This window comes from Monodon monoceros, unplaced genomic scaffold (assembly GCF_005190385.1).
Source record: "Monodon monoceros isolate NGI ecotype Baffin Bay Population unplaced genomic scaffold, NGI_Narwhal_1 Super_Scaffold_16, whole genome shotgun sequence".
Taxonomy (NCBI): Eukaryota; Metazoa; Chordata; class Mammalia; order Artiodactyla; family Monodontidae; genus Monodon; species Monodon monoceros.
In genome coordinates, this window is record NW_021703772.1 from 60,371,278 (window position 1) to 60,515,456 (window position 144,179).

The window sequence follows — 144,179 nt, forward strand, 5'->3', positions numbered from 1 at the left end:
AGCTCGAGGCTGCACCGGTCTGATTAAAACAGTGCGCGCGGAGAGCCAGGAACCCGCGCTTCTCCTCCCAGGAAAGGCGACCGCACCGCCCCCTCCCCCCAACACCCACCTCCTCTTTCCCTCCCAACCTTCCTCCTCCTCCCCTCGCCTCCATTCCCTCTGCGCCGAGCGCCCCGGCTCACTCGCCCCTAGGGCGCGGCACGGAGTGGAGCCAAGGAGCTGGCGGGCTCAGTTCTGCTTGAGCCGCGGACGCCAGGTGGTCATTTTCCGGCCTCTTGGAGTCTGGCGAGAGTACCCGGGGTGTAGGAGTCCTGGAGGATACCAAAACCCGCAGCAAAACCAGGCCAGTGGTAGGCTCGCTTGTCTGTGTGTGAACACGTCTCTCATTGTCACCCAGGATCCTCCTCATCTCCAGGGGTCAAAGCGGGCGCCACTGGGCCTGGTGTAGAGCTGGTGGAGGCAAAAGCTGCCGCGGCGCCTTCTATCTGCTGGGACGCTAGGTACAGAAAAGTGCACAAAAGCCCCCGCCGCCACCGCCACACAGCCACCCCCATGAGGCGTGGCGCGTACCACGCAGGCTGCCAAGGGGCTGTTGGTTCCCTATCCCGCCAGCCCCACGGTGAATCCCAAATTACTTTGTTAGGTAATTAGAAAGTGTTGATAATTATTTCTTTCATAATTTAGCGGTGTGACGGGAACAGGGAAATGATCTTGTGAAAGTTCACACGTGCAGATGTATTAGTTACTGATTCATTTGATTAAATGGTAGTCTCAAGTGCTCGGATCCGCAGCTGAAGGCGCCCCATTAGCATAACACTGATGTTTAATTTTCATACGCATAATTAGCCATATATTTAACACTAATAGCAACATGCAGCCTTTCAGCCTTAAACAGCCCAGGGTTTGATCTGGCCTGAGCTGAACCTTCGCCGAGGCACCTTCCCCTTTCTAGAGTGCGTAGTGATCACAGGACAAACCTCTGTAATCAAGCACATTTTGGCAGAGGGAACACCAATAAAAACGAACATTCAAAACAAATGGCATCGGTGCTGTCGTTACAGATGTTAGTGGAAGGGGCTCCTCTCTTTTAACTCCTGTAGCAGCAGCTGCTGCCCGGGGGAATTCCTCTCCTTCGGTTTAAGGGTAAGATATCGGGGGGCAGAGATATTTCAGGCAGTGTGGTTGGAGCAAAAAATAAAAGCCAAGCAAAACGAGACAACCAATCCTCCAAACCAATAACGGGTTTGCCAACGTTTTAAAAGATTTTTCCTTCTTTCTTTCTTTTTCTATTTTCTTTTATCTTTCCCCCCTCCCCACTTAATCGCCGAAGCACACGGTGAGGCTTTGTAGCAACAACCAGCTAATGACTCCGCCACCAGACAACTCCCGGAGCCGTTCCACTCCTCTTGATTTCCGTGTTGCACTTGTGGTTTTAACTGCTCTTTCCTAGCGCCTGTTTTGGGGTGCGGAGTGCGGTGCGCCCTGCACCGCAGCTGATGCCGCCCGGGCCCCTGGTCTCCCGCGCGCCTCATGGGCCCTGCCCACGTAAGTGATCGCCGCGGCTGGCGCGGGGCAGGGATTGGGACGGAGGAAAGCAAGGCTGGCGATTCCGGCTGCTCAGGGCAAGGCGTGAGGAAACCCGACGGCTGGGCTGCCCTGGGCCAGTTTATTCCAGAGAACTGCAGGGTGGGGGAAAGGGAGAGAGGCGGCCACAGGTCGCGACGGTCTACAGGGCTCGTTGCCGTTCACTTCTGGAGGGGGGGGAATCCAAGTCTTCCACAGCGCAGGGGACAGGGCTGGCTCCAGGGAACAAAAGCCCCGCACGGGAAATGGTTTCAGAGCCTGGGTTATTTTAAAAATGAATTGTATCTGGGCGAGGGAGTGCCTACACTCCGGAATTATTTCTTAGCCCCAGAGAAGCAGGTTCGGGGAGGGGTGGCTGAGCCGGGGCCCTCGGGTGCTGAGACGCCCGGCCTTGACTAGCTTCTCCACGTGTGATCTTATCTCTATTCTAAGAGCCCAGGGTGGATCCCTCCCAACCCTCACTGCCACGGCGACACCTGTTCTGAAACACCAGCTTGCTTAGATCTTCGCCTGTCCCAACTCAGAGAGGCAACAAAACTCTCTCAATTATCCTGAGAGCCCCGGATTCCGAGTAGGACCTGTAGGAGACACCACAGGACCGGGCGCCTTGTGGTGTTAGCAGTAGTCACGCGTGGCTGGAATCCCTGCAACGCAGGGTGAGGTTTGGGGCCAACTGAGTTGGCGGGATTGGGGGTGGGGACGTGGACAAGATATTTTAAAATCTGCTTCCAAATTTCAACTTCAAAGCATGTTAAACGGAGTTCATTCTAATTCAAGTTTGTTTCCTACGGAGCTGCTGACGATTGGCTGGTGCTAGTATATATACATATATACGTATCATATTTAAACTTGAGGTTAGTCACTTTAATAAGTGGGATTATAAACCTGTCCCATAAATACCTCCACCTCGGAAAAATTACTGCACAAGCAGCGTGCTATCCCAGTGGCTGGTAAAATTCTGTGGTCCTAATGAAATTATTCTTGGGGAATCTCCGGGTAAACTGATCCGTAGATAAGATACTGGCTAATCGCTGCAATCCGACTAATCTAGGAGAGAAGTGAAGTCATTCTCTGGCAAAACTCTCCCAAGGCTATCTGGGCCTTGTTCCTCTCTAGAAAATTCGGGTTGTTCTGGGGCAGCAGCCTCAGTCTCTAGGACTTTTCTTGGCCAACTCCCCGGCACCCTAAAGTTTTCCTGTGGGTCTTGTAAATCTTCAACCCCTCCCTCATCTTTTCCAACTCTCAGATCCACTAGAATCAGAATCCCCTCTGTCCAAATTCTACATCCCTGGACGCAGAGAAAGGGAGCTGGAAGGGTTGGAGGATGCCCATGAGAACCGAGTTCAGGGAAAAGCTTGAACTAGCCACTTTTCCAAGCACGCTCGTGGGCCTCAGTTTCCTATAACTTTTCCCACACTCTGAATGTCACATAGACGAGCTGGCTCTCCAGTCCTATCACATAGGCCACCTGTCATGGCAATGACAGTTGTCCACATCTCCTTGGTGGTCTGGAGCTGAGCCCAATCTGTGTTTAGTGGATGGCAGCTTTGTAAAACCCGCTTCAGTAGAAACAAGAGTTAGCACAAGCACTGACGGGTGGGACACCCTAAAACCATGACGGGGTGAAACTACTTTCTACATGGCTTGTTAGAAGCCCAGCCCTTTCCACCTCTGAGCCCAGGTGTGAAGAGGTCCTGAGGAGCGAGCGCTAAGAAAGGCAGGGTACTGAGGGTGGTAATGGGCCTTGGGGGACGCAGAATGTGGACTCTTGGATTTCCTGCTTCTGAAGCAGGTGGAGCTGCTGGCAGGCTGAATCAGGGTTAAACTCGCCAGCTCCAATCCCGACTAACTAGGCCCTTGCCGTCAAAAGTTCCCATGACTCCTCTTGCAGGGATGCTCTGGGTCTCCAGCGCATTAGCGCGGGTCTGAAGAGGGCCAGTATTGGAAGAGATCAATTTAGGTAGGAGACCCGCCAGACACTGCCCACATCTGGGCGAGTGGGACCGATGCTCCAATTCCTAGGGCGACAAACGGTCTAGCTTGCCTTCGTGTGTCGGAGGGAGGGTCTCTCAAATTTAACCTTTGGGATGGGCGCGCGGTGCGGGTTGAAGGCCAGGGAAGAGGAGCCGCACGGGACCAGGAAAGTCAAGTTTGGGGAGTGATAACCCCTGCGGAAGGGCCAGGCCCAGGGTCCAGTGGCAAGGAAATATTTGTAGCTAACTCTTCCACTGGCGGGCTAATCTTTTTCATCGCGAAGCAGCTATGAAGGGGAAAGAACCGGAAGGGCTGGGGTCAGCTGGCCCCGCGAGCTCCCTCAGGGCTGGCCAATGGGGGGGGGGGTCCAAAAGGGGGGAAGAAAGAGACTTAAAAAAAAATTCCTAACAGCTAGGCTCGGGCTTTTCTTTCTGCGCGCGCGTGTTAAAAGTTCAGAGACTCAAAAATTAACCACCTACCCTCTTACCCTAGTAACCTTCAGAGACGAAAGAGCACAAGACACAGCGGTTTTAGGAGGTGAAAGCTTTTTATTCAGGCAGTCAAGACAAGGGAAAGAGAAAGCTATGCATTTCTAGGAATCCCTCGTCTTCCAAATGAGGGCGTCCCCGCTCCCTTCCAGATGCGTTTCCCGCGTTGGGAAGCAGAGCCCGGCGCCAGGACCCGTCTTTCCGAAGCCGCACGGCCACATCGGGGCCTCGGATCTGAGCTCTCAACGGCCACCAATCCCCACCGCGTTTTCCCAAGGCGCTACTAGGTGCTAGGTAGGTTACTGTGAGACCTGCCGTTAGCCTGTTTCTTCTCAAAGTTCTCCAGCTGGATTTCAGCAATTTCAGAAAAAAGGCGCCGGGTCTCTGCGACCTTTGGGTGGCTCCTCAGGCCTCGTGGGGCAGTTTGGTCAGGATCTGCGCGCCCCCCGACGTGATGAGAACTGTGTGCTCGAACTGGGCCGACCTGAAACACACAAGGCAGCGATCAGCAAGCGCTCAAGCGCCTGCGGGGCGGGGAGTAGCAGCTCGCCCTCGTCGTCGGACGAACCTTCCCTTTCTATACAATTTAAAAGAAACCGGGCAGAAAGCAAACACCTTTGATTGTCCAAGGAGACCACAGTCCATGCATCCTCCAGCACTTTAAATTCAGGGGATCCCTCGGTTATAATTGGCTCTGTAAGAGGGAAAATATTTACTGCAGTGATCTAATCAGATTCTTGTTAAACATTGTTTCAGCTGATTATCAAAAAAGAGAATAAAAAGGTTCTCCCCCCTCCCTCCAAGTGCTTCCCCCCCACGGGCTCATGTTGTCATCTCGCAAGCGGTGATAATTGATGTTGCTTACATAGTATGCTACAAACCAAACAGTAGGAAGAGGAAACGCTATGGCATTCAAAAATGTTATGAAGTTGCCTAGTTCGTAATTCTTTTTAGAGGAAAAAAGGGCATTTTAATCAAGCCTTAATTAGGACCCTGTGGATAATAACCACCCAAACACCAGTCCCTCTCATGAATACCAGTCAGTTTTTAAAAATATTTGAATTTTTAAAACATGTTCAAAATGTTCATTAATCAGCAAATAACAATTTTCTTATTTCACTCTAATTGCTTCTCCATTAAGCCCCACAGTCAGAAATATGATGCCTTCAGGGTCTTAGGTGATTGGAATTTGGTGGTGACACCAATCACATGATCAGCCAGGAATGGGTTACCAGAGAGTATGTCACTAGCTGACAGGGAGCAAGGGACATAAATGCCTCTAGTTACTGGGTGTTAATGAAAAACAAAAACAAAAACAACCCACAAAACAACACAAAAAACCCAAACACCACATTACACTGGTAACAGAATTAAAAGGTTGGACGGCTGCCGTCTCCTAAATGTGTTGGTAAGTATCTGATTTAGGAAGATGGGGCTCGAGGATATTATTTAATCAGATTTACTATGCATCTGAATTATTTAATTATGCTGATTGGCTTTATTAGCCCTTCAACTGGACTGCCTGGCCTAGGCCAGCGCCGCTGCTTCCGCGAAGGATCCACACTGCTCTCTGAAGAGGAGCTCAGCACTGACCTACGGTGAACGCCATGCCCTCCTCCATGCGTAGATCGCTGTCATTCGCTGTAAAACAAAAACAAAAACAGAAAACGATGGGTGTGGGGAGCAGGAATGGGAAATGGAGAGGACAGAGAGAAACGGAATTAGAGGGGTTAGGCTACTCAAAAAACATGGTTATCTTATTTATTTTTTCTTTTAGGAAGAAAGGGTGGAAGTTTCTAGAATCCTGGGCGGTAGCTACCACCCATGGGTTAATAAGCACAGGGCTCCTAGGCCTCAGCCTTTGCATTTTCTGAGCTTGGGGTCAGGGCCCCTAGGAAGGGTGCACCAAGGCTAAGTAAAATCAGCCTGGGTGCTTGAGACACCTGTTGGGCACCCCCCTCTCCACTGTCCCCTGGCCACTTGCTCTGAGGTCTCCTGGCTTCACTGGGTCCTGGACCTTGCCCTCCACACCTCCAACCCAAAGAGTAAGACATCTTGGGAACTGAGTCAAAGGGAAGGCAAGTTGGTAGAAGGCAAGAACAGGGGTGATTTGAAATATTTCCAGGTGTTGGCGCTGGGTAGGCACATGCCTGAGAGGCCCTTTCTGCACTCCAGCCTGGGCCTCTTATGAGCTGCCTCTGGTGGAGCTCTTTGGCCCAAAGGGAGTTCTGACCTGCTGAGTCTCTAGGGATCTTCCAGGGGATGGATTCCAGCCAGCAGTTCCTCCAGGGGCTGCTCCCACCGCAAGCACACAGGTCAAGGCTCTAGGGCCAACTTTCCTTTGGTCCCTGTCCACGTATGCACCCCCCTTGTGGGCACTCTATAGAACTGCTTCCTACCCTAACCCAAATACTCCACCCTTTCTGGCCCACCCTTGCTTTCTCACTGTAGGGTACACATCCAGGCAGTGAAAGACAGGAGATTCTGGGGAAAGAACACAGGGTGGGTATAATCTAGAAATCACTAAGAGTACACGCTGCTAAATACATCAGCTGTCAACGCTGTGTAGGATGTAATGAAGTTTAACCACAACAGTCAGCGGTTTGAGAAGGGGGCAGAAAAAGAAAAACAGAAAACAGTCATATGTGCATGCTGCTGGGACATTGATGCTGTGGTGTTTTGTTTTCAGTAACTTTTTCTAGACAAATATCCCTTGTGACTTCCAGCCATCACCCTTCAGGAGACAAAAAGCAAAACAAACCTTATTTTGGGACTGAAACGGCTGGGCTCTAATTCAATAACATAGTAATGTGCTGGTTACGATTAGGTAGGACCCCCCCCCCCCATTCCCACCCACACACTCATAGGAAAGGATGACATTGTGGATTCAAAATTGCAGCAAGGGATTCAGGAGCAAAACTGCTTTATCCTGATTACATTCAATAAGCAGCTCCCAAACTAACTTTCTTACCATGATGCCAAATTTCTGGATGTCCATGAAAGTAAGATCCTATCCCATGTCCCACAAAATGTGGACAGACTTGCAAACCATTCTGATGAGTTATCTGGCTTTAAAAGTAACCAAACAAAATACTTAATTAAATTGGATCATTTTAAGTGCATACACAGATAAGACAAAGTCACTTCAAAATATTCTCTGAAAAAGAAAAAAATAAGTTATATTTAGGATAGTAACAACTTGTTTTCATTATTCTGGAAAATTTTTAAATTTTTGTCACAGCTTGTAACAACTCCCTCTGGATAAATGAAGAAAAAAAGGTATGTTTCTAACACAGTAATTTGCTTCATTTACTTTATTATTATTTTTGCGGTACACGGGCCTCTCACTGCTGTGGCCTCTCCCGTTGCGGAGCACAGGCTCCGGACGTGCAGGCTCAGTGGCCATGGCTCACGGGCCCAGCCGCTCCGCGGCATGTGGGATCTTCCCGGACCGGGGCACGAACCCGTGTCCCCTGCATCGGCAGGTGGACTCTCAACCACTGCGCCACCAGGGGAGCCCTGCTTCATTTACTTCAGTACAGCATTCAAACAAGGCCACTTTTAGATGATGAGTGTGCATGCACACATATATAGCTCAATATAACCAAGATACATGTACAGGTAATGCAGGTCACAAAAATCTGCCTGATTTGTATGGAGTTTCACAAAAAGGCTGTGCAAATTACCACTGATTTGGGAACCAGACAAAAAAATTACAATCTGAAATGTGACTTCCTACTTCTATAATTCTATAATTCAGAACATTAAACATTTTACAAACAGACACACTCACACAAAAGGTCACATCTACTTTGTCAGTATTCTCGAAACACTCCAAAACTTTGTGATTATTTGGGATTTCTACTAAAGACTTACACCATTAACAAAATTCATAAAAAATGCTTTTTAATCGCTACGATGCTTAAGTGAAGCTAGTGTTGTGATTCTTAATTCTTAATGCTTCATTAGTTACTTCTACATGTAAATCTTTTGGGTTCCATCTATCCCATATAAGTGAAATCTTACAATCCAACCCTAAAATCTTCACCTACAAGGTGAAGAAGTCGTTTTTGCCATCAGGTGAACATGTTCATTTCTGGGAGCACCAGAAAGACAAGAACATACATATCATGAACAATCTATATTTTCATGTGAATGAAGGGCAAAGTGCCTTAACCCTAACCATAATAATGGATTGGAATTTACAGGCCCACTGTTTAAATTCTTAACAAAACCGAAGTTCTTAGATCCCAAACTAGAGGTTCCAACAGCCCTTTGGTTTAGTTTAACATGAACTCAAAGGCGTTTAGCCAGCATCTATATGAGCATTCCTGTCAATATACTTTTCTGTATACATTTTTAACCTTCATCTCCAGACCTGTAAAATGTCTTCACTTAGGCCAGGATGTCACTATAAATAGCAGGTGGGCAGCCTCTCATTCAGATTTAATTTCCATGTAACAGTGCAGAAATAGGTGAGCTATGCATGTGTAGAGAGGAATGGTAACTGAATGCTTTTACCTCTTAAGTTGTTCTTTATGGTTATACTTATTTCTGTGTGTCTTTGCACTTTGGACAGGAGGTATTACAACTTTTCCAAGATGTTCCTATTTGTACCACACAATTTCTGAATAGAAACTCAGGATGGAGAGTAGATAGAGGGTGGAAGAGAGATTATTTAGTAAGATAAACTGATCTAGTATTTTTTTTTTACAAGAATGGGTTCTATCTAAACCTGTAAATTATGTTATCTATGTCCCAACAAACCTCAATAATTCTAAGAAGATTCATTATAAACTGTTCTATTTTCTTTTCTTAAAAAAACCAAACTAGTTTTTTTGTTGCTGTTGTTGTTGTTTTTTTAAGGCTCTAACTGATTGGCAGGCATCACAGCTACGTCGTAAATGTGTGTTACAATGGCAATCTTCATTTTCATTTCCGATGAGAGGAGAGGAAGAGAGCCCACTCTGAAAAAACACGTGAGGTCCCTCCACCCCCCCATGCCTCTCATTCCTCTTCATAAAAGAAGCTGTGCTATTACTAGGTGGCTAAAGATATCTGAGTGCATTCTACAACAATTTACTGCCTGGATCCTGCTGGAACTTCTGGTATTAGGAGGATCATAGAATGTATGTGCCATGGATGCAAAGGTCAGAGGATTTCACAGCTGTGTGGGAAGAGGAAAAGAACAGGACAAATTTCCCTCAGTTCCTTGGTTGAGCACCCATCTCAGTGCTTGATTCTCACGAACTAAGTAAACACGCCTGTCTGCTTTTTAGGGTATCTTCCTTTTGGATTGGTAGTTCGCTTTTTAACGCATACTTCCTGGGACTGAATGGAATAAAATCTCATTAATATTTCTAATTACTGTTGAAAAGCGTACCCCCTTCTACTATTCTACTATATACTGTTCTTCTATTTTGGAATATAAGGGAAGCACAAGATTATTTACCTGATTCTAGGGTTTAAATCTAACTTTGTGGAGGTAATCCAAGCAATTTGTAGTAGCAAATTCCACTCTAACATGGAATCAAGTGGCTAGGATCCCTAGCTGTGGCATGGGAAAGTGGAGTACACGTGCTTCTCTTGGCTGGTGTGTTGGGGGAAATGGAAGCTGTTGGGTGGGCAGGGGTGCCCAAGAAGTACACAACTGCTCCCCAACACCAGCCATCGAGGGTCATGACCCATTTCTGAGCATGAGGGTCTTCCTGCCTTGGACATTTCACAGATGAAATCTGCCTTCTTTTTGTTAAAATCTACCAAAAGAACGCTCCTGGTATTAGCTCTTCTGTTTTGATTTTCTCTAATTAAAAATTTTCTAAGACAGCCACTCACCTGAGCCTGAGTACATCTATGATTTGAAGCCCTTCAGATGGAATATTTGGGGAGGAGAGGAGGAAGGAGATGTATAAAAGTAGTTTATGAACTTACCTGAAAATTACACTGTATTATTACAGTTCATGTTTCAGGTACGGTTTAGAGTTTGAAAGAAAAATCTCTCTAAAGGAATTTCATCTTGTGATCATTTTCTTAATTTAATTCCCTTGCATGAGATAGTTTTCCTCAACTGAAGTTTTGTCTAGATAAATTAAAATCCTTGATACACTTAAACTACATTTTATGACTAAGAATACATTCCCCAAGAGGGCAGAGGAGTATTATATTTAAGTACATACTCTTCTAAAGAAACAAAAATGCACATGAAAATAGTTTTATTACCATTTTCTCATGAACTCTATAAACAGCGCTGATTCCCAAATGGTTACATCTCTAATTAAAGGATCTCAAATGGCACCTGATTTTCTAAGTTATGGAATTTTACTTTAATCTTTCCAGATTTTTATTTTAAGCAGTAGTTTTGAATGCAGGAATGCACAAATTCAAGGATTCCCTTTAAAGACAAGGAATGTTTAAGTACAATTAGTAATATTTTTGAAAGCCAACAACTGTTTTCTAAAAGAGTGGTACATTTTTTTGTTTCAAACTGGATCACAAATTACTGTATTTTTCTTACAATAGTGCTGAACTTTTATTTGAGGTTTTCTGTTTCTGAAAAGCAGACATGATGGATGGAAATAAAAGATAATTTATTGCAATGCTTACTTTCATGTGCAGAGAGAAGCAGTGTAATTGTAATTTACAGTAGCTGTCAAGAAAAATCCATCACAGATGACATTAAAATGACTTATTTTGCCTGAGCCACTTATTGTTTAAATGTGCATAATCTAATAGAAAGAGATTTTTTAAAATCTGCTTTATATTCTTCTAAATTAATATCAAAACATATACTTATGAATTAAACATTAAAAACCATTCATTGATACTTTCATCATGACATTTACAAGTATAAGTTTAAATTATTTTTGATTGAACTGTCACATATTTGTGATGCATGAATCTACACATTCACAATATCTTCATATGTACAGCTCATATCATCTAGAGGTAATTACAAAAATACAAATTTAGAAATATTTTAAAGCAAATGCAAGTACAGTGAGTATAATAACACTGTAACCTAAAGATCACTAGCTATCCCTCACGAAGCAGAAGGGCACACAGAGAACTCTTTTCATTAAAGTCTTTTAGCCAATACTTCTTCAGAGACACCATCCTATCCTTTAGGTTTCAGAAAATTTCAAAATTTCCTATAAAGATCACCAGGTTTTGGGTGACATAATACTACTGAAAGATGCTTGAATGTTCTTTTCATGGTGTATCAGTAGAGGGAGGCTATGCAAAAGATGGTGAGTATCTTAAAATAAACGAGGCTGAGTTGAAAGATGTTTGTCAACTTTCGGTCTGTAATGATTCTGAGTATTTTTGGCTTAAAGGTGGAGACTGTTTGTTTATTTACTCCCTTGAGATTTTGCCTGAATGAGAAAAGGCGAAATAATAGATGTCCAGAAACACTGCCTTAACACATCAGAACAAACATTTGTTAGACTTGGGGCCAGTTTCCTCCTCAGTGGCAGACGTAGACCATCTAAATAATGAAATGCATTAGGGTAAAGGAAAAAGTTCATTGTCTGTTATTTTTCACATAGTTTCGTAAGTGCAGTCGTCGGGACTGATCTGGTTTTCAAAGGAGCTTGTACATGCAAATTCATCCTCTGCGAAAACTGACCTCTGTATCCAGATAGCTAAAATCCAATGTCACTTTCAATTTTACTCTTCTTCTTCTTCTTTTTTTTTATGTAGCTAGAATTAATGTAGTGAATATGTAATGAAATGCATTATCCTGCATGGAGATTTATCAGATTTTCCGACTGAATGCTATGCTTTGCTAGTACTAGCTGGAGTTCACCTGCATGTTGGTGTGGCGTGTGGCTCTTTTTTGTAAAGAGTTAAGTCGTACACAAAAAAAGGGAACAAAGGTCAGCACCCAGCCGCCACTTGAATGTGAGATTTTTCTTTTTATTCCCCTTGATGTATACTAGGCTCTGTGTTATTAGTCTTAATGATGGAAAATTGTAGTGTTGATACAAATCTTTTTTTCAAAGTAGTAGGCGGGAGCTCCATTTGTTAGTAAGTTTTTTTGTGACTAAAAGCCACGGACAGTACATTTATGTAGCAGTAAAAGGCCTAGATGCTCTTTCCATAGCAGAGCTAATTATTCCTACTGTGACCTTACTGATCTAGCCTGTTCCTAGTACATCTCATCTGCACGCCTGTTCCTCTGTGTAGATGGTGTCAGAGAATATGAAAAACCCTATAATGAAACCATTTTCATGATGGAGAAAGGCTACTGGAGTTGCACTTGCTACAAAGAGGCTCAATTATATGAGTAATTGTGATAATTTTCTACATTCATAGCCTTCAATGGGGAAAAAAGAATGAGAGCCACAAAGGAAAATTACTTTAACAAGAAAGTACAGAGAGTAAAAATGGAAGAAGAGACAAAAAAGGGGAAAAAATAACCAGAAAAAAAGTTTAAAAAATAGATCTGGAGGGAGGAATAGCGAGACAGGGAGAACAACAGAAATGCTCAAAAGCCCATGTGCAGCTGTGTTGCACAATTAAATTGAATTTTTTTTTCTGCAGTTGATGAATGTGACTACTGCAAATGTGCCTCTGTAGTTAGCTATCATTTGTTGTTCCGTGACAGGAAAAGGATAATTACCTCTCAGAGAGAATCAAAGGCTGACATGCCCTTTAGACACAGCCATGAATGCAGAGCTCGACAGAATGCTTGAATAAGAATCTAGTGTTCTCTGCCCCCTTCTACTGAAGAATAAATTTTGTTAAAATGCAAGAGCACCACCAGTAAATTTGTTGAACCCTAGGTGTTCAAAAATATGAGGTACATCTATCGACTCATCCCATTTGCAAAAATAAAACTGCATTTTGAATTCATTTCTATTATATTCATGGACAGTAAGATAGTGAGATATGCATTAAATTTCTTTTCTCAGTAGGGGTCTGATTCAACATTTCCTATGAAAGAACAGAGAGACACTATCCTTTTTTCCCAGGCTAGTTAGCCTATAATTTAAAACTGTCAAAAACACAATTTTGTTCCAAGTCTTCAATAAAAGCTTCTCGCATATAACCCAAAGAGATTTTACTAAAGTTTGATTCAGACACTGAATCACTGTTACAATATTTTTAAAGCCATAAATGCATTTAACTTATATTTTACTGCCTTTTTTCTTAAAGTGTTTGAAGGCTTACAAAGAAAAAAGGCAGCATCTTTTCAAGGTGACTAAGCCTTCCATCCTTCAGACAAATGGGAAGTACTCAATGGTTCATATTAATGAGAACAGTACTTTAAAAGGTACTGATGTGATCATCTTTAACAAAATATGTTACTGTTAAATGAAAACACATATTCTGTATGTCTACTTCAAAACAGTTATGGGGAAGAAAAAGAGATCTAAAGTAGGTAACGGATTACAAAGAAAAGTCTTGAATTCGGAAAATACACATACTCTCAAAAAGCAAGCATAGAAGCCTGTGTGGAAAGTAAACAATGGTTTATAGGAAAAATGAACCAGACCAAAAAAAAAAAAGATCACCTTTTCAGGCTGTTTGTTAATCCGCCAATTTGAAAGGTAAGGCTTGCTTGAGCTAATAATGCTTTTTATCTTTCTATCACAGGAATATGTTTCACTTCATGCCTTTATAAAATCTAGCTTTTCTCCTGTCTCACTGTCCAAGAGTTGGGATACTTACCCCTTCTTAGTTACTCCTTCCACGTCTGGTGTGATTTTGAATATAGGAACACTACAGACCAACATGTCAAGCTAAAAGTAAAGCGGTCACATAAATATTGCTTGCCGGTTCTATAAGTTTCTTTGCTGACCTGATATAATTCACTTAAAAAAAAAATTTTTTTTTTAAACTCAGGGAACAACACAGCAGCCTGGCAGTTCACATACTGATATCAGACTGAAATGATGGTTCTGAATAGTAAAACATGTCATCAACTTTATACCAAGCCACCAATAACCTTTGTACCATTTGCCAACCCTCCCTTTACTTGTCAGTGGAAGGCTTACCTGATTGTGTTTCCAATTACAGAGAAGGGAGCCCCCGCTCTGCAAGCAGCAATTGCTTCATCTCTACACCTCCTGGCAACCTCCACTAACTTTTTACCACATTCATCCACATTGCCCACCAAAAATGTTTCAGAGGTGTCTCCATGGTAGCCATTGTAGTAAACCTAAAGACAGGCAGAAATTTAAAAATATGTCCTTGTTTAAAAATCTACTCTCCTAAAGTCTACATTGCATTCATTTATGTATTTAGTAGATTCATGTGTTTCACCCTTCCAGAATTATTGTCAAGTTTACCTACAAAAAAAGAAATAGCCTTACAGAAATTACGAAGAGGAAGACACGCAATGATATTGCAAGATTTTAAAATAAATTTGTGACTAGTATGGCTATTTCAGCATTAGGATTAGCAATGTTCTTTAACATTTTGAGTCCTCATTTTATTTCTGAGACAAAATTATATATGCAGAAATAGTGACCAAAGACACTGACCCACAATTACTACAATAGGTTTAGAGAATCCAGAAGTATTTAACACAGTGAAAAGTTTCTTCAGTGTCATAAAGATACTTATCTTTTATTTACCAGTCCCACACTTGGAAGTGATAGATAATGGCAAAAAGAAATAAGATAGACATGTTGGTGTTATAACAGACAGAAGGAGAATTCAGTTCCAAGAACTGAAGTGGCTCAATATCGGAATGAAAAATGTTATAGAAGAATCCTGTCTGGAAGTGGAATCTTAATCAAATGTTCCAGATAGCAGAATGTTAGCAGAAAACACTATACATGGATTTTTAAAGAATCAGAATGTAACAAAACAGGCTTAAGAATAAAATTACAGAAAATAGCATTTAACTGTCTTCAATGACTCAGAAGGCCCTGTAGGATCTTGAAAGACACCAGATTCATTATAAAAATCAATAATTACCAAACACTGTAATAACTATAGAAGTCAGAGGAGACTGGTTGAATATTGATCCTTTGATATGGCATGGAATTTGCTATTTTGCATAAACTTGTCCTATGTAATTATTTTTCACATTTCTCTTTCTCATGAAATAGAATGCAAAACTGTAATAAAAAAGAGATTTATCTGAGCTTTCTGCTTTAATACCAAATTAATATGTATACTCTTCTGCTTAAAAAATATACTCTTGTATCCTCTGTGAGGGAGGCAGGAGAAGTCTTTATTTTATCCTCACTTTAAAAGTCAGGAAACTGAGGCACAGACAAGTAACTTGTCTAAGGTTAGTGGCAGAATACAGAGGTAGAACCAGGTTAATATGATGGATTATTGGCTTCTAATCAAGTGTTTTCGCTACTACATCAAATTATCTTAACTACCTTGCAATAAAACAATGTTTTATATATTTATTCCCATTTGTAATCCAAGAGAGTACAAGTTTTGATTTGATACACAAGTATATAACATTTACTAATAAAGAGTAATTATTAAAACAAAATTGTAACTCTGAATGTTTGTATAGTTGCTATTTAAGTAAAAATGTATTTTAAAAAATGTTTACTTGCCTTTTCATATTACTTTTTGCTAGCCTGTAAAATGACTACTTGAAAGATTCAATATATATGAAATAATACTTTTGAAAGTCTGTGGCAGTTATCTGTAATTACTGTTTTTACCCACAAACTATTCTTGTTTTATACTTCATTTATTTAACAAATATTTATTGAGCAACTAATATGGGTATCACATTATCTTTTTTTAAACATTCAACTTTCAAGGCGGAAAGAAGTTATTTTCTTGTGATATATACTAATGTAAACAATTACAAAATGCAACGAGTATTTTCTGATAAAAGTATAGGATCTAATAATGAAGTCTTTCACTTAATAAAATATTTCATAAGAAATATAATTTAAGATACTGACCTGTATGTTTTCTTGGTCCCTTCACATTTCTAGACATTTGAAAATATTTCACTTTGACCATTTTAATGTTAAAAATGGAATTGTTTATTGAAAGTCTTCAGGAAACTTAGAAAAGGCATGGACTATTCTCTTTGGACACATTAGAAACAGGAAGGAAGAGTATGCTGATTTCATTCAAAGAAGCAATATTTTATTAGGGGGTGATTAGATGAGATAATAAATGAAGAGCCCCCAAATCAGGTACAATCCAAAAGAAAAGTGCATCATGAAAAATACTTCATTTCAGGTATACTTCATAAAATACTTCCTTCTACATATTCTGAGTTGGAAAGATAGCAACAATATATGTAGAACAAATGTTCAAGTATTCTAAGTAGGACAAAATGATATAGGAAAGAGCATCAGCAATAAAAGAATATTTGGCTATATCCTAAGACACACTGATATGAAGAAAAAAGGCTGAATTAATTTAAACACCTAAAAATTGGACTGAACTAAACTACTGGATGCCAATCTCCACCGCATTCCCACTCCCATCTAAGGTTCATGGTCTGCATATGAAATCACTATTAGTAAGAATATTTCCTCATTAATAGAAACTGTACTCCTTGAATGCTATCTCAACTAGTTCTCATCAGATGTTTAATTTATTTATTTAAAATGTATTTATTAATCATCAGATGTATAGAATTTATTTACCATCTCCATAATCCAAAGGTACCATTACAAATTTTTTTAGTAAAACGAACTGCCAAAGCACAAATAACCCAAGTCTGAGAATAGTGAAAGGCTAAGGAAATTAGAAAAGGTTAGAGCTTGTACAGTTTGAAGTTCCTGTGTTAAATTACTTGGGGCTGTTATTTAAAAGAAAGGCTGTTAACCATTTGGTGAAAACTGAAGTTCAGAGAGAAAAGCACTCTGCTTGTACGCTTTGAGTTCAAGGCTCTCTATACCAGAAATGGAATACAACGTTACCTTCAGGGATTTTAATAAATCTAAGGAACACTGCTAGCAAAAGAGTTGCTGTCCAAATAGACTGACACACACAGGCCAATGTAGCGCCTAATGACAGAGTAAGATAATGACAGGCCCCACTCAAAATCAGCAGGAAGAGGAAGATCAATCTTGGCAGAGTGAAGGAAAAATGCTGGCTTTCTTCGCGTTAGCTCATCTCATACATATCTAGCTTCAGCAGCTGCCCAGTGCTGTGGGCTCTGCATTAACTACACAGTGGATCAATAACAATTACACCTTCTCAAAAACATGACACATAGCAGGATTGGGTTGACATTTCACTTAGGCCAACATTGATCTCAGTGCATCTGATTCCAGCCCTAAATTCAAGTCAGGCCTGGGTTTACTTGGAATAAACACAGAGTTAAAGACAAAAAAGGAAACCAGCTGCTTGTGTCTGGGTCTAGAAGTAAACAGCACTTCCATCGGTGCAGTTCACATTTTCAATCCACTCTTCTTCTTGTTGCTACCGGCAATTCTGAAGTTGATCAAAGACTATTTTTTATATGATTTACTCACCGTGACATCAATGTTGATAATATCTCCATCCTGAAGAGGTCGACTGAAACATAAACAGGAAAAAAAACGGTGACAGACAGATCCCAATAAAAGGAATATAAAAATAAATATCTAATGACCACTATCACAAGCCTAATGAGTTGCGGTGATAATTCTGAGTGGAGAAGGAATGAATGGAATAACTGTATTTAATCTTTGATTTATGTTAGTCACATCAATTTTTACTAGAAATACCTAAATGAACATGTATTGCCACTGGTAAAAAATCTACTTATTCTCAACAAAATATACTTAATAGTTACCTTAATTTTACAAAGAGCCAAAGCAATAGTAGATGGTTAAAAATCTAAGATGGTAAAAGAAATACTTAATGCACAGCCACTTTTTTTGTATTACATATTGCTTTAACAAACATTAAATGGTGGTATTATGTCCATTTAGAAGCAGAATACTTCAAAATTGTTGCTCTACCATAATCAGCTTCAAAAGTTTGCAGGTAGGTTTCAATTAAACTATAGTGTCTTTCAACATATGCTATAGATCTTAGTTTCATGTTTTAGTTTCCAAAGGAACAGTATGTTATTAAGCAATGAATACCTGTCAGGAATACCATGACAAAGCACGTTGTTTACAGAGGTACAAACAGATTTTGGAAAACCTCCATAGCCTAGAGGTGAGGGATAGGCATCATGACTGATGATTTCCTGATGAACAAGAGCATCTATCTCTTCAGTTGTCATGTCAACCTAAAATATTAAATAAAGAAATTGTGGAGCGACAGTTGAAGACACTTCCTGTATTTATTGACTATGCCTATAGCTACAGCACTTCCAGAGGAAGCTGTATAAATTCACTGTGATAAACTTGTGGTACAACATTTTAATTAATTATGATTAACCTTAAAATCCTATTGCGCCTTTCTGACAACTGTTTGGGTACATGATGGTGTTATGGACTATTAGGAAATGGACATTTTAAAATCTAAGATCCTCTCAATCACTTGTGAGTCATTAAATGACATGACTCCGTTTTAGCCTGAAGGTTTAAAAAATATGTTCTGAGGCAATTCCTTCCTCTTCTTCAATGGTTAGTGCCCTGGGCTAACCAAAGCATATAAATTCTCAAAAGGATCTTCAATTTAGATGACAAAGCTTGAAAAGTAGGTCAAAGCACACCTTTTTATCTCAGTGAAACATTACATGGGTTTCGCCATAATGGCATGGAGGTTATGGATCATGATTTAAAAAACTAAGTCTGATACATTTTGTAGAGATTCAGGTTCACTACTCTTGATTTCTTTCATGCCTAAATAAATCAATGTCTTTTCAAAAAATATTTTTCCCTTACTAGAAGGTATCCAATTGCTCCCAAACTAGAAGAAAACTGAAATCAAGTTTTGTGGGCACATGAGGACTATCTCCACATATTCATAAATCATGAGCAAAATTCTAAAACATATCTTTTATTAAAAAGTATTTCTTCAAGAGTTTTCTTTATGTTATTTTATATTCACATTATGGTTAGTTGTGTTGCTATAACAAGTCTATTACACAAATGATACACTAAGTGTTTCATCTTTGAGTCTCACTTCCTAAATTCTGCCCACCTTTTGGAAACTACAGTATTTTCTTTTATGATCCTTACATAGCAGGATTCAGATTCAGTTTCAGATTATTCCAAAAGACCTAAATCTTGTAGTAAGATAGTTGTACACAATTACATTGCTGAATTACCTATAGCTTAGTGTATGTGGTCTGTCTTTCTTTGCAGAGCCAATGTAAGAAAATAAGAGACAAAGGATGAGGCAAAGCAACTCTTCAGGCACACGGAAATAATGTGGGGAATAAAAGCAGAAACTACAGGCAGGAGTAAGAGGGGAAAAGTCAAAGCCATCTGCCATGGATCAACTTGGATAGGCCGATTGTGCTGCAAGTATCTCCAGAATTCTGCTACTTAACATCAAATTTGTATTTTCAATTATCTCTAGAATAAACACAGAAATAATACGATCCCTTTCCCCTATCCCAAGGCTTTACTTAATTTTAACAAATTAGATGTGTACAAAAGAAGAGTTAAAGGGAAAGGGAAAAAAGGGGAGCAGGGTTTGTTGCCCCTTATGTAAGTCTTCCGAGGCTTGGTGAGACGCCACCTTTAAACTCTTCCCGGCCAGGAGGAGGACATGGCGGGCCAGCTGACAAGCCTGACGAAGCCCTTGAATCTGATCTTCATTCTTAACTTCTATGCTGTCTCCCCAGTCGGGTACAATGCCTGTCGTCACATAGTCTGGCTTCTTTATGTGCTTGAGGAAAAAGGATTGAAAATGAAGATCAGAACCCAGTGCATGACAATGGGATCATTTTTTCGGACACAGCCTCCTGCTTCATGGAGCTCTGCCCTTCCTGCCGGAGCACCGACCTCTGAAGCCAGCACAACAGACCCTCCAGGCTGCCCCCAGTTCCTTCCCCTGCCCTTTTGAACTTAACATGGCCTGTTAGTGCTGCCTCTGGATGGTCTGTTAACCTTTCTGTGCTTTGAGTCACACTGGACTGAAGGAGACTTCTGGTCAAAACAAACAGGAGTTTTCTTCCTTCTCCAACCCCGTTAGAAGCCTATTGCCATTGATAACAAATAGCACCAAGCTTCCCAATTGCCAAATGGTTAATTAAGAGCACTTTCATCTCCTCGACACAAAGATAAATTTATGCAAAGGATAGCTCACAACACCCTCTCCCAATGAATATATGTAAAAGGCTGACTGTCAAGTTCACGGATGCCTATTACATATGCACTTCTCTTACACTTTGCAACTGTACCCAAACTAAGAAGGAACTAGAGGACAAAACGAAACAGCTCTCTTTCCTTTTCCTTTCTTTTTTTTTCAAGTACATAAAAAATACTTTGAACACTTCCATCATTTGTCAAAAACAAACAAACTCCCCCCTCCTCTAAAACTCAAAATGTTCAACTCTGATCACCCTTGGAGAACATTCTCCACCACTAACTTAAATCCATGGGCAGTATTCAGAAAATAAATACTACCTTACACACAGAGCTCCTTTCAGTCCCAAGGTTTTGCACAGCTCTTTACAAACTATTTATGGCAACTGCTACATAAGTTTTGTTGAGCAGTACCCAGTAAGGCTACACAGCAGTTGGGGACAGGAAGCTGAGAGAGATAATGCTATTCAATGGACATCACAGCATCTCTGGGAGGGCTGAGGTTAGGGCTCTGCACTTTGGGAACTGCATCGTGCAGGATTTAAGGACCTTCACTTGTTCTTGTGTTCAGATGGGCCTTTCTGACACAAGTAACGCCATCGCTTGGGCTGCAGCAGCCGAGCTCGGGGTGAGCATCTTCTCTGCTACAGCTTTACCACCAGCACCCACAAAGCACACCCGGTCTCCCACAGCCCCGCCTCCTCTCTCTTTGCAATCTGGCCAGGTTACAACCACAGGCAGAAGGACTGTTGGCTTGTCACTGAAATTCTAAAACAATACATTCACCTCTCTGGAGACTTCTTTTTTCTTTTCTACTAAGGAAATACCAGAAACATACTCTGGGCTCTGGTGGCCTGTCTTGTCAGCCCTTGGCACAAAAATGGGCCACTCACCTTCAGGGAGTATGATATACTTAATGTGGGTTTACTGCAAAAAAAAAACCAACAAAAAAACAGAAAAAGAGGGAAAGCAGGTGACTTTTGCGACAAATCTATATTTCTTTCACCTATTCTCGTTCTTCCTAAACGATCCCCACACCTCCTTTACATTGCATTTTAGAAAAATGGACAGATTGTCTATAATCTTATCTTCATGGTAGAAATTTAATATGGAAATTTTAATGATAGAAACTTAAATTCTAAGTGAATTAAGCAGTTATAAGCTCAGTGCTTTATTTTAAAAAATGAATATTATAGAACTGCAGGATGTTAAAACTTCCCAAACCACAGTTTTAAATCACAGATCAAGTTTAAAAATTATAATTCAAACACCTCAGAAATCAAAGGTGCAAAAACACTTGATTGCTTCTGCAGTTAACCTTTATCTTGGCCGGAAAAAGCAGCAAAAAAATAATAGGCAATACAGTACCTTAGGGACTGGATGAGCTGAAGAAACTGCAGCCGGCAAAACTATACTGTGTGAAATCTCTCTTTGTCTTCGGAAAAAGAAATTTCTTCTTTGTTGACTGCTTGACTGCTTTTGTAAGTAGATATGATTGAGTGATGAAGAGAAAATCCTGTGACAACCTAGAAGCAGAAATAGACATATCTTAAGTAAAAAAAAAAAACTACTTAGTGCTACATTTTAAGATGTTGCGTTGTTGTCTATTAGATCATTATTATAATCCTTTATTGGCACAAAAAAGAAAAAGCCCCGAATAGAAAGGAAAGCAGTGGTATTCTGAGTTCTAGTACAATAGTAGCAAAGCATATTTATTAGCTAATAGTATGTTTACATAAATGTTTGACAATGGAAAACTCTATTCTAGTGGGTAAAAAACATATAGAAACATCTGCTAAACACTAGGTCTATAAAAAGAGCAATTTCTGCTGTGGTACCTTAAAAGCAGCCATGTCCAGGATGACCCTAGATTCAGGGCACTGTTTGGGTGGCTTTATGTTCTTTAAAGCCATTTTCCTTTCACGAATCCTGGACAAATTACCAGCTGCACTTTTTGCCCTCGATAGGATTACTACTCTGTGTTAAGTTCATGTGCAGCGAGGCATTATACTGAAATTCATTGTAATGAATGCTCGAGTCAGATAAAGACTAAATAGCAAAACTGGAGGGTGTAACCCTGACAGGAAACGAATGTAGGGTCCTAAAGTACCCACAACAGGAATTTAGAAATATCTATCAAAATTTTAAATGCACACATCCTTTGACTCAGCAATTCATCTCCTAGGACTCTACTGTATGCAATGATGGATGTTTGAAGATGAACTGTAGCACTGTTTGTGGTAGAAAAAAATGGGAAATAATCCAAATGTCCATCCGTAGGGGACTGGTTAAATATATTATGGTAAAGCTATACAACAGAAAACTATAGCGGTATTAAAGAGAATAAGCTAAATCATCTCTATGTATTGACAATGAAAGAGGTCACAATATATTGTTAGGAAAATAGCAAATGCTGAGCAGTACATATTAAAAGTTCATTAAAAGGAGCTTATGTAAAAAGCTCATGTAAAAAGAACTTATACATTTATACAGGCTTGTATATGCCTATAAACTTTCTGAAAATTGATATTCAGCAATAGTGGTTATTTCTGGGGTATCTGATTGGGGCTGGGGTGGGGAGGAAGACTTCCTGATTCCTTCTGTTTTCTTCTATACTGATCGACTTTTAAAAACATTCACTTGCATTACTTTTATAATTAAAACAATAGTTTTAAAAATCCCCAACATGCCATACTTGCATGTCAGGGGTTGGCAAACTACAGCCCAAAGGGCAAATCTGCCCTGCTGCCTATTTTTATATAGCCCCAACCTAAAAATGATTTTTATATTTATAAATGGTTGAAAAAAATCATATTTTGTAACGTGAAATTATACAATATTCAAATTTCAGTGCCCATAAATAAAGGTTTATTGGAACATAGCTACGCTCATTCACTTACAATTAGCCATGGCTGCTTTTGAGCGACAGTGGCAGAGTTGAATAGTTGTGACAGAGAACATATGGCTCACAAAGCCTAAGATATTTACTACCTGCCCCTTAGAGAAGAATTTTGTCGACTCCCGGTCTAGAGCACTGGTTCTCGAAATGTGGTACCCAGACCAGCATATTAGTATCACACGGGGAAAAGATGCAAATTCTTGGGCCCCTCCTCAATTTACTGACTCAGACTCTGGGATGTGGTCAGCAATCTGTGTTTTAACAATCCCTCACCAGAGTGGTTCTCATGCACACTGAAGTTTGAGAATTACTGGCCTAGAGTAATCTTTCAGCTGTGAAACATAATGGAAACACAAATTGCAGGTGAGTATTAGCCCCAAAACTCAAGATCTCTAAGTGGGAGAAAGGAAAAATGGGAAAAAGGCACAGAAGCAAACAAACCCCGATAGTCATTGATTCAGTGTCCTAAGTTTCACTCAATCATGCTCTTCCAGAAAGCTGAAAGTAACATTGTTGAATCAAACTTACAGAGGTGTTTCAGGTATTATTTTAAATAATTCCAAATACCAGACAAAATGCTGCCAGTAATATCACTTCTTTAAAAAAAAAAAAAGTTGCTTAATAGAGGCAGGTACATGTTCCCTAAAGCTTGTGAAGTACAACATTTCCCTAAAGACGACACCACCAGCCCCAGGATGTTAACTGTCTATGAGGGGCAGGGTAGTTTCCTAGTAAAAGCAGATGGTTGGAAAGCAGAAGCCTGGACTTCTGTCTCAGCTCTACTACTTGGTAGCTGTGTGGCCCTGAGCAAGTGTCTTGTTTTGAGTCTCAAGTGAGAATTAATTGGAATAAAGTCTGTGAAAGTGCCCTGCCTTTAGTAGATGCCCCCCAAAATGGTAGTTCCTTCAAGAATACTTGAAAAGTAAAATGAGAAACAAACCCTGGGCTTCACTATAGCTTCTAATACTGAGAACTTATTGTGCATCAATTACTATGCTAGGCCCTTTACATATGGTAGCTCATTAATCTTCCTGAGAACCCTGTAAACTGTGAACTGTTGTTACTCATTCCACAGTTGAAGATACGGAAGCACACAAAGGTAAGTAACTCTGCCAGAGTGCCAAAGCTGCGGGAAAGCAGGTCCAGTTGCCTTCATGAAGTATATTGCTCTGTCATGCATGAGAAAAAGATGAGCTAACAACACACAAGGACACACTCTGAAAATGTAAAAGGCCTCACAAAACAAGTAAAAGTTACCACTATTATTATTTTTCTTTTGCAAAAGTGGTGATGGGTTGACCTAATCCATCCTCTTTCTCAAGCCAAACTCCCTTTGCTGACCAAATACATGCTGTAGAGGTTTGGCTGGGCAGTCTGTGGACGCAGAATGGAAAAATCTGGGTCCCAGTTAAAGCCAAGGAAAGGCTCAGGTGGAATCAATCCATGATTCTGGGCTCCCTAACTGCATCCCTAGGTAGGACCAAAGACAAGCTCCCAAGTGTTTCCCTTCTGAGAAAAGCATGTATTATGATGACTATTAATAACGATAACACTAATAGAAATAGAAAACAATAATAGTGGTTAACACTTAATGGCCAGTTTCTTTAATTAAGCACAGTGCTAGGTGCTCCACACACATTAAGTCTTACCAGTGCTGTTAGGGAGGCGGGCAGCTGTTGATGTCACTAGTTTATGGATGAGGAACAAAGGCTCACACCTCTGGTGGCCCCAGCTAGAGTCCTCGAAGTCCAAATCCAGGGCTGTGTCTGCCACTCCAATCTGCCTTTCAACAGTGTGCACGGGCTCTAGTAGCTGGTATGCTTTGCTATAGCATGTGTTTTTTCAGGGATTCAATTTCAAAGAAATTTTTTTTTAATCATGAAAAAAAATAAACATCATGGAACCAGCCAACATTCAGAATGAAGGTATTTTTCATGAAAAGTCTTAGAACTGATTTAACTGGGAGGCATTGTGGTAGTGAAAATAACACAAGCTTTGAAGTCAGATCTGAATTACCAAAACTTCTGAGCCCCACTTTCTTCACCATTACATGGGAATAGTAGTGCTTTCCTCACCACCAGGTTGTGAATGTTAGTTGAGATAACACATATCCCTAAACCATCTTTTAAAAGTAGGCACTCCATGGGGGAGTTCCCTGGTGGCCTAGTGGTTAGGATTCCAGGCTTTCACTGCCATGGCCTGGGTTCAATCCCAGGTCGGGGAACTGAGATCCCGCAAGACACGTGGTGTGGCCAAAAAAATAAAAAAGTAGGCACCCCATAAATGTTAATGTCTTTTCTTTTCCCTTCTCAACACTCAACATGTTTACCTGTGGGCCTTGAAATTTACTTATTCTTTTATTTGACAATTACTTACTGAGCTCCTCCTACATGCCATGCTTTGGACACGAGGTGAACCAGGTGACAAAGTCCCTGCCTCAGGGAGCTCATATTCCGTGGTGCGACACAGACAAGAAGCAAACAAATACATTCGATTATAACAGATGGTGATATTCCTGCTGAAAAATGGGCCCGAATGACACCGCATTGGAGCTAGAGGTTCTGCTCCTGGTCCTGCCAGGAGCTAACTGTGTGACCTCGGGCAGTAACAACAGCAGTGAACACTGGCTGAGAGCCTACTGGTGCCAAACTCTGTGCTGAGCACTTCACAGACACTATCAACTGCTACAGAAGGTTTAGTAAAATGAGCGAGTGAACTTCATAATCTTTGAGGTCTATTTTTTTTTAATATAAATTTATTTATTTATTTTTGGCTGCGTTGGGTCTTTGTTGCTGAGCGCGGGCTTTCTCTAGTTGCAGTGAGCTGGGGCTACTCTTGGTTGCGGTGTGCGGGCTTCTCATTGCGGTGGCTTCTCTTGTTGCCGAGCACGGGCTCTAGGCGCACGGGCTTCAGTAGTTGTGCCTCGTGGGCTCTAGAGTGCAGGCTCAGTAGTTGTGGTGCACGGGCTTAGTTGCTCCGCGGCATGTGGGATCTTCCCGGACCAGGGCTCGAACCCATCCCCTGCATTGGCAGGCGGATTCTTAACCACTGCGCCACCAGGGAAGTCCCTGAGGTCTCTTTTAGCTCTGACATGTGTGCCTTCATTCAGCAGCTTCTGACTGTCATGTTATGTCCCAGGCAATGGGACGATGTAGAGTCTGATCAATTTTAGGACTCATGTAGATTTTTTTCAATGCAGTTGATAACATGAAAGAGAGGTCATCTTTATCAGTATTATCAAGTTCAAGTACACAGTCATTACAGGGGGAATCTTTCCAATGTTCTTAAACTCAACGCATGAAGTCATCAGGTCTCTACTAGGAGATCTGAATGAGGCTTCTCAGACATTCACTTCTAGAATGAACAGTGTCGCCAACATACCTGTTCTGCTAAATAATGGGCTCACTACCAGAAAGAGGCAAGCACCTCCACACATGACTTAAACATTGGGAACACAGCCTGAACATGTCCAATCTGTTGACAATTATGGCTTTGTAGTGTTCTCAGCAACTCCACTTCCATAAGATACATTTTTATTGGAAGCAAAATCTTTTCTTTCAATCTGATAAAAGACACCCTATAAATGTTGTCACAAAGTAACAGGATAATAAGGTACCATGCCGTGTTTATTCTACTAACTATTCATTACAAACCAGAAAAAATAAACAACAATTTAGTGTTTTCACAGGTGAAATGAAGAAATGGTCTTACATCAATATGTGCCTTTAGAAGATAATGGCTCTCAATTAACATGACAAAAAATGCGGGGGGGAGATCCTCAATTTTGCTTATCATAGTGTAATTCATCAATAGCAATTAACAAATTTTCTAAATGCAGAGGGAGTAAAATTAAAATCCCCCATCCCAATTATACTCAGGGTCACAAACTACATTATCTGCTATAGATCACTCTAGAAAAGGTTTGTTGAATTTCCTATATATTTCCTTTCTTTGTAAAAGCACTGCTTTGTACATCCAAAATGAACACATATGTTATACATCTGTTATATTTCAATTTAAAAAATAACTAAATAGAAGAACTGCTGATACCTTCTAATAACTACATGAACTTCCAACTTGCTACTGTCAATGTTACACAGCTAATTTGATGGTGTCCATCATCAGAGGCAGGGACACCAGGCAGGTTTCCATCAGCCTCGGGACTGGCCCCTCGGTCTTCTGGGCACCATCATTCACCCAGGACTCACAGCAAACCCTCTTTTGTTAAAGCTATTTTTAGGAAACAAGGGTTAAGTTGACTAATCTGAGGTTTAGGAGATGCCAGTAGGAAATCATCAGAAACCTCAGAAGAGGAGAACCCCAGATCAGCAAGGAGCTGCTTTGGACTAATTTGATCTTAAAAGACATGATCATAGCGAGCGCTGTTACTGTCAATTATGTAACAGAAACTCTCTATAAGGTTTCCTTAGGCAGTAAATCTATACGTTATCAGTTATGAATACTAGAATACTTACTGTTATCACAGGTAATAACAAGAATTTATTTTCAGTGTCATAAAAATTCTATTAGCTCCTAGTTTGAGCTGAATGTCAAAAATTATAAGCAACTGCTTCTTTCCTTTCACGGAGGAGCGCGCTGTGCGGCCTGAATGTCTATTGAAATTGCTACATGACCCTTGGATCCTGCAGCACATTTTTCATATTCTAAATTTGTATTTGAAATGTAAATCTAGGTTACAGTTTTAAATATTTTCATATTCGGTAATAACATCAATTTCTAAAAGCTGCATTTTATTTCCCTTTACAGATTAAGTCTGAAAGGTGGGACTACAGAATTCAAGTATGATGGGGGAAGAAGGCATTTAAAATAACTAATATTGCTGCACATGACATGCCCTATATTCACTGGCCTCTTACTCAGGGTTCATTTTAATTGTTATCTGCACGTGCATTCTATACCACATAATGAAAAGCTTCCATTTCACCCACTGAGCCCTGGGTTTTTATGTGCACCTCTACTAATGACCCTTAATTAAGCCGATTTTACCCTCGGAAATGCAAGTTTTCTTTTGGTCAACAAGTATTTTTAAGAGAGAGTTCTGAATGAACTTCCAAAGAGACATTTAAAATGCCTATTAATGCTTATTATCTTAAGCAGTTGTAAAACTGAACAGAGTACATTTGTACTCAAGTGTGGGCTACCAACACCTCTATGTTTCACTGTACGTTTCCAGGGAAGCACTTTCACCCTCCAGAGTGCCATCAATCCTCAGTTATGGTATGTTTCAGAGGCTTCAAGTATCTGGATAGAAAACAACACAATAAAGTAGCCTGTATCACTTTACATTAGCCAACAATGTCAACCAGAGATAATATGTAATTTAAAAGACACCCTGTAAAATGTCTTGCTGAATGTATTTTTTCGTAATGATCAGCAAATGTCAAAGTCTAGTAACAAAACTATTATTTATAGCATATCAACATCTAATTGATTTTACAAATGGAGGCAATTATTTTGGATGAAGGGAGGAATGCCTGCCAGATTTAAATGATTTATGATTACTAAGAGAAAACAACGTTTTGCTAATTCATTTTCAAATATGGCTCTTACACTCATTGATGATTTTAATTTTAAATCAAAGGATTTGCTAAAATAATACATTAACTCTAAAAAAAAGCAACTTGTGACAGCAATTCAAGATATTTTTAGCTGTTTAGAAATATTGCTTCCTACAGTAGGCTCAGGAGGGACTGTACCACAGAAATACATTTTCAAGGTGCTGATTTAGAACCACAGAAAGATCACAGTTCATGAACTCCAACCAATTACCCAGGGTAGGAGCACAGGCTCTTACAGCACGGCGAATGCAGCCATGTCTCATATTTCCTGACCTAAAACATTGACTGTCCGCTTGATAGGTTTGATAACTTGCACGAATGTCGTGAAAGGAAAATTAAATAGTCTGCCTCACTCTCTGTAACTCCCATTGATTTTTATAATCTAGTAGTAAGAGGTACATGTTTTAAGAGTAAATGAGAAAGAAAGTTCCTTCCCATATCAAGGAGACGATAACGCAGAAGAGAAGCTCACATTTCACAAGAAATAACCTGTGCATCTGTTGAAGATGAAGAAGAAAAAGAAAAAGAAGGGAAAAAAACCCAAAACAGCTAGGGGAATGCCCCAGGCTGAAGCAGATACTGTTGGGCAAAGCTTAAGGACAAGGGCCCTTGGAACTAAACAGAAGCAAATTCATTCTGTTGACAGATGTTGATTACATCAAAGCAACAAGGAACTCCCCCAACTCCCCTTTTTAAAAAAACAATTAATACCTCTCTACAATCTACACAATAAGGACAAAGTAAGTTTTTAAACCAATCATAACAGACATTATTAAACTTGCTTTTTAAAAGTTTTGGTTGAGTTCTGGTGTGCTTTTAGCTATGAGCTTCTCCAAACAGTGCTTTATTCATTCCCACGGACATGTCTGGGGAGCTAAGCTGCCCATGCCATCAGCCCCTTCCTTCCAGGGGTTAACTGCTCTGACTGCCAAATAAAATACAGAGCAAGCCATGTAATTATGGAGACAGTCAAAGGGCAGGCTCTATTTTGAAATCTATTTGCACGGACAAGGTCTTCCAATTGAGCTTACAGGAAACAAGCTGGTAAAGAGCCTCCTTTTCCCCAGATGCTTTCCACACTTTTTCTCCAATTCAGAAAATCATGGATATGGACACCATACACCATTACTTCCTGGATTTCAAGCTAAGATGCCATTACAAGGAGAGGAGTGGATCTGTTTCACAAACCTGTAAAAAAAAACTTTTTTTTTCTTAATTAACAGCATTTGGCAACAGCATCCGGCAACAGCCTCTGGACGATAAAGCTACAGTGTTTATTAAACAACATTTCTCAAGAGGATACAGGCCAATTGTTATGCAGGTGTTGGAAAACAGATCATTTTCTTTAATACTCAAAATAAAGCACAGAGTCAAGCCTAAAGTATGCTGGCATAAACACTTATCTGAAATAAAGATTCTACTCGACATCCAACAGGGTTGTCCTTGAAGTTATTTATAGCTAAGATGGCTAAAACAGTAACAAAGATTCCACAGAAATAAAAAAAAAAGAAATGTGTAAAGCATTTTACGTGACACAAAATCCTAGTTGCTTAAAGCTCTAAGTTTGCAATTTCTATGAGACTTTATCATACTCATATTAGAATTGGGCCACTACAACTAATAACACTAAGTAGTCAGAGGAAGGTGAGATAGTAGTCTTCACCACACATATGAGGCTGTGGATGTAACTCATCATCAAGCCTATAAACCAGAGCCTGGGAGTCCTGGTTCTAAAGAAGATGAGCTGGAAAGCCAGCCATAGAGCACTTCTGGGAAGAGGAAGGGTGGCGGCCTGAGGGCACCCCCTACCAATAATAACAACATTCAAGAATGATGCCCAGGTCATGGCAAAACATGACCTTCCCCAAGGCTCCATCAGGAAGTTGGCTCAGTGCTACATCCCTCTTCCTATTTAACAAAATGTATCAACAGCAACTGATAGAGTATAATGTCAATGACAAGTTCAGAAATGGGTTTAGGAAAAATACTTCATTTTGCTTCTTAACAAAAGCTAATTGGATAATATGTTACTATTCATTAATTTACATCACTAGCACCTAGGGATCTGTGATTTAAACAAAAAGCATTCCCCTCTTCTTGGGTGACAAAAACAACCCAACCTATTCTAGAAACACAGATCAATAAACATACCTATTTAATAAAGTAGACTCATGTTTGTGAACCTAGAAAAAAATTCCTTTAGGCCGGCCCAATCATAGCCGGGGGAGGAGCGTCAAAGATTATAGTAAGAACACAAAATCTAAATCTAAAAGCAGATCATTTGGTGGATAAGTGGAAGTTACACAGAAATGATTAACCTGTAAAAGGAACTAGGACTACTGTATGAAATTTCTCCATTTAAGATGAAAAATGTTTAGTTCAAAATTTGAATTTAAATTCCTCTTTATAATCATAAAATATTGAGTCACACTGAAATAGTATATGCTTAGAAAATCCCATTGTGTCTCAGCTAAAGTTTAGAGAAAAGCAGCTTTTTAGCACTTCAACAATACATATACTCAGGCAACTTCTTGGACAAAGAAATATTGTACCCTTTCACAGGAAATAAAGAAGCTGTTTATTAGGGCTGTGGTTAAAATGTAATAATTCATTCCAGTTGAGCCCTGTGAAAAATGTCATCAAAATATCATTTTCTTTGCCAGATTTTCTGGATGCCGTAGTATCATTTAAATACAGAATAAAAGTCAAGCTCTGATCAGAGTAGAAGTACGACACCAAAATGACCCAAAAGCAAACATTCATTCTGTCAAAGTAACAGGAAGGAATTTCACACAGTCCTGATACCCAGAGAATGCACACTTCTAGGTTAGCACAGAACATCTGGCAAACTTCAACTTTCCAAAGTCTCTCAAAAAAACATTCCTATTACCTCACATACTTGGGTTAAAGAAGAGGAAAACATAGAAAAAAATTTATATTAAAGCACACAAGTAAGCATCAGAAAGAGCAGTTTCACAGAAATAACACATGGAATTCAATTTTAGAGAAAGTCTGTATAAAAGTATCATGAGTTTACAAAAAACTGACATAATAAGAAAGTCCTTCTTTAATTCTTTTAAAAAGACTATTTTTAAATACTACTGTCAAGTAAAATACTACTCAAAATATTAGTTATTTGGATAAAAATATCCAGTAATAGAAGATGTTGGGACTTATAATTTATGATCAAAGGCACAGCTTTAGTATGAATATTTTTCAATTGTACTAAAGCCTTTGAAAAGACTGTAATTTTAATCTTCCTCTCACAACAGGGTCAACTGAATTCTATATGCAACATGCTCTAGTTATATTGTTGGATGCATTTCTTTTCTCTTTTTTTTATGAGCCCTTTAAAGTTATTTATGCAAATAATTGGTATAAAATAGCTCAGAGCTTTGACCCAAACTACAGTATCATTACCAAAAAACCCCTACAAAACCCAAAAAGGTCTTAATATTTTCCTGAGAATGCTTTCACTGTACAGCTCCAAGTGAAAGGCATGAAACAAAAAGAAACCATTTGAATATAAATCCTACGATGGTATTTTGACAATCGTGGGAGTTCTGCCTGGTAACCAGGCAATAGAAGTGGTAGGTAGTTAGGTAGGTCAATAATCACAACCGAAAATAAGAAAGCTAAGCTCCAGGAAAACAATATATTTTCAGCTTCTGCAGTTGAGATTACACAGATTCAAGACAATAGAAGCCAGGATCACTCATCAAGGAGTCATTTTCACAAAAAATAAAGAGAAAATACACAGTAGCCTCTTTAGCAAAAGAAAAAAGTTCCAAATTATCTGAAGGTAGCTTTTTGAAGTGATGTAGTTATGTTGCCACAAATAACTTTATATTTAATTCAACTATGTAGCCTTAGTTAACCACATGAAGAAATAACAGCTCCATTGCTTTAAGAATTAATGCAAAAAGTACAATGTATTAAAATGGTACAGGCTTAAAAGGGGAGTCCCACAGAAGCCTGCTTACAAATTGGCTCTTGTATTTTTTTTTCAGATATGGATGCTCAGCTATAAAATCATTATTTTCTGTACTAAAGATTAAAAATGAAAACCACTGCCACCACTACCCAAATGTGTACTCTTTACCTGTATAAAGCAGGCTGCTCTCATAGCTGAAAACACAATATTACTTGAAATCCGTAGCTGACCAAGGTCATTCACACTTGGTGGAATGAAAAATTCATCATCTCATTTTTAGATTAAAGTCTTCAGTAGAGCCACAGTCCTGAAATATTTAATGTGTACAATATCTGAAGCATGCTATTGTCTAATGTGAACATTTTTTGAACTATAGTTCTACCAGAGTGTTATAAAACAAAAACAAAAATGCCAAGATAAAACATAGCCCATTTGGAGGTAAAAATAAATAGTAGAATTTCAAACACTTAATATTTTGCTTGTGAATGTGCCATGGGATTTTCCTCTGAAAGGTGTGCCTTTCTAATTATACTTACTTGAGTTCTTGTTTAAATTGTTTTCCCTTCTCTGAGCATTAGTTGGTTTACTTGAACAAGTTAGTTAAATTCTCTAAGTCTTAGTTTGCTCATCCGTTAACAGGAATAACAATACCTTCTTCACAGGCTTGCTATGATAACTGTATGACATGAGGTATGGAGAGTGGCACAAGGTAAGCACTCGATAAATGGTAATTATGATCACTGGTTGCCTGACTATGTATGGGAGAAGGTCACTCTAAAATGGACTGATCAGTAGGTAGAAACCAGTCTGAACGTCAAAATGTGTTTTGGACAATTCACAAAGTAAGTACTTCACAAAATATTCATGAGATCCTAGGTTGGGTCCCAGAACTGCTACTTAAAAACCATGCTATCCAAAGCACTGGTCCTCTCCTGCCTTTATCACAGGACCACCCTGACCATCAAATGAGACTGCAGATGTATAAACACTTTATAAACCAGACGGCATCTCATGATTGTAGTGTATTGAGAGAAGGCTTAAATTCAGTAGGATGAATCATGTACAGCCTAATTTTGACATTTTTCTGAGAGTTCTTGGTGGGGCCTTGCTAGAAAGCTGATGGTAAAGTCTAAGGAAAATCTCTTCTTCCATTTAGAAGCATAAACGATCCCAGCTTTATTCAAGAATCATATCCTTCCAAACACATTAGTATATGGAATAGATTTTATATTTGTGCAAAGGGTGGGATGAGAGAAGTATGTTTTAGAAAGATTCTACTTGGCAGTGAACACATCCCCTGTAAAGCTCCTTACCGCAAATAATTTTGAGACAGCAGAATGTTATTTTTATTGTTATTAAATAGTGTTCAGTCAATGTTATGCTTAGCCATAAACTGTTACGTTGTCCTTGGTAACCTCAGTAACTTAGTTTGTAAGAGTTTAAACACATTTGTTTGACTATTTAATAGAAATATTCTAGAGCTCACCGAATCTTATTGTTTAAATGTACCAAGAAGTCTCCTTTGCATAAAAATTCCTGTTTATTAAACAGTAATAAAAGAACGTATTTATATTTCAAGCACTACCAACATACATCATTTATGACAAAAAAGGCAAGCACTCCATAAGAAATGCTCAATCACTGTCAATCACAAACACTAAAATATAAAAACCAAAGCAAGCCGTGTGAACTGTATTAAATTCAGCTAAGCACGGAACTACCAAAAGAACAAAAAAAAAACCAAATAATTATCAGTGACTCACAGATCTATTTACATGAGATACACAAAATAACGTGCAAAGGTGTAACCATGGTAACGTGATAGCCTAAATTGAGTGCCTTTAAAATTTCCACTTATTTAAACACTATGCAAACTGATGTCCTTACAAAATTTAAATATTTCAAAAGTAGTCAAAGCTTATCTTTGTTATCTGATCATTGATCAAAATAGTTTCAACTATAAATCAGCTGTCTTTAAAATTATTCATGGCTCAATTTAATGAAACCATGATAAAAATATCAAACAATTTTTTCTAATTTTTCAGCAAACTATTTTCACAACCACTGATTAACAATTGAAACAACTCAGCTGTATACAATAAATCTCATAATAGTCAAATAATATTAAAACATGCTTTGACATAAAGACTTTTCTTAAACTCACACTGTTGCGTGTAACCACCCCCCTTCTAATTAGCTACTGAAGCAGTAATGCTATCAGCTGTTTCAGTTTATAGGTGATTTTCACTGACAATTACCATTTGAATAGTTTAATATTTAATGCTACAGTTAGTCCTAATGTCTTCTATTTTATTTCTTAAGCTACAGGAGTAAAACATTATTTTGTAGTTCACTGGCTCCCACACTTAAGATGTAATGTTTAGTGTGTATTTCATTATGTAGATGAGCAATGGATGTTGCTTGACATGATTTAAATGGGTCAACAGTATTTTCCTAGTCACATTAATCATTCAGACAGCTAGAATTTAAAATATGGCCTTGAAAACTAAAACTGGAGAATCTATTCACACAAATGACACTCACCATTGGCGGGTTATCTAGGATGTGGTTAAGGAGAAGGAAGAGTTACAGACTTTGAACACATGTTTCATTATTTACTTGGAAACCACTTCAAGACCCTAGCTCTGTTTTCAGAATCTAAGTGAACACCCACAGGGACAGATTTCTGAGATACCAAACTGTAGTTAAAAAAAAAGCATTAGATGGAAATCTATGAAAACTTTTTCATTTGAGAAGAAAGAATAAAATTTGGGGAGCCCAGCTATAAATGAGACAGGGCCCCAAGGGTATGATCAGGCAAATGGTATCTATACAAATATACTGCAGCATGGATGAGGACACAGCACTCACTTTGGACAACCATCGTTTCTTCACCCGCTGATGGCTCCTAGGAAGTGAAGAAGAGAAGGAGAAAAAGAAAAAGCAGAACTGGCCTTTAGAAATAGCTGCAAATCATCTTGTTCCAGCTGCATCAAAAGAAAGAATCTGATAAGGAACATGGAGAGAGACAGATGTGAACCCATGAACAGCAACTCCAATTTCCTCTTCCCTTCGTTGTCATGACTGACCTCTCCACTGAGTCTGACTGAGGGACACTCTGGTCTACATGGCTAGGCAATATGCTGGAAGACCATCCTGGACAACCATCCTACCACTTTGTTCCATATGAATTAGGTGCTTTCAAATAAAAGTATGGAAGCCACATGCAATCGCTTCCCTCCCACCAGAAGCTCTTCAGTGGGTCTTTGGCAGCTGTGAAGAAGACAGTGCCCGGCATTAGCTTTCTCTTTCTGAACTCACTTCACAAGGGTCATCATCCTAAGTGGATGTGCTCTGTCCTTGCATGAAGCCACACAGAATGAGCCAGAGTTCATGGGAAGCCTACTTTTTTTTTTTTCTGATTATGAAAATGGTATATGCATGGTATTAAACATTTTTATAACAATACTGAGAAAGCATAAATAGTATAAAGTAAAAAATGGTAAAGAGCTTCCTCAAATGATCACTGTTAACATTCAGCAAACACACTTTATACCATTTCTCTATGTACCCATTAATATATTTTTATTATATTTTTAATAGTATATTAATTTATATTTTATAAATATTCTGTTTGTACATGTAGTTTTATAAACTGCTATTCTGAAAGCTAGTAATTTCTCTCCACAGTATACAGAAGTTTCCTGTCTTTTTTTTAAAATTAATTAATTAATTTTATTTTTGACTGCGTTGGGTCTTCGTTGCTGCATGTGGGCTTTCTCTAGTTGCGGCGAGTGGGGACTTCTCTTCGTTGCGGTGCGCGGGCTTCTCATTGCGGTGGCTTCTCTTGTTGCGGAGCAGGGGCTCTGGGCGCGTGGGCTTCAGTAGTTGTGGCCCACGGGCTCAGTAGTTCTGGCCCGCGGGCTCAGTAGTTGTGGCACACAGGCTTAGTTGCTCCGCGGCATGTGGGATCCTCCCGGACTGGGGCTGGAACCCATGTCCCCTGCATTGGCAGGCAGATTCCCAACTACTGCGCCACCAGGGAATCCCAAGATACCTGTCTTTAACAAAAACTATAGATCTACATGATACTTTTTATCCTCCTGGGTTACTGGTTTCATAGTACTCCTTTATATGGATGGGTAACATAGCACTTTATTTAACTGATGATGAGCATTTAGGTGAGTTCTTCTGTTTTGTGCCCTGCACAATATACCTTTTACAAATACATGTATTTGTAATTTTTTTTTTAGCTTAAATTCCCACAAGTAGAATTCTTGGGTTAAAAAATATACAAAATTCTGACATATCTGCAAAACTGCTCTCCACAAAAGAGCAATTTATATTCCCAATGGTACCTATTCCCCTACACCCTCACCACTATTATTAATGTTGAAACTTTTGTCAGTCTGATAAATGAAAAATGGTATCTCGCTTTTACTTGTTTTTCTTCAGATACTACTGAGGTTGAAGATCTCTTTAGTTATGTATTTATATTCTTTTGTGAAATCTCCATTCAGGCCTTGTGGGCTGTTTCTTACTGGATTTACTTTAAGTGTGCTCTGTGAATTAGAAACATTAAACATTTGTGTACTATATTGTTTCAAATTTTTTTTCAGTTTGCCATTTGCATTTCAACTTTGTTTAAAGTGTGGGCTTAGGGACTTCCCTGGTGGCTCAGTGGTTAAGAATCCACCTGCCAATACAGGGGACACGGGTTCGAGCTCTGGTCTGGGAAGATCCCACATGCCGCGGAGCAACTAAGCCGGTGCGCCACAACCACTGAAGCCTGCGCGCCTAGAGCCGGTGCTCCCAACAAGAGAAGCCACCGCAATAAGAAGCCCGCACACCGCAACGAAGAGTAGCCCCCGCTCACCACAACTAGAGAAAGCCTGTGCGCAGCAACAAAGACCCAACACAGCCAAAAATAAATAAAATTAAATATTATTAAAAAAATAAAATAAAGTGTGGGCTTATATTGAATTTATAGATTAATCTAGGGAGACTATGACTCTCTAAAATATTTAGTTGTCTTATTTAAGAGATGTCCTTACATTTACTGCAGTCTTCTTTACTATATCTCAGTAGACATCTAATGTCTTCACATAGGCCCTGTATATTCCTTATTATTTGTTTACTCTGGGATATTTTATATTCTTGGTTGTTATCATAAATGGATTTTTTCCATTATATTACCTGCCTAAACATAGGACAATAATGGTTTTTCTTTTAAAAAAACATAAGTTTTAAAAAGTTGAAATATAATATTCCAGTGTCATACTTTCATGCTCCTTAATATATAAAAAAAATCAAACAGACATACAGACTCACACGCTTTTTCCACTGGAAAGAAGTGAGTTGGGGCTGACTGGGTTTAACTAGGCTTTCCTTTCCATCACTGCCAACTCACCCCCTCCTACCTTGTCTCGCCCCAACGTTACCCTCCCTCTTCTCAAATATGAAGTGTTAAACGAGGTAGGCTAACAGGTGCTGGAAGTGCCAGTAAATTAAAGGCACCAAAAAAGGACAGATTTTTGGCAAAGGTTTGATATTTAAAATATTCCCCCTCAAAAGCAATGACCTAATCATGAGGGGTTGGGGGAAAGAGTGAGAACTTTTTAAGACTTATTATTCTACACTTACCTAAATTTACAGCTTAGTCTTGTTTTTGTGTTGAGTTGTGTGTCTGGGTTGGGATGGGGCAACCGTAATCTTTTCAGTGGTAGGGTTCCATCTTAATTCAGCCTTTATGCAGCTGTAACTGTGCCTGTAGGCACAAGAAGGTCTGACTGCATTGAGCAAACAGCACAATTACGAAAATTCCCCTCATCTTATAACAGTGAAAGAAATCAAGAACTTTAAATAAAAATAAATTAAAAACTAATCTGCCAGCTTTCCGACCAAGGTCTCTGTATACCTCTAGTTGCCAGGATCCTCATATTCAGTTTGAGTTCCCCCTGGGAAGACAAATATTCCTTAAAGTTGTAGAAGGGGGGCCAGGGTGTGTGTGGGAAAAATCCTCTCCTTACTGTTCTCTTAGAGCAAATGCTTTCCTGACGTATTCTCTTCCATGAGTTTCAGAATACTACTTCCAACTCCACCTGCAAGTTTGGAAAATCCCTATGACATATATTTGGCAGAAAAAAATGACTACTTTTTTGCATTATAAATATCTGATCCACAGGTAATAGCATGGAGGATTATACCCTTTTCTCTACTTTTACCTATATTTGAAATTTTCAATAACAAAAAAATTTAAAGAGCATTTGGTCTAGCACTAAAAAAGAAAAATAGCTTTCCTAAAGATTCAAAGAGGGCTTCCCTGGTGGTGCAGTGGTTAAGAATCTGCCTGCCAATGCAGGGGACACAGGTTCAGGCCCTGGTCCGGGAAGATCCCACATGCCGCGGAGCAACTAAGCCTGTGAGCCACAACTACTGAGCCTGTGCTCTAGGGCCCACAAGCCACAACTACTGAAGCCTGCACACCTAGAGCCTGTGCTCCACAACAAGAGAAGCCACCGCAATGAGAAGCCGGCGCACCTCAACAAAGAGCAGGCCCTGCTCACCGCAGCTAGAGAAAAGCCCGTGCGCAGCAACGAAGACCCAACGCAGCCAAAAATAAAATAAAATAAAAGAATTCAGAAAGTGTAGGAAATAGAAGAGTTATTCTAAATCTAGCATGCTGTTTACAATGAAAAAGCAAAGTATTTAAAATGAGCATTGATCTGCAATTGCTCCTGTTAGGAACAGCCCCAGGACTGATGCTTCTTGATGGTAGAAACTGCAGAGTTATTCACACATTTCTAATTTGCAGTTTACAGCCACGCATCCTTCTTTGGAGTAAACCTGGGGTTGAGTTTTAACTGCTCATATGTTACGCAAGTAAAACTCCTAAAGTACATTATAGCACAAGAGGGCACAGGTTTGGACACCAAACTCTTTCTGAGCACAGTGTGATATAAGGTGCTGGCTGGGATCTGAAAACTGTCTGGGGCTTGGCCATCATGGTGATGTACAGAGAGGCAGGAAGTCTTCATGGAAGTTCAACACTGGAAGTGCTGGAGAAACACTGCAGTGAGGGAAGTTCCATTTCCACCTCTGTGTCATAAAACCTTAGGCAGCAAGTAGATTTTTGCACAATGGTATGGGGCCCCTCAGGTAAGTATTTCAGGGATAATACATAAAACAGGAAGGCCATAAATCCTGTAAAGGGGGTAGCAGTGGACTGATATCGACAGAATTTACACCTAGAATTAATGTGTCATCATTACCAAATCCACTCTGCTCTCAACTCCATTGCCATGACTAGATGATGCTGACCTCACTGAGTTATCTGAAAGGCTGGCAATATTTGGGTTTGGTGACGCTAACTTCAGACCTCATAAATATTATGTAACTCTAGTCTTTTTGCCTCTAGCCAACCAGCCTGACTGCAATTTTCAGCCACAAATGGCAAACTGACATTAAGAATTTATGAGCTCTGCCATATTAGTAATGCACATTTCCTTTTGAATTATTCTAGCCTGTAGCAGATCATAATTATCATTCCTTTTGCCATACAAATCTGAAGATCTAAAAGTGGTTCAGGTGGCAACATCAATGTTTCAATGTTCTATGTAGGCTGGTAAATAAAAGCCCATATACGACAAATGAAAAGCACATGGATATTTGTATTGCTGGGATTTTAAAATATCTTAGCTTATTAAAGCTTGGTCCCCATCACAGTGTGTCCATATAAATTGATTCCCTATCCTATTAGAGATGTTTTTCACTTTACTATCAAACAAATCCATGTTGTACGGTTTGCTTGGAACAGGATATTCAGGTAGTCAGTGATCCATACTATGGAAAAAGTTAGTTCTACACCAAGATAAATATGTGGTCTTAGATGTCAGGAAAGCATTTTCCTACATAAGCAATGTGTCTAAGTTCTAGGCTAGCCCATTTGCCCATAATATAACTGAAATACTACACATTTGCAATGAAAAGAAAAAGCTAGGAAACAATTCAGCTGCAAACACCTGATATTTTAGCTACATTATGGATTTTCTGGGAATGTTGCTGCCATTTACAGTGTGGTTTCTAGAGGAAAACATGTTCTACATGGACAAGGAGGGAAAGTGAAATGTCCTCTCTATGGCCTTCTACCTCCCATTCTCAGCCTCTTCCTCTCCATCTCCCACTGGAAAGGGGATGGAGGTTGAATGGCCCTGAAAATGCTAGAGAGGAGAGTAGGCCACATCTCATTCCTTCTCATAAAATCTGTACCAGCCCCAGAGCTAGGATCCTCATGCTGCTTCAGCTTCTTCCAACATCTAGAGCAAGTGAAAGGAAGCAAGTCTGTTTTGAAATTCAAGCAACCCCACTTCCCTGACCCTTAGCACCAGAATGAACACCTCAAGCCCCAGTACAGCCACCTTGAGAGGAAACATGGTGGCTCGGTGGGACTACTGTCACTCTAACTGGAGTTCACCAATATGGGCAGGACGTCTGGTTAATAATAACTTAGATGGAGCCAGGGGAGCTGGATTGTCTAACTTCAGTTCTGGCTCTAAGATTTACTAGCTGCCAACCTTCAGCAAGTTACTTAATCATTCTGTGCCTCAGTTTCTCTATCTGTTAATAAAAAGGGAAAAATTTTTTAATTGTGAGGATTAAATAAGTTCATATGTATTAAGTATTTATCATTATGGCACCTGGCACATAGCAATCAAGAAGTTGAGCTATCATTCATTATAGGTATAGTATCACTTTGAATGAAAAAGGTACATAAATGCTCTCTCCTTTTTTAAAGCTATATTATTTTTTCCCTCTGGTCTCCAGAGCAGTAGTGGTTAGGTAGGAAGATGAAATTTAGCAAGTGGGGCTTCCCTGGTGGCACAGTGGTTAAGAATCTGCCTGCCAATGCAGGGGACACGGTTTCAATCCCTGGTCCAGGAAAATCCCACATGCTGTGGAGCAACTAAGTCCATGTGCCACAACTACAGAGCCTGTGCTCTAGAGTCCACAAGCCACAAAGTGAGCCCGTGTGCCACAACTACCGAAGCCTGCATGCCTAGAGCCTGTGCTCCCTAACAAGAGAAGCCATTGCAATGAGAAGCACGCGCACAGCAATGAAGAGTAGCCCCCGCTCGCCGCACCTAGAGAAAGCCTGCGCACAGCAAAGACTGAATGCAGCCAAAAATAAATAAATTAATTAATTAAATTTAAAAAAAACCCTCCTAGAAAAGAACATAGGCAAAATATTCTCTCACATAAACTGTAGCAATACTTTCTTAGATCAGTCTTCCAAGGCAAAAGAAATAAAAGTAAAATACTCCTCTACACACACACACACACACACTCCTCAAATAAAACCCAGACTTTTAAATTATAAGTGCAAATGAGTAACAGACAACAGTAAACTTATTTATCCATGTTGTTTTTACTAATAAATTTTTTTTTTTTTTGGCTGCATTGGGTCTTCATTGCTGTGCATGGGCTTTCTCTAGTTGCGGTGAGCGGGGGCTACTCTTCATTGCGGTGCATGGGCTTCTCATTGCGGTGGGTTTTCTTGTTGGGGAGCATGGACTCTAAGTGCACAGGCTTCAGTAGATGCAGCACATGGGATCAGTAGTCGTGGCACATGGGCTCAGTAGTCGCGGCGCGTGGGCTCAGGGCACATGGGCTTCAGTAGTTGTGGCACACAGGCTCAGTAGTTGTGGCTCGTGGGCTCTAAAGCGCAGGCTCAGTAGTTGTGGCACATGGGCTTAGTTGCTCCGCAGCATGTGGGATCTTCCCGGACCAGGGATCGAAACCGTGTCCCCTGCATTGGCAGGTGGATTCCCAACCACTGCACCACCAGGGGAGTCCTACTAATAATGTTTTAAAGAAAGCATTTTAAAACTTAATGCAAGTACAGGTGAGGACGTGGGGCAACAAAAACACTCAAATATTACTGGAGAATGTGTCGATTGGTACAACCACAATGAAAAACAGAATGAAGTCACTAGTTCAATCCCAGGTATACACGCATAAAAATGCATACAGAGGTACAGAGATGCACCAAAAGACATGTACAAGAACGTCTGTAATAGAAAAAAAGTGTAACTAATCCAAATGCCCATCTACAACAGAATGGATAAATTATGATAAATTCATAAAATGGAAGGCTATACAGCAACCAAAATAAATGAACTGCACCTACAGACAATAATATGGATGAATATTTAAAACATAAAGTCGAGTCAAAGAAGCCAGAAAAAAAGAGAATCTGTGATTCTATTTATATAAAGGTACAAAAACAGGCAAAATTGAATCATACTCTATAAGAATCTATACATGGGCGGGGGTGTGGTTAAGAATCCGCCTGCCAGTGCAGGGGACACAGGTTCGAGCCCTCGTCCAGGAAGATCACACATGCCACAGAGCAACTAAGCCCGTGCGCCACAACTACTGAGCCTGCACTCTAGAGCCCACGAGCCACAACTACTGAGCCCGAGTGCCACAACTACTGAAGCCCATGTGCCTAGAACCCGTGCTCCACAACAAAAGAAGCCCCTGCAATGAGAAGCCCGCGCACCACAACGAAGAGTAGCCCCTGCTCGCTGCAACTAGAGAAAGCCCACGCGCAGCAGCGAAGACCCAGTGCAGCCAAAATAAATTAATAATATTTAAACCAAAAAAAAAAAAATGAATCTATACATGGGGGTAAAACTATAAACAAAAGTAAGAAAGTGAATACTATTAAAGTCAAGATTGTGATTACCTGGGAGATGAAAGAGATTTGGACTGGGAAAGGCAATGAGAGTTCTTCTGAGGTACAGGCAACATTCTGATTTTTTTTGTGTGTGTTAACCGGCACAGTAGTAATACAGGTGTTTGCTTTACAATCACTCGTTAAATTGCCCAATCCTTTTACACATGTTTCTCTCTATATATTATACTTCACAATAAAGTGCTAGAAGGGCGAGAGGAAAGAAGGCAGGAAAAGAAGAAAGGAAAGAAGGAGGGAAGGAGGGAAGAGGGGGAGGGAGGGAGGGACAAAGCCAGAACTAGAAAACAAAATAAACCAAAAAAAGGATGAGAAAGCATTCTAACAATCGGGCTTCTGTATATTATGATGCAAGTAATTCAAAATATTAATATGTTAAATTCAAGCAATTTTTAAAAATCAAGTAAAATAGAAAATCAGAAATAATTCACAATTCTTATTACACAGTGAAAATTAATAGCATAGTTATCTATATTATATTTAATTGACCAGGCTATTAGAAATTTGTATTTGAAAAAAATTAAAATGAATTATTATAATTATTCTATTACTACAAACTAGTTAATAAATATCTTCGATGGCCATATAACTATATTCTTATTCCAGGGCTTTTTAATTGATATGACGTACATGGGACAACTATACTGCTTGCTGAAGCAGAAAAACCTACCAAACTTTCTTAGCAGGAAAACTGTATCCTTTCAGAAGCTTTATAATAACAATAATAAAATAGCTGACATGTTTATAGCAATTTACAAAATAACTTCATACAGATTATTTAATTTGGTCCAACAACTTGTGTAAGGTAAACTGGGAAGACATTCTTGTATGTATTTTACAGGCAAAAAACCCTTGAGCCTCAAGGGGGTTAAGGGATTTGCACAAGATCACAAAAGTTACAAGTGGCAGATCTAAGTTTCAAACCTGAGCCTATTTCTTTTTTTTGAGTTTTTTTTTTTAATTTATTTTTGCCTTCATTGGGTCTTCGTTGCTGCGCGTGGGCTTTCTCCAGTCGTGGCGAGCGGGGGCTACTCTTTGTTGCGGTGCGCGGGCTTCTCATTGTGGTAGCTTCTCTTGTTGCAGAGCACAGGCTCTCTAGGTGCGAGGGCTTCAGTAGTTGCGGCACGTGGGCTCATTAGTTGTGACGCGTGGGCTCTAGGGAGTGTGAGCTTCAGTAGTTGTGGCTTGCGGGCTCTAGAGTGCAGGCTCAGTAGTTGTGGCACACGGGCTTATTTGCTCCACAGCATGTGGGATCTTCCCAGACCAGGGATCAAACCTGTGTCCCCTGCCTTGGCAGGCGTATTCTTAACCATTGCACCACCAGGGAAGGCCCTAAGCCTATTTTTAAAAAATTTTTTTTAAAAATAGAAAATTAGAAACATATGCAAAAGTAGACAGATTACTACAACGAACCATGTACCCATCATCTAGCTTTAACAATTATCCACTCATGCTGATCTTGTTTAATCTACAACCATTCTCCCTTCCCACTGAATTATTTGGAAGCCAATCCCAGATATCATATCTGTAAATATTTCAGTATGTATATCTAAAAGATGAGAACTCTTTAATGATTTAACAATATAACCTTATCATATTAAAAAATTAATATTAATTCCTTAATATATCAAATATTTGTAGTCTTCAGATACTCTCCTTTTGTCATATATATGAAAATTATATATATATAATTATATATAATTCAATTTTTTATTAAACAAATGATTTGTTAAAATAGGATCCAAAGAAGATCTACACATTGCATTTGATTGACATCTCTTATGCCTGTTTAATCAATTCCTCTTTTATTTTTTCTTCCATGTAATTTATTTGTTAAAGAAATGAATTTCTTTGTCCTTAGCATCTTCCTCACACTGGAATTCACTAGTTATATCTAGTGGTGTCTCTGTCCCTTATATTTCCTATAGACTGATATTAAACCCAGGGACTTGTTTTGATTCAAATTCAGTTTTTTTAGCAAGAATATTTAAGGGGAGGTCTCTGACAGATGTCTCTCTTTTTGTGATGTTAGCAGCCACTGATGGTCAGTGCCTAGATCCATTAATTCATTAGGGGTTTGCCAAGTGGTAATATTTCATCAGTACTTTTTAATTCGTTGGCAGGAATATTTCTGTAAAGAAATCCTTTCTTTTTTTAGACTACGTATTTGGCCATCCTGATGTTCAGTTCATACAGGAAATCAAGCTAATGGCTTGATTCTTCCTCTCTACTTAACCAGTTTTCAGAATAGCTAGTTAAAAGCTCAGAGCTCTCAACAATAAATTCAGTGTTCTTAATCAGAGATTAGATAAAATTTCTATCTAAAAGATTCTGATCTAAAATATTATCTATTTCTGTGTAAATAATTTCTATATGAAAGATTGAGTCAGTGAAACTTAATTGCACTTTGAAGTAAAAATACTGGTCAGAGTCCAGTGAAACAGAAACATTCTATTAATTTTTATCATAAAGTAAAAACATTAGTCACCCAGGCTTAATAAATCACATATCTCCTCCATCCTTTTCTTCTCACACTTTCATTTGGGGGGTGGGGTGGAGCTGGAAGATTAGAGGTAACAAGACTGCAATTTAAAGCGGGGGGGACCCAACTCCAAATGGATTTTTCTTTAAGAAAGAAACCCAAAACCGAAAGAAAACAGGTAAAATTAGCTATTGGAAATTATGGCCATGTGAATCAACCCTTGCTTCCCACATCTGGCAGCACTTAGCTCCCTGAGGGCACACTTGGTGCCCTAGGGCACCGTTACACATGTTTGACCAGCGGGGCAACAACAAAGGACACAGAGGCTATAAAAAGAGGCAGCAGGTAACCATCAGGCTGGCCAAATGGCTGAGGCACTTTGACAAAACACACAATGAAGCAACTGGTTATTCCCATGGCTGAAAAGTCAGCCAGGGAGGGCTGTATTTTAGGATTCAAATTCCACAGCGTGCCTCTTTAAGTCACTGGGTTACTTCCTTGTTTTAATCAGGTCCACAAATTCTCCCTTTTCTTTCAGACACTCAGTGAAAAACATGGGAGACAAGCTGTATAAAATGACCTTGTGTTCTTGCCAAAAACTCGTCTAAGAATTCAACTAGACTGTTTTCTGGACTTTCCCCCCAGACGGTGGAGGCAGTGAAGGTGCCAAGTTATTCTGCACACCCTGTGGCATCCTGCTCCAAAAGAGACAGAAGTGTTCACGAATGACACGGCCCATCTGATTATACCCATTCTACAACTTAGATGATACAGTACAATTAGTTTTAAATACAGCGCCCACATAAGCAGTCATTTCATATTTAGGAAGTAGGGGCTCTGCCTTTCCCACACCCTAAAGCCCTCTTTTGGAGCCCTTGGTACTGGCGTGTCTCCCTTCTCTCCCACCAAGAATGCCCACCCTCCCCTCCACCTCTTCACTAAGACTATTAAAAACATACCAACTCATTCCTTCAAATCCAGTCTTAGCAAAACACAGGAATGATAACGCCTATTAAACAAAGGCTTTGTGTGGATATTCCCTTAATCCGAAGGAATGATTCTAATTGTAGGAAATTTTAGATTCAAACAGGCTGTAGAGTGGAGATATTTGGGGGCCAGGGGACCCTTCCAGTGTTTTCAGTTACACCACTGTTAACAATCTGTTTCATAAACATGAAGCTCTGGGGGGAAAAAAACCTATAAATGTCTTTAGTCTCCCTTTCCAGTGAAATACTTCTGAATTATGAGTTTTTGAAAATGATGAGCACTTACAATAAAATATCTCTAAATTATCTTGAGTACTTATTCCATAAAACAATTTCTTAAAAGTAAGCAACAGAAAGATTTCTTGAGGTATCATACATACATACATGTTGGTGAGTGTTTAATTGTGGAATTAAGATACCTTTTAGCAAAAGCGTCCCATACAAATAAATGTTTGGAGAAGCTAAATATATTTACTTTTTTTTTTTTTTTTTTTGGCTGTGTTGGGGCTTCGTTGCTGCACGCGGGCTTTCTCTAGTTGCGGCGAGCGGGGGCTACTCTTCTCACAGGCAGTGTTGCTCTGCGGCACGTAGGATCTTCTCGGACCAGGGATCGAACCCGTGTCCCTTGCATTGGCAGGTGGACTCTTAACCACTGCACCACCAGGGAAGTCCCTATATTTCCATTTTTAAGTACAGGAGAAAGTTACATGAAAGATTTTATTAAGAAACAGAATATTTCTCACTAATCGATGTTGCTCCAGGGTCTCCAATTTGCCATAAAAGGCAGAAAGGTAACTGATGAGTGCATAACTATTGCTTGTGACTTTATTACAAAACCAGAAGCATATCAACGATTTGAACTTAAAAGATACTTCCAAATGCTGAAGGCTGGGGCCAGGGTTCATGGGTTAAGAGTGCAGACAGGGGTTTTGTCTGAGATATCCCTCCTGTAATGTGATAGCAGTGCTGTGTCACACATCCTCAGGCCCCTTACTTCTTGCCTGCTTTAGTTCATTTCCAGCTCTGCAATATGTTTTTTAACGTAGGCTTAAAAATTAGCTACGTCAGGTTTCATGAGTTCGAGGCAGTTATTTTTGTAGCCTATAGTTTTTTCATTCACCTGCTATTTTAGAAAATGTTTGGCATAAAGCCCATACTACAGGGGACTCTAAGACCAGAAAACATAATCCTTGTCTTTGCTTTACTGTAATATAGACAGTTTCTCCTGTTTAAGCTTTTGCTTAGATTTTACAAATGGGCAAGAACTAAAAGATGCCGGAGTTTTTACAGTTTAAGGATTTTTAGGTCTATTTTTACAAAAATTAAATATGTTTTAAAAGTGAATAAATATGTACATTTATAATTGTTGACAATAGTAAACCACACTTCTCAAGGTGACACATTCTCTGTGGAGTTTATTGATCATCTCTCTTGGTTTGTTATGGTTTGACCATACACTTCCTGCTGAATTCTTATTCTTCTATCTTCCTTCTTTGTTCAAGCTGTGCTGTATCTAGAAGACTAAAAATGGCCTATAAAGTTGTTTTAACAATAAATACATGATTAAAGTAATATACTAATCATGATAAGCTTATGAAAAAATCAAGAATCAAGTTAGAATATGTCTTTAATGTTCTTAAGTTACTGAAGTGAATTTGTATCTATAATGGACATTAAAAGCAAGCACTGTCCATTTTTTACCCCTAGGAAACTGATTTTTAGCCACAGCTTCAAGTTCTTACATATCTACATCTATTTGTCATGTTGTTCACAGCAAATCAAACTTATTTTTCCTTATAAATCTTCCTTTCATAGATGCCCATGATGTTATTGGTAAATGAAAGAGCAAATTGCAGATCACCTACAGCAAGCTACCATTAGAAACACACATAGGGAATCCACTGGCAGTCCAGTGCTTAGGAATCTGCGCTTTCATAGTGGAGGGCATGGGTTCGATCCCTGGTTGGGGAACTAAGGTCCGGCATCCTGCAAGCTGCGAGGAGTGGCCAAAAAATAAAAAAAACAAAACACACACACACACATAGAGGTTTGCACATGTGTAGAAAAAAAGCCTAAGTGAAGATAATTACTAAGTTTTCCTGCTTAAAATTCTTCAATGTTTGTTAACTGCTTTTAGAACATTAATTCCAGCTTCTCAGAGTTGACATGGTACTGGCGTGGTCTGGCGTCTGCCTACCTCTCACACTCCACTCCCCCTGTCACTCACGGCCAGCCAGCCACCAGGCCCCCTTTCTGTTCTCAGACATACTAAGTCCTTTCTCATCTCTGCATCTGCTCTTTCACTAGCTCCTCACGTCACTGGCTCATTCACATCCTTCAGGCCTCAGCTCAAATGTCACTTCATCGGAGAGGCCTTCTGGGACCGCTCTCTCTAAAGTGGTCTCCCCCGTTACTCACTACCTCTTAACTTTATTTCCTTCCAAGCACTTTCCCATTGCAGAGTTATCGCATTTGTCTAATTGTGTCTTTGCATCTCCCCTATTAGGGTGCCTGCTCTACCAGACCTAATCCACAGCACCTACCACAGCTGTTGGGTCTGTCCCTCGTCCTGCTGTAGGTCTCTTCAGCCTGAGGAAATATTTAGTACTTTGCACTGGGATTTTCTTCTCAGAGTCTAATTTTCCCAATTGGGATTTCACTTTCTCTTCAAAAAACCTAGTCACATGAGCAAACTCCAAAGTGGGTATAAAGTATAGCTAATTCACTTGCTACCTGAGAAGCTGGAGATGAGAAAACTTCACGCAAACGTCAGTGCAAATGACATCTGTAGATAAATTACAAATGAAGAAAACGATTTGTTTTTTTTTTTTTTTGCGGTACTCGGGCCTCTCACTGTTGTGGCCTCTCCCGTTGTGGAGCACAGGCTCCGGACGCGCAGGCTCAGCGGCCATGGCCCACGGGCCCAGCCGCTCCGCGGCATGTGGGATCTTCCTGGACCGGGGCACGAACCCACGTCCCCTGCACTGGCAGGCGGACTCTCAACCACTGCGCCACCAGGGAAGCCCGAAAACGATTTTTTTTTTTTCCATTTCAAATGAGTTGGTTTAATTCCAAATGGTACAGAATTCAGGATAGAACAAAGACTTAAGAACACACTTTGGCAGGATTCTGGGCTGGGTGTATACGGATCTCATCGCTAAGGTAGAAATGGCCGAGAAGAACTAAAGATAAGATGAGCAACTCTATGATTTAAGGAAATGATTTTTGAAATTATAATGTAAGTCAGAGGGGAAAATCAAGTAACACACACATATATGTGCCTATATATGTATAAAATTATATACACACATATATAAAATCAAATACACACATACATGTGCTTATATAGATATAAAATTGTATACACATACATATATAACATCAAATACACACACATATGTACAAATATATATATTTGATTACCTATAAGTATAGGATGAGACTTGATGGCTAATTCTAGGCACAGAGGTATATGGTTTTATGCATTAGGTTGGGAGTACTGTAGTATTTACCATCCTCTCCAGAGCTGGCTCAGTGTCTGCATACACTCGACCATCAGTATGTGTTTGTTGAATGAAGGAATGAACCCATTCATTCCCAGTTCCTGAAGAGATCTTGGCATATCCAATTCATTCTTTTAGACCCCTTCACATTGCTCTCAAGGAGGAAACTGGGGTATAGGGAACCAATATGGTTACTGTTATAAGTAATAATTGTCTGCCCCTGATCCAGAAACCAAATGTTTGCTTTCAGGACAAAGTAAATAAATATAGGTATTAAAAACTCATCGCCTTCCCCTCAGGATGGGATGATGGTACAGAACTGGAGGCTCTTACTCACTTGTACTTATACCAGGTCACCTTGCCTGCAACTGTGGTTTCATTACAGGGCCCCCAAATTTCTGCTCAATTGTGTGGTCATCCATTCATCTTAATATGTCTCAGAAACTGAAATAAATGTTGAAGGCACTAGGACAAATTTTAAAGATTACTATATTGTGAAAATGAGACTAAGATGTGAAAGCAAGAAAGCCTTTCTGCTTTTTGTAGCAAACACAATGTCTAAGTAGGCAGCTATGGGTTCACTGTGAAAGCTGTGAAAGCTTTAAAAGCCTAACTTAGAAAAGGAAATATCCGTGATGAGAGGGAGAAGGTTCTTCCATGAAATACTTAGAGTCAAAATATGGGGCTCTCCCTACGTAAGGACAGATCTCAGCAATGATCATCAACAGCTGCTAACATGACATGAAGAGAGATAACCAGACCTGTGCCTCCTGATGGAAGTATACGACATGACCAATGATGCATTGTAGCCCCCAGACTGAACTTTAATCTGATCAGGCTTCAGGATGGAAGTGATGGAATTTACAGGAAATACAGGGGAAAGAAAAATGATAAATGACATCATGGGGATCCAGTCAGAAAATCTAGACTGAGAAAATCTACAGAACAAATGGCCTAGTTTCTTTAGCAAATAAATCACAAGGGAAAGAAAGAAAGCAGGGAAGGGGGACCTCTAGATTAAAAGATTAAAGAGACACATCAATCAAATGCAATGTGTAGACTGTGTTTGGTTCCTGATGCCAACAAATCAACTGTGGGGGGAAAAAAAAAGAGAGAATCAAGGAAATCTAGACACAGACATATTTGATACTAGGGAATTATTCTCTAATTTTGTAAGGTTTAATATGGTATATATATATAATATATATATATATATATATATATTATATATATATATATTTTTGCGGTACGCAGGCCTCTCACTGTTGTGGCCCCTCCCGCTGCGGAGCACAGGCTCCGGACGCGCAGGCCGAGCGGCCACGGCTCATGGGCCCAGCCGCTCCGCGGCATGCGGGATCCTCCTGGACCGGGGCACAAACCCGCGTCCCCTGCATCGGCAGGCGGACTCCCAACCACTGCGCCACCAGAGAATCCCCCTACTAAAATATTTATGGATGTAATGATATGTCTAAGATTTGCTTCTGCAAATAATCCGTGGATGAAGTGTATAGGGAGTAGACAGGGGTAGAAGTGAACTAAGAATGTTGAAGCTGGGTGATGGGTCCATGGAAGTTCATTTTACCATTCTCTCTACTTTAGTGTATGTGTAAAATTCTCCCTAAGAAAAAGCTAAAATAATACAAGATTCTATCAGTTAACATAGTACCCATCAAAACACACCTATGCTGGTTTTCACGTGGTCCAATATTTACATCAGTATCACACCAGGCATTTATTAAAATGCAGATTTCTGAGCTCTGCCCCAGACCTACTGATTCAGAAAACCCAGGTGTTGGAAGCTGGAATCTCTAACAAACTAAATGATTTTTACACACACTAAAGTTTCAGAACCCCTGACCGGGCATTTTGTGCCAGGTTTCATTTCTCATTTTCCAAGTGAGAAAATCAATGAATGGAGATAAATTAACTGGCCAGAGTTCATTTTGAGACCCTGAAAGAATTGAGATCTTTGAGCCTCTCAAATCTTGACTTTCCAGTTTACTGTTCAAGCACCAACTGAGCAACATGGCCTCATTTAAAAATGTATTATCATTAGCTTTTAGAAGTTTGGTTCAAATTCACCAGAACCAATTTACCCTTTTGACCCTTCAAGATTAACACACACACAACATAAGTATCACAGAGGTCCCATATAAGATATCTTTAAAAAGAGGCCTCTATCAGGATGTAAGAGATAGCTTGGCATTCTGATAAAAGCAGAGGTGTTCATGGCCAAATCCCTGAGATTTGGCTGAAAACCGAAAGCCCATTTTCATTTGATAGGGCCTTAGTATAAGGTATACAGCAGGGGGTTTACCTGCTTACCAGTGGTGAAGATTATGTGTCAGGAGGCCATGTCCTTTTCCATGGTTAGGGGTCTGGAGGCCAATTTTTATCTGCCCAGAGAGGTCATTGGTTGGGGGCATGATGTGGGTTTCTCAGAGCTCTTCTTGTTTGTAAAGACACTCTTGGCTTCCATGCTTGATAACGGCCTTTCAAAAGTAACTAGAGTATGAGGTGGGTACATTTTTCTATTTATCTAAATGGCTCACATTCACACTCCTCCCCCCTTTTGATATTAATCCAAGTGGCTTAATTTTGAATGAACGGGGGGTAGAACGGGAGGTATACAAATCCTTTAACGAGCAATAACCAGTACCTTCACTTTTTCCCCAACATTTTATGAACATTTTCAAACATATAAAAATGTTCAGGGCTTCCCTGGTGGCGCAGTGGTTGAGAGTCCGCCTGCCGAGGCAGGGGACACGGGTTCGTGCCCCGGTCCAGGAGGATCCCACATGCTGCGGAGCGGCTGGGCTCGTGAGCCATGGCCGCTGAGCCTGTGTGTCCGGAGCCTGTGCTCCACAGCGGGAGAGGCCACAACAGTGAGAGGCCCGCATACCGCAAAAAAAAAAAAAAAATGTTCAAAGAATTTTATGGTAAATATTCACACTACCTAGATCCTACAATTAACTCCTTACTATATTTGCTCTTTATCACATTTCTAAACATTCTATATCCATCTTTTTTTTTTCTTTTGGAGGCATTTCAAAGTAAGTTTCAAAGACAGTAAACCCTCTCCCCCATATTTCAACACGTATAACATTAACCAAATATGTGTTTAGAATTCCTTTTTTTTTTGTATTTTGAGGTAAAATACACATACTGTGATATGAACAAATCTTTAAATCTTAAAGTATATCATTTGATGAGTTCTGACAAATGCATACACCTGTGTAACCAAATACCTATCAAGATATAGACTATTTCCAACATTCCAGAAGTTCCTTTTCTGCTCTTCCCAGCAAACCCCAATCTCACCCAGTACCTAAGGAAATATGTGATCTGATACTTCCACATCATCAGGGACTGAAATTATTGTAACACTTCCCAAGTAGAATAACTTGGGCCAGACAGAGATTAAGTATTTTTCTTAGATCACATGAACATGGCATGAGAACAAAAACCTCAGACCCTGAAGAGTTTCATGCTTTTCCCACTTGATTATATCCCCAAATTTCATTTCAAAAATTCTAAATTAAATTAAAATTTAATTCGTGATTTCTGACCGTTTCCAAGCAAATAGACAAATTTTCTATAACCTTTTCTCAGGGCAATCGTATGGGAATAGCTAGTATAGAGGAAAAAAATCATAAATGCATTTTAAAAAGAGACTAAAAATAATTCATATAGGAAATGCAATTAAGTTTGATTACATTGAATGCTAATACTCCCCCTGCAATCATAAAAACAAATGTTTGAAATATATTCTAACGAAAGGAAAAGCCCCTAGTATATTACACAGCTAAAAATAATACATTTGCTTAATATTTCCATTTTTATTATTACTTTAAATCTAATACAACCCAGATTTCAAAAATTAATGATTCTGTTCATTCTACTATTTTCTACTTATACAAGCGAAGGCAGTAATGTTACAAGGATATCCTTAGGATATCTGCAAACTACCCATAAACAGCAGTTTTTTTCTTATTTGTTTAACAACTGCTGTCATTCTTTCTGTAAGCAGCAATCACAAGATGTCAAACAAATTCTGCCTTGACTGACAGATGTCTCTGCTTGTTTTTATTAAAAACAAAAAATTTTCCCTGCATTAATCACCAACACTGGAGAAGTGGGGCACGGCTGGGATGTGCACCAGCCTCTGGGCAAGCAGAGATGCAGCACAGAAAACCACAGCGCAAACTCGTCTACCCGAATACCAGAACACATTTTTTTTTAACTCCCTTGGGGACCCAAGGACTCTAAGTTTTAGATTCCCTTAAAGGGAAAAGCAGGAGCATGCATGGGGGCAGGGTGGGATCATGTTTATCAGTCCCAACAGTTCATCTGGGCCTGGATCCAGGTAGTCTGCACGTCTAAATTTGATGAAATATAGGCGCCACCAGGTAACAGTAGTGGTCAGGGAGCTTGCCAGAAACCTGTAACTCAAAACTGAAAAATGAAATTAAAAGACTACTTTGGCCAGGCAATTTCTTTCTGCAGGATGCAATAACTGCAAACTACAAAGTTGAAAGAACAGACAATTCTTTGTATGTTTTAAAATTTCTTCTTCCTAAAGTGACACAACATCTGGGCCAGAAAAATAGACATAAATATTTTCAAACTTGTATTTCAAGACTGAACTGTAATGTTTCTGCAGAACTTCGCCTGTTCTTCCTCCTTTCTTCTTTCCCTTCCCACATTGTGCAGGGGGGGTTGGCTTACAGCAGGGAGCCCAGGCTGGCTGAGGTCTTGGATGTATCCGGAGGGCAGGTAGGAGGGGCAGTGGTGGCTGAGCAGACGCCTGACCCTGTCCTGTCAATAAACCTTAACCCCGACCTGCCAGGCCCCTGAGCCAGCTATTCTCTGTCTAACCTCGTCTCTAATTGCTCTAAAAATGTCTCTTCATTTAAAAGTACCTTTGTGTAAACACCCCACAGGAACTGACAGTCATCAGAATTACCACACAGCTCTAGTTTTTAAGGAGTGCAAGAAAAGTCATTTTCTACCTCATTGTGGAAGGACTTTGAAAACAGTTTCAACTGCTGTGCAAAACAATACTCATCATTCTTTTAGCTGCCTCTGCAGGTGACATTAGTTTGACTTTTAAGACTGTTTACAGTGAAATGTTTGATCTTTTGATTAAGTTATTTGAAAGTAAAGATGGATACGTGATTCTCCCCACGAAACTAGCCTAGTCCTGAGCGCCCCAGACACGTAAAGCTGAAGTCCTGTGCTTCTCATGCATATGATGAGGCTTCCCTATAAATTCTAAAAGGACCCATACTTTTTATCTAAACAGGAAAATCCAAACCGAAAATTAAAAAGGGGAAGTGGAGAGATAAGAAAAGAGGCTTTGGAATGAAGTGGATTTCTTTTTTTAAAAAATAATAAAATTAAATCAGCCTTGCAGATTAGTATAAAACACAAACTTCTTTTTACTGCTTTGTGGCTTAATTCCTTATTTCCTTTTTCTTTGTAGTGGTAAAAAAAATCACATAATTTACTAGGACTCCTTGGGAGCAATTCCTTAAATTATTTCTCTCCTACTGACATATAATAACATAATGGGAAAGACAGTTATTGTCAATTTTATAAACGGAAACTAGACTTGAATTTTGCAAATCCCAAGCTCTGTTCTGACTGGGTGCAGGTTAAATTCTGCCTTTTAAAGTATGGCTTATTTAAACAGCTCAAATTAAATAAATTATTTTCTCTAGTAACTTATTACTAAGCACTGACAAAGTAAAAGAAAGTCCTCCCTCCTTGTTCCATTTTCTCCACATTGCTTATCACCTTCTAAAATACTCTGTGATTTACTTAACATATTTATTTATTGCCTATCAATGCAAGCTCCTTGAGGGTAGGGATTTTTGTCTGTTTTGTTCATTGATGTGCAACAAACGACTAGAACAATGACACATGGCAAGCCCTCAACAGTCTCAGAATTAATGAATAAAAAGTTGAACAGATTAAGCCAACACTCTTAAATGAAATCAGGGAATTTATCTTATTTCTACTTATCTACCTTATCCTACATTCAGTATAATAAGCAATCTTACAGTGGGCATGGAAGAGGACTGCATAGGCAGTCTTTTTTTGGCTTTAATCAACTACCCAAAATCTTTTTCTCCCCTCCTCAACATCCGTTAAACTGAAAGGAAAGGGGCTTCCCTGGTGGCGGTGGTTAAGAATCCTCCTGCCGGTGCAGGGGACACGGGTTCCAGCCCTGGTCTGGGAAGATCCCACATGCTGCGGAGAAACTAAGCCTGTGTGCCACAACTACCTAGTCTGCGTGCTGCAACTACTGAAGCCCGCGTGCCTAGAGCCCGTGCTCCACAACAAGAGAAGCCACCGCAGTGAGAAGGCTGCGCACCTCAACGAACAGTAGCCCCCGCTCAACGCAACTAGAGAAAGCCCGTGAGCAGCAACGAAGATCCAGTGCAGCTAAAAATAAATAAATTTATTTTTAAAAATGCAAGGAAGAAAAGCCTTGACATTTCAGAGTTGAAACAGATCTTAGAAACCAATTAAAACTGAGGTCTGACATGGGGAGGGGGAAGGGTAAGCTGGGACGAAGTGAGAGAGTGGCATGGACATATATACACTACCAAATGTAAAATAGATGGCTAGTGGGAAGCAGCTGCATAGCACAGGGAGATCAGCTCGGTGCTTTGTTTCCACCTAGAGGGGTGGGATAGGGAGTGGGGGAGAGAGACGCAAGAGGGAGGGGATATGGGGATATATGTATATGCATAGCTGATTCATTTTGTTATACAGCAGAAACTAACAACCTTGTAAAGCAATTATACTCCAATAAAGATGTTTTAAAAATAAAATAAAATAAAGATACTGAGGATATCGTTAAAAAAAAGACAACTGAGGTCTGAGCCTTCAGAATTCCCCAAGGAGCTTGTTGAATATGCAGATTCCCAGTCCCCTCTCCATACCTACTACTCAGAATCCCTATGCTCAAGTAATTTATTGCTTAGAAGGGAAAAAAAGATAGACCGATTAACCCATGGTTACAATACAGCACTAGAGGTACGCTAAGGATGCTGCTGGAACAAAGAGATGGTGCATATCAATCAAAGTGTACTTGAGATGAATTTTAAAGAATGAGCATAAATGTAGTGCCAGATGAGGATAGTCGTGGTATATGCATTTCACACAAAGAGTAGTCTTTGTAAAATCTATAGGTGTTATGGCTTGAGGGAAGAGTGCCCATCACAAGATTAGAGATGCACACAGGGTCAAAATATGAAGAGATTTGTGTTCTAAAATAAGGAGTTTAAAGAACTGTGGGAAGACATTAAAGACTCTTGTGATTCTAAATGCACAATACAGTTAGAACCACTGGGATAGCCTAGAGGACAGTGAGCTTTGGGGAATGAATAGACAGAGAGATCAATCAGCAAAGGAATGGCAGCTGAAGCCACAGGCTGCTAACTAAGGGACCTGTCTAAGGTCACATGGTGTTATACCCAGAGCTGAAGTTACCACTCCTTATTTAGTTTTATGGTCCTACCTCTGCACTACTTATGGAAGTATCTCTTAAGTGAGCCTCTTATCTCAGATAAAGAAAAGATTTCTAATACAATTTATCTTATTTGTTGTATCTTAATAAGTTATCCTTCAAACCCTGACTACAATTTATTATTAGAGTCCTTACATCCTCATAAATCTGTCCATAGCCACGAAGTCAAGTTGATCACCTTGGTTATCCGTGACATGAAAGTCCTCCTTATTTTCCAGAGGCATCTATTTTCTAGTAACTTTGTTTTACTTTTCTTTTTCTTTTAATCATCACAGTAAGTCATCTATTTCTGTTTACAGGACTCAATTCCATCTACTACCCTGAGTTTTCTCATTTCAAACATCAATGGCAATTGCACCTCCCCCACAGGACATTTCTTATTCAATGACATTAGAACCATCTACAGGCTCTCTTCTCTTCAGTGTTAGAAAAAAGAAGCAATTTGTAGCTAGAATCTTCTGTTTTGTACATAAACAAACTGAAATTTCCTCTGGAGTTTTTTAGACTTCCTTTTAATGACTCCCTTGTCTTGTCTTGGGTTAATATTAAAAGGTTTTCCCTTATATCCAAGTAATGATGCTAGTCTTGGCAAGATGACTCAGTTTCACTCATATAGCAAATAGTTATTTAGTTCTTACCCTCTATAGAAACTTGTGTATTTACTGGGAGGGGGTAGAGGAATTATTCATACTCCTATCCTAGCAGACTTGATAATCCACTGGTGTGACAAGGTTAGTGTGAAAACTATTACAAATATAACAGCCCATGGCTCACACTAAGTGTCTGTGGAAAAAATGATCGTCTCAGCATGCATTCCAACCTCCTCCTCAGTTGTCTTCTGTACTGTGGAGACTCAATAGCTGAGAACTATGTGTCCCAGACTCCCCAACATCAAGGTTCTACATCTGAATTTCACCTTACCAGTTAGAAGCATTCATGGGAGATCTGAAGTGGGGAGTGTGATGGCGGCCTCATTCTTGCTGCTTCTGCTATTCTTTCTTCTGCTGGTGAGCACGATGGGGAAATGTAAGGGTTTTCTGAGCAGCATCCTAGCATCCCACATCGGCTTCGTGAGTACTCAGAAGCAGTTGGAGGTGGTGGCAGCTTAACTCACCTGGTGGGCTGGTTCTGGAGGAAAGGAGGAGCTGTTCTGGAAGTTGTTCCCGCACGCTCCGCCAACAGGCTGTTTCTTTAACCTCCCAACAATTATGGACACCCAGTTTCCATGTTAAAGGCACTTCTGCTTGAAATAGCCAGAATGACTTCAGTTTCCTGCAACTTCCCCAACTGGTAGGGTTCCAATATTGGTGGAAGAAAGGAAGGAAGGGAGGCAGACAGGCAAGATGGCAATTATTAGGGAAGACCAAGAGAGGCAGAGGCTCTATAGAGAAGGTGGTGCTTGACGTAGCCCTTGATATACAGAGAGGCTTTTGACAAAAATGAAGGGCAAAGGAACAGCATAATAGGCTGAGGGTAAAGCATGAACAGAAGTGTAGAGTTATGAAAGGCCGGAGTATATGAAGTGTCGAATGGTTTTGTTTTTGCTAAAGTATTGAGTACGCTTATTTGGAAGAGTAAAATAAGACTATATTCTGAAAGGTTTAAAGAGCTCAGTTTAGATTTAATTAAGCAAATTATTAAAGTTTTTAAGTAGGTTAATGCCAATATCAGAAATTGCTCTTATATGAAAAAGAATATATATATGAAAAGGAATATATATATAACTGAGTCACTTTGCTATACAGCAGAAATTAACACAACATTGTAAGTCAAGTATACTTCAATAAAATTTTTAAAAAATTACTCTTTAGGGAAGTTAAAAGGGTAGAATGGATTGCAATGGAGAATCAGGATATTGCACAGTTAAGTGGCTATTACAAGAGGACAGATGAAAAGTAACGAGGGATTAAACCTCTGTGGTAATATAGGGAATGTAAGAAAGGGGATGGACACCAGAGACTGCAGAGGTATAATTTACATAACCTGATAATTGGTTAAACACATACAGATTAGCGGAAAGGAGTCAAAGATGACTCTGATGACAGTGGTGTCATTAACAGAAAGGGGAAAGAATAGAGGATAAGTTGGTTCTGGTCTGGGGAGGACTTAGTTTGGATTTACTGAATGTCAAGTAGCAGCAGGACTCTATGTGAGGGTATCTGGAAGGTATTTGGAAAGGCAGGGTTGGTGCTGAGGAGAGAAGTCAACCATACTGAATCTGGAAACGTACCTCAGAATCTGATGATACTTTAAAGTATTAACTGAAAGGTAATTACCCATAAAGGCTTCCTACTTCTCTAGCTACTCCTCAGCCTCTTTTGTAGGCTTCCCTTCCCTGATTACTCCTTATATATCAGTTTTTCTTAGGGTTCTGTCCTTACTCCTCTTCTTAAGCTACTACCTTCCCCTAGGGAGCTTACATATGTTCCGTCACATAGCCACCCCATGTTCATGACTTCCAAATCTGCATCTCTAGCCCAGACCCTTCCCCAAACTCTCCCAACCTGTTCATCTCCTCTGCTTACTGGAAATCTCCATTTGGCTCTCTCTGGGCACTTCACACTTAACACTCTCCATGTTAAATTGATCATATTCTCTTCCAAACCTTGTCCTCCCTCCAGTGTTCGCTATGAATGGTACCATAATCCACTCAACTGCCTAAACCAGAACCTGGGAATCAGGGGGTCCCCGACCACTCATCCTTTTCCATCAGCCCCATCCCCAAATCCAAGCAACAACCATTCTGTGAGTCTACCTCACCAACAGCTCCTAAAACCATTCACTTCTCTCCACACCCACGACCCTGGTCCAAGCCACTGTCATTTTTTGCCCCAAATGGTTACAAATGCTTCCCTACTGTTCTCTCAGTTTCTAAAGTCCTCCTCCAAATCATTCTCCTCCCTGAAGCCTGGGCGATCTTTATGCCATGCTGCTTTGAACCTGTTCCTCCCTGCTTATCATCTCTCTCACTTTCTCATTCAATGGCCCCATCAGGTCACCCCATGGCTGAGCTGACCCACAGCAGCTTGTCCCCATTCCTTGCTCAGAGCTTCCACTCAGTTTGTCTTGTTTTTATTTTCTATTTTGAAAATAGTACAAAGGGAAACAGCAGTACAAAAAGTTCCTACACATCCTTCAATCAGCTTACCCTAACATTAACATTGTACATAACCAGAGTTTTACCATCCAAAACAGGAAATTAGTATTAGTAGATTAATATGAACTGAAGTGTGGATCTTATTTGAATTTCACCATTTTTTCTACTAATGTCCTTTTTTCTGGGCCAGCCTCCAAATCCAGGATTCCACAATGTAATTAGTTAAGTCTTTTTAGTCTTCTACAGTCTCTGACAGTTTCTCAGTCTTTCCTTGTCTTTCACGAGCCCACTCAGATTTTTAAATCCCCCATTCTTTTTTTTTTTTTGGCGGTACGTGGGCCTCTCACTGTTGTGGCCTCTCCCGTTGCAGAGAACAGGCTCCGGATGCGCAGGCTCAGTGGCCATGGCTCACAGGCCCAGCCACTCCGCGGCATGTGGGATCTTCCCAGACTGGGGCACGAACCCATGTCCCCTGCATCGGCAGGCGGACTCTCAACCATTGCGCCACCAGGGAAGCCCCTAAATCCCCCATTCTTATACAGAAGCAAGCAACCATGGATTTCCAGATGTCTGAGAAAGTCTCTTATATAAAATATAAATACCAAAAAACAAAAACCTCTGAGGAAACAATATATAGAGAAGAAAATTTCTAGAAAATTATTAATAATGTACTCAAGAAACCATGGTGAGTATATTAATAATATACTCAAGAAACCATGTTGCAACCATGAAACAAGAACAGAATACTATTTTTAAACAAAACTTTAAGGGAACAAAACAGACTCTGGGAGATTAAAAATATGACAACAGAAAGGAAAACTTCAATAGAAGGGGCAGAGAATAAACTTGAGGATCTCTCTCAGAAAGGAGAACAAAATGACAAAGTTCAGAGGGGACCTGGGCATTAAAAGAACAACCACACAAATGAACATATGATTTTAAAATGTGGTATGTATTATGAAAGAGAAGCCTAGGTCACAATGAGTGAGTATACTGGGGGGTGGAGTACAGGGGTGGTAAAGAGGGTCAGGAAATCCCTTTGATGAAGCTAAGACCTCAAGAACAAGCAGGACTTAGCCAGACAACAGCTGGGGAAGAGAAGTTCATGTGCAAAGGTCCTGGGGAGGAAAGGGCTTAGGGAATGAGAGCACCTGAAAAGCAGGCCAGTAGACAGAAATGGAGGGACTAGAGAGTTGGGGTGATAAGACAAAGCCTTGGAGGTCAGGATTTTCATGGTGAGTGCAATGGGAAGCCAAGGAGAGGTTTAAGAGGAAGTGAAATGATCCAATGTGCTACTTAAAAAGCCACCTGAGTGTAGTGTGGAGATGAATTAGAAGTAGTTTAGCGACTATGTAATAGACTCTCTCATCTTACAGAGGTATCATAATTTAATCATTCCTCTATTTTTTTAGACATTTAGGGAGTTTCCAGTTCTTCGCTAATATGATTAATACTGTAATAGACATCCTTAAAATGAAATCTTTGCCAGCATCTCTAGTTATTTTCTGAATATAGACTTGTTGAAGTGGAATTAAATAATTGAGTTAAAAGGTATGAAAATTTCTGACTATATTTTAAAAGTTATCTTTAAAAGAGAAAGATTTTGATCATTACATATGAGAAACCTACTTCACAAAATGGATATCTTCCTACTTATTCAGTTAAACGATATCAACAGATGATTACTTAAGAAGATGAAAAGCTTCCATTTGTATGGAAAAAGCACTCCATTTATTTGTTTTTTAAAAATGGTACGCACTTAACATCATCAAACTTGATACTGTCCAACTTCTTGGTTGGGGTGAGCCACATTTAAGACAATCAACATGCCAGCAAGCATTTGGGACATCCTAAAATAACCTTAATGTAATGTAATCTTCTAAGGGTCTGTTTGCGGTTTAACTTTTCTATAACAATACTTTTTTGTTATAAACATATTCACGGGCTTCCCTGGTGGTGCAGTGGTTGAGAGTCCGCCTGCCAATGCAGGGGACACGGGTTCGTGCCCCAGTCCGGGAAGATCCCACATGCCGCGGAGCGGCTGGGCCCGTGAGCCATGGCCACTGAGCCTGCGCGTCCGGAGCCTGTGCTCCGCAACCGGAGAGGCCACAACAGTGAGAGGCCCGCGTACCGCAAAACAAACAAACAAACAAAAAACAAAAACATATTCACAAATCTGAAAAAATGCTTTGTTAGACCGTGTTTCCCAGTGATGCGCCTGGTCAGGTTCTATGGAGCAGAGCTGTTTTGCTCTCTCCATTTTCTCTTCCCATTCTCTCACAGGTGGCCTCTTTCACACGCAAATTTACCTCTTTTGGTCCTCATCTCAGCATCACCGTAAGCAAGCTCTTTCACCTCTTTACCTAGTTCTTCCTACTCGTTCTGTCTCCTTGTATACAGACTCCCTCACCCTCAAGGTCTTACATATTTATTTTCTCTTCAACTGATGTGATCCTTTCTCCCTCTTTCCCCCACACCCCTTCGCTCTCACTTTCATCTCCCCCCCCCCCCCCGCCCCGACCCCGACTCCTCAGCCCTCTCCTCTCTCCTCTCACACACTCCAACGACTCCTTTCCTGGGTCCTGGTTCGGGCAAGGACTGTTGGTTAGAAAATCTGCCAAGGTGGCTGAGGAGATAATTGGGGCAAGGGTGGGGATGCAGATGCACGGATGCTGGGCATGAGGAGACCAGGTGGTCAGCCAGGGTTTCCCAGGCCCCTGTGGCAGGAGGGGGTAGGCCTGAACTAAAGGCTGGGGCCGCCAAAGCAGGGGACAAAGGCCGAGTCCTGCTGATCGCCAGCCGGAGCACACACACTTCAGCCACCCAGAAACACTCTGTGGCCTGGATGGGGTCTGAGAGTTGCCAGTTGGACATACTGACCTAGACAAGCAATTAAGGCATGTTCAAGGTCTGCTGAACAGGACAGTCTTTTAAACTAGGCTAAATCCCCTCTTCAGGGCTGCTGATTTTTCTCCCCCTAAATTTTCCAGATTTATAATCATAGTAAGAACTAGAAGACAAATCAGACAAGGGTACTGAAAAATCTGATGTACACTGAACATTAGAGTTAATGTCCTGTTGGAAACAAACCAGGTGCCTGGTGAACACTGAGGGATCTAGTAGGTATGCTTGATGAGAATCTGTGCTGGGAAGGAATTTAAGATCAAGGTCAGGAATGATTAATATGCATGAAGGAAGTCATCAACATTTAAGGACAAGCAATATGAATCTCATTAAATCTTCAATCGCTTCCTATTGCCTGAAGGAATTGGTGATAGTCTAATGATTAAAGCCATAACATTAAAGTAGAAAACAGTATTAGAAAATTAATCTGACTTTTATAAAAGAAGCTAGCACGAAGCACCAATCCACCTAAGAGACTTGACAAGACTCTCAGCAGCTGTGATTTTTCTCTTCTGGTGAAAGAGACTTCTGGGGGCTTTCTTTTTTTTAATCGACGTAATTGATAATCTTTCACATGCTTCCCAGTGGGCCATCGTACTGCTGTCTGGCTGTTTGTCATGTCTCCCACTTACTCACTGTATCACCAGAACACACCTCCCTCGGCCCCAGCCTTCTCCTGCTGTGTCGCTCAGTCACATTTCTGATTGCAGCACCCCTGTGCTCACTCGGCAATACCCTGAACAGCTGCTATTCACGGAACATAAAGTAGGGGAGAAATGACAGAAGACAACAGAGAGGAGCTGTTTTTGTAACATCAATTCTTAGAGGGGCTGGTTTTCAGCTGGACCAGCCAGTTGGCAGGGAGTCCGGTGAGGGTGTTCTTTTCATCCATGACCTATTTCTATTTGATCTTATAGGAAAATCACAATCTTACTGATGACAGAGACAGGGTATGTGATGCCCCAAATTCAGAATTATCACAATGCTGAATAGAAGGATAAACAAGTGTGATGTGCAGACTCCAAATGTGAGAGATAAAAGGATCTCAAATGTTCATTTTCCTAAGTTAATATTTCAGTAATTAATAAGCTTTCTCTCGTAGATGTGGAAGGAATTTTTAGAAATCATGGTCCTATTACTAGTAGCCCTCCTTAGGGAAAAAGTCATTTTAGAAATGCCAATTCTATCTAAATGGTGGACTGTGAGTGACTTTTACTTTCTTCTTTATACTTTTTTTGTTTTTGTTTTTGTTTTGGTGGCACCACTCAGCTTGGGGGATCTTAGTTCCCCGACCAGGGATTGAACCCAGGCCACGGCAGTGTAAACGCCGCGTCCTAACCACTGGACCACCAGGGAATTCCCTCTTCTATATACATTTTTATAATATCTTTTTAAAAAACATAAATTTATTTATTTGTTTTTATTTTTGGCTGCGTTGGGTCTTCGTTGCTGCATGCGGGCTTTCTCTAGTTGTGGCAAGTGAGGGCTACTCTTCGTTACAGTCTGTGGGCTTCTCATTGCAGTGGCTTCTCTTGTTGTGGAGCATGGGCTCTAGGCACGTGGGCTTCAGTAGTTGTGGCATGTGGGCTTCAGTAGTTGTGGCTCACAAGCTTAGTTGCTTCGCGGCCTGTGGGATCTTCCTGGACCAGGGCTCGAACCTGTGTCCCCTGCATTGGCAGGGGGGTTCTTAACCACTGAGCCACCAGGGAAGCCCCACTTTTATAATATCTTAATATTTCCACTATGAATACAGTTGACCACTGAACAACCTGGGGGTTAAGGGTGCTGACCCTCCTCGCAGGAGAACATCTGCAAATAAATAGTCAGCCTTCAGTATCTGTGGACCATGTAGCACTGTAGTATTTACTATCAAAAAAAAAATCCATGTATAAGTGGACCCATGCAGGTCAAATCCGTGTGGTTCAAGGGCCAACTGTAGTTATTAAGGGCTTATTATTAAGAACTGTGTGGTAGCCAAGGTGGTCGCCAATGACCCAGCCTCCTGGCATCCACACCCTGGTCTGCTACACTGTGCTGGTCTGTGGGAGCAGGGGGACGGGATGTTACTTCTGAAATTAGGTTATAAAAGACTGTGGCTTCTGCCACAGTGGGCACTCTGGTACCCTCCTTGGATCACGAGTCTGGAAGAAGCAGGCTGCCATGTTGTGAGCAGTGCAATGGAGAGACACAGGTGGCAAGAAAGTGGCCTTCACAAGGAACTGAGGCCGGCCAAGAACCATGTGAGTGAGCTTGGCAGTGGGTCCTCCAGCCCCAGTCAAGTGCTGGGATGACTACAGCTCCCACCAATAGCTCAACTACAACCTCATGAGAGCTCCTAAGCCATAGGCCCCCAGCTAAGCTACACCCAGATTCCTGCCCCTCAGAAACTGTGACATAGAGTTTGTCATTTGGGGTAATTTGTTACACAGCAGTAGGTAACTAATACAGCTGCACAGGTATCATTTCTTTAATCTTCATAATAGCCTAGTAAGGTAAGTACTTGTCTCAACTCCATTTTAAAAATGAAGAAACTGAAGCCTGGATAGGTTAACATGCCCAAGGTTCCACAACTAGTAAGCAGCAGCATCAGGATTCGAACCTAAGGAGCCTGATTTGACAACCCACACTCTTAGCCTCTCTTTATACAGCCTTTCTTGTATTACTTTTATAATCAGAAAATATATTTTCAAAGTATTTTCATTCATAGAAAAAGAAATTCCCACTCATCCTTCACTCCTGTTGTAGAAGTAGAGATACTCTCACCACTTCCAAGGGGAATTTTCCCCCTTCTCCTCCTTCTATTCCTTTTCACCTCTTTCAGGTCTGCTCTCTCTCCAGGAAGCCCCCTGCTCTCCAGAATTTCCCGTGGTCCTTGTTCCTTACCAGTTGCCTTCCTTCCCTCTGCATCTAAACATAGCCAGGACCTCTATGTCAAAACCAAAATGTACGTCCACACAAAACTTGTACACAAATGTCCACAGCAGCATTATTTGTAAGAGTCAAAAAGTGGATATAACCCAAATGTCCAACAATTGGTAAATGGATAAACAAAATGTGATATCCCATTCAGTAGAATATTATTTGGCAATTAAAAAAGGGATGAAGTACTGATACATGCTTCAACATGAATAAACCTTGAAAACACAGTCCTAAATGAAAGAAGCCAGTCATAGAAGACCACACATTATGTGATTACACGTATTTGAAATGTCCAGAATAGGAAATCTATAAAGCCAGAAAGCTGATTAGTGGTTACCTAGGGCTGGTGAGGATAGGGGGATTGGAGAGTGACTACTAATGGGTAAGAGGTTTCTTTCAGGGGTGATGAAAATATAAAATTGATGGTGGTGATGGTCACACAACTCTGAATACACTAAATACCACTGAATTGTAAACTTTAAATAGGTGAATTGCATGGTCTGTGAATTATATCTTGATGAAGTTGTTGTTTAAAAAGAGAACCAAGAACCTCCACACTTCTCTGCAGCCACCACCATCACTTTTCATCTCTCCTTCCACTGATAAAATTTTGGTCTAAGTCTCTATGACCTCCAAGTGGCCAATTTCACTGACCCTTACTGAGTCATCCAAAAATTTCCTCCTGAGCCTCTTTTCCTGACTAGGTTCTCTGTTTCTGCCAACTCCCTCTTTTCTGCTCTGACAGCTCCTCTCCTTCCTCAGGTCCCCTTTCTAACCACCAGGTCCTGATTCCTCCTTCTCTGTATCATTTCTCTTGCATCCATCTCTCCCTTTCCATCCTGAACACAAGACACTAATTCAGGCCCCCATCACTTTGTTTCCACCAATATTTCCCAAATGATACGATAGCTTTCCCTCTTCAATACATCCAGGGCACCACCAGCTGCAGGTTATTTCACTTATTTGTCAAAAACCTTCATCAGTCTCTGCTGCCTATAAGATAAACCCTAAGCCGACCTTCAACGTTCTCATCACCTGGCCCTAACCTGTATTATTAATCTTCCTCTTCATAACTCTTCTACGCAAACTGTCAGCTCCAGACAAACCCTCCATTCCAGAACCCTCTGAACAGGTCTTGACTTTTCCGGTATTCACATGGTTTCCCCACTGCTGTCCTGCTTTACCCCCTTAGAAATGCCCCTCCATCATCCCTCCGCCTCTCTGCTGACCACCTTACTCATCCTTCAAGGCCCAATTCTGTGAAGTGATCACTCCAGCCCCAAATTATCTTTCCTTCCTCTTTTTCCTGGAGCACTATCATACTGTTTTGCAGTGTTATAGGTATTAGGCTTCTTTCTCCAATTAAACTAAAAACCATCTAACCCAGTTCAGAAGTCACCTCCGTGGTGACACTCCAGACTACTACCCCCAAATCTTCCAGTTCCTCACTTCTAATTCCCATTATACCTGTTCTTTGCTCTTGCTGGAAATTCTCGTCTTAGGACAACTCCTTTCCCCCCCAACCAAACTATCAGTCTCTTCCCTTTCTACTTCTATGTTCTAGATTATTCATTGTAATAATAATGAGCCCAGAAACAAACAAAATAGACAAGGTCCATGACCCTGGGAAACTTCCAGCCTAGGCTAGACTCTAGAATGCATTAATTCAACCCCCCTCTTGCTAACCCCCCACTCTCCTTTTCTCTTACTCCCTGGTCCTTCCAGTGCATCCATCTGGAAAATTCCAATCAATCCAACTATCTACCTTCACTCTTTTATACACACAGGATGATGCCCATTTGGAGAAAATCACACAGTGGCAATGAATGGGGTCACTACAGATACACGGTCTCTAATTTCACTTGGATCTCAACACTGCTGGGCAATCCTTCTATTATCCCTTATCATTTTTTCTTCCTATTTCCCAACCCCCTACCTCATTTCATCTCTAATCTCTGCAAAAATGTACAGAAAGAAACAGAAGTAATTGGGGGACGAGGAGCTTCTTCAATTTTATGTCTCCTCTCCCAGCTGAAAAACTATCTACATGCACATCTATCATTTCCTCCATCCCTAAGGGAGCAGGAGTCTGGTATCTTTACCCCTTTTCACACACATGCTTCAGTTGTCCCATTCAGGTAGTCCCCAAATGCTACACATTTTACTGCTAAAAGTAGCATCTGCAACTGGCTACTCCCTAGCTCTCACCCTGCTTGCTTGCCATATTAAACCAGCCGAGATCCCAGAAGGCTGCACAGGCTCTCACCCCTCTCTCTGCCTTTGGACAGGAGGCCTCTCTGTTTCTAGACTCCTTCATCTGACCAGGCCCTCCTTGCACTGGAGGACTCAGCCTAGTCTTCTCCTCCTCTGTAAAGGTGAAGGCGTGTCGGTCTCTACGGGATGATCCCATTGCATCATATGCTTACCTCTATCTGTGCATCCTTCTTATTCTATTGCAAAATTGATTTACATGTTTGATTCCACCAAGGACTGTGAACTCACAGGACAAGAAATGTGTATTCCAAGGCCAGTACAGTGTAAATGGTACATACCCCACTATTTAGTTTCCTTTTGTGTTTCCACAATACTTGGGTCAAATCTCCTCTTTCCCCATTAATTTGTGCATTATTGCCTTGTGATCAGAGGATGCAGTTTATACAATTTTTCTTTCTAGAACTTACTGAGGTTTTCAGTGGCATAACTTACCATCTTTTATCCTATTTTGTGTATATTTGTAAAAAAAAATCCTAATCCAAGGTATCAAATTTAATATTAAATCAAATTTACTAATTATAACATTCTGAAATCCAATAACCTTGTTATGTCTACTTAAATTGACAAATTAGAGGCATGCTAGTTTCCTATTACGATTGCGGTTTTATCCATTTTTCCTTTTATTTTTAACAGCTCTTGCTTTATGTATTTTAACATGTTATTTGACTCAAAGATTCATTATTAATAACTTTATTGTATCACTATTAATTAGCCACTTTTCATTCATTCATTCAAAAAATCTTTATTGAGTGCTTATTATGTGCCAGGCATTGTTCTAGGTACTTGGGATACATCAGGGAAAAAAACAAACAAAAATTCTTCTCTTTGCCAAACTTATAGTCTATATATGTGGGGAGGTAGGCGACAGACAACATGACAAATAAATAAGTCATACAGTGTGTTAGAAAGTGTTAAGTGCTATGAGTAGGGCCTTACAGGACATTATGAGGATTTTGGCTTTTACTCTGAGTGAAGTAGGTTTTCAGCAAAAGAATGACATGATCTGACTTAACATTTTTAAAAGTTCAGTCTGGCTGCTGTGTTGAGAATCCAGTATAGGAGGGCAAGGGTAGAAGCAGGGAGACCAGTAAGTGGTTACTGCAGTAATCCAGGTAAGATATGACAGTGACTGAACTCAGGGTGGTGACAGTGCGGTGTCAAAAATGCATTCTGGATATATCTTAAAGGTAGATTTGGGGCTTCCCTGGTGGCGCAGTGGTTAAGAATCTGCCTGCCAATGCAAGGGACACGGGTTGGAGCCCTGGCCCGGGAAGATCCCACATGTCGCAGAGCAACTAAGCCCGTGCACCACAACTACTGAGCCTGCACTCTAGAGCCCGCGAGCCACAACTACTGAGCCCACGTGCCACAACTACTGAAGCCTGTGTGCCTAGAGCCCCTGCTCTGCAACGAGAAGCTACGACAATGAGAAGCCCACGCACCGCAACAAAGTGTAGCCCCCGCTCACCACAACTAGAGAAAGCCCGTGTGCAGCAACAAAGACCCAACACAGCCAAAAATAAATAAATAAATTAATTAATTTTTTTAAAAAGGTAGATTCAATGGGATTTCTTGACAGACTGGATACGTGAGAGAAAGAAAGGAATTGGGGTTGATTTGAAGGTTTATGGTCTGAGAAACTGACAGGATAAAATTACCAACAACTAAGGTAGGGAAGTCTTTGGAGTGGAGCAAATTTTAGGGAAGAGATTAGAAGTCCAGTTTTGGAGTTTTGCACATGTCGATTTCGACATTTGGAAATGTCAAGTAAGCAGATGGATGTATGAGTCTGGAATTTAGGAGAAAGGTCTTGGCTGAGGGCATAAGCATGGGAGGCAACAGCTTAATGTGTTATTAGAGTCATATGACTAATGAGATCATTAAGGGGATAGTGAGGGTAGAAAGAGAAAAGGTCCATGAACCTCTTTGTCCTCTTTGATGCTTTTTGCCTTAAATTCTATTCTGTCTAATATTAATATTTTTACTTTGCTTTTCTCAATGGATAGTTCTCTATTGACACATTTGACCTTGGGTTAACTTTCTAGCTCTGTTCTCTTTGGAAACCTGGCAAATGTGGAAAGTCAGCCATGATACTGAGTAATATCACTTATGGTAAAAATGACTCCCGATTAATAAACTTCATCTAGACTATAAATATCTGGTGATAGGGAATTCCCTGGCGGTCCAGTGGTTAGGAGTCCATGCTTTCACTGCTGAGGTGCAGGTTCAATCCCTGGTCAGGGAACTAAGATCCCAAAAGCAGCGTGGGCAGCCAAAAAAATATATATTTTTTGAAATTAATTAATTAATTAATTTATTTTTGGCTGTGTTGGGTCTTCATTGCTGCACACGGGCTTTCTCTAGTTGCGGTCAGTGAGGGCTACTCTTTGTTGTGGTGCGCGGGCTTCTCATTGCAGTGGCTTCTCTTGTTGAGGAGCACGGGCTCTAGGCGCACGGGCTCAGTAGTTGTGGCACGCAGGCTCAGTAGTTGTGACTTGCGGGCTCTAAACCACAGGGTCAGTAACTGTGGCTCACGGGCTTAGTTGCTCCGCGGCATGTGGGATCTTCCCGGACCAGGGCTCGAACCAGTGTCCCCTGCATTGGCAGGCGGATTCTTAACCACTGCACCACCAGGGAAGTCTAAACAAAATTTTTTAAATAAATAAATAAATATCTGGTGATAAGCCATACTTGTTGTGTGTGGTGACTCCAAGTTTTGTGGGAGATATTTTGTGACTGCCTGCCTGCATGTACTACCTATAAGTTGTCCTTTAGGTTTTCCACTGAAAATTAATTGCTGCTGGCTCTTAGATATTACATAGTGTTCTAGTTAATACTGCTTTGTAACGAGTTACCCAAAAGTTAACAGTGTTTTAACAGAACTAATAATTTTATTATGCTCATGGATTCTTTGGGTCGGGAATTTGGAAATGAATGTCTGAGGCTGCATGATATCTGAGGCCCTGAGTAAAGAAGAAGACTTGGCTGGGGATGACTCTAGGGCTGTGGGCTGGAACCATCTGAAGGCTCATTCACATGTCTGGTGCCTGCAATGGGATGACTCAAAGATTAGGTCTCCTGACTGGATAACTTTCAAAGAACCTCTTCAAGTGGCTTGGCTTCCTCACAACACAGCAGCCCCAGGGTAGTTGGGTTTCTTACAAGGCAGCTGAAGCTGCCAGCATGACTGTTCTAGTGAACAAAGCAGAAGCTGCATCTCCTTTTATGACAGCCTTGAAAGTCACACAGCATCACCTCCCCAATTCTCTTTTGGTTGAAGTAGTCACAAGGCAGTCTAGACTCAAGGGGACGGGACACAGGTTCGAGCCCTGGTCCGGAAGATCCCACGTGCCGTGGAGCAACTAAGTGAGACCCCACTTCTCAGTGGGAGGGGTATCAAAGAATATTGATATTCTAAGGGAGATGCTATTGTTTTTTCAAATCATCTTACTTCGAGAAATTAATGAAAGTCACGCATATTTTCCTTCAGGATAGTGTCCATATAGACAAAATTTTGCATGTATTTGAGGAGTCCATCTTCTTCCTTCCCATTGTATTCAAGAAACAGCCTTAGATTGCCTCGATTCATTGACACGTATCCCATCAAGAGGGACTCTATATCCCCTTCCCCGAATCTGGGCTTCCTTGTAATTGCTTCAACCAATGGAGAACATCTGCAAAAAGGGAAGGGACATTTCTTGTGCTAGATACTTTCACAGGTTCTCCCACTTAATTTCTTAATTTTCATTTAACTTAGATAATTTTAAACCCTTTCTTTTTTTGAAAACAGGTGAAGAAAGTGAAATTCAGAAAGGTTGTTTTTTTTAATAGACATAGTTTTTAGAGCAGCTTTAGGTTCACAGAAAAGTTGAGTGGAAAATTACATTACTTTTTAAATTCACGTGATAATAAGTTGTAGAGACAGGATCCAAAATCAGATCTTTACCAGTTGCTTTTTCTGATATATAATCACTCTCTAGATATTAAGAAGCATATTATTCTAAGCACAAGATCTGACGTTTCACTAGATACAAAACTGAACCTCTTGCTGCAATGTGAAGGACTAACACCATGGGACTCAACTTGCAACAAACACTGGAGGATGTTCAATCCTTTCTTACTCTATAACCTCCTGCTTTAATATTGTTATAGTAAGAATTCCCTAAATTCATTTTTTTAAATGCTATTTCTGTCAATTGCTTTTGCTCTTCTTTCTATAATCTTTCAATCTTGCTTTAGGATTACATTTCCACACTGAGTGATCCTTTCATATACTTTCAGAAAATTAAGGAAGTAGATACCCAATTAAACATAAATCCACACAGTTCTAAACACAACTCATTGGTCACTTTTGGAGGATAAACTTGTTATTTTAAGAACTGGTAAATACAGAGAACAAATCAAACATTTAACTTTTCAGGATGAGGTCTATCAGGGTAATCAAATACTTGACGAGAAAGTTTCTTTCTGTAGATATCTTCTAGCTAATAAATGCAGAAGGAATGACTGAATTAAAATATTACCATTTTGCAAAGTCTTAATGAGCTAATGGAGCCAAGTAATGATCACCAGTGGCCACTAACATTACATAAAGCAATACTCTAGGAAGTATTCTTGCCCAAAACAACAACAACAACAAAAAGTGTAACGTAAATCAAGTCAGGCCTTGGGTCTAACTGCCAGTTAATAGAGGAACATTTTAAATGACTCCACGGGAAATACAGTCAGCAAAATCCAGAATGTCGAAAGCTCCATGCCGAGTCAGTTGCTTCAACAAATAAATTTCAAGAAAAAAAACCTGGGAAAATAAACTTACTGAATAAAAAAAAAAAACCTGACATCCTCTTCTAGCCATGTTGGCATAACTGGTACTAGAATTCCTTCCTGCCTTAAATGACTAGACAAAACGTGAAGGAGCTATTTTTTGGCATTGGCTGCTGAACAATGTAGGACAGTGAAACTTGAGGGTAAATAAGTACACAAGGTGAGCCCAGATTGGCTCCAGTGTTCTGCCTGGGGAAACCGTCCCAAATGTGGCCTTGGGAGATGGAGCCCAAGCCAAGCACAGCCCCTCATTGTTTACTTAGGGAGGCAGAGAGCAGAGGGCTGGCTGCTGAAGCAGCTGGAATTTGTGCAGTACTGAGGGTTCTGGGAAACAGAGAGGCACAAGGCCTACCAGACAGCAGCTGGTGCAAGGCTGAGAGCTGAATAGAGATTCCAGAGGTTGCAGGGCTGGGAGAAGTTGAAGTCTTAGCCCAACCCGAGTAGATGGACCTCACTGAGCCCCACAGGCATTCAGTGGAATAAGAACTGAATAAGTGGGCCTTCAGTGGAATAAGAACCACGCACATGCAGAGCAAAAATGGGCAAATTAAGACCTGTGAGCCAAACCCGGCTCACTGTCTTTCTTATAAATAAAATTTTATTGGAATATAGCTATGCTCATTTGTTTATATACTGTCTATGCTGCCTTTGTACTATATTAGCAGACTTGAGTAGCTGCAGTAGAGACGATAGGGCCCACAGAAGTTTAAGATATTTACTATCTGGCCCTTTATAGAAAAAGTTTGCTGAACTCTGCACTAGAGTAAGAGCCACGCTCTAGTACTAAGAGCAAAACAAACAGATCCACCAAGGAAGAAAACCACGCCTGGCAGAACAGCATAATCTCCACAAGGTATTATCCACTTGGGAAGAAGATACAATTACATATATGAAGCACAGAAAAATGTGATCCACAGTCAAGAAAAAAAAGTCAATAAAACAGAAAAAGACCCTGAGATCACCCAGATGACAGATTAACAGATAAGGACTTTAAAACAGCTGTTATAAATATGTACGTACAAGTACTTAAAGGAAAAGATGCACGTGAGTAAACAGCTGGGAAACCTCAACACAGAAATGGAAACTGTAAGAAAAGAACCAAATGTAAATTCTAGAACTGATAAGTGCAATATATGAAGAAAATTTTAAAGGCTCCTGGCTTTTGGAGATACATAATGAAAAATCTACAGATGAAATTATATATCTGAGATGTGCTTCAAAATAATCCAGTTTGGGGAGGGGAAGTGGCTGGGGGTAAAGATGAAACAAGAGCTGCCATAAATTGATGACTATTGTAACTAGGTGATGGGTATGTACTGCTCTCTCCACTTTTCTTTATGCTTGAAATTCCGCACATTCAAAAGCTAAAAAAGAAAATCCAATCTCTACAAGAAAAAACTGTTTTAACTGAAAAACAAGATAATGTTCAAATGAAGCTTTGCATATATCTTATTCTCCTCCCATCTTGCCAAATTCCCAAAGATACATAGCATCCACTCTGCATTTTCAAAGATTCCCAATGCTTGGGGAAAGTGAACATTTCATAAAAACTGTGAATATTTATGTAGGTGAATGCCATTCTCTCTTTCTCTCTCTCTCTGTATGTTCTACACTTTGACACACATGGATATATCAATATTTGATTTCACAAAATAAGATTAAATTGCTCTATAACTTGCATTTTCCAAATAATATATGTTGTGAATATCATTCCACGTCAACAAATAGAGGTCAACACCTTTTTTTTTTTCTTTTTGGTTAATGACTGCACAGCATTCATCATTGAGGGTCTACGTGCCTCAATGTGTGTATTAAAGTTCGTAATTTCAATGGGAGACAGGAACTATGCGTTACAGAAAGCTATTTCAAGCAGAGGGAAAACATAAGAGCACACATGGCTTGAGGGACAAGTCTGACTTTAGGGAATTCAGGGTCATGATTTGATTGTTAAGTATGCTTTAATTTATGTAGTAACAAGCCATATCATAACAGAGTTTATTTGTACTTGTATTAAGGTACTTGTTAAAAAAAATCATATAGCAAAAATCCATCTCCATTCTCAGCTATCAACATGAATAGAGTTTAAGTCACAGGAATCTCCTTATTAATAGTATTGATATTTTCCAAATCATCCATGGCCTGCATCCCAAAAGATGATTTCTAAGTTGGTTTGATGAAACTGAGGATACATTTTCCTACTGAATCTATACAAAACAGTAAGGATCTCAGGTCAGTTGACAAAAGTTTAAAGTACCTAATTTATTATGTAATATAGCCCCTCCCCTACCTGGAGGTTAAATTTTTGAAAAACCACTATCATAAGAAAATTCTTAGTGGAAGAATCTATGGCCTTAGAGTCACAAATGAACAAAAGCACTTGTAAAAATTTGTACATTTGTTAAAAAAAGACAAGAATAATAAAATATTAGTAGCATTATATGCATCTTAAATTACAGTAATGAGTATATATAAGTAATTTCCAGTTACCATTCCTTGATCATGGAAATCTTAAAGGTGTTCCTTTCCTATATTATAAATTACATAGACATTTTGCTTTGTTGCAGAGAATATGCACAGTAAAAGAAATTTTTCCCTTGGGTCTGGTCCCATTCAAACATTTGATATCTTTCGTATTTGCTTGGTTGGTTTTTTCTTTTATACAGTTTTAAAAAAAAAGGTTTGGAAAATAAAAATGCTAACTTCTCAATGTATAAAATTCAAACACATCAATTATAAAGAAAGTAAAAATCAGTACAATCTCACCATCTGGAAATAAAAGCTATGAACACTTGGGTGAGCATCATGCTAGATATTTCTTTGGGCATATATATGTATAAGGAAACAAAGATACAAACTTTATGTAAGTGGGATTTACTGTTTTATACCAGCCTTTTCTCCTCTATGCATGTCCATGACTTTTTAAGTCTACAGTATATCTACATCATCTTTTTAATGGCTGCACAGCACGCCATTGCATGGATAAACTATAATTTATTTAGTCATTCTCTTACCAATGGACATTTCAGATTATGGTGAATATTTCCCAATTACCATTATTATAAAGTGACATTCTTATTTATCCAACTTTGTACACTCATCTTATTGTTCTCGCAGGATAAATTCCTAAAAGCAGAATTGTTAGGTAAAAAGTATGTATACCTTACACCTTGATACACATTGCCACACAGCCCTCTGGAAAAGCCAAACTATTTCACACACCCACCAACTGTGCCTTTCTTAGACTTTCTGCTGGACTTGCCACAATCTGCCCCCTCTCCTCTCACTGGCATCAGTTCCCTCCACATGGATTGTGGAAGGACAGCAGGATAGTGATTAGGTCCAAGGGTTTACTTCCATCAGCTTCCTTCATCTCTCCCATGACTACACTGCTTAAGCCTTAAGCACTTCTCTTTCAGATTTCTTCCCTTCCCCCTCCCAACCTCTTTTTTCTAATTATCTCCAGTAAGTCTGACTCACAACTCACATTACCTGGAATTCTCACAGTTGCCCAAAAAGGTATACAGAAGTAACACTGCCTTAAATTAATCTTGGAGGGAGATGGACTATAAAAGGGGGTGGGGGCAGGGAACAAAGTCACTAACTAGGCTGGTCATATGACAAAAACTGACATTTTGAGATAAATTATTCTTTAGGCCTACCATATAACTTTTGTGAACAAATGTTCCTACAGGAGGTTGCAGTCTGAAAGGTCTTTCATTTGGTTATGAAACTGAGTGCTTACTATGTATACACATTGTATGCCAGGTTTTGGGAAGACAGAGATGAAGAAGATAAGATTCTTGTCTCTAAGAAGCTCCCATTCTAGCAAGGGAGATGGAGGTGTAAACAAATACTTTTCAGATAAGTGTGCATACTCTGATACAGGGTAATAAGCGTTGTGATAAAGGCATGCCCTGAGTGCTATGTAAGCAGACTGGGTTAGCTTAGCCTGGGCAGAGGCAAATACAGCTTCAAAGGAGAGATGGCATTTAAGTGTGGCCTTGAAGGATGAATGGTTTGCTGGGTGAAAAAAGACATTGCAGGCAAAGCAATTAAGGAGGTACACAATGGCGAACCTTAGCAGAGATATGAGGTTAGGAAACTGGCAGGACCTAAGGCTGAAAAGGTAAACTGAGGCAAGACTGAGATGGTGCTATCCTTCGATGCTGAGGGATTCAGACTATCCCAGTAATGAAGAGTCCCCAGAGGTTGTTTTAGTAGGGAAGCGTCATAATCAGATCTGAATTCTAGAAAGACAGCTGGCTGTGGGGAAGAAGGTGGACTGAGGTGGAGACCAGTTACAAGGGATGGTAAAGAATTATACCCAGACCATGCAGAAAACTGGAGGCATCCAAGAAATAGGATTTACTGACTCACTGGACACAGACACTGAAGGCAGTGGTGGGGACCAAAAACCCTTAAATACTTACACTTAGGTACTGCCTGGATGGTGATGCCATTAATGGAGACAGAGTATATATGCGGAGAAGCAGATGTGCAGGAAAATATTCATTTCCATTTTGGACTTGTTGAGCTTAAAGGGCCTGTGAGACATCTAGGAAAAGATACCTAACAGAGAGCTGGCATTCAGACCTGGTGTTCAGTTCCAGGGGATACTCTGTTGATTTTTAAAAACTGTATAGATTTGACAGTCATTGAGGTAGGTAAATTTGATTGCTGACAACCAAGAGAGGAAACAGGGATGAGGGCTTAGAACAGAATCCTGGGGAACACTAATATTTAAAAATCTAGAAGTAGAAGAAGAGCCTAGTGGAAGTCTGGGAAAATCAGAGAAACAGGAGGCAAGCCAGGAGAGACTGGCTCAAAAAAGGAACAAGAGTGTAAAAGAGAAAATATGCTCCCTTCCTTGCCTTCACCATTCCTTCCCATACTCACTGGGCAAAGGATCTTACGTGCCAGCTTCGAGAGCTGGAACAAAGATTCTAATAAAGTGGCAACTGGGAGTGAGAGATTAAGCAAGGACAGAGCTCCTGGGGCCCCAGGGTAGGGATTTTGCACCGTGATCAGGGATTTAGTGTCAGTGCTAATACCAGGAGTACCTTCATCCCTAAAAGGCTCTTGTTACCTTCTCTCTACCTTCCAAGAGACTAATCCATCCTTTCCCCTTTCCAATGTCACTACTTATAGTTTCCACCCATCCCTTAGCCCATGATAGAAGAGAACAAATTTGGCCAAGCTGCAGGGCTTGCGGGATCTTAAGCGGGATCTTAATTCCCTGACCAGGGACTGAACCCATGCCCTCGGCAGTGAAAGCACCCAGTCCTAACCACTGGACCGCCAGGGAATTCCTCAGAAGAGAACAAGTCTTAACAGCCTCTCAATTCAGTAGGCTCTTCAGCCAGGTACTGTGCTTATTAAGATACACATATAGATAAGACATGGTTCCTGCTCAACAAGAATTAACAATCTAGTTAGGAGTGGGGATGGAGAGAGGAAGTAGGTAACTACTATATAGAGGGTGTACTGTGATTAAAGCTACAATGAGCTGGAGAGTCATGAGAGAAACCTTATGCCCTTCTTAAGAGGTTAAAAAATCTCTTCTGGCACTTCCCTGGTGGCACAGTGGTTAAGAATCTGCCTGCCAATGCAGGGGACATGGGTTCGATCCCTGGTCCAGAAAGATCCCACATGCCACGGAGCAACTAAGCCCGTGCGCCACAACTACAGACCCTGTGCTCTAGAGCCTGCGAGCCACAACTACTGAGCCTGCGTGCCACAACTACTGAAGCACGTGCGCCTAGATCCCGTGCTCCACAACAAGAGAAGCCACTGCAATGAGGAGCCTGCGCACCACAACGAACAGTAGCCCCCGCTCACCACAACTAGAGAAAGCTCACACACAGCAACGAAGACCCAACGCAGCCAAAAAAAAAAAAAAAATCTCTTCTTCCCATTTTCCAAGAGGGAAAGGTGCACATAGATGCTGACGATAAATCCTGGCACATAAAGACTTACAGTGGATTAATTTACATCAATCTAAAAGGGTGAAAAGGAGGAAGAGAGAAAAGAGAGTACCCTTCATAAATTTACCCTTCATTTTCAACCCTGGGGGGCGGAGAGCAGGTGGTACAGGACAACCTGTCTGCAATGCATAATAAAAGTAATTATGAATAATCCATAAAGGGGCCTTTCCCCATCACTAAATGTCTTCCTGATGACATATTTTCCCTCCCTCTTCTAATCAGAAGATCCCCCTCTTCTAGTCAGAAGATAACCCTCTTGTGGGGTATAGTGGGATGGGTTACTATAGCTATTTCTGTAATAGCTTTTTCCAAGACTGTCTGAACCACCATTTGTCAAAATCATAAGTCACAAAAAAGATGAATATGGAGCTTCCCTGGTGGCGCAGTGGTTGAGAGTCCGCCTGCCGATGCAGGGGACACGGGTTCGTGCCCCGGTCCGGGAAGATCCCACATGCCGCGGAGGGGCTGGGCCCGTGAGCCATGGCCGCTGAGCCTGTGCGTCCGGAGCCTGTGCTCCGCGACGGGAGAGGCCACAGCAGCGAGAGGCCCGCGTACCGCAAAAAAAAAAAAAAAAGATGAATATGTTATTTCTATACTCTGCAAAGAGATTATATACATATGCATACATATATGTGTGTGTATATAACACGTGTGTGTGTGTGTTTTGGCTCCTCCTCTACCTTGACTATCTGCCCAGATCCTCTTCGCCATTACCTGCAGTGCACAAAAAAGAAGTCTAAACGCCATTATTTCTTGTCAAAGGAGGAAACAGAAAAAAAGTAACTTGATTAGTAAACAGAGTTTGGATTGGAACCCAGATCTTAAGAGATGTAAATGGGTGCTCTTTTCACAAGGCTGTACTCTCACACTGGCCTCCACTCTCCCTTCCAACCAGTCCAAAATACTGCCTACATCACCTTCCCTTTACACATCTCTCACCTCATATCTTCCTGTGGCTCCTTAGTCATCTCCACTAACACTATATTACACTGAAAGACTGAGGTCTATCTGCCTACCAACCTCCTCCCTCTCTAAAAACATCTTCCTTTTTACTTCTCACACATGCTCATCATACTTGTCCTGTCTCATCTGAACTTTGCACACTGATTTCTGTGAAGAGACCATGCCATGCAGGGCAGAGGAATGAGCACTTAAAAAAAAAAAAAAGAAAAGAAAAGAAATCAGTGCCATGTTCAAATGCCCATTTTGCCCCTTACAATCTGTGCAATCTTAGTCTTATTACTTAACCTCTTTGTCTCACTTTTCTCATCAGCAGAGAATAATGCCTAACTCACTGGGTTTTAAAAGGTAGCTAGCATATGTTAGGTGCTTAACACAGTATCATGTACTTCAAAAGCACTTAATAAACGGTAGCTATTTACTGTGAAAATAATATTTGCCTCATAGGACTGTTGTTCCTACATGCCTGAAACCTAAATAGTCCTTGAAAATATTTTAATTTCCTTCTTCCCCCATCCTTGAAACTTCCTAGTTCTTTCCAACAAAGATTCAGAAACCGGTTCAAATCCAACAAAGATTCACCTGCAAAAGTATTTGCACATTTACTAAAATCTCACCACTCACACAAGAGTAACACCTACTGAAAGCTAGCCAGACAAAATTTCTCCTCTTCTTAACTTTAAGTCAATGGAAGAGAATAATCACATTTTGCAAGTTCCCCAAAAGACGTGTTGAATCATGCCAACGGATACAAGTTGCTTTCTCTGCGGCAACTGAGGGTCGAGGCGCATTTCAGTTACTGTAGGTTCATTGCTCCGCCTCAGGAATAAAAGAGTTTGCTACAGCAAACACACAACTGACGTGGGAGAAGAAAACCTCAGACAATGTCCCATAAATCTCAAGGAGCGACTGCAAATAGATGCCACGCAGTGACGTGATCTAGGCAAGTGACAAATGAACACTTGTGGGTATGTTCCTGTGGCAATGTGTCATCGTGTGTCTGCGTCTGTCCGCAGAACTGAAAGCACATTCGTGTGCGCCGAGATGTCTGATCGCGGACGTGTATTCCTTTGAACCCGACTGCGTAGCCAGTGAGCGACAGTGAGAAGCCCCGCGGAACTGTCCTCCAGGTGCTTACCTCTCCGGACGAACAGGTGGACGCCGCTGGGCGCCGCCATGTTGGCGTCGGTCACGTGGCCTCGGGCTCTCGCCCCCTCCTCGCCCCGCCCCGCCCGTTGGAGCAGTCCAGTCGCAGCCGTGCCGAAGACCGGAGGCGCCGAGGCCGCCAGAGGGAGAGTGCGCGTGCGCGGCGGGAGCTGACTGCGGGAGCCCAGGCGGCGGAGCGGCTCGGGCACCGGGGCCAGTAGGGGAACCCGCGGCCGGCCGAGCCCGCTCCGGCCGCGAGAGACGGGCTCCAGCCGCGGTTCGCGCGCTCGCTCTGAGCCCCCGCGCCCAGGTGGGATGGAAGAAGCCTGTCAGGTAAGCGTGGTATCCAATATTTGTAGCATCAACATTTTGGTGCATGGAAACGTAAAGTTGGGAGGAAAAAATAAAGCACAATCTAGCGTTCAACATAGCACTTTGCATCGTCTGCTCTTTGTTGCAAATTATTTCCCTGGATTCAGTTGAAAGGTAAAATTTGGTTCAGAGTCACCAGCTGCCCCTTTGCTGTCCCAGAATCTACATTACTCAGCAGAGACAACAGACAAGACAGGATCTGTGTGCAGCTGCAAAATCTATTCTGGGTACCAGAGTGGGTATATTCAGGGGACTTCTCCTTCCCCAAGGACACCTCGAGCTCAGCGGTATTAAGTGGAGTCTTAATCCTAAATTTGACTTTTAACAATGAGAGGATGACGTCTGCCAATTGCGCTGCCGAAAGATGAAGGCTACAGAAGGCCAGTTATGAATCAAGCGAGGGAGCTGATGTATTCCTAGTGATGACAGTGTCAATTTTTACCAAATTCGCTGTTCCTCTTATCTGCATTCTGGGGCATATTTCCATTCTGTCATGGACCAGGTATTAATCATCTTGGTAGCCTGGTACCCAGCAAAGAACCTGATATTCAAGGAATGTCTGGTGAAGGAATTGAACTCTGCATGGACCCAGTCAAACCAAGAATGTAACAGTCTCCAAATGCAGTAAAGATTGATAAGGATTCTTGGTGAACATGTGTGATGTCTGCTAATTAATATTTAAGAATTTAATTTAACTACACACTCCGTGAAAAACCCAGACAATTCAGAAATGATTTTTTTTTTTTTTTTTTTTGGTGCTACGCGGGTCCCTCACTGCTGTGGCCTCTCCCGTTGCAGAGCACAGGCTCCGGACGCGCAGGCCCAGCTGCCCCGCGGCATGTGGGATCTTCCCGGAGCGGGGCACGAACCCGTGTCCCCTGCGTCGGCAGGCGGACTCTCAACCACTGCGCCACCAGGGAAGCCCCCAGAAATGATTTTTTAAAGAAAGGGTAAATCCCCTTCCTCACCCTCTCTACACACCACAATCCCACTATTTAGTCAGCCACTGTGTGTGTCACTCCATGCCTTTTACAGGCAAATATGTGTAAAGATTTTAAATGGAATCACATACTTACTGTTGCAACTTGCTTTTCCACTCATGAACATCAAATCTTAGAACACTTAGAGCTCATTCTTTTTAATGACTACATAGTCCTGATGTTTTTACTTTTTTTTCCCACATCTTTATTGGAGTATAATTGCTTTACAATGTTGTGTTAGTTTCTGCTGTACAACAAAGTGCATCAGCTATATGTATACATATATCCCCTCTTGCGTCTCCCTCCCACTCTCTCTATCCCACCCCTCTGGGTGGTCATAAAGCACTGAGCTGATCTCCCTGTGCTATGCAGCAGCTTCCCACTAGCCATCTATTTTACATTTGGTACTGTATATATGTCAATGCTAGTCTCTCACTTCATCCCAGCTTCCCCTTCCCCACTGTGTCCTCAAGTCCGTTCTCTACGTCTGCATCTTTATTCCTGCCCTGCCACTAGGTCCATCAGTACCGGTTTTTTAGATTCCATATATATGCGTTAGCATACGGTATCTGTTTTTCTCTTTCTGACTTACTTCACTCTGTATGACAGACTATCCCTCCACTGGGTATGTACCCTGAGAAAACCATAATTCAATAAGAGTCATGTACCACAATGTTCATTGCAGCTCTATTTACAATAGCCAGGACATGGAAGCAACCTAAGTGTCCATCGACAGATGAATGGATAAAGAAGATGTGGCACATATATACAATGGAATATTACTCAGCCATAAAATGAAACAAAATTGAGTTATTTGTAGTGAGGTGGATGGACCTAGAGTCTGTCGTACAAAGTGAAGTAAGTCAGAAAGAGAAAAACGAGAGTGAGTTTGGGTAGTTCATTAGAGGACACATCTATACTTCTTGGAGACCCAGTTTTGTATGCTTTGGGGTCACCTTGAAAGATAAAAAGAAAAAATGTTTTCCACTGAGGTAGGTAAAATATACAAGGATGAGAATGAAAAGTACTCTTTCAGGTGACTTCAAGCCCCACCTTTTTCAAACGCAGATCAATTCCAAGGAGAGAGTTTTTGAACGTGCTAATCTGTCCTCAGTGTAACTGAAGCCAACAATCTGAGTGCAGGAAAGGAACCTGAGAGTTAGCAGAACACCGAGTCTCAAGAAGTGTGCAAAAAAGAAACCTAGAAGTCCCTAGAGAAATGTCAGAAGGCATTAAGCCCAATTTCAAACACATCTGAAATAGAACACATGTTCATGTGATTCAGCTCAGCCAATCCTTGGAAAACCAATGCACAATTTATTTCCCCGAAACTAGAAGGAAAAGGAAAAGGAAACACTATGAGAACTCAGGTGGCACCACCATAGTGGAATCCAGTGAGGAAATTTCCAGTAAGTTCAGCAAGGATGTGGATATGCAGGATGAGCTAGAAATGAAGCAGACATGAACTTGCACAGGTGATAGCTTGTGCACCGATTCTTGATTTAGGTTCTTTCATCACATCCTTCTGACCTTAGAAAGATTAAGAACTGCCAGCATGTGTCCTCCAAAATCATCAATTTATGAGATATATGCATACTGATCAACGGTATAAAAAAGGGCTGGACCCCTGACATCTAAGATCCGTGGCAATTCTAACATCTGTGATCCTGGGTGTTAGGGCATTAGATTGCTTTCATTTAGTTGAGTAACTACTACTGACTCACTTCTCTACTCCATTTCTGCCCATCTTCCCATCTGTGAAATGAAGGTTAATTATGTTGTGGCACTTCATTGATTTGAACTCCCACCATTATTCATAGTTTGTACTTGTGTTTCTTGAAAAAAAATGCTGAATAATTTTTCAAAACCAGGGTTCAAGAAATAAAGTATAACTTCCTAATACCTTCAGTTTCTGTGTCCAGAAATTCATTCTTAAATGTTAAAATATTTTTATTAATTGTGATTAATTATTGCTTTATAGGTCGTTTACCTTGGCTTTTTAAAAGATTGTCTTATTAGCATCTTTTAAAATCTAATCTTCTTTTATTAAAGAAATAAATCAGAAATAAATTCCGATATTCTCATTTTTAAAAAGTCATTTTTTTCTTTCCTCCTTCTTCTACTTAATGATAGTTTATTTTAGACTTATATTACATAAGTTTTTCAAAAGCTGTATATAAGTTTGTGATAAAATTGAAATTATATTGGTTTCTATAATGTAGATACTGAATTTGTAATTCAGGTTAACAATTTAAAATGCTCTAGGGATTATGCTACATGAAGTAAATCTCTTTTTTTTTCTTAATAAATTTATTTATTTATTTTTGGCTGTGTTGGGTCTTCGTTGCTGCTCACAGGCTTTCTCTAGTTGCAGAGAGCAGGGGCCACTCCTCGTTGCAGTGCTCGGGCCTCTCACTGTGGCGGCCTCTCCTGTTGCAGAGCACGGTCTCCAGGCATGCAGGCTCCAGCAGTTGTGGCACGCGGGCTCAGCACTTGTGGCTCGAGGTCACCAGAGTGCAGGCTCAGCAGTTGCGGCGCATGGCCTTAGTTGCTCCGCAGCATGTGGGATCTTCCCCGACCAGGGCTCGAACCCATGTCCCCTGCGTTGGCAGGTGGATTGTTAACCACTGCGCCACCAGGAAAGTCCCAGTAAATCCTTTTAAAAATAAATTTTGCTTTGTAATACATCATCCTGTAACTTGTTACACAGTTTAGATTTTTAAGTACTTATGAAGATTACTTATAATGCAAGATACTTAAAAACATAGACTATAAAATAAAGACTAAGGTGCTTACATATCTATAGAAGAAGCTTGTTACATATGAACACATAAGACTAACTGAAATAAACTGGTGTTTCCTACTAGGCACAAAGCAGGTTCTGTGGCCTGCTGGGGGAAACTGGTGCCCTGGGACCTGCACAGCTTCAGTAGGGCTGTCATTTAGCCTCAGGTGCCTTCATTCTCCCTTTCTGAGCTTGCTTCTCAGTTTTGTCATCTGAATCAGAAAAATTAGCCTTTTGGTTTAATATCAGGATCATTTCTTAGCAGTTTACTCTATGGCTTGAGAGGAATATTTCCCATCCTGCCCTCCAATTTTAGTGTGAGGAAATACTTTTATTTATTTACATTTTTTAAAGCTTTTTTAAAAATTTATTTATTTATTTTTGGCTGCATTGGGTCTTTGTTGCTGCATGCGGGCTTTCTCTAGTTGCGGTGAGCGGGGGCTACTGTACATTTTTTTTTTTTTTTTTACTCTACATTTTTTTTAAGTCAAATGAACATTCTTTCCGTGAACTTGGAGTCCTGCATAAACATAATCTGCACATATAACAAGGAGCTGTCTAAGCTGACTGGACCCCTCTAAAGTTAAGGTCCAGCGTCAAATGATTCTATGTTCAGGCAGAAAGTTTCTAGGGCACTCTCAGCCAGCTTGCTGGTAGAATGTTGTTTCCTATACCAATCACTTGAGACAATGATGGGGATGTTACTGGGTAATCTAGGGGGACCTTAGAGAAAATGTTTTCTTGAGGAAAAGTAGTGTCACGTGCAAGAGGATCTGTCCGTGCTGTTTGTGCCTTGCTTCCTTCGTCTCTAGCAGTGTCAAGAGGAAGCCAGGAGGCAGGGGAGGGAAGCTGGCATCATGTGTGACCCTCCTGCCCCCCCATTTTTGATTTGTATAATGACGTTTTCTAGGCCATGTAACTCCTAGGCAAATGAAACTTTAAGTTCCACCCCCTTCTAACAAGATTGCCCTACCTGAACCCCTCCTACATTGAAATTCTGAAGATTCTGTGGCTCTCCAGCCATTTATAGGCCTAATCCAAGTGGGCTCAGCAAGTAGCATGCTGCACCCTCCCGAGCAGCCTGTCACTGTGATTAAGCAGAGCGGAATGGGATCAGGTAGGGCTAACTTAGCTTAACTTAACTTAGACCAAACTTTGTCCCAAGGGAGTTGTTGTTGCTCTCAGGCACAGTATGGCCCACATTCATTTAAAGCCGCTCCAACCTCTTGGCTTGAAAGATATTATGGGAGATTTGTAAGCAGAAATAGTGCTTCAGCATAACAGCCTGTCCATTGTTGGAGCAGCAGGCCACCTGGAATGGTGGCAGGGGCCAAGGGAGGGAAGAGATGGGAAGGCCATAAGGAAGAGGATGAGGGTGGTCCCAGACCTCACTCACTGATGCATCTGAGTTTTATCTTTTTTTTTTAATTGAGGTATAGTTGATTTACAATATTATATTAATTGCAGGTGTACAACATAATGATTCAAAAGTTTTATGGATTATACTCCATTTATAGTTATTATAGTATATTGGCTGTATTCCCTGTGTTGTACAATGTATCCTTGTAGCTTATTTACCTTACACATAGAAGCTTGTACCTCTTAATCCCCTACGCCTATCTCTTGCCCTTCTCCTCTTCCCTCTCCCCACTGGTAACCACTCGTTTGTTCTCTGTATCTGTGAGTCTGTTTCTTTTGTGTTATACTCACTAGTTTGTTTTATCTTTTAGATTCCACATATAAGTGATAACATACAGTATTTGTCTTTCTCTGTTTGACTTATTTCACTAACTATAATATACCCTCCAGGTCGATCCATCCAGGTTGTTGTAAATGGCAAACTTTCTTTCTTTTTTATGACTGATAGGATTCTGTTGTACGTATACCACATCTTCTTATCCATTCACCTGTTGATGGATACTTAGGTTGTTTCTTGGCCATTGTAAATAATGCTGCTATGAACATTGGAGTGCGTGTATCTTTTCAAATTAGTGTTTTTGTTTTCTTCGGATATATACCCAGGAGTGGAATTGCTGGATCATATGTTGGTTCTATTTTTAGTTTTTTGAGGAACTTCCGCACTATTTTCCACAGTGGCTGTTGAGTTTTATCTTGAGAGACAGGGCTTCCCTGACCTCATTTCTTGGCACTGGCTCTAAGGAAAGCTGGGTTAAAGCAGAAGTGGTGTATTTGCCCCATGAAATCTAAATAAAAACGTGTACCATTATCGACTATCATCCATTCTCAATTACTAAGCCCTGGAAAAGTAACACCTGCTTACACACTTCTGGAGAATGAAGAATTCCATGCAGAGTAAGGAAGAAAGGCAAAAAGTTTCCAAGAGAATTTTAGTGATCAATCAGCCAATCAATAAATACTTAAGTGCCTACTCTAGGCTCCAAGGGGATGTGATATTACTTTTGTTCTTAGGAAGCCAATCGGAAAGCTGAGACTAACATGCTCACAAAATTGTCCATAAAGAAAGACCAAGTACCCTTGAGACTATAAGCCTCTTAGGAGCAACACCAGGTGTGAGGGGTCACAGATTTTGGCTATCCCTGGCTGCCAAGAACTGAGAAAAATGCCGAACTCTAATTATATAAATTCCCAGGAACTTGCACCTGTTAAAATCCTTCCTGCAAAGATGAAGGTGAAAAGGAAATAATGCTTTCTTTACCATCTCTAATCCACATTTGTAAAAAAAGAGAAGGGAAAACGCTCTCGACCTCATTGTTAGAATTTTTTAAAGTCTGTTTTGGTTTTCCTTTTTTGTTTACACATGTATGTAATATGTGCTCTTTAAAAACATTTTAAAAATACGGAAGTGTAAAATATAGAAAGTAGAAGTTCCCCAGAAAAGCTCTTCCCAGGTAATCACTGTTAATACGTTGATATGTGTTCATCCAGAGTTCTTTCTGTGCATATACCATTTGCTGAACTTTCTAAGGGAAGTTACCTGTTTTACTGTGACTAGTCACACATCTATATAGAATAAAGGACAGACTAGGCAAACCACATGTGACAGGACAGGAATGCATAGTATTACCTATGTCTTTGTTGCTGTCTACTGTACATTCTCTTTTCCTTTTGCCCTCACTCTGCCCTTGTTTCTCTTCTTCCAATGTCTCCACCCTTCTATAAGATTACTCCTCTTACTGTTTTTTCCCTTTCCCTCCTGAAATGATGGTACATTCCTGGTTACCTTCTCCTATGTTTTTGTCTTTGCTTACCCTTCTGCTGGGTTTATGGTTCTGTGTTTACTGTAGTGTGTTTGAGTAAACAGTGTCCTGTAGGGTTATGTGAGACCAGTTCATATAGAAAGCAGTTGGACCACTAAGATCAGAGGTTGAAAATATTTGTGATTTTGACATTTCCTACCTAGAAGTATGAAACAGTACTCCTTGGTCAGTGAACAGTTATGCAGACTACACTGCAGTAAGAACCTCCAAAGTGGACATTATGAAATAACAAGGGATTTAATAATAGAAAAAGAAAACTAGTCTGTGTCCCTTTTCCCTCTCCCACTCTCCACCTCCACTCCCCAAACTGGCTGACAAACTAAGCAGAAATGCACTACTGCTTAAATTGCATTTCTTAACTCACTCAACAGATTGTGCATTCAAGACGGAAGCTGTTGAAACAAACAAGGGGGCAGATGCTGCCTCGACCTCTCTTCCCATTGAGCTCAGCTCCTCTGTGCTCCCCCCATCCACTTTAACCCAGAGAATAACCTGTCTGGAGAGCATTCTCCTCATCTGAGGCACACACAAACATCACCACGTTTTCCTTTGCTGGAGAAAGGATAAAGGAAGAAAGGCGGCAGCTGCTCCAGGAGCAGAGAGCAAACAAGCCTCACTGTGGTGGTCCCACAGTCTTCACAAAGGGGATTCAGAGGGCTAGGCAAACACACTGCACAGCCCAAGACTTCTGCACAGATTCACCTGCCAGTATTATTCATTAAAGATCTAAAGAACCGTCCAGGTGAACTGAAAGTCTAACCAAAGCACGTTTTCCAACTGGTCTTTTATGGAGTTGGAAGAGGGAGAATACAGTTGAAGAACTGGAAAGGGCTTTAAAGATCACCTAATCCAACTAGAACTCTACCCCTTCCAATTTTAAGGTAAAGCTAGTGAGGCCCGGAAAGGTTGTAGGAGAGAAGATTCGCCCCTTTTCCAGCCTGTGTACATTGTAACACTGGAGGTCTTAAAAATTTTTGTTTTATAAGACATTTATGAGGCATTTCTTGTAGCATTTTATACGCAACAGCTCTACAGATGTTCATGAGACCGCATTACACTTTTACTGCATTATATTTCTCCACAGGGTTAATAAAAAGCCCCCCAAATTATGACATGAAAAATTTCAAAGCATTGGTTTTACATTTATTGTCTGTTATTTCATAGGGCCAGTGTGTCAAAGATGGGAACAGTTTGCTTTTGGTAGCCAAATAAAGTATATGGTAAACTATGGTTCCCTGGAGAATCAGTTTCCAAAGAAAAGAACTGAGTATAGCCACTTTTTTTAAAAATTTTTTTAAAGAAAGCTCTTTACTCTCTTTTCTTTTGGCAAATTCTGCTTTGTGGAAGTCAAGCTGAGCACAATCTCACTGTTTAAAGGTGCCACTTACCTGCTTCAGAGAAACTTGTTTTTAAAATTTCCTTAGTTTACAGTTGTATTTTATTTGACAATTATATGGCGCTTCAGTTGCTGAACAATATTATTTAAACAAAATTTTATATCAAGGTAACACATATTTGGTTTTAAAAAACATGCAATTATAACAAGGTTTACCACGAAAAGCAATAGTCTCCCATCCTACTGTCTCCCAGTTTGACCAAACTCAACCAATCTGAACTGTTTTCGTTTCTAGTTACTGCTCAAAGCCATACCAATTATAGTTGATTATATTTAGACTCTGACTTTCTTTACACTTTTTTTCGTAATTTCCTATTCTAATTTGGACCAATTACTTTTGTAGACATGTTATTCAGTTGCCATCCTCAGATTTTTTTTTATTGGAATCAGAATAGTTTTACTATTTCCTGTACTCCACATCTTACATGCTCTGATTTCACCTTCATGCCGTTGAAATAGATCAACTAGTAACTTCATCAGAAAGTGTGTGAAGTAAGTTTTCTGATTTCATAGATTTCCAAAACCACCTTTCTTTTCTCTCACACTTGGGTGTAGGATTCTTGATTCAAAATCATCTTCCATCAGAACTCTGAAGTCATTGTTCCATTGTCTTTTAGCATGAAGTATGGCTGATAAGGAGTCTGGTGCTGTTTAAATTCCCCTTCCTCTCCCAAGTTTCCCCCTCTGAAAGCTTTTAGCACTTTTATTTTATGCTCAGTGTTTTGAAATTTAATAATGTAGTCTACATGTGGATCCTTTTAGGTAAGTGTTATAGTGGTTAAAAACGCAAGTGAAGGGCTTCCCTGGTGGCGCAGTGGTTGAGAGTCCGCCTGCCGATGCAGGGGACACGGCTTCGTGCCGCGGTCCGGGAAGATCCCACATGCCGCGGAGCGGCTGGGCCCGTGAGCCATGGCCGCTGAGCCTGCGCGTCCGGAGCCTGTGCTCCGCAACGGGAGAGGCCACAACAGTGAGAGGCCCGCGTACCGCAAGAAAACAAAACAAAACGAAAAACGCAAGTGAATTATACTGCCTGGGCTAAAATCCTATCTCTGCCACCTACTAGCTGTGTGACGTTGGGCGAAATAATCTCCCTCGACCTCACGCGAAGAGGATACCATGTGTGCGTCTGAGGGTTGTTGTGCGAACTGAGATGACTGTTACAAGTGCTTAGCAGATAGTAAGGGCTCTATAAATGCTAGTGATGATTTAATCCTGCTCAACCTTCAGTGAACTCTTCTAATTTGAAGATTCATGTCTTCAACTCTGAGGAATTGTCCTCCCTTTCTTTGATAATGTCCTTCTGTTTGCTTTTTCTCTCTGAAAATAAGCCAGCTATCAGATTTCCCACACTGATTTCTCTTTTCTCTCATATTTTCTCTTTTTTGATGTTCTAGGGAATTTCTTCAACTTTATACCCCAAGTTTCTGCTGCTTGAATTATAATAATCATTTAAAATTTCGAAGAACTCTTTCTTATGCACTGATTGTTCCCTTTTCATAGTATTGTTTTTATTTCATATATGCAATATCTTTCCCAAGTCTTATTTTGAAAACATAAAAGCATAAAGGTTGAAAGAATCACATAGTGAACACCTGTATATCCCTCCCACCTAGATTCACTAATTTAAAACTTTTGTCATATTTGCTTCATTTCTGTTTATGTACATATGTCTATGTATGTATGTGTATGCCATTTACACAAACATACTTTTTTCCTGGACCATTTGAATGTCAGTTGCAGATGTCATGACTCTGTTCCTAAATAGTTTAGCATGTGACTTCTAGGAATAAAGACATTCTCCCACACAATCACAGTACCATTATCACAACGATGAAAATTAACAGAATTCCATATCATCTAATATAGAGTCCATATTTAAATTTCTGTATTGTCTCAAATGTGTGCAAAACGTACCAAAATGTAAAATGTCCATGCCTTTTTAAAATTTTTATTTATTTATTTTTGGCTACATTGGGTCTTCGTTTCTGTACATGGGCTTTCTCTAGTTGCGGTGAGCAGGGGCTACTCTTCCTTGCAGTGCACGGGCTTCTCATTGCGGTGGCTTCTTTTGTTGCGGAGCATGAGCTCCAGTAGTTGCAGCACGTGGGCTTCAGTAGTTGCGGCATGCAAGCTCTAGAGCGCAGGCTCAGCAGTTGTGGCGCATGGGCTTAGTTGCTCCGCGGCATGTGGGATCTTCCCGGACCAGGGCTCGAACCCGTGTCCCATGCATTGGCAAGCGGATTCTTAACCACTGCGCCACTAGGGAAGCCCCCAAAAATGTTCATGCCTTTTCACTCAGCGATTCCATCACTATCTTGCATACATACCCCCACCACAGGTACAGAATGAGATGTACACAAGAACGTTCACTGCAGCACTGCTTGTAAGAGCAGAAGATAGGAAACTGCCTTAAGTGTCCATCAATATAGGATTGGGTTAAACGCATTGAAACCAAACTATGGAATAAATATCCAACAGCTGTTTAGAATCAAGGTATTTAGAATTGAAGTGTTCTGATATGCACTAATAAAGATATGAGTTAAATTTAACTGGAAAAGATTCCAAGTACTGCATGTAGTATATCACCATTTGTGTTAAAACAAAAAATGACGGCTTTCTGAAACTGATAATTAACTCTAAGGGACAAAAGAGAAACTGGGAAAAGTAACTGCCTCTGGAGAAGTGACTTAGGTGACTGCGTGGAAGGGAGGGCAGTTTACTTCTTATCAAATACTCTTATTCATTTTGAATTTTGTACTATGTCCATGTTACATAATAAAAAATAGTCAGTGCTTAATGTGGGTGAATATCCAATCCCATATAGCAGTGGTTCTTAACCAAGGGTGATTTTGCCCCGCGGAGGACATGTGGCAATGTCTGGAGACATGTTTGGTTGTTACAGCTGGAGGTGGGGATAGTACTGCTGGCACCTAGTGCATAGAAGCCAGGGGTGCTATTAACCAGCCAATATACAGGTCAGCCTGGCAAAACAGAGTGATCTGGCCCAAAATGCCAATAGTGCTGAGGTTGAGAAACCCTGCTGTAGAGCAATTCTTCTGGATGATAAGGTTTGAGAAGAGCTAAGCAAGACTAAAGGAATAAACAAAAAGAAAGTCATGTGCATATGCCTAAGCGTTATCATCGTGCCTTTAAGGTACATCATATTTCTAGTAGTATAGGAAAGAAGTATAGGTTGGAGAAGTCCAATATGCTCGTTTGCATAGCTGATTCCAGATTGATACAGTATTATGCTTCTGTAACCTTAGTTGGTGTTAATAATTTTAACTGTTGTGAACAGTAGTACGGTCACTTTCAGAATGAGGTCAGGGCTTCCCTGGTGGCGCAGTGGTTGGGAGTCCGCCTGCTGATGCAGGGGACACGGGTTTGTGCCCCGGTCCGGGAGGACCCCACATGCTGCAGAGCGGCTGGGCCCGTGAGCCATGGCCACTGGGCCTGAGCGTCCAGAGCCTGTGCTCCGCAACAGGAGAGGCCACAACAGTGAGAGGCCTGCGTACCGCAAAAAAAAAAAAAAAAAAAAAAAGTACGTCAGACTAAAGTCCATGATTTCTAGACTTTAATCTGTAAGTATACTTGCACATGTATGCACAGCACATGTACAAGAACATGCATGCACTGCAGCACTGTTTGTAACGGAAGATACTGACACAACCTAAATAATAGGGGACTGGTAGAGTAACTTATGGTATATCCATACAATGGATACCATGCAGCCATAGCTCTATCTCCAAGATATCATTAAGTTTAAGGAATTCCTTGGTGGTCTAGTGGTTAGAACTCTTGAGCTTCCACTGCAGGGGGCCCAGGTTCAATCCCTGGTCAGGGAACTAAGATCCCCCAAGCCATATGGCACAGCCAAAAAAAAAAGAAAAAAACAAAACCCCCCAAAACCAAGATATCATTAAGTTTAAAAAGCAAGTTAGAGAACAATATCTCTAGGAGGTTACCATATGTATATATGATACATAGAAGATATATATGCTCATTTATACATATATCTCTGAAAGATATGCAAGATCTCAGAAATAGCGGTTGTTTCCAGAGGACTGGGGCAAGGAACTTTTCACAGTATGCCCTTTTGCATTTTTGTACTATATGCATACTACTTTTTATATACATAGACAGCTCTGCCTAAGTCAATGAGTTAATGCACTGTGTAACACCACTGCAATGCGTAATACAAGGAGAATGAAATATGTATTACAATAAAGATGTAAAGGCATATGGAAACAGAAAAGTTGTAGATGTTGAAAAATTGAAAATGTTGAGAGGAAACGAGGAACTTCAAGCCATACTTCAAATAAGGCACCAATAATTTGTCATTACAAATAAACATCCTTTTTCCTAATACTTCTTCCTGTAGGTTATAAAAACAAGAGGGCAGTTGGGGTATTTGTCTAGTGACTAGGGCAAACATGCAGGTGAGGTATTTCCCAGATGGTGATGAAAGAAAAGCCCCTCCTGGCATGCTTAAGACTTGGCTGGCCTACTTGATGGAAGATGAGATGGAGGAGTGGAAGCCAGGAGCCTAGGGTATATAGTCCTGGCTTTGCCACTAATTCACAGTGTGACCTTAAGCAAGTGAACCTCTGGATCTATTGTCCATCTATAAAATGAGAGTGTAGATCCTAAAAGACAAATTTAAAAAATCAAATGGAAAGGTTGGATTAATAAATGCAATTGTGTCCAAGCTAAATCAACTTATGAAATTCCTTTGTTTAAAAATATACCTTATAACATTTTGAAATATTTTGTTGATATGCTAAGGTATTTCAAAGGAGCTTAATAAATAAATGTAAGAGTGTTTTGTCTACGGCTTCCAAGTCACTACAGGAGTGCAATAAGAAGTAGGAAAGAGAGGGAGTGACAGATTCTGTTTGGGAGATTGAATAAATAATTCTAAGAGAAAAAAAATCAAATGGATAATTCCTATCAGGGAAAAAATTTCACAAAATCATGGAAAAATATTCAGCCTTCCCATTAAGCAAAAGGAATATAAATGTGAGATTTTATACCTATTGAGGCAACAACAAAATCAACATCCCATACTATGGGAATTCTGTTAAAACCAGTATACACATTAATATGTTAGTAATTTACAAAGCATTCTGGAAAATACGGCATGTTTATATAACTGAGCCATAGAGATATTCCTACCTTTTGACTCGGTAACTGCATTTCCCAGGAATTTATCTTGAGGAATTCTTAACAGATACAAAAATATATATACACGAAGACACTAATTCATTTGAATGTTGTAATAATAAAAGAAAAAAACCTAGGCAAATGGTTTAATATGGGCACATCAACATGAAATATTGTACGTCTATAAGAACCATTTTGAACACTAGAAATGTTTGTTAAAAACAAAATGCTACTATGTTCAATGTAAATAGAGATAATATATAATTTCATTTAGAAGGAAGAACTAAGGGTACCTTATTATTTAATCAGTATTTAATATTCTCGAACTGGCTTTTCAATTCTAATAAAAAGAACGTAAGAATGAATTTGAGGAAGTAAATCACTTGACCTCTGAGGTCTGTGATTCTAATTCTCTGATATGGCACTGGAGGCTTTGCTGTGAGCTTTCCTTTAGTAGGCAAGAAAACAGATCAGATAAATCTTCAGAATAGACAAGACTCTGGTACAGCAAGCTGAGGCCCCTGCAATTTGGAGTCAGGGACATATAGTGGGTTTGTTTTTTTTTCCTCTCACACATAAACTAACGTATAAACTGAATTTTGTGTGATTTATAAAAATACTTTTAGACATATACTACACCTACACCGACATCTGAGTAGAAAAGCTTAAGAGTGATGAGAAAAGATGTAAAAAGGATTAAGCACAGATCTTAGAACAGGGAGGGAGCCTTGAGATAATTCTAGTACCACCTCATTTTACAGATGAAAAACACTGATGCTTAGAAAGGAAACATATTACACGTAGAGAAAATGCAACTTGGAGAAGATAGGGGAAAAAAATAAGAGTGGTGGACGGGGGAAGGGAAAAAGGTAAAGGCAGAAAGTAAATACAGTCAATGTGTATGTGGGTGATAAAGCGGAGGAAGGCTACTACCACAGGGTGAAAAGTGACTGCTAAGACCTAGAAGGTGGCTGTGTTAGGTTTCACACACGGTCCTGTACATCTATCCTGGTATTTAATTAGCCCGCACAAGGTGCAGATCTAACAGACGTACTCTTCTAACTCAAAATGAAGGTACAGTCTTTCAAGTCCGAAAGATTAATGGTAAACGAGATCTTTAACCATGGAACATAGAACACTGTTTAAAAACAAGGTAGAGAAATTGGTATCACACGGGCTTTTTCTGGTTTCTATATAAAAAAGGATGTTGAAAGATAATTTATTTAGGTTGTACTGATTTTCTTCCTCCGAGCTCTTTTTTAGGTATCAATTGTGACTTTTCAATAAAAAAATTTTAAATCTGCTAATTTAGATGGAAAACAAACTGTTTTCATATAGTTTCGGAAGGACTCTGAACTGGTTCATTCAATCTGTACAAGTTATGTACATGTATATACTCTTTCAGAAATCAACAAATTTAATCTATATGTAAGCTTCTGAGATGAGATTGCCTGAAACGTTTGCAACACCCTCATTTTAAGGGGATGGTTAAGTGCCATTGGTATGCTGACGGCCACAGCTATTTTGTGTCCAGAGGGTACTAGTCACTGTCCTTCTATGTTTGACAGATTGTACTGATGGAAGGCTGATCCAAGGATAAGACAGTGCTTGTCCAAGTTGGGATTTTGCCTTGAGCATTGAACACATCAGATTTTAAAAGTAAAGTTCAACTTACATCTCATTTTTGATGTTATACAATACGTGGCTTACTGGCACACATTGAAAAATGAAGTTTTTACTTTTTTTTTTTTTTCTTTTTGCGGTACGCGGGCCTCTCACTGTTGTGGCCTCTCCCGTTGTGGAGCACAGGCTCCGGACGCGCAGGCTCAGCGGCCATGGCTCACGGGCCCAGCCGCTCCGCGGCATGTGGGATCCTCCCGGACCAGGGCATGAACCCGTGTCCCCTGCATCGGCAGGTGGATTCTCAACCACTGCGCCACCAGGGAAGCCCAAGTTTTAACTTTTAATGACTGTATCAAGCAACTTATTTAGCTCTACTTCAATAAAATAAAGAGTATATTAAGCAATTTATCATTACTTTGTTTTTTTCCTTGTTGGACTTCAACATCTTGGTAACCTTATATCAAATCACAACAGATATATACCTCATTTTACACAAGATATATTTCAACAATGGTGTGTAAACTGGATTTACGAACTGATTTCTATCTTATATTATTATTTATAAAATGTTTATGGTAGCTTCCAAATTATCTTCAATTAATATTTGATGCCAAACATTTAGGTTTTAGGCTGTATTTAGTCTCCCTTCTATTACCTGCCCTACTCCCAACAAGTGGTTAATAGTTTATTTAAAACAACTCTACACTAGGAACATTTCCTACTTAGAAAAATCACATAGTAAGACCAAGAGTACTAGGAAGACCTTAAAGAAATGTGTTTTAAAGGTGCCAGATGTAAAATCTTAGAAGCAAAGTGTGGGAGGAATTATAGTAAAAGCTTAAAACCTAACGTTTTTTAACAAGACTGAAGAAGTTTATCATAAGTATTTAAGAATCATATCAGTACACATTCACATATCACAACTAAGCATTTATTACACTGTTTAAGAAGGGAAGCAAGTGCAGTGGTATTTTAGAAGCTATATCTTTTTTTAATGTAATATATGCTCATAGACTCTAAACAGTATTTTAAAATATACAATCTCTCCAAAAGAAAATATTTAACTAAAGATAACTTTTAATGTAAGTAAAATGTTACAAGATTTTAAAATTAAAATCATCTGATTTTTCACAACACATGTACAGAAATTTTCAAACTTCCTGTACAGAGAAGTATAACCTCTACTCTTGAGCAAGGCGTTCAATAACACGTCGATAATCTTCCACAAGTTCCTGAAAGCTTTCTTCCAGCTGTTCATGTTGCATGCTTATTTCTATTTGGTTCATCTGGTTTGTCAGTTCTTCTGGTCTGAGACATTTTCTCATTTTAGCAAGATCTCTCTGTTTTTTCTAAGCAACAAACACAATTATTGGTTAGACTAAGAAAGCTAATAAAATTCTAATATAAAGAAATATAAGTCTCCAATGTTAAAAATAATAGAAGGAATATGCCCAAATTTGTCCCATACATTTTTTCTTAAGGAAGCCTAAACATAATGTTAACCGTGAATTATAAACTCTCTAAAAGAAAGGTTCCAGAAGACATGTAATTTGTGTCAATTAATGGTAAATATAGATATGTGACTAACAGCCCCCTCTCCAAAGCATAATAAAGAACTGGCCAGTATAGACACTCAAATACTTCTTTAATAAAAAAAAATATATTAACTGAAGAAAGACAACTGAGATTAAGTGCTATTATTTCATCTCACTATTTAATAATTAATTACATTAATTTTCATTCCAAACTGGCTTCTGCCACTAGGCTCATTTACGAGTTCCCTTACCCAGAGATGTATTTATGAACCACATGTTAATTTCAACATAAATTGTTGGAAGAGTTTCAGAAAGATGAGCCCAAAACTGTCACTGTTTTTTTTTTTTTGGCGGTACGCAGGCCTCTCACTGTTGTGGCCTCTCCCGTTGCGGAGCACAGGCTCCGGACGTGCAGGCTCAGCGGCCATGGCTCACAGGCCCAGCCGCTCCGTGGCATGTGGGATCTTCCCGGACCGGGGCACGAACCCGTGTCCCCTGCATCGGCAGGCGGACCCTCAACCACTGCACCACCAGGGAAGCCCTGTCACATTTTAAAAAACAATATTAACTAGCATTTACTGAGTCTCTACTGTCCAGACATACATTATCTTATTAAACCCTCTCCATTTTACTGAGAAGGAAACCACCATGCTGAGGAGTTTGCACCACACTGAGGAGCTGATAACAACTTTTAAACAGGACACTGTATCAGAACAATATTGTTAGTAATGCTGAGGACAGGACTGGGGGGCCAGGTCAGCAGCTCCTGCAGCGCTTCAAGTAAGAGATGATGAAAGTCTAGACCAAGTCAGTAGCAGCAGAGATGGAAGAAACAGAACAGATTTAGGGAAGAAAACACTGGGTGATGTGGGGAAAGAAGAATGAAGAAGGACTCCAGGATTCCTGGGTGGGTGGCAACACTGCATTATATAAAACACTGTAATATATGAAACCTTCATACATTTTGGATAAACTGTTCTAGATTATAACAATCCTCTTTTATTAAAGCATATAACGAAGAGCTAACTCTACATAGAGAACAGGAATCACATATATTAACTCATGTAATCCTAACAACTCTATAAGATAGGCACTATAATTTTCTTCAATTGATAAAGAAAAAAAAGGTGCAGGAGTTAAATAACTTACGGAGGTAGTAAGCTGAGAAGCCAGGATTCAGCTCTTAATGATCTGCTTGGAAGTCTGTATTCTGAGTCCCTATATCTAACTGACTTCCAAAGACATTAAAAAAAAACCCCACAAAACCCTAAAAATGATATTTTAAATCCATCCTAAAAACTAATAAATGTCCCCTTAAAGGAAACCCTAATAATTCTGGAATATAGACATATACAGTGCTTCTCAAACTTAAATGTGCACAAAGATCACCTGGGAACCTTGTCAAAATGCAGATTCTGATTCAGCAGGTCTGGGGTGGGGTGAGATTCTACAGTTCTAACAAGTTCCCAGGTGATGTTAATGTTGCTGATCTCCCCCCCCCGACCCCTCCCCCCCAGCATGGCTTGGGGGATCTTAGTTCCCCAACCAGGGATCGAACCGGTACCCCCTGCAGTGGAAGTGCAGAGTCTTAACCACTGGATCACCAGGGAATTCCCAATGCTGCTGATCTTCTAACCACACTTTGAATATTCTAGAGAAGTGATGAAAATTCAAATTTATTGCTCCCAAGGCCTGGAAAGACAGTATATTTCTTACTCTTCAATCATGTGGATGATAAATGCTTTGTTTCTGCTGTAAAAGTTATTTTTTCTGCCAAGAGGCACAACTGCCCTATATGAGAGCATCTAAGTTAAGGAAACAGCTCAGGAACTAAAGGGTTATGCATCCAAAAATTATTGTGGTATGTGGCAGGAATAAAAGCTATTTTTCTAAACTGCTAACCAGTTATAACATTTATGAAATAATCTAACCATACTGCTTGAATATGCCTCCAATCATATTAAATTCTTATATACAACAGAACCATCATATTAATTCTTAAATATTTCTTGACTATCAATTCTGTTCCAAATAACCTATAGAATGAATCATGTGCCAGTAACATACTGTTTTAAATTATCTTGTTTTTAAATCTCTAAGAATGCTTACTTCCCCAATTTATCTCCCCCTTCCTTGCCACCTTCAATTTCTTCATTGTCAGTTTTTTTCAGATGGATGTCAGAATTAATCTCTATTATAATTTTTATGGGCATGGCAGTACATCTCTGAATTAAATTTAAGAGTTCTAAGTACCTTGGAATAAAAACTACATGTACTAGCTTTATGGAAAAATGTGAAACTATTATATAGAAGCTCCTCGTGAGCATGTAAACTGTGGTTCAATTTTTAAAATAACTTGTTTACTGTTCAGGAATATTAAAATAACTTTAATATTCCTGAAACTATATATACACAACGCTTTGTTTATGTATGAAATATTACAAATTAATCTTTTAAATAATGTGTTTAAAAAAAAACCTTAAGAAAATAAACTGGGACTTTTCTGGTGGCGCAGTGGTTAGGAGTCCGCCTGACAATGCAGGAGATGCGGGTTTGATCCCTGGTCCCAGAGGATCCCACATGCCGCGGAGCAACTAAACCCGTGCGCCACAACTACTGAGCCTGCGCTCTAGGGCCTGTGTACCACAACTACTGAGCCGACATGCTGCAACTACTGAAGCCCACGCGCCTAGAGCCCGTGCTCCATAACAAGAGACAAGAGAAGCCACTGCAATGAGAAGCCCACACACCACAATGACAAGTAGCCCCCGCTCGCCGCAACTAGAGAAAGACCACGCGCAGCAACGAAGACCCAACACAGCCAAAATAACCCCCAAAAAACAAAAAACAAAAAACTGATTTGGGGCTTCCCTGGTGGCTCAGTGGTTGAGAGTCCGCCTGCCAATGCAGGGGACGCAGGTTCGTGCCCCGGTCCGGGAGGATCCCACATGCCGCGGAGTGGCTGGGCCTGTGAGCCATGGCCGCTGAGCCTGCGCGTCTGGAGCCTGTGCTCCGCAACCGGAGAGGCCACAACAGTGAGAAGCCCGCGTACCGCAAAAAAAAAAAAAAAAAAAAAAAAGCCCATGAAACACTATAAAAACTTCAATGCTAAAATCAAGCAGCTGTACCAACTTTTCTTTTTTTAGCCAAATTGTTCAAATTTATTTTTTGAACACCTGAAAATTACTTCTGTACTAACAGAGTTTCTTTTTGTGCTTTTAAAAAATGATTCTAGTTAATATAGGTTATTTTTATCCCTTCTTGGCACTGATACAAATGAATTATCAGTGTTTACAGAACTTTTAAAGTAAGGTACAACTACTTCTAATAGCTACCCAAAAAATTTCTTAGTGGGACAGTGTGATTAAGCTGATACAGAAATTTGAGCCCTCAAATAAAGGCAGCACAGAATTGGTGGACTTTGCTATCAGTAAATAATTTCATACCTCAGTAATAACTTATGACAATCTAAATTATAATCTCTTTTCATAAAATGTGTTGAAGTAAAAATGGAAATTCTAAACTCCAAACTTTCCCCATTTGGCATACATTTTAAGACCTAAAAAAATTTGAAGCCACACTCAATATTAAGCAATTTTACTTTATTCTTAAATATAATTTTGCATTTGAGAATGCTGTGATAGCACAACAAAGTATATGAGTATCAACTTGGAATGACAAATTGGAGAAAATCACTTGCGTACATTCAACAAAGAAATCTTATAACTCCTCCCATGCCTATAGGGCATTCAACTATTTCTAGGCTTCTACTAAGTTTGTGGTAAGTTTTCAACCACATTGTGGCTATCAACCCAAAGTAGGGGAGAGGACCCTCAAGATTTCTTGGTTTTCTCAATGAGAAAGAATACTGGATAACTAAACTCATTAAAATGTGCATACTATAACTAGGGTTTGAGCAAGTATCTGAAGAATTTATAATTTGTGTATGAGCTTTAGTGCAAGGATGGTGATACCCATTTTGGCTGTTAAGAATTTACAGAGTTTAATAACCAGTCTTTGGTTGTCTTTTAGATAAGGTGAACTTGCTAGACAGGTGAGAATACTTAATATAAAAAAAATCATCATTCTTTAAGAGTAGACAATACTTGCTTTTATGAACTACAGAAATTCCCATTGTTTGGCTTAACTTCATGACTACTATATATACTTATAATTCATTCTCTCTCATTTGCTACATCTGCCTATATAAAATATCACAAGTATCTGAGATGCATAATTCAATAAATTATTTTACTTTACTAAAACAGTTTTAATACTCTTAAGTGTTGTCATGATAACACCTAATTATATTGTTCTAATGCCTAATTTCATCATAAAAAATTTTCTAGCTAACAAATTAATATTAAAGATCAAAATCTTTGGAAAGTACCATTTCTACCAATTTTCTGATGTTTCTGAATTGATAAACATAAGGATTGATATAGAATAAAATGTTACTTCGGACAATTTTTGGGAACAGAGACCGTTATAATTTATTACAACCTGTTATATGCAGATGGTAGTTCATAAGATAGAAAATCAATCCATTAAATTGCTCAATAAAATGGCACTATGAAGAAAAAAATATATATGAATTCGAGATACAGGATTTATAGTCATAGGCAAATAATTATTTTTATATTCAGAATGTGATATGTTTAGAATTACAGTAACAAATTAGGAAATACGGTTGCACTGCAAACAAGATGTGATAAAGGAAAAGAGCTGGGATTCAACGAGTAGTACGACCTATATACCATCAACATTCAAAAGACTGGCTCTATAAAGCAGAATCTATGATAAATAAAACTTGGATTAATTTAGAAAAATCAGGGACTTCCCTGGTGGTCCCATGGCTAAGACTCTGCCCTCCCAATGCAGGGGGCCTGGGTTCAATCCCTGGTCAGGGAACTAGATCCCACATGCCGCAACTAAGACCCAGCACAGCCAAATAAAATAAATAAATATTTTAAAAAAAGAAAAATCAGAACTATGTGTACTTGATACATTAAGTACTCATTATTAATTGACTTTCTCCTTCAATCTTAAGACAGATTCGAATTTGTCATTTATGTTCCCAGCTACTGTGCTGTATAAGCCTCTAGGTATAGTGTATTCAAATGCAGCAACCACATGTCAGGTGCTCAATAATTAGTTGTTGAATAAATAAATGAATATTCTCTCCAATCAGATTACTGCCCAGCTACAAGAATCACAGCAAATCCTCCTCCACACAAGCTGGCGTGGACAATATCTACCTTAATAACGGCCAAATGATGATGAGGCCAGACCTGATCTAGGAGGGGAGATTTTTGAGCTAGAGGAAAATAAAGGAGATGAAAAAAAGCGGGGGGAATGGAGCAAGAATAACAACAGTAACAAAAAAAGAGGTAAACAACACTAAGTTGCAATTTCAGCTATGGTCAAATATAGAGGTTACAAATGGCAATCAAGGCCATATTTAGGAAGAAAGGAGCAAAGGTAAACAGAATATATATGACAAATGGGAAGACAATTAGAAAAAACTAACAAGATAACTTTGTTAGGGAAGATTCTGGGCATTCAGTTTTTAAAAAGATGCATACAAATGAAAGAAAAAAATAATCATGAGTAGACTATCCTTGGGATTAATTTTTAAGTGAATGGAAACAGATTTATAGCTTACATTGGAAAATTATGACAGGGAGAATTCTTATAACTAACTGGAAGAATATTTTCACTTTTGTAAAAGTTAATTTAGCAAAACAATTTGGACTCTCCCATACATTGGCATCTGCTAGATTTTCTTCTTTATTTTAAACAGTGACAAGAATATAATGTTTAAGACTCTTGAAAGTCCTACCTTATATGGGCTAATTAGTCTTCTTTTAATATCCAGTCTATAGCTTCTGTATTGTTCAGCATCACTCATGTCAGTTACCAGTAGTCGAAGAATTTCATAAACCCGTCTGGCATGTTGCTAATAAACCAAACAAAAGAAAAATATGAACATTTCAAATTACAAAACAGTAACACTTTCCCAAAAGAACACAGCATATATTGAATATTTGTCATAGGCCAGAAATTGTGCTAGGTGCCAGACAAAAAGCAATAAAAGATATATAATCTCTGTCCTCAAGGAGCTAGCAGTCTAGTGGGTAACACAAATGACTAAGGTATGGTTAATTTAATGATAGAAATATGCATAGGATATTATGGTAGCACAGCCTGGGAATGGGGGAAATGTTAGAAGAGGATTCCTGGGGGAATAAAACCTGAGTGAATCTTAAAGGAACGGGAGCATGCTATACTTGAAAGAGGCGAGGGCACTATGTGTGTGCATGTCGCATGCACACACATGCAGAAGCAGTTTGACACTGCTCGAGCACAAACAAAAAAAACGCGAGGAGTAGCAGCAGAGTGAGGGTGGAGCAAGAGCACTAAGCCTTACATACTGGGTTAAAGAGCTGGGTTTTATCTAGTTGGTAACAGGTTTGAGTTTTAAATAAAGCATTTTCTCAGCTACATAAAAATGGTAGCAAAAGAAGGGGAGGGAGACCAAATAGGAAGCTCAGTTATTAAATCAGGCGAAAAATGATGAGGTGGCGCAGTGGTTGAGAATCCGCCTGCCAATGCAGGGGACACGGGTTCGAGCCCTGGTCCGGGAAGATCCCACACGCCGCGGAGCAACTAAGCCCGTGCGCCCCAACTACTGAGCCTGCGCTCTAGAACCCGCGAGCCACAACTACTGAAGCCCGCGTACCTAGAGCCCGTGCTCCGCAACAAGAGAAGCCACCGCAATGAGAAGCCCGTCAACTAGAGAAAAGCCCACGTGCAGCAATGAAGACCCAATACAGCCAGAAAAAAAAAAAGACAAGGGCATGAACTGAGATAGCACAAATAAGAATACTAAGGGACCAAGGATTCTAGAAATATAGAAGAGTTAAGACTGGCTGTGGAGGAGGGTATGGAATAACAGTTTTCAGAGTAGGAGAGATTTAGGAGGCAGCAGAACATATAAATCTGAAGAAAATTCTAGTCTAAGGGTAAGGATTTAAGCAATATCAGTATACAGGGCAAGAGTTTAAACCATAAGACTAGTTAATGGTTAAGATCACCCAAGGAAAACATACACAGTGAAGACAGGGGAGAGGTCAGAACCCTGTAGTATAGTGACAGTTAAGGAGCAGACAAAAAACAGAGAAAAACAGTCAAAGAAATATGAGAAGAATCAGGAAGTTTGGGTAACACTGAAGCCAAAGGAGTAGGTCTACAGTTCTCCTATTTCTGTCATTTCACTTACCTATTTATTGGGAGTGGGGAAGAGGTCAGGTATATAGAGGTTGAGAAGATAACATTGAACTTTCTGGAAGAAACACTTGAGCTGAGCCTGAAAAATGAGTACTATCTGGCCAAGCAAAGATGGAGGAACAGAAGAAGGGAAGTATAAGGGCAAAGGGAGCAGCTTATATACAGGGACATAAAAGGAGGAAAGTTGTAGCATAGTTGGGAAATGACAAGAAGTTCAGCAAAGCCAGAGCGTGTGGGAAAGTGGTAGGAAGCTGAGGCTAGCAAGGTAGGCAGGGGCCAAATTATGATGGGATCTGTGTGCCATACTAAGGAGTTTTAATCCCAATAATGTGCTCATATTCTCTTTCTTTTAAAGGCTGAGCTATTAAATAAAGTCTCATTAATAAAGGTTTAATACAGTCTGGAAATATAAATTATTTCTAAAATCACATTTTATCTTAAAGCCCGGAAGCCATTAAAGTGTTTTTATGCAGGAGAAGATGGAAAGTTTCAATTTAAATTAAGTTGCTTGTTGAAGGTCAGTGACTAGTAAACTTTTGGTATACAGTTTTGGAGCTCAGGAGGAAAATTTGGATTGAAGATTTAGATGAGCTCTTCCAGGTAGAATTAAGTAGAATGAGAAGAAATGAGGATTGGATAAAAAACTCTGGGGAAGAATTATATTTAGAGAGCATACGGAAGAGTAGAAGCTAGTAGACAGTATCTCAAAAAAAGATGAGCACAGTGGTTAACTGGAAAACCAGGAACTGTAGTACCTTAGAAGCCAAGGGAGGGGAAGTCAATAGTATCAAGTGCTAGTCCTTTTTTTTTTTTTAATTTTTTTTATTTATTTTTTTACACAGCAGGTTCTTATTAGTTATCTATTTTGTACATGTTAGTGTATATATGTCAATCCCAATCTCCCAATTCATACCACCACCACCACTAATTGCTACTCCTTATTACTGGAATACTCTTCATCCCTCATACGTTTATAATCCAAAACCTACCCATTCTTCAAGGCTTAGATCAAATGCATCCCTTCTATGAAATACTCTGATTTCTTGCTTACATAAATATAACAAATTCCTCTGAACTCCCATATTATTTTTTCTGTACTTAAGATATTTACTACTTTAAAATTCAAACAAACATACATAGAAGTATAAAAACTGAAAGTTAAGTGTTTTATTCCAACCCTCCTCCCCACCAATACAGTCTCCAGGGGCATTAACTACTTTACCAGTTTAGATAAACATTTTCTTAAAAAGCAAAAATAAGATCCTACTATCCATCTTTGTTCTCCTTGTTACACTTAATATAGCCATGAAATCAATTATCTTTCCATTCTATTAATGAGAAAATTGAAGCACAAGGAGGTAAACTAAATTGCCCTAAGAGCAAGTGGTGAAGCCAAATTTGACCCCAGGCAATTTGGCTTCAGGGCCTGTATTCTTAATGTATTTGCAATGTTTAAATTACATATGTACTTAAAAAAATTTTTTTTCAAAGTTTGAATGTTTTCCTCCTACAGACTAAAAGTACCTTATTTATTTTGAACTTCTGTTGAGCCTCTATTGCCATATCTTCACTGAATCCTTGCATTAACTTTTCCCGGGAAAAACAGGGCAAATCTTGACAAAGCTTCACAAGCACAAAGTCTCTTAATTTCACATAGCTTTTGGATGGATCTTCCGCTAAAGAAATAAAGCAGAATAACATTTCCCTTACCTAACATAATTTCTTCATCATTTGCAACCTCAATATACATGCTAAGCTTAGAAAGGCAAATATTCTTAAAAGAATTATATATATATACAAAAGTTACAATGTGAAAGGATTATTCCTTATAAATCAAACAACAGCACTATTATCTTTGTCAAATAAAATTATAGATGCAATCCCTTTGCAAATACATATATATTATTTGTGAAATTAGAGCTACTCCTTTTCAAATGTAAACTTTTTGAATGGTCTGTTATCATATATATGTACCTTAGTTTTATTTTCAGTTAAAGCAGCTGTATAAACAAGAGATTCAAGTTTGCAAAATCAACTCCAAAAGCAAGTATTTTCTGATACCTAAGGGTTCCAAAGCTCAATTTATAACTCCTTTACTTTAATAACCTTTATAGTCTGCTAGGCTTCTTTCACCCAATTAAAAAAATTCTTCCTTTTACAAAACAAATCTTTTTTATTTAGAGAATAAAATGAAAATATGATTTTGATTCTTTCTTCATTGCATCTGGATAGCATAGATGTTCCTTTATGTTTGTCTATGTTAGCTACATTAGACTAAGTAGTGGACAAGGAAAATATCAAAACATGATAGGTAGAAAAAATACTGCAGCCAGAGAACATGTGTTTGAGTCCCAGTTCTGTCATTCACAGATGTAGGACTTTATGCAAATTACCTCACTTCTCTGAGCCCTCATTTTCTGATCAGTAGAAGACTTGAAACAAAGAATGTTAACGTCTGAGCTAGTTCATAGTTCACAAGACAGTTTTGTTACAATATCAATACTCTACAAATTATTCAATGCAATCCCTATCAAAATCCCAGCTGGCTTTTTTTGTTGCAGAAATTAACAAGCTCATCTTAAAACTGATATGGAGATGCAAGGAACTCAGAATAGCCAAAACGACCTTGAAAAAGAACAAAAGTTAGAGGACTCAGATTTCCTGATTTCAAAACTTACTACAAAGCTACAGTAATCAAGACAGTGTGATACTGACATAGGATGGACATGTAGATCAGTGGAACTGAGTTGAGAGTTTAAAATAAACCAATACACTTATGACCCATTAATTTTTGAGAAGGGTACCTAGACAGTTCAATGAGAGAAAGAATAGTCTTTTAACAAATGGCACTTGGACAACTGGATCTCCACAGCAAAAAGAATGAAGTTGGTTGGATCCCTTTTCCTCACACAATACACAAAAATTAACTCAAAACGGATCATAGACCTAAGTGTAAGAGGTAAAACTACAAAGAGGAAAACATAGGAGTAAATCTTCATGACTTTGGGTTAGGCAATGGTTTCTTAGACAACAAACCAAAAGCACAAGCAACTAAAGAAAAAGTAGATAAACAGGGCTATATCAAAATTTATAACTTTTGGGACTTCCCTGGTGGCACAGTGGTTAAGAATCCGCCTGCCAGTGCAGGGGACACGGGTTCGAGTCCTGGTCTGGGGAGATCCCACATGCCACGGAGCAACTAAGCCAGTGCGCCACAATTACTGAGCCTGCACTCTAGAGCCCATGAGCCACTACTACTGAGCCTGCGAGCCACAACTATTGAAGCCCGCATGCCTAGAGCCTGTGCTCTGCAACAAGAGAAGCCACCGCAATGAAAAGCCCGTGCACCACAACAAACAGCAGCCCACGCTTGCCACAACTAGAGAAACCCCGCACCGAGCAACGAAGACCCAATGCAGCCAAATTAATTAATTAATTAATTAAATTTAAAAAAATTGTACACTTTAAATAAGTGGATTGAATGACATGTTAACTATATCTCAATAAAGCTGTTTATAAAAGAGTCTGAGCTAAGGGTGATGTTTTATGATTGAGTCATTTATTCATTCAATCCATATGTACTTAAATACCATCTTTATGCTTCTATGCAGCACTTCATATACATGTAATTATTAGGTAAACATTATATGACCGTGGCTTTAAGGTGGTAAAGTGAAATTCTGTCATGGCATCAGTTTGTTATGAAATTATGATCTATCAGGAATGTACAGATAATAAAATCAACAGTAAACAAAATAACAAATGCAGATCTACAAAGAAAATCACCAAATAAACATAAGATTGTAATGTAATTAGTTACTTTATCTCATTCTTCAGACTTTTCCATATTAATCTGGTCACACCATGGAGTTATACAAGCCACCCAGAAACCTGAAGGACATTCTGATTCCTCTCCTATGTGATGCCACCAGCAACTACAATAACCTCCTCACTTGTACTCTGCAGCTTTATAAAATGTAAAGTGGACTGACATAAACCTAAATTAAAACCATTCAAGTGTACCAACATAACTGTAATCTGTGTCTCAAAAAGAAAGATGAGAGAAAGAGACAGAAAGAATAGTTGAAGAAATAATGGCCAAATACTTCCTAAATTTGATGAAAAACATTTATCTATACATCCAGGAAGCTCAACAAACTTCAACTAGGAAAAACACAGAGATCCACATCTAAATACATTATAATCAAACTGTCAAAAGCTAGAGACAAACAGAAAATCTTGAAAGCCGCAAGAGGAAACAACTCATCAGAAACCATGGAGGCCACAAATCAGTGGGGTGATATATTCAAAGTACTGAAAGAAAAATACTGTCAGTCAAGATTTCTATATCCAGCAAAATTATCCTTCTAAATGAAAGTGAAATAAGGACATTCCCAGAAAAGCAGACTGAAGAAATGTGTTGTTAGCAGACCTGCCTTTCAAGAAATACTGAGGAAGTTCTTTAGGCTAAAGAAACATGGTACCTCAAGTCCACAAGAAGAAATTGAGAACACCAATAGTTATGAAGATAAATATAAAAACTGGAATAAATATTATTTTTCTCTCAACTGGTTTAAAGGACAATTACATGAAAAAATAATTATAAAACCAATGTTTGGCTTACAAGATATAAAGAGGCAACATCAATTTACATAACAATAATAGCACAAAGGAGGAGAGAGAGAATAACTGTGATGGAGCAATTCATTTTACTGAAATTAAATATTAATCTGAATAGACTGTTATAAATTAAGATGCATATTGTAATCCCCAGAGCAACGATTAAGCAAATAACTAAAAAAAAAAAACTTCAATAAAAATGAATGAATAACTAAAGGGAAAAAAAGAAAACAAATAGCAAAGTGGCAGGCATAATTTCAACCATAGCAATAATTACATTAAGTGTAAACATATTAAACACTCCTATCAAAAGGCAGAGATTGTTAGACTGAATAAAAAAGGGTCCAACTATATGCTATCTTCAAGAGAAACATCATAGATTCAAAGACAGGCTGAAAGTCAAGGATGAAAAAAGATATACCATGCAAACAATATGAGGTCTGGAGTGACCATATTAGTATCAGGCAAAATAGAGTTTAAGACATTACCCACCCCACCCCACCCCCACACAAATTAGGAAAAAATAGTTTAAGACAAAAAGATTACAAGAGAAAAAAGGGCACATTTTATCACAAGTTAACTCATAAAGACAACATTAAAATTATAAACATATACACAACTAATAAGAAAACCCCAAAATACATGAAATGAAAGCTAACAGAATTAAAGGGAGAAACAGACAATTCAACAAAAATAGCTGGAAATGTCAACACTATCCTCTCAATAATGGATAGAACAGCTTGAACAGCTCTATCAACCAACTTGAACTGATACTTATATAACATTCCACGCAACAAGAGCAGAATACACACTCTTTTCAAGTACATGTGCAACGTTCACCAGGATAGATTATATGTTGGGCAAAGGGTCTATAAACTATGGCGCAGTGGTCAAATCTCATCCATGGCCTGCTTTTGTATGACATGTAAACTAAGACTGGTTTCTAAATGGTTGTAAAAAACACAAAAAAACAAAAAACCAGTAAGACTGTGCAACAGAGAATTTATGTGGCTTGCAAAGCATAAAATATTTACAACCTAGTCCTTTAAAGAAAAAGTCTGTGGCCCCTACGTAGGCCATAAAACAAAACTCAATACATGAAAAATAACTGAAGTCATACAAAGCATGTTCTCTGACAATAATGGAATTAAATTAGATATCAACAACAGAAGGAAATATGGAAATCCACAATATTTGGAAATTAAACAACATGTTTCCAAACAACCCATGGGTCAAAATGAAATCACAACGGAAATTAGAAGATATTTTGAACTGAATGAAATGAAAGCACAATTTATGAAAATTTATGTGATCAGTAAAAGCAGTACTTGTATTTATATATAAATATATATTTAAGTATTATTTAAATGTCTATATTAGAAAAGGAGGACATCAAATCAATAACCTAAGTTTCAATCTTCACTAGAAAAAGAACAAATTAAACTCAAAGCAATAAGGATAATGAAAATTAAAGTGGAGATCAACGAAGTAGAAAACAAATAGAAATGTTTATGAAAATATAAGGGATCCTGTATAACAAAACAATTTTGAAAAAGAACACAGAGGACTTTCACTTCCCAATTTCAAAACTTAATATAAAGGTCGAGGCTCTGCTGCCACTGGAGCCAGGATGCCCAGAGGGCAAAAGGGAGACCACAAAGGCTGGGCTAGGCAGTGTTTGAGTCCCAAGGAGACTGACAAAGAGCTCCAAGCTGAAAAGCAGGCGACCAGGGAAGAAGAGGACCAAGGAAAGAGGGTAGAGATGGGGCTGCAGGTGACTCCAGAAAGAAGAAATCTCTAGCCTCAGAAGACAGTGAGGATGAAGCTGACCACCAGCAAAGGCGTAGGAGGGCTCATTAACATCAAGAACCCCAACCAGGTGGCACAGACAATCAGACAGATCACGCAACTAGATCTAGATAGGCCAAAGGAGCTTTCAAGGAGAGAAGAAGATGACATTGAGAAGAAAAAGCAGAAGAGCATTACATGAAAATGTATTTAGCGGGAGAAACGGAGTAGTCCAAGGCCACCTTGCCTGGCTGGTGATCGATCATTCAGAAAGAGCAGAAAGCAAGAGGGGCAGGAGGTTGCTAGGAGGAAAGAGGAAAGGAAAACAAATGATAATGAAACTCTGTCAGGAAATGAATGCAGTTGCTCACCCTGAACAAGTAAGCATGACTTGTAGGAAGAAACACCAGGCAACTGGGTCCCACTGCCAGGACCTCTGCCGTGTCTTGCCCGCCCCACACCCTGGCACCACTGTAGTAGCCCCTCACAGCTAGGAGCCCCTCACTGCATGGGGCTTCCTCTTCATTATCTTACATGTAAAATCATTTGGGGGAAAAGGAGGACTGTGCTTCGGTGAGGGAACAGCTGCTACCTTTGAGACAAAAAATGAAGACTCTATTTCTTCTGGAACCATTTGAATGTTTTTGCTGCTTTTAGAATCTGGAACCTTTTTGGGAGAGGCATTGTGTGTCTGAGAGGTGGGGTAAGAAGAGTTTCCACTGGTCACACAGATTGCACCTCCGGGGTGGCTGTACCAGGGTCAGCTGCTGATGAGTTTGCGACAACCAGCCCTAGTCTGTGTCGTCTGGGTGCTCACTCAGAGAGGGACTATCTTCTGGGAGCCTGTGCCTCTGGGTCCCTGAGGGTCATGGCTCGTCCCAGGCCAGGCCCCTCTGACTGAGGCCTCTCCTCTCTGCTCCATTCCCACCCACCTGGCCAGGGCCAGTACCCATTTCTAACTCTACTCATCAATCATTCGAAGAAACGTCTGTTTATTCTACAGCAACCAGGCTGAACATGCTCCACAAATTCAACTTACATATTTAACAGGTTAAACTTGACATTATCATTAAGGCAAAACATACACACACGAAAAAAACTCATATATAAAGCTACAATAAAAAATCAAGACGGCATTCTGAATAAACAGCCTCTGTTTCTTCAAAAAAAAAAAAAAATCAAGACAGTATGGTACTGGTAGAAGGACAGACATAGATCATTAAAGAGTCCAGAAATAAATCTTTACATTTATGGGCAACTGATTTTCAACAAACATACGAAGGCAATTCAATAAGGGAAAGGATAGCCTTTTTAACAAGCTGCTGGGAAAACTGGATGGCCACATGTAAAGAAGATTAATTTAGAAACTTTCCTCACATAATGCACAAAAATTACCTCAAAATGGATCACAATCCTCAATACAAGAGACTGGGGATGGGGACTGACTGCAAATGGACAGGAGGGAATCTTTTTACAGTGACAGAAATATTCTAAAACAGGTTGTAAAACTAGGCAAGTGTACTAAGAATACTGAACTGTACACTTAAAATGCATGAATTTAATGCTATGTATATCATACCTCAATAAAGCTGCTTTAATTAAATCTCTACTAAGTGACAAACTCTTAAGCAAGCATCTCTTAAAAAAAATGTTTTTAAGTGCTAATAGTGAGGCACATGCTTATTCAATACCAGTTTTTCCAAGTCCACCTCTTCTTGAACTGGTTTAGAAAAAAGAACTGTGCTGCTAATATCAGTTTAAAATAAAATTTCGTATGAGTGAAAGCTTAAGTAACTTAAGTAACTTATATACGCCCAGAATTTTAGGAAAAAGCACATCAAAGGTAAAAGAATTACAGTTGAGAAAAATCTAAAAAATCTCACGCCACAGTCTTATCAGAAATTTTCACATATATTAAAAAACTGTGCAAAAAAATTTCCACTTAGCTTTAAATAAGCCATTATAGACTAGCAATATTTTGTTTGCAGCTTAATATAAGGGGCCAAGTCACCACTCAGTCTTTCAGCACTTTAACTAAAGGTGTCAGCCTGAAAATGAACCTAAAATGGTAACACCCATTAATCTGTGACATCCTTCACAGATGAGTGATGCATTTAAAAGATGAAATTTGCTTGGATATAAATCTATAGTGATACGTGGGATCAAAACTTGAGTTTTTTCCCAAGTTAAATACATCATCTACCAACATAAATGCTCTTCTATCATTAAAAAAAAAAAAAACTTCATATTATAAAAAATTTATAGATAACACTCTAAAAAGCCATGTAACATATTCCAGTACTACAAGGAACATTTAAAGGACAGATATAATTAGCTCGTAATATACAACTAATAGATTAATAATAGTGAGATATATTCTAGCCCAAGATCAATTTCTATTGCCAAATGCAACTCTCTTCATAATTCTGGAAGAAACAAACCACCGATTCTATATGTAAGGTCATACAACCGATATGTATTCAAACGCTGTATATCTCATGAATACCGACATCCTCAAAAGGAAGATGGCACATGATATAAAGAACTGTTTTCCAGTATTTTACTTTAAGTGCTTAAAAAAGGGAATTCCCTGGCAATCCAGTGGTTAGGACTCGGCTCTCTCACTGCCGGGGCCCGGGTTCGATCCCTGATTGGGGAACTAAGATCCTGCAACCCGAGAGGCGCGGTCAAAAAAAAAAAGTGCTAAAAAAAAAAAAAAGGGTGGCAATTACACCACAAACACCTATCTATCCTGTAACATAGGCCATTGATGGTTAAGTTTTAATTTTTACTATATCTGGCTATATGTCAAGTAAGCAAAAGGCCATCTCAATATAAAGAATATCCTGGATTGCAAAGGGAAATTCAGAGCCTGATAAAGATCCAAAAAGTTTAAAAAATATACAAAATAATGGAGCTACAGGCAACTAAAACAACCAAAGAGTACAAAATTCTGTACTTTTCTTTTTTTAAAGGACTGGGTATGGAAATTGAGGAGAAATATCTTAGAACAGCTGATAAGGCATATTTAGTAATTTATAATGCTAAGAAATGTTAACACTGAAAATAAAGGCCAATACACAGTTTTCAAATTCACAAGTCCTTTAGCATGTTTAGCATTTTCTCTTTAGAGACTTCAGTTTGCAATGAATAAAGGCTACCATTATTGATGACTCTTCACTGAGATTTAAGAAATAAAATTCTTTATCTGCTAATTGGTGCTAAGTATCAAGGACTTTATTGGTTGGAGTAGAAAGAAGAAAGTGGTTAAGAGGCTTCACAGAAACAACCCCTGCTGGCACATTACCCACTAGAGAAGACAAAGACTACTTATGTGAACTCTTAAGTCTCTAGATTAAAATCACCAAAAAAGTCCCTTCATGTAGTACCAAGTCCAAGCTCTATAAGTAAACAGAAGCTAAACAATTTTGAGCTTAGCTAAAAAGAAGTGTTATTGTTTGTATTATGTTTCTATAATTTTGCAAGTCACTAAGCTAGTGAAGGTGTCACTTAAACAATTTATAACTTTTCATATAAACTAACTTTACTAATTACTTCTGTATCTCCCAAGTTTCCAAATCACTTAACAGTAGCAGTAAAGTTAGATGAAAAGATACATCAACTTTATAAACTGTCTGCCAAATAAACTGAACAAATAAGTCATACCACACTTGCAACATATATATGCCTAAGATTTCCCATTATATATTCAATTCATTATCCTAAATTTGTTCAATTAATGAGCACTTCATACTCAGAGATGCAATCCAATCCCACAAAGGCTTATGATTTAAAATGTAACCTTAAGCCATTTTTAAACAGTTCCAAAAAGACCTCAGGAGACTGCTGCTATTTAAAATAAAATAGTTATTTCTGACAAAACCAAATTTAGTAAAGAAGAGATTTTTTAGAAAGGCTCTTTCAACAACAAATCAAAATTTACATACCTGTAATATCAAGAACAGAAGGAGATGCAATGTAGTATCTATGAACTGTTTCAAGAAGTTGAGCACCATGGCCTTGACCTTGAAATGGAGTCAATATCAGCATCTGACTATAGTAAGAAATTATATTAAAATATCACAACATGACTGGTTTACAAATTGCAAGTCACTATAGTAATATAAACACTTTAAAGTTTGCGTGATTTTTTTTTCAGTCCACCTTCAAGAATTCCAAAAATTATTGAGATACTCAAAACTGTAAACATTCAATCTTCCACACTGTTTCAAAGGGAACAATGAAATAAATCAGTACATAGCCAATGAATAATGGTGATTTTTTTAAAACAAATCAACACTATTATAAAAAGTATTGGAAACTTCAGCAGTTCCTTCTTCTGAAATAAAAGACAAGGCACGTGTTATACTGCCAATTACCTTACACGTGGCCGGGTTTTGTCTGGGTACACATAGTAATTATAGACTGTCATGTAGCCTACGGTCGCAAAGAGTGTAGCGCCGTCCTTATTATACTTCTCAAATCTGCAGATAAAACAGAAAGCCAAGCAGGTCAATTACAGTCGCGCTCCCATGCAGTGTCCATTTTCTTTTCCATTCTCTGACTGAATTTTCAGTGTCAGCAAGCTACTCTGTGAGGGCCCAATGGGTACACCTGCTATGTTCTGAATATACAATTCACTTAATTGGTGTGCAGCAACTTGGATAAATCAGACCTCTTTACATCACTTCAGTGCACTTGCCTATTATAAAGATGAATAGGTGGCAAGTAAAAGAAAACACAGGCAAAGCTCGTTTTACTGTTTAAGCCTACATTCAGGGCCCTAACGGACAACAGCATTTTATTCAACTCTATTCTCAAGGTCTCCCAAAGCATAATGAAGGAAAACTCAAGCCTCATAAACAATAGATTTTCTTTCCTGGGAAAAATATCATTATACTGTCCTAATAATTGGGCCGCCACAATTAAAATGCTGGCTTTGTGGAGGTAATAAGGTCTACTGTTGCTTTAGAACTGTACTTACACTAGAAAGTAGTGCCATCTTTCATCATCCACGTCAATAAAGCTAGCAGTTTCAATAAACCACATCAAAAAGGTCTGAAGCCTTTCATGATATTCTCGAAAGCCTCTACATGTCATGTCAGCCTAGGGAAAAAGCCAGGAAAAGTCAGGTGAAACTCATCACAGAGGTAAGTGAAAGTCTGTAGAACACAAAACTATTCTGTGGGAAAGTGTTTAGAAGTCTCAGATTAAGATGTGTACACAGACACACATACAAAACAGATCTTTGTTTTTAATGCTGACAAAGACTTGTTTCCTGAAGTTACAATAAATCACAGAAAAAAACATCAAAACAGGATACAGGTTCCAGGCAAATGAGGTACTTTCACCCAGGGAATATTTAGATTTATCTTTACCTTATAAATCTGAAAGGTAAAGTTTTCTCCTCCTGTTGGACTGAGAACAGAGTATGTATGAAGTAAGGTTCCAAATGGCTTGAAATCAACTTCTTTTTCCAGCAAGGAAAGAAAATCATTCGTGTTTGTGCAAAATCCAGGTGGAATGATTTGTCTAATTTTGCCCTCAACATCATCTGCCTAAGGAATGGAGATTAAAGGACACACAAAAATTAATAAATTTGACTTAGTTGAACATGCGTAGTTTTTCTGAAATGCACAAAACCCACAAAAATCACAAAACTTCAATTCACTGTTAAACTAAAGGTGCAAACACACGGCGAACTGGGAAAGGATGAGTTTCATGTGTACAGGATGCTGCCACAAAAATGTCAGATGAACACAAGTATAACACAAATAAAAAAGAGGAGGTGGGTAGCCTGAAATCGACTACAAGAATGAGGGCAATCCTATAGAAATTTCTAACATCATGTAGAAAATGCTGACTATATCCCTTCAAGACAATTTAAACTGGCCAAAACAAAAGGCTGCTTATTATTTTACACAGCTGCTTATTATGTTACATGTGTCAAGGAGAGTATATTATCCAAGACATGAAAGGATCACCAGCAGTAGTGAGGTGAGGCTAGGGTCTGACCAAACAAATGGCAACCTCACAATAAGCAAGTAGGTCATAACTCCCTCATACACGAAACTCAAAATTAAGATAACTTAAAAAATATACCCACTTAGGAAATACATAAATTATATGAATGGATATATTATCCACTCATCCTATAATGTGACACAATTTTTATAGAGCTGGATTTGTGACAGTAAAAAAAGGCAAGCCTGGACAACAAAATTAAACTCAGAGATTAAAATTATCCTTGTTAAATAACCTCAATGAATGTTAAACTATCAGCTGAGCAGACTTCATAATCCTTTTCAAAACCCCAAAGACCACTTGATTGAATACATTTACTACTTCTCTTTAACCATGAATATTTGATGAAGTCTTACAATAAAGTATTACTGCTTCTCACCAGGCAATAAAACTTAATGAATTGGTCTCAACTTAACAAAACCTTATCCCTCAATACAGTCCCTAAAAGCCTGACATTACATTCAACAAAATGAGCTTGCATTCTATTCAAACTTTTTCCTGAACAATGAGGCCAGGTTTTTACTTAATGGAGTTTGCCGTGAGTTCAGCTGTAATGTTTGTATTGTATCTATTTCCACAAGGACTGACACAAGAACACTTTGTGTTAACTTACTAAGCAGCTCTTTCATACCGTTTACATGCATGATGGGTATTAGTTCTAAACCAAGACCCTTGCTACTTAGCATTCAAAACAGGGAAATTAAGATGCTTAGGACAAAATACACTACAAAAGGCTAATACAACATGCTACTAATTCCTGTCCTTTCAAACATCTTTTAACTAAGCAGAAGCAATGCACCTGCAGATGAATAGCACTTTATTATCATTCAGTTACATTTTCGGATAGAGAACGAAGGATGGAATTTATCACAAACAAGTTTTATTTTCAATGCTCTGGTACTACCAACATTTATATATAACTTGTTTATAGCTATAAAAAAAAAGCTATTATTTAAAAATATAGCTCTTCGACATTTTGCCCAACAGCTTATTTCTAATATGTGCACCAGTCCTTACAATCCATTCACCCTCAAGATCAAATAAACTGCATCTGACAGGACCACGTTTGCTTATTTTTAAAGTACTATTTGATAAATTATTTTTCCTTGATACTGCTATCTAATGTGAAGAGACCATCTTAAGCATATTTTATAGAATTTGTACAAATTCAATAATTACAAGAGGAAAGTGTAATAATAAGGGATAGGTTTAATAGGTCTGTTGTGTGGCAATTAAAATCCAAAGTAGCGATGGGTAAAGTAGTATTAATTCAAGTTTTAAAAAGTCAAGAAACACTACTTTTAAATAAAGAGGTTTACAATCTATCAATTTAAAAGAAAACACTTCAAGGCATGTACAGTGTATATAATTTTAACTTTAAAAACTTTCCGTGTCCTGTCTTCTCAACAAGGCATTGCAAAGCATGATCAAATAACTTCACATATCAGGCACCAAATGTATTTCAAAGATTTCTCAGAAACTCTAAGTTTCAAGTAGCAGTTCAGATAGCAGATAAAGCAGCCAAAGATTTGAGCTCAACAAAGTTGAAAGAGAGTTAATGTTTAACTTTCAGCCTTCACAGGATACCTATTTATTGTAATAAATATCTTCAAATAAATATTTTGCTCTGGGCAAGTTTACACATTAAGAACTTTTACAGGGGAATAAAAGGCCAAGTTTAAAAACAAGGAATCTGTTACATATAATACATTAGAGAAAATGTATATGTATTACATAAAATACGTAACATAAAACCAAACAGCTCTTCAAACCCAGAATTCAGAACTTTGCACCACTAAAGGAAAAATCCCTGCATTTCTCTATTAAATGGATTCTGCTTTAAGAAAAAAAAATCCTATAACTGTCATGTCTTACAGATCTGTACTCTTTTCTAAAAGAATAAATATATTTTAGTTCAGTTAAATATTCATTTTTCATATTGGATTACTGGCCAGACAATAAAATTACCACTAGAGAAAACCCCCATATACTCATTTTCAATTTAATGTAGAATTAAAGATTAACTGAAACCTTTTAGTTCCAATGCTTGTGGCTAAACGTTTAGATTGTTTCTGAAGATCCCTGAAAAATTCCCTATCTTCAAGAATATTCTAAACTTTAAGTAAAATTATGTAAAAATACAGTTCTAGAAAGAATAAGAAATTAAGCTGACTAGATCAAGAATCTAGAATACAACCTGATATATTTAATAAGGATATGCCTTACAAATGTTTTCCTAACACTTGGCAATATCTTTTTAATAAGGAAAGCATAAAAGTAACTCTTCTATTCAGGTCTTCTCTTCAGGTGACTCAAGATGAAATATTTTAGATTGTATACTTTCTGCCTATGGTCATCTCAATTTCCAATGTTCTGTACTTTGTTACACATGAGATGTTTCCATGAAGCAATTTTTACTATCCTTCATCACTGCATAAAGCAATGTACCTGAGACTAACTGGTAGTCTGCTGTAATACAAATATGTTTACACTTGTACACGTGTACTTATCACATTTGAAAACCAAATTACCTCTTTAGTGTCTTATCTTAAACAGCAGCATTTGTCTAAATTTGTCTATGGTGCTTTATTTTTGAAATAGCAACTTTAGAGGCATGTTAAATAGTAGTACATGCTATCATTTACTTGGCTAAAGTGGTGAAGACTTAACATTAACTATAATTCTAAGAATATGCTATAAAACAAGCAAAAAAACTCCATATCTACATAATTTGCTCAAGATATGCTACAAAAACAAGCAAAACCACTCCGTATCTACATAACATGCTCAATCTTACATTCTCTGACAATATTTAAGCTGTAGAAATTTCCATTTTGTTAGAGTAGAGAAAAAGCATGAATATTTCAACTACTGGAAAAACAAAGGTCGCATTATGTTAATTTATACTGCATTAGTGTTTTGCAACCTAAACTCACAACAAAGTTCCAAGATAAAAATCTAAATACATAATTTTAAAGCTTTTTATGATACTTCATAAAAAATTACTCATTAAAAATGCTGACACCATTATCAAAAAAAGAATATAGTGGAATATACTGAAATATTAGTCTACCAAAGAGTTATTTTTTTGCTTCCTCAAGATTAAATTTTTATAAGTACACAGGATTTTTCTATTTAAAAAGCCCTAAGGAATCCAGAAAATTTTAAAAATCTGTTCTCATCTACTCTCAAACTCAATCCATATTAATGAGAGACAAGGATAAAACAGATGACTGAAATTCACAGATAATACAAACCTTATCCATGTACTTCAACTTTCTCCAACAAAACTTTCCCTAAAATGTTAGCAGTTAGCAAGACTGAACAATCTTAGTTACACACCCTTCCACTAAAAAGCAATGAAATTACCTCAAGAGAGGGCAGGAGGTATTGATAAAGGCAAAGATCAGGGACAACCATAAGATGACCAAACCATCAGTGTCTGAATAATCAAGTTTATTGTATCACAAAATTCAAAATAATCATGTTGTCTTTAAAGAGGACGGCTAGTGGAGATGTTTTACAGGCATCTTAATTGTAACTAAAAAATTTCAGGTGCCACTGGAGAGCATGTAAAAGAAAAAGAATGAAAAAAAAAAAGAAAAAGAATGGATGATGAAAGACTAATATAATGGCAAAATTTTAACAAGCAAATAACTTCTAAGCAGATTTGCTGTGGTTTCTGACCACCTAAAAGGTTATATTTTTCATATGCAAAAATAATGCTACATAGTAGAGTCTGCAAAAACTCAATTATGATATATTATGTAATAACCTCAAAACAATACATATAAAACAAAAATCTTGGGCTTTTTCCACTTAAATCTACTTCTCCTATCTTCCCCATCTCAGTGAATAGTACCACTACTGCTTAAGCAATGGGATCCTCCTCGTTCCTCTTTCCCTCATCAATCACATTTAATTCAACAGCAAATGCTACTGGCTCTACCTCCAAAGATATCCTTAACCAGACAACTAAATGCAGTGTGGCCTATAACACTGCAACATTCTGGTCTCCCTTCTTTCACTCTTGCCCCCTACAGTGTGTTCTCTGCACAGCAGCCAGAATCATCTTTTAAAAATATAAACCCTATCATATAACCCCCACCTACTTAAAACCTCCAAAGGCTATCAACTACTCTTACTCCGTATGACCTAGTTTTGCCAACCCCCTTCAACCATCTCCTACCTTTCTCTCCATCACCACAACGACTTAACAACAGTGATCTTTCTGGACAACAAAAATGCCAAGAATGTTCTCATTTCAGGGCCTCTGCATACATTGATCCCTTCAGATTATTACATGGCTGTCTCCTCTTCATTCAGAAACCAGCAAAATGTTTCTTCATACATTAATGTATTTTCATACATATTAATTTGTTTATTTAATATTTGTTCATTGACTGCTCCTCTTGGCAAGAAGGTAAGCTTCATGAGAGCAGTGACTCTGCTTTGTTTGCCACTAGATTCCTGGCATCAAGAACACAGAAGGCATTGTGAAATGAACATTCTCACTGCAAACTGAGAAGAGGCAAGCCCATTCCTCCCACATCTGCTACCCATTCTTTTTGTATAAGGGGAAAAAGAGGTCTCTGCTTGAGCATGTAATTTAAATAAATGATCTTTGACCATGAAGCAAATAAATAGTCCTACAAAAAGGCATTATAAAAGATGGATTCCTTACTCCTAACACAGTACTTTTAAATGGAGAAAGCTGGTTTTCAAGAATGGAACAATTAGAAGTCAATGCAAATACATAGCTATTTTCACTGCACATAATATTTGAAAGATTCATCAATAACTAAGTCAATAGTTCCTTTGTAAGAAATTCAGCACTACCAGCCGAAACTTAAAAAAAAAAACAACAAAAAAAAAACCCCAAACCAGCAAACCCCTCAAACAAAAGTGAATTTTGTATAACACAAGAAAAAAACCCACCACTGCATTTTTTTTTTTTTGCGGTACGTGGGCCTCTCACTGTGTGGCCTCTCCCGTTGTGGAGCACAGGCTCCGGACACGCAGGCTCAGCGGCCATGGCTCACGGGCCCAGCCGCTCCGCAGCATGTGGGATCTTCCTGGACCCGGGCACGAACCCGCGTCCTCTGCATCGGCAGGCAGACTCTCAAGCACTGCGCCACCAGGGAAGCCCCCACCACTGCATTTTTAAAGAGTATCTAGTCGGGCTTGAAAGTTTAACAATCTAATAAGAAATATTTGATTATAAAAAGCTCCATTTTACTAAGTCAGTGTTAAATGCTAGTTTATCTAAGATTAAATCTTTTCAAGTATCAAATCACCACAACTACAGTATTATTCAGAATCACTTTTATATCTGCAAATTTTCAAAAATTTCCAAGGGACACAAACCACTGAATAAAACAAATGTTAAGTGCAGTTACATATTATTTCTCTGACAAGCTTAGGCATCTCAAACAGAGTGGGATGGGAACAAAAAAAAGTAAGTGCTCAAAGTATTTCTGACACTGAAGTTTGAATAACGGATATAAGAGACTATTTTAGACCTCTTTATGCTATATATGATTCATGTTACAATTCCATTAAGTTTACTAATATGGTATTTTTACCCATAAGGGGACTGTGTGCAAGAGGGAAGTCCCTCACACCAGCAGTAAATTGAGAGCTAACAGCATAAAAGTATGGGAGCAGGCAAAAATAAATCCACATTGTAAAAAACAGAAATAAAAACTAATAAGCACAAGCGCCTGGGCCCATTTAGAACAGGTCATAAACAGTTCTATAATCACATCTTTTAAGAGGGTATTACTATATATTATGCATACTATGACTAAGTGATTCTCTCCCATGTACAATATGAATCATTTATTGATACTAGTTGTGGGACTTTGGGCAAGTCCTTTACAATAAAAGAAAACCAAACAATAATAATAAGGGGGCAAATCAACCAATGCAAGTAATGAGAGAAGGTTTTACAATAAAAGGGTGGGGCACAAGGTTGGCAAAAGGCTTAAGTCAGAAATTTAAAGTTAGTTAAAGCCTTGAAAAAGTTGGCTTCAATATCTTTAAACAGGAATGCCCAGGAACAGAACAAGTCTAAAATATATAATTTTTTGGGACTTCCCTGGTGGCGCAGTGTTTAAGAATCCGCCTGCCAGTGCAGGGGACACGGGTTCTAGCCCTGATCTGGGAAGATTCCACATGCCGTGGAGCATCTAAGCCCGTGCACCACAACTACTGAGCCTGTGCTCTAGAGGCTGTGCTCCGCAACAAGAGAAGCCACCGCAATGAAGAGTAGCCCGCGCTCGCCTCAACTAGAGAAAGCCCACACGCAGCAACCAAGACCCAAGGCAGCCAAAAAAAGGGAGAGAATGGTAGGAAGAAATAAGTCACCAGTACCAAACAATTTCAAAATCCAGCTAATCTAATCCATATTCCATTAGACCTGGGAATACTGTGGCCTGTGGGTCCACCCTCTGAGCCTGAAGCTCCACCTTCAAAATTGTTCTTCCTTTTTCTTGAAAGGTAGCACATGTTTGCAGCTGAATAGTGTTATCAGCCTGTTTCCTGCCTATAGAACTTTAGAAGTCCATTAGCCTTCCCTCATTCTGTCAGTCCAAACTGGCCGTGTTTCTGCTGATATAACACTCGCGAAAAACCTTGTGGGTAATCTGTGTATACCATGAAGGTTCATGTCAATAGACAAGATGGTCCTCCACAGATGTTCCCTGAATTCATATCATAGAATTCAATCCCTATTCCTGGCTTTGTTGAGATTACTGAGGAGAACAGTGAGTCACATGCCTATCTCTTCAACAAAACAAGATTACTTAGCCATACTCTTGGCTTCCTCCCCACAGCACACTTGCCTGATAATGAATCTTCTAATTTTAGTGTCTTCAGAACAGGCTGAGAATCTCCGAAATCATCAAGTCCTAGATCTTTTTTGCTTAACAGTTCTTCCCTAAATTTCTCTCTTTCCTCTCACATTTTACGAAAAGCAGGAAACCAGGCCAAAGCTTCAATACTTTGTTTGGAAAACTACTCAGCTAAGTATTCAAGTTTATTGCTTACAAGTTCTCCTTTCCACATTAATGCAGGACACAATTCAGCCAGGCTTTCTGGCATTATACAAAAAAGATCTCCTTTCCTCCAGTTGCCAGTAACATGTTCCTCATTTCCTTCTGGGCCCTCACCACAGGCACCTTTTACTGGAATGTTACTAGTACTAGAAGGCATTCCTATTTCTATCAACATTCTCTATTATAATGATATAGTATGTATTCTCTAAGATGATAAAAAAGTTTTCTCTCCCATGTTCCTAACTTTGCTCTGAGTCCTCACCAGCAGTGCCTTTAACATCCATATTTCTACCAACAGTTTGTTCAAGGCAAACTTGCTTTTTCTATCATGTGTCTCAAAATTCTTCCAGTTTCTACCTATTACACATTTCTAAAGACATTTCTACAGTTTTAGTTGTTACAGTAGTATCCCACTCCCTGGTACAAAAATCTGTATTAGTTTCCTATGGCTGCTGTACTAAATTATCACAAACATGGAGGCTTAAAACAACAGAAACGTATTCTCTCACAGTCTAGAGGCAAAATCTAAAATCAATATCACTGAGCTGAAATCAGGGTGTCATCAGGGCCACACTCCCTCCAGAGGCTCTGAAGGAGAATCTGTTCTTTGCCTCTTCCAATTCCTGGTGGCTACTAGCGTTCTCTGGCTTGTGGCCACATTACTCAGCCTCTGTGGTCACGCTGCCTTTGGTGGGGCCATAATTCAGCCTGCCATAGGTGCATACGCTTCATACTCTCTGCCTTTACCCTCTTTTGGTTCATTTGCTTCAAATAGTTTTATAATGTAATCAGCTTAATTATCCATGTTCATAAAGGAATATACATTAGGAAATTTGGGATTAGAAATATGGCAAGAGAAATTTTAATAAGAAAATTGTACATGAAGTAAATGCAGAAAATTTAGCTAGTTCCCTCCATCTTAACTTTGGGGAAAATAAGTACTTTTAATGTTCAAAATAAAAAACTAAAGTTGGTAAATAAAATGCAACTCTGATCAAGTGAAGGGTTTTTTTTGTTTTGTTTTGTTTTGTTTTGTTTTTGCGGTATGCGGGCCTCTCACTGCTGTGGCCTCTCCCGTTGCGGAGCACAGGCTCTGGACGCGCAGGCTCAGCAGACATGGCTCACGGGCCCAGCCGCTCCGCGGCATGTGGGATCCTCCTGGACCGGGACACGAACCTGTGTCCCCTGCATCGGCAGGCGGACTCTCAACCACTGCACCACCAGGGAAGCCCAAGTGAAGGTTTTTATGGAAAAGGTCCACTCAGGAAACAGATCAGGCTAAGGATCATGATCACAGCGTTAACTGGAATGACAGGCAGACAATCATCTCCATAACTAAATATTAAATATGTGGTTTTAAAGCTGCTATATAACAGATTCTCTCCTCCCTCAAACCTTTACATCTTATAACCTGTTTTATACTCAATTGGAAAACAGTTAAAAATAAATTTATTTCTGTTCTTACCTCTACACAGTCAAAGTTCTCATCAACTTTAGATGCATATTCAACACGGAACATTGTTGACAGGCTACCAGCAATATAATATAACAAGATCTTCAGACCCTTGTAACCAAAAGCAGTTTCACTAAAAGGGGAAAAACAGCAGTAATCTAAGACCCGAAAGTGAATCTTTACAAAGTCATGACAAAGTATTAACCCTACATATAAACAAGTTTAACTTCATGGGTAGTTTCAAGATTTTAAACTATACTTATTAAAAACAAATACACAAAGGAATCATACTGAATGAAACTGTGCCTCCGCTTTCCTCATTTATAAAATGAGAGAATAATAACACCTACCTCAAGGATGTTTTATGGGTTAAATGAACAAGTTAATACATGTAAACTGTGTATAATATTGACTGGCACATTGTACAAGTATACTACAGCTACTGTTGCTGCTCTTACTGTTGGTACTACTAGGAGGCATTTCAAATCAGAGACAAGCAATTTCAAATTGATTCCTGGCTAGGCAAGCAGCTAAGATGTAGCCTTAGCCCAGTGCTTCCAACTTACCACTTGCATCCATCACCAACATCCAGAGCTGTTGAAAGTGGTGAGTGATAGTACCTGTCTGATCACACCCCACTTATGAACTCAGAAAGTAGATATGGAGCTGCTGCTATTTTTTTCCAACCTTGCTCCCTGCTACCCATCTATGCCTTGCTATTCCCTTTTTCAGCTTAAAAAAAAGGCTTCTGGGACTTCCCTGGCGGTCCAGTGATTAAGAATCCGCGCTCCCAATGCAGGGGGCATGGGTTCGATCCTTGGTAGGCAGAGATCCTGCACACTGGCCAAAAAAAAAATCCAGAATAGGTAAATTTATAAAGACAGAAAGTAGATTAGTGACTACCCAGGGCTAGGGAGGGTAGGGGAAAGAGGGAACAACTGCTAATTGGTTACAACGGAAATTTTGGTGGGAGTGATGAAAATGTTCCAAAATTGGCAGTGGTGATGATTGCGCAACTCTCAATATGCTAAAACCCATGGAACTTTACACTTTAAAAAGCTGAATTGTAGGGCTTCCCTGGTGGCGCAGTGGTTGAGAGTCCTGCCGATGCAGGGGACGCAGGTTCGTGCCCCGGTCCGGGAAGATCCCACATGCCGCGGAGCGGCTGGGCCCGTGAGCCGTGGCCGCTGAGCCTGCGCGTCCGGAGCCTGTGCTCTGCAATGGGAGAGGCCACAGCAATGAGAGGCCCACGTACCGCAAAAAAAAAAAAGCTGAATTGTCGTCTCCTGCATAGGCAGGACTCTCAACCACTGCGCCACCAGGGAAGCCCAGAGGTTTTTTTTTGAAGGTGAATACTGAAAGAGTGGTTAAAAGAAGCAGTGTCATTTCCAGATTTCTGTCTAGGCTACCAAAACAAAATATGAGCAGTGTCCATTCTAGGACTCTGAAAATTATATGTAGTAGAAAGGAGTGGCAATGACACTAGGATCAAGATCAATGTCATGGGTCCCAAGATACAGAGTTATCATGATTATGTGATTGTCATCTGCCTACCTTAGAGGAGGGGTATGCAAGCACACCACTTTTAATGACATGCAAAGTGAGTGTGCAAAATGCCATTAAGAAGCAGTACCTGTGAAATTAGATCCTACTCATTAAGATATTACCATAGGAAGAGATTTTAAATAGCAGTAAGAGCAAGAGAATAAAATAAAAAGCTCCTTAAAGACAAAGAGAAAGCATTCTTATTTTTATGGTGTAATAAAACCTGTTTAAAATATGAAAGGCTCAAATTTTGGCACAAATCAATATATAGTAAAATTCAGTTATTCATATTTAAAAGCACATAAAATGCCTAATCTGATGTATTAATAAGAAATTCTCAAGAAACTTGTTCCATGAAGAGACATTTGTCAATTTAAAAACACATTAAATAAATACGTCCAAAATGTTGAAATAATGCATAGAGAAAAAATAGCAATAAGAGGGAATATTTTAAATGTCAACTATGTCTAAAAACCCTTTCCTACTAAAAAAAACATGGTTCCTTGAGAATATGCCCGACTCCAGAACTAGCAGAGGAAGTACAAGGTGAACGTGGAACACCTTATTGTATCACAAGGTAACATGTCCTCAAAATGATGACGATATATCAAAAGGACTCAAAAAGCCAGTTTGAAAGAGCCACTTGTTGAATCTGTGATAATTTGAGCATCAAATTAATAACAGTAAAAGATTATAACCCATTAAGTTAAAAAAAGAATCCCTGAGTCTATTCTGATATAAACAATACACAAGGGGAAGAAGAGAAGCTGTTTTTATAGTAGAATGCAAACTAATAACTGCTGAAGGTGTGGTAGAGTTAGAAAATCGCCATTTTACAATCATAGTAAAATACTGACAGGAATCATTAACAGTTTTAAAACTACTGAGCGAAAGTTTGATGGGAAACAGGATATTTTCACTCTCAGACTATCTCCCCACAGATTACATATAAATAACAAAGAAAAGCCCAATAACCTTTTAGTGGAGAAACCTGGCAGATACCTCGAAACTTAATGACCCAAGTTAGCTTAACCAACAATGGGACAAACTGACCTCATGGACTTTCTGATATGACACACTGAGAAGGACATATACAACTTCTGTTGTGGTACTACAAAAATATGCATTATCTGAATTTAATCATGAAGAAACAATCAAATGAGTCCAAAATGGTTTATAAAACTAGCCTATTCTCTACAAAAATGTCAGTGCCATGGAAAACAAAGTCTGAAGAACTGTTTCAGACTAAAGGGACTAAAGAGAGATGACAACTAAATGCAATACGTGATTCTAGATTGGATCCAGGATGGGGAAAATTGTTATAAAAGAATTACTAGGAATCAACTGGCAAAGTTTGAAATGTGGATTATATTTTAGAAAACAGTACTGTATCAATGTTAAATTTCCTGAGTTTTGATAATTCTACTATGGTTACTGTCCTTGGTTTTAGGAAATACATACTAAACAATTTAGGAGTAAGAGAAGATATATCTGCAACCTACTCTCAAATGGTTCAACAACAACCTATCAATATATTTATATAAGAGAATGATTAAAGCAAATATAGCTAAATGTTAATAACTGATGATTGTAGATAAAGGATATACAGAATATTATTCTTGCAACTTACTGTAAATTTGAAATTTTCTTCAAAATCAAAAGTTAAAAAAACAAAAGGTGATGGACTATTCTAATAATGTAATGAAGGTATAGGAAATTAAAGAATTGTGCTGAATAGCCCAGGACGTATCTTTAAAGTTGCTTCTGAAAATAAATTTCTCTTAATTGCTTATTTACTTGTCACAGAATAAACTTAAGCTTTCCCAGATTTAGGGGAGTGTTTTCTAAAAGCAGTATAGCAAAATGGTAGGAAAAAAGGAGTAGTTATGAATATGGGCTCTGCAGTCAGACTGACTAAATCTGAACTTCAGCCATTCATAGGTCCTTAGGCAACTATCCAATCCCACCAATGTTAATGCTACAAATGATAATACCATTGCTAAGATTATGAGAATTAAATGAGATAATGCACCTATAGCACTAAATGATAGGTATTATATAGTAGATTGGTGTCTCAATGTAAAAAATGCCATTCTAATATATATTTTAAAATAAATTACATGAAAAATAACAGTAAAGAAAATAAATTCTCATTTCTAAATTAAAAAAAAAACGTTTTTGCCATACTAATTTGACAAATATCTTACTAAGTTACTTACTCATCCCCAAAGAGTTGATGGGTATATTCAGGAAAGAAAGTTCTAATGTCATTCTCAAGATCTTCAGGAAAACGAACTGTTTAAAAGAATAAAAAATATAGAGATATTAACGATATTAAAGATGACAGGTATTTCCAGTTTAAGAATTTCAGTATAACTAGGATACAGCCGACATTTTTCTTACTTAAAATGTCACTTTTACATTATATGATTTACACTGGATTTTCATGAGGAAAACAAACAATGAAAATCAGAATATTACTTTGAGTGCTTCAGTGTCAAAACCCTACTGATTCTAAGAATTAGAAAACTAGGCATGACAGAGGCATCTGATTTAATTTTTACTTTTCTGGTATGTTTATACACAATGCAAAGAGTAAAAGAAAACAAAACCAAAAAAGCACTTTGAGATGAGAAAAGCTACAGTACAAAGGAAACAAAAACAAAGTGCTATAAGAAACATTCTGAGAACGAGAACAATCTGAGTTTGATGAAGCTCATAGCATCACATCATTCTTTATGACTGCAAGATGATGATGTTTATGTTGTTCCTAGTTTTTTTCCTTTTCTTTTTTGCTATTAAAAGTAACGCTGCAATGACATCCTTAACCATGCTATACTTTTACAAGTATACATAGAGTAAATTCCTGGCAGTACAAGTGCTGAAAAAAGTACTGAAATATTTTTGCAAATACTGCTTAAGTGCCCTTTAAAATACTGTAAATACACACCAGCAGCTACTTAAACTCCTTTGTTTCTCCCATATCCCTGAGAATACTCTGTACCCTCAACTTTAATTTCTACCAATCTAAGATGGAAATGGGTATCTTGTTATTTTTATTTGCATTTATTATGAGTACTGATATTACTGGACTTTTTCCCAATATAATTTATCTTATGAAGAAAAACTACCAAAAAAAACAAACAAACCCTTAAGCAATTGAAGAATGAAAAGATAACTGCAGATGAAAAGTTTCTAACACTGTCCTCGTAGAGCAGGTCATTCACAGGGTGCCAAAGTTATCAACTAGCAGCTTACTGATTTACAAAAGGAAAGACAATCTTTTCACTGTAGAGATCTGGTGGTCACCATCTTTCCAAGTGATCTCAAACTTAGAATCACTCATTGTGGGACAGACCAACAATATGTGCCTCTTGATTCAATGCAACATAATGCATACAGTATCACCTATGAAGTTTTCTTACTGAAAAATTTTATGCTAGCTCTAATCCAGCTTTATATCCTCCAATTTACAATAGAGAAGGGAACAAATTAAATACCAGCAAAAGGAAATAGACAAATCCAGAATGCAGATTTGTTTAATAATTCTATGTAATGACTTTACTCTGCCTAATAAATCAATGGCATAGGGAGGGAAAAGTTCCATGTGTAGGAGGGACTGTTCTGGATTAAAAGAGATTAAAGAAACACCAACACAATGCATGATTCTTGAGTGGATTCTGGTTTAAATCTTTTTTTGTTTTTAAGCCACTGAAGACTTTACAGAACAACCAGGGAAACCAGAAAATTTCATGATACCAAAGAATTACCACTAATTTTCTTAGGTGTAATAACTGTGTTGTGGTTATATATGTGCATATTCATATATTAGGACGTGTGCTATGAGCAAATTCATGATGTTCAGAAAGCTACTTTCAAATAATTCAGCAAAAATACACACACATTAAAGCATATATGGAAAATGTTAATTGTTAAATCTAGGTATAGGATATACAGGTATAATCCTATTCCCTCAATTTTTCTGTGTTTGCAAATTTTCGTAATGAAAATTGAAAGAAAAAAAAGGCCTGGGAAAATACAGCAAAATGCTAAGATTTGAAAAAGCTGAGTGATTGAATCAGAGATATTCATTAGTTGCTTGTAATTTTTGCATGTCTGTAATATTTCATAATAAGAAAATAAAGTAGTCCAATATGTCTAGACTCATTAACCTAAAAATTCCCAACTACTGCATCTCTAATACTTTAAAATGTCTTGAAGTCTCTAGAAATTATTAAAAATTAATTTCAAAAAAAAAATTAATTTCAAGCTACTGCTTTATAGCACTTTGGTAATGATGGGTAGAGACATGGTTAGAGAAAAACACAAGTAATGAATAGGAAAAGTGTAAGGTTAGTTATGATAACTATTTCTATAATTTGGATTGGCCTTCTTCCAATACCCGCTCCTGTCATCCAAATTAGTGAGGTTTTACTATTTTAGCATGGAATTTAGTCCACAGAAGATAGGGACTAAAAGAAAAAGTAAAGTGATGAATCTTTTAGTTAAAATGAAGTAAAACTCGGGCTTCCCTGGTGGTGCAGTGGTTGAGAGTCCGCCTGCCAATGCAGGGGACACGGGTTCGTGCCCCGGTCCGGGAAGATCCCACATGCCGCGGCGTGGCGAGGCCTGTGAGCCATGGCCTCTGGGCCTGCACGTCCGGTGCCTGTGCTCCGCAACGGGAGTGGCCACAACAGTGAAAGGCCCGCACCGCAATAACACAAACAAACAAACAAACAAAAAAACAAACCAAAAAAACCCCCAAATGAAGTAAAACTCAAATAGCTTAAGGCAAATATATACTTAAATATTTATTGGCTTGAGCAGATTTGATTAGATTTTAAATATAAGAATCCAAGAGAAACTCTTTAAAACCAGTGCTGTGTAGTTAATAAAGGATTCTTTTACTATCCAATAAGTGAAGTTTTTATATCAGTCCTTATCGTGAAACTTGAAACATGAAAATTTGTTCACTGTACGACCTTTAACCACACTGGGCAGATTTCTAAAAAGTTGCCTAAAAGTTCCTGGCATTACACATTGAGAAAATACCATGGGTTAAATTTGATAGAGATTAGAATGAAAGTAATCTCCTCAAAAGAGGGTTTTTAAGGTAAAAAGTCCTGGGCCTTAGACAAAAGGACCCAACAATTGGTGCTAGGGGCACAAAGAACGGAGGTTAGTCCTTTTAATAGACGGGACAAATGTGAGTTTTCTATTCTCATTTTAAAAACCCTCAACACTTATACAAATGTAGTAATTACTATGAAAGGGATGAAACCAGATCTCTAAATCTGCCTACTCTGGGCATATCAAATAAACAGAATTATAAAATATGAGGGCTTCTGTGTCTGGCTGCTTTCACTTAATATGTTCTTAAGGTTCATCCATGTTGTAGCATGTACTAGTAGCTCATTCCCTTCTCGTGGCTGAACATTATTCTACTGTACAGAGGTGCCGTATTTTGTTTATACACTCATCAGTTAACGAACATTTGGGACTATTTGAATAATGCTGCTGTGAACGTGTGTGCACAAGTTTTTGTGTGAAAAACATTGTTATTGGATATACATTTAAGGAGCAGTCACACACAAAATAATAATGTTACTAATAATATTATTAGTTGTCACTTGAACGTTTACTGTGTGCCAGGCAATTTGTTAAGAATTTTATAAACATTATTGTAATTAAGCCTTGCAAGAGCTGTACAAGGTAGGTAACATTACTACTTCCATTTTACAGATGAATAATGCAAAAAAGAATAATTTGCTCAAGGTTACAAAGTTGGTAATAGTGAGTTTAAGGCTGACTCAATCTGACATATATAAATGTACATGAGAACACATACGAAGTGCTGTTATGTCAGTAAAGCAAGAGAGCAAGCAAGCAAACCAAATATCAAGCAATAGGAGAATGATTAAATAAATTATATAAATGTGAAATGGTTTATATAATCACTAAACATCATGTTACTGAGATATTTGGTGACAGAGAAAAATGTTCACAATGTACCTACAGTTAAGTGAACAGAACATGACACTGTGACCTGAATTTTATAAAAGAGAAATAATATAAGTGAATATACAATATAATTTAAAAAACTAGAAAGAAATATCCCAAATTACAATACTGAAGTAGTTATTCTGGGTGACAGAATTACAGGTTTAATTTTGATTTCTTATATTCTTCAGCACTTTTTAAAATTTCTGCAAAATATGCATTATTCCAATAGAGAAACAGACAATATAAAAACTGAAATAATTTAAAATAAGCACTAAAAATTTTCTTCCCAAGAAAAATTATGTCATTCACATCTGTGGAGACAAATGGAAGATCAGGGCCTGGAATACTAAATGGCACCTTATTGCCAACATAGGACCTGCAATGAATTTTCTTTTTGAATATACATCCTATTGTTTCTACTCCTATATATATAGTTCCTATATTTCCTAGTTCTCCGAATCACTTCTGTAATTTTTGGAGGGACAAAAAAGCATAAAAGAAGACACATTCCATCTCCGGGCTATTGTAAATAGAGCTGCAATGAACATTTTGGTACATGACTCTTTTTGAATTATGGTTTTCTCAGGGTATATGCCCAGTAGTGGGATTGCTGGGTCATATGGTAGTTCTATTTGTAGTTTTTTAAGTGTCCATCATCGGATGAATGGATAAAGAAGATGTGGCACATATATACAATGGAATATTACTCAGCCATAAAAAGAAATGAAATTGAGCTATTTGTAATGAGGTGGATGGACCTAGAGTCTGTCATACAGAGTGAAGTCAGAAAGAGAAAGACAAATACTGTATGCTAACACATATATATGGAATTTAAGAAAAAAAATGTCATGAAGAACCTAGGGGTAAGACAGGAATAAAGACACAGACCTACTAGAGAATGGACTTGAGGATATGGGGAGGGGGAAGGGTAAGCTGTGACAAAGCCAGAGAGTGGCATGGTCATATATACACTACCAAATGTAAAACAGATAGCTAGTGGGAAGCAGCCGCATAGCACAGGGAGATCCGCTCGGTGCTTTGTGACCACCTAGAGGGGTGGGATAGGGAGGGTGGAGGGAGGGAGACCCAAAAGGGAAGAGATATGGGAACATATGTATATGTATATGTATATGTATAACTGATCCACTTTGTTATAAAGCAGAAACTAACACACCATTGTAAAGCAATTATACTTCAATAAAGATGTAAAAAAAAAAAGAAGATACATTCTACATATGTCTTATTAGCCAAAAACAAAATTAAGAAATCACCAATGCATGTTAATCAATTATTAAAGTTTAATTAAATACTTAGGCGTTTAACATATGTACAACCTACTAACAGGTGCTCATATTGCAGATATAATGGGTTCTAGCTCTCAAGCAGCTTCAGAGATGCCACATATTCCCCACTGTATCTAGTTGTACTCTAGACTACAAGTTTATTCATAACCCTGTGTTCTGGCCAACATATATTTTCCTGAGTATACTAAATTCCAGAGCTATGGCAGAAATAACACACGAGCCTAGAACATCTTGTTCCAGAAAGTAATCAAAAAACGAAGTAATCAAATAATAAGGAGGACATATAAAAAAGACACAGAAGCCAACCTGATCTGGCCTCCCACTGGTCAAGTCAAGGACAAATTGACCACCAAAATAAATGATAGTAACAGGTTATAATTCATTAAATAAAATAGGAAATAAATGAAAGAATTGAAAGTTTAATGAAAAACTGATAGGATGCAATGAGATCTGCACATCACTTCTGTGATAGTCCTAACAAAGATGTACAATCTGAAATAAACGATAAGCAAACATGTGCCAAACCCAAATTGAGGGACATTCTACATAATAACTGGCCTGTAATCTTCAAAGCGTTAAGGTCAGGAAAGTCAAGAAAAGACTGACAACTGTTCCAGTCTGAAGGAGACAAAAGAGACAGCCTGGAACACTCCTTGAGATATCCTTGAGGTATCTACATGATTCACAGATTCACTTTACTTAGCATCTACTCAAATGTCACCTTAGTTGTAAGACCTGATCACTCTCTATTTTCTCCATAACACATATCACAATGTGTCATGTATTTAATATGTCTGTTTCTCATTTGCTGACCATGAAAAGAGGGGCTGTTTGTATACTGCTCTACCTCTAGTGCCAAGATAAGTGCCTGTCACATAGTACACCTAAATAAGTATTTGCTGAATGGTAGTAAACTTAAAACAAAGATCATCTCAGTAGAACTAACAATACACTGTATTTTTATAATTGGTTATATGGCTTTTTAGTAGAATTTAAAAGAGTATACTGGAGAGTAAGGAATAAAGGAAAACAAAACACACACTACATAGGAAAAGAGGAATGAGAAAGTGTAAGGAAGCAACAGAAAAATATGACAAAAGCAACAAACAATAAATGTAATGGAGATAAACTGGTTAGATTAAAAAAGTTTTTACAAATCAAATTCAGTATGTTCTCTATAAATGACATGCCTAAAAGGAATGACAGGTTAAAAGTAAATGGAAGGACAAAAAAATGTAGCCTGTAAAACACAAAACCTGAAAATGCAATCTAAATTGTATTAAGGCAAGAAAAGCATTAAATGGCCTAAGAGGACAATCTCTTCAAAATGATTAAGGTGAATTATTTCAAGCCTTTAAGGAACAAGTATACCTAATGCTTTAAAAACTGCTGAGAGTAGGAATGGTAAAGTGGGAAGGCCATGAGAAATAGTTACAAAGAGTACAAAAGCCTTGAGGAGAAAAACACAGACCAAGATCATCTATAAACAATAATGTAAAAATATTTAAAGATAATATAGTCTTCATCAAAACAAAATATCTCAAGGTACTGAAATGCAAGAATGGTTCAAAATCTAAAGATTTAAAAATAAAATTATTTAAATATTATGTTTTACATTGTATATAAGATAATATAATAAAAATTATTTCCAGGGAAACCAAAATGGCACTCAATAAAGTCTAATATGCATATTTGAATAAAAACTCTTCGCAAACTGAAAAATACTCTCCAATGTAATAAGCCAGGATCATGTTTAGTGGAGAAATAACAAGAAGCATCATTAATTTAAGGAAGAGGAATGACGGCTATCATTTTTTAACACTGTTCTGAACGTGCTAGCCAATGCAAACTGAAAAGAGAACAAAGTAAGAGGTATATATAGAAAAGAAAGTGAATTTACTAAAATGTTCAGATGCTATGACTGCATGCTTGAGAAAAACAAAGAAAATCAGCTGAAACCACTCTCCACAACCATAGAAGAATCCAGTAAGATTATCTGTTTTTAAAATATATTAAAACAACAATGACAACAAAAAATATATTAAAGACAAACAACTCAATGAAAAAATATGCAAAGGATCTGAACAGATACTTCTACAAAGAAGATACACAAGCAGCCAATAAGCACATGTAAATATGCTCAATGTCATCAGTTATCAGGGAAATGCAAATTAAAACTGCAGTAAGATGTCATTTCACACCTACTAGGATGGCTATATATAAAAAAATAATAAGTGCTGACAAGGATGTGGAAAAAGTGAAACTCATACATTGCTGGTGGGAATGTAAAATGGTGTAGCCACTATGGAATATAATTTGGCAATTCCTCAAAAAGCTAAACATAGAATTATCATATGACCCAGCAATTCTGTTCCTAGCTATATGGCAAAAGAACTGAAAACAAGGACAATAGACAACTATATCTTGATGTTCACGGCAGCATTATTCACAATTGCCAAAAGGAGGAAACAACCCAAGTGTCCATCAACAGATGAATGAATAAACGAAGTGTGGTATACAACAGAATATTATTCAGCCGTTAACAGGAATGAAGCTCTGATACATGTTACAACATGAAACATTTGCTAAGTAAGTTGAAAATATTATGCTAAGTAAAATAAGCCAGACACAAAAGGACAAATATCCCACTTAAAAAATTATCTAAAATAGGTAAATTCATAGAGATAGAAAGTAGATTAGAGGTTACCAGGGGCTGGAGGGGAAGGTGAATGGGGAATTACTGCTTAACAGGTATATAGAGTTTCTGTTTGGGGTGATAAAAAAGTTTTGGAAACAGATAGTGGTGATGGCTGCACAACACTGTGAAGGTAGTTAATGCTACCTAATTGTATACCTAAACATAATTAAAGTGACATATAGAAAAAAAGATCCACTCTTTCTACAGTAACCTACCCCCAGAGCACTGGACCCGTGTGGGAAAAGTGTGCCTATCAATCCCTCACACACAAAGTGAAAATAGCTTGCTATGGGAGAAGAATCTTGGGATAAACCTTAGTGGAATTATTGGTATGCAGTCAAGAGTTAAAGTTATCCCATGTGTCTAGTACAATGTCTGTCACATGGTAGCTTTCAATAAACATTTCTCCAGAGAAAGTAGAAGGGGAAGGGAAAGAGGGAGATAGGAAGAAAGGTTGTTTTGAGGGAAGCAAATTATTGCTGCTGACTGTAAGGGATTAGACTGACCAAATAACCCAGTCAATTTTAGTTCTGTCAAATATGTATAAAATTTATGTAAACTAGATTTTGATGTGGGAAAAAGATATGTATTAAGAATTATTTTCCATAGTTCTCCCATACACAATAAAGATAGAAAATATAATGGACGAGGAGATCCCATTTATAACAGCAGTAAAATAGATGAAATACCTTGGAATAAACTTAAGCAATGTATATCATCTGTACATAAAATTTAAAACTCCACAGCTAGACATAAAAAAAGACCTGAATAAATAGAAAGATATTCTTGCTATTAGAAAGGAAGATTCAGCAATGTAAAGATGTTGGTTCTCCCCATATTAAACTTAAATTTTAACAGGATCTCAATTTAAAAAAATCAACCAAACACCTCTCTGGAACCTGATAAAATGTCCACCTAGAAGAAGACATTAGAGAAAACTCAGGAAAACTCTTAAAGAAATGAGTGGGACCTAGTCACACCATATACTAATCACAACATTTATTGTAACAGTACACTAATGGCTCAGGGAAAATAAAAAGGCCCCAGAGTAAACCCAAGAATATATATAATATTTCAGTATGATTAAAAAAGAAATTTTAATTGTTGAAGACAACAAATCAGCAGCTAGATAACTGACTAAGCCATCTGGAAAAGTATAAAGCTGGACTCCTACCCTATGCCTCATCAAGATAAAGATTCAAAGGTTTCAATTTAAAAAGAGAAAAAAAATCGACAAATTATTAAAAGAAACAATAAATAAATCTTTTCATAATCTTAGAGTAGGAAGGACCTTTTTATAAGACACAGTGAAAACTCATAAAAGAAAAAGAAATTTCCCTAGATAAAAAATGTTAACTTCTACATAACAAACTCACCAAAACTCAAAACAGGGAAAAAAGTACTTGCAACATATTACCAAAAGAAGGGCTGATTCTTTTAGAATATAAAGGATATACTTCTCTTAGGATTAAAAATCAATTTTAATTATCAAATCAAAAAATGGTCAAAAACTGTGGGGGAAGAAAAACCTCAGAAAATAATGTGTTGGTAAGGATGTGGAGAAATTGGAATTTTTGTGCACTGTTGGTGGGAATGTAAAATGGAGCAGCAACCACTATGGAAAACAGTATGGAGGTTCCTCAAAGAATTAAAAATATAATTACAATATGATACAGCAATCCCACCTCTGGGTATATATCCAAAAGAATTTGAAGCAGGATCTCGAAGAGATAGTTGCACACCCCTATTTACAGCAGCATTATTTGCAATAGCCAAGAGGTGGAAGCAACTCAAGCATCCATCAACGGATGAACAGATAAACAAAACGTGGTGTATACATGTAATGGAATATTATTCAGCCTTAAAAGGAAGGAATTCCTGCCACGTGCTACATGGATGAATCTTGAGGATATTATGCTAAGTGAAATAAGCCAGTCACAAGAATACAAATACTACATGCTTCCACTTATATGAGGTATCTAAAGTAGTCAAATTCTAGAAACAGAAAGTAAAAAGGTGTTAGCAAGGGGCTAACAGGAGGGGGAAAACAGGGATACAGAGTTTCAATTTTGCAAGATGAGAAGGTTCTGGAGATCAGCTGCACAATAATGTGAGTATAAATGCTAAACACTACAGAACTCTACACTTAAAAATGGTAAAAAATAGTAAATTTTAAGTTATGTGTTTTTCACTACAATTGCAAATTAAAACAAGAAGCTATTTTTCACCCATCACAGGGGCTGGGTGTTCTGCTTTGTTTTTTTTTAATGATAATATGCAACACTGACCAGGGTAATAAGTAAAAAAGCAATCTCAAATTCTGGTGTAAGCACAGGTACTTTTTTGGAAGGCAATTTAGCAACGGCTACTAAAGTAGAATATGTTTGTAACCCTTTGACCTAGCACAGTGGTTCTTAAACAGAGACAATTTTACACACAACCCTCAGGAGATGTGACAACGTTAGAAGACCTTTTTTTTTTTTTTTTTTTGGCAGTATGCGGGCTTCTCACTGTTGTGGCCTCTCCCGTTGTGGAGCACAGGCTCCGGACACGCAGGCCCAGTGGCCAGGGCTCACAGGCCCAGCCGCTCCGCGGCATGTGGGATCTTCCCGGACCGGGGCACGAACCCGTGTCCCCAGCATCGGCAGGCAGACTCTCAACCACTGCGCCACCAGGGAAGCCCCAGAAGACATTTTTGATTGTCACAACTGAAGGAGAATGTTACTGGCATCTAGTTAATAGACAAGGAATGCTGCTAAACATCCTACAAAGTACAGAATAACAAAGAATTATCTAACCCAAAATGTCAATAGTGCTGAAGCTGAAAAACCCTGATCCAGCATTTCAATTTCTAGCCACACACTCTACAGATCACTCACACAAGTGGGTACATACATATGCAATGATATATACTGGAGAATTACTTTTAACAGCAAAAGAGGAGAAGCACATCTCCCAACAGAGAATACTTAAATAAGTTATGATACAGTCATACTGCATTATATAATTTAAAAGAATGAGGTAGCTCTATATATAGTTACAAGGAATGATATTCAAGATACTATTAAGCTAAATAACAAAACAGCCTTACAACAGTATCCTGGTTTTAGAAAATTAATGTATGTACAAGAAAAAAAAACTTAGATCAGTATTATCTTTTTAGTGAGGCATCAGGGCACCATTATCTGTCACTTTCTTTGTATTTCTGTTATGTTTGTACTGTTTTAAATAATAATAGCTAACATTTATTGTGAATTTCTAAATCAAATTGTTTAAGCACTTTACTTGTATTTAACCTCATATGTAATCTTTACAACCACTATACAGTAAGTAATATTAACTCCATTTTAAAGATGAGAAACCTAAGGAATGGAAAGTGATGGAACCAGAATGAGCTTATAATTATTTCTTAAATAGCTTTATTGAGTTATAATTTACATCCCATAAACTCAACTGCTTTAAGTGCTTTAAGTGTTGTAGCATGTATCAGACCTTCATTCCTTTTTATCGTCAAATAGTATTCCATCACATGGATATACCACACTTTGTTTAACCGCTTACCAGCTGATTGATATCTGGGCTATTTATTTTGGCTATTGTGAATGATGCTGCTGTGAACATTCATGTACAAGTTTTTGTATGGACAAACATTTTCATTTCTCTTGGGTAGATACCTAGGAGTTGAACTGTTGAGTCATATGGCAAATATATATGTTTAACTTTTTAAGAACCTGCCAAACTGTTTTCCAAAGTAATTGCCTCATTTTATGTTCCCATCAGTAACATATGCAAGTTCCCCACATTCTCCCCAACACTTATTTTCTATTATTTTTATAAGCAAATAAGTAAAAGTAAATACTTTTAAGAGGCTGAGACCACTTATACCTGTCACTTTTTGCCACACTGAACTTTCTATATGTAAACTCTGCCATCTCTCAAACATCTACCCACACCATGACATAAACCAAGACTTAATAAAATCTGAATGTGTTCAATAAGTGTAGAAAACTAAACATTAAATTGCAAAAACAATACAATAACTATACAAATGTCTGCAATAAACTGCTCTTACATAAAATTCTACTTCAAATTTAAAAAGAAAGATTATATATACACACACAGTACACACGTAATACTACTTAAAAAAGGCATACATACCTAATTTTAGTTCAATTGCTGTGTTGGTGTTACATTTGTACTCTGCCAGTTTCTTCTCAACTGCACTCTTGTATTCAACCAAAAATTTCTCCATAGCACCAAATCCTAAGAAAAAACGTTTTTAAAAAGTCTAGGTGGAAGTGGCTTAATTAGTCAAACCTACAAATAGAGTTCTTATTAGAACTGGAATAAAGGTAAGACTTACAACATGCTAACAGATCATAGATCTCCATATACTCCTACATAAATGTACTGAGTATGACTGTCTCATCATAAAACAGAAAAAAAATCACTTTTGAGATAGAGGCTTGTGAATTAGACCTGCTTTACATAAATGAGTAAAGCTGATAATTAAAATGACAGACTACTGACATTTCTGAATATTTAATATTAATATAAATTACCTGCTAGAATTTATACCTAAGTAGCCTTTTTAAAAGAAATATAAAAAGGATGCTACTGCTCCGCTAAGAATCAAGGTGAGAATGTCCTTTGATAATTACAGGATAGCATTTTATTTCTAATACTGAAAAAACTCTACCCAGAGTACTTCCAGATCAACTATTAAAAAAACCAACAACAGAAGGCAGGCATACAGGGAACCTACCTCAACATAATAAAGGCCATATATGACAAACCCACAGCCAACATCGTTCTCAATGGTGAAAAACTGAAACCATTTCCTCTAAGATCAGGAACAAGACAAGGTTGCCAACTCTCACCACTATTATTCAACATAGTTTTGGAAGTTTTAGCCAAGGCAATCAGAGAAGAAAAATAAATAAAAGGAATCCAAAGCAGAAAAGAAGAAGTAAAACTGTCACTGTTTGCAGATGATACGATACTATACATAGAGAATCTTAAAGCTGCTACCAGGAAACTCTAATCAATGAATCTGATAAAACAGCAGGATACAAAATTAATGCAGAGAAATCTCTTGCATTCTTATACACTAATGACGAAAAATCTGAAAGAGAAATTAAGGAAACACTTCCATTTACCACTGCAACAAAAAGAATAAAATTCCTAGGAATAAACCTACCTAAGGAGACAAAAGACCTGTATGCAGAAAACTATAAGACACTGATGAAGAAATTAAAGACGATACAAACAGATGGAGAGATATACCATGTTCTTGGATTGGAAGAATCAACATTGTGAAAACGACTATAC

General features: G+C 38.9%; 2 protein-coding genes and 1 non-coding gene across 3 annotated transcripts in view; all 3 read right to left on the reverse strand.

Annotated features, from left to right (window-relative positions):
• Positions 1–4,092: 4,092 nt before the first annotated feature.
• On the reverse strand, positions 4,093–82,401 carry METAP1D (methionyl aminopeptidase type 1D, mitochondrial). The gene is given in 11 exon segments (XM_029226059.1): positions 4,093–4,530; positions 4,662–4,740; positions 5,640–5,687; positions 7,018–7,115; positions 14,048–14,211; positions 17,471–17,513; positions 18,068–18,216; positions 19,620–19,769; positions 21,557–21,714; positions 81,965–82,112; positions 82,114–82,401. Coding segments are annotated over 11 exon segments (1,404 nt in total). The 3' UTR covers positions 4,093–4,451.
• On the reverse strand, positions 65,150–65,221 carry TRNAV-UAC. Its single transcript has one exon. It is a non-coding gene; the product is annotated as a tRNA-Val (tRNA).
• A 16,047-nt stretch (positions 82,402–98,448) lies between the features above and the next one.
• Positions 98,449–144,179, reverse strand: part of HAT1 (histone acetyltransferase 1) — a 49,674-nt gene continuing 3,943 nt past the window's right edge. Inside the window, exons 2-11 of the mRNA XM_029225985.1 lie at positions 143,007–143,111; positions 131,063–131,138; positions 127,311–127,431; positions 118,142–118,321; positions 117,748–117,869; positions 117,143–117,247; positions 116,711–116,817; positions 107,880–108,031; positions 104,908–105,024; positions 98,449–98,879 (exon numbers count right to left, since the gene is read on the reverse strand). Coding sequence (XP_029081818.1) covers positions 98,712–98,879; positions 104,908–105,024; positions 107,880–108,031; positions 116,711–116,817; positions 117,143–117,247; positions 117,748–117,869; positions 118,142–118,321; positions 127,311–127,431; positions 131,063–131,138; positions 143,007–143,111 — 1,253 coding nt within the window. The 3' untranslated portion in view covers positions 98,449–98,711. The remainder of the gene's footprint in view (positions 98,880–104,907; positions 105,025–107,879; positions 108,032–116,710; positions 116,818–117,142; positions 117,248–117,747; positions 117,870–118,141; positions 118,322–127,310; positions 127,432–131,062; positions 131,139–143,006; positions 143,112–144,179) is intronic.